Source organism: Athene noctua, chromosome 2, assembly GCF_965140245.1.
Source record: "Athene noctua chromosome 2, bAthNoc1.hap1.1, whole genome shotgun sequence".
Lineage (NCBI taxonomy): Eukaryota > Metazoa > Chordata > Aves > Strigiformes > Strigidae > Athene > Athene noctua.
Window position 1 is genome coordinate 13,856,348 of NC_134038.1, and position 144,179 is coordinate 14,000,526.

The 144,179-nt window shown below is 44.5% G+C and overlaps 1 protein-coding gene across 9 annotated transcripts; it reads right to left on the minus strand.

Annotated features, from left to right (window-relative positions):
• Positions 1-9,638: 9,638 nt before the first annotated feature.
• Positions 9,639-87,535, minus strand: ZHX2 (zinc fingers and homeoboxes 2). Of its 9 annotated transcripts, XM_074898488.1 has the most exons (6): positions 86,855-87,117; positions 79,190-79,260; positions 77,859-77,996; positions 52,459-52,530; positions 16,230-18,906; positions 9,639-10,904 (listed from the first exon to the last, which is right to left on the minus strand). In XM_074898488.1, the coding sequence occupies exon 5, from the start codon at positions 18,730-18,732 to the stop codon at positions 16,234-16,236; it is 2,499 nt and encodes an 832-aa protein (XP_074754589.1). In that variant the 5' UTR covers positions 18,733-18,906; positions 52,459-52,530; positions 77,859-77,996; positions 79,190-79,260; positions 86,855-87,117; the 3' UTR covers positions 9,639-10,904; positions 16,230-16,233. The 9 variants fall into 9 exon arrangements, with proteins under 9 accessions (XP_074754589.1, XP_074754590.1, XP_074754591.1 ...); XM_074898489.1 differs by lacking the exons at positions 79,190-79,260; positions 86,855-87,117 and adding an exon at positions 86,541-86,629; XM_074898490.1 differs by lacking the exons at positions 77,859-77,996; positions 79,190-79,260.
• Between the last annotated feature and the right edge of the window lie 56,644 nt (positions 87,536-144,179).

The following is a 144,179-nucleotide window of genomic DNA, read 5'->3' on the forward strand; positions in this document are numbered from 1 at the left end:
TTCTAGGAATTAGGGCCAAATTTAATGTTTCACAATAGCCCAGGAGGAAGAAGAGAGGAGTATTCTTTGCTCTACAGCATTGTACCTGCACCCGCTTCCTGTGTTCTGCAGAGGCAGGGAAGACTTAGAGGAATCATAAGATGCACAGGCAAAATGTAAATCCTCATCAATTTAGAAAGCCTGAGCAGGCTGTAACAGGGACTCTATCTGTTGCCTGCCTTGACAGCCATCATATACAAAGAGCTTCAAACCATTTTCAGAAGTTGAGTCTTGATACTTAAAATCATGTGCCCAGTAGCAATATTGGTTTTATAGCAATTTATAATCTTTTCTTGCCTCCTCTGTTGGCTGTCATAGAGGCAGTAAATTACCAATCTCTTTATTTTTTTTTTTCATCCCCCATAGGTGATAACCAGTTTAATACCTCCTCCCTTGCTTACATCCATCTCTGTTTTCCATATAGCAGCCACTTGTTCTCAGATGGTCTGATGAATGTATCTAGTTAAACTCAAGAGTAATTGTCCTCAAATGCCATACTGGCTTTTGGAGCCTGCTGCTGCTATTTCAGAAGAGCATTTGTGCTTTCAGTCTTACCCATTTTTTTTTCTAGCTGTACTAATTGTCTAATGAATTCTCCAAACATCCTCGTTTCTGATCCTCAGAGCTACCCCATGAAGACATACATGGGCTGTTTTGGGAGCAGAGGGGAGTGTGAAAGGCCACAGCAATGGCATGTCACTACAGAGATACCACTCTTCCCAAGCAGAGGGAAAGCTATCATTAACCAAACGGTGAGCTCTGCTTGCTTCTCACCTGGACTGTCTGGCACTGGGAGATCTCACCAGGGTGGAGTCCTTGGACAGACCATTGCCTTCACAAGAGATGGATTTTTGGGGTTCATACAGCCACCTGTTAAGAAACAGCTTCTCTCATTTCTAACAATGCATTTTCCTTCTCTTTTGCACCCATCACTGTGCTTTTCAAATAATGAATTGTGCTGTGTAATGTATTTTTTAAGAAAGGAGAAAAAGGGCAGTGATACAAGTTGATGGTATTTAACCTTCCTGGGCAAGGTGATAATATCACTGAAGGAGAAAAATCCTCAATCAGTCGGACGTGTACATGGTGTGGTGATACTGCACCTGAAGGTCTAGTAAATCTCTTCAGAACTGTATCAGTCTAATTTCTTTAAAGCAGACAGATAACAATAGGCCCTACAGCTGTATTATTTGGTTGAGTAGCTAAGTGCATAGGGGGACGTTTTAGCTGGATGCAGTCCCTGTGCTGAAGGATCTCAGATAGCTCTGTAGTTGCTATTAGAGCACAGCTCACCGGGACCAAGTAATTACTGTATCATTTAATGCCAATACAAACAACATAAGCTAATGTGTTCACTCCCCTATAGAAATGCTTTGTCCTCTAAATCTGCTCCTGCCAGTTCCTCAAAGTCATCCTACAGCTTTTTGTGTTCCCTCGTGCATCTTAAATGAGATCAATAACTTCCTAGGCTGGCTCTAGTGGAGTGGTTCACTCCACAGAGCTGCTCTCTGAAGCCGAAAGCAATGCAATCCTAAGGAAATCCTGCTGAGTAAGGAGAGTTTCTGTTCATGTGTAATCGAGTCGTGATAAGGCCAGCTAATAAAGATAAGGTTCTCAACAAGTGGCACGGGACAATGAGCAGGGAAATGGAGTATGGAAAACTCTGTGATTAATCATGACCCTTGGCTGCATTGTTCAGAGAAAAAAAACACCCAGAGATGTGTGGGCATGTTAGTGAAGGGGGCGGAAAGCTGGAGAAATCTAGGGAAAAGAGTAGCAAGCAGGAAAGTGTCTACCTCTGTGACCGTGAGGGCAGCACCCTGACCCTGTGTCTAAGAATAGTTTAGTCTTGATGGCTCCGTAGATGAAAGGCAAGAGGGAATTCAATCCCACTTGTATGGGTTGATTTGTTTTTTAATGCGTGGAGAATATGGGCTTGTTCCTGCTCATTCTCTGAAGGGGCTTTGGTGGAATGTGAGGGGCTGGGCAGTGGAGGAGGTCAGGAGGAGTACCCTGCCCTGGAAGAGCCCAACTGCAGGGGCTGGAGCAGCGGGGCAGGGCTGCGCGTCTCCCTCCAGCCAGAGCGAGGAGCAGGACAGCACATGCCATCTCCTTTATATTTGGTGATCTTTAACTCAGCGTTGTTGTCGCTGCCAAGATCACTCATGCTGGATACGTATCTCACTGTATTTCTGCTGGTTTTTTTGACCCAAGATGTAGCTTAATCTGTGGGCCAAATCATCTGCCTGTAAAGCTTTAATCTTCTCCCCTTTCAGAGGAGTATCTTAAGATTGCAAGCTGTGTTAAAGTAAATGCTAAAAGGTAAGCTTACTTTTAGATGTTCCTGCTGGGCAGAGAGCAATTGTAAACTATACGTTGCCCAAAGGAGGGTAGTTCTGTGGATTTGCATTCGTTTCTGAGTATGCCAGTGTGTAAGGCTTCAGCTTTGCTATGTTTGCCAGAAAACAGCCACTGACTGGTACTGCAACCCCAGTAAAGAGCTGGTGAACACAGGGGGGAAAGGAGAAGATTGGAAGAAAGAAGAATATTGGTGCCCTGGCTCTGCAAGTCCTCTATCTGAATAGCAGCTGCAACAGATAGGATATGGGCATAATTTTTTTTTCTCCACCCTTGTACATCTGTCTTGCAGCCTGAACAGTGATGGCTTTAAGAAGCTGGTAGTCTGGGTCATATTTGAAGCATTGATCTAGTGTTGAACAAGCATAACTGTCAATTAAGAAATTGCTGTCTGCACATGATAATTGAAGAAGAACATAATTCCAAAGAAGTGCAGATCTTTCTTGTCCAAGAGTTTTGTTTCTTGGCTTGCTTAGGTGCTGGTGGCTGTGATTCAGGAGCAGTGAATTAAAATCAGTTATGCAAGACATGGGAAGTAGGGCAGTTCTAGCCTGCATCAAGAAATGGATGGTAAAAGCCTGATAACCTCTGAGTAACTCTTGTATTTAGTCTCATGCTTGTTACATTTTAAAAAAAAAAAAGTTACTGATGCTGTGAAGATGAATTAACTTCAGTGTACAGGATGCTGAGGAGACATCAGTTTTGGCTCTACCATCAGAGAACTGAGATGAGGCTTGCTGAATATTGCTGGAAGAGTCTGTTAACAGCAGGCCAGCAGGAGCTGTTCATGTCAAAACTGCCCCATGCCTGTGTCCTTCAGTTCTTTTGCAACTGTTCAGGTAAATCAGCAGGTTTTGCTAAAAAGTCAGGATTAGGAGGAGAGCTAGGAGTTACGACTCTGGCAGGATGAGGCTTGAGATGGCCACATACAGTGGCTCTGGGAGAGGCAGGAATTGCATTGCTCTTTTTCAGAAGGGGCATCAACACCATGGTGAAAATTTAAACACCATGTGCTTTTGCTTGTTGAAGGTCAGTGTGGCAGCATCTGCAGCTATCCTGAATTGGTGGGTGGTGCTTTTACTGAGTGAAACCATTTCTCTCCTGCCAAGGGCCACCTGGAAGTTATTTGTGAGCACAGGGGGAAGGCTCTAGCAACCTGTTTGACTTCATGGAAAAAAAAAAAAATCCTTTTAAACAAATAAGGGGGTGTAAGAGACTCAAGAAAACAATTCAACCCTCTGGAAGGCCAAACACATCACCAGTAAGCCTGTTCTGCAGCACGACTTGCTGCTGCCCAGCTGAGGACAAAGTGCTGAAGACATCCTTCAGTGCCACCTGCCCACCGCCTGCTCGCTCAGAGAGGCGTACTTCATCTCTGTTTAGATGCTGAAATGCCCTTGAAAGCAAAATCCCCCAAGAGGAGGTGGTTTGGAGATAAATTTGCATTTGGCAAAACCTTGTCTGTGCCGCGGGGCTGCAATGTGCTGTGACAGTGGTAGCCAGCACTCTGGGATGGCAACGCAATTACACCGCAGCACTTCATGGCCAACGCTGATGTTCGGTCCAGTGTCTTTGCCTCGGATGGCATAAAATTGGTGTCTGTGAGTCTGAAAAGAGAGTGGCACTGCCCAGGTTCAAGCGTAAGCCAAATATGAAGAAAACAAAACAAAAACTCAGCGGCCTCCTGTGATTTAGATGGGCAAAACTCATGTGCCGGAGGACAAAACTGCGCTCTTTGGATAAGCGCTTATCGTTCTTGAAGCTGGCACAGCAGAGCAGAGCAGCCCATGCTTCAAAAAGCAAAGTAATTAATTCTTCTTGCTTCCAGCCGCAGCAGTCTCTGTTGTGCAATGCTATACCGCAACCAGGCATGGAGAAACTTTCTTTCCAATCAAAAGAAGTATTCATTTTTTTCTCTGACACAGCAGGGCTGGTCTTCCTTTTAGTATTACTGAAGACAATGTCTGCCTTGCCTTTCCATGACCTTCAGCATGTGGCTTCATGCTTAAAATTTCCATCCCCCCACATTCAAACACTGGCATTAAAGAGAGAGGGAAAAAAAAAAAAGATTAAAATTCCTTTTGTTTAAATCCCTAATAGGGAGTCTTAGAGCGTGCTGCCCTTCAGACACAGGGATAGGGCTTGGCTTGTGCTCCTGGGCTCTGCTGGCATTGTGGAAAGCAGGTCAAACCCCAGCCCCCTGCCCTGACCCAGGTGCTCTCTGTTTGCTGTTTGCCTAGCTGTGATTGAAACCTGGTGGGAGCCGAATTAGGGCTGGAGAAAAGGTTTGGAGCTGTGCTTCCCTGTCTGGGGTACTTCTGCTCTCCCTCTGTATAATGGGGCTAATGATGCCAAAACCACTGGCATCCTATTTGTCACAGCTGCTCCAGATGTGTCCCTCATTCTTAGCATGAGCAGTGCCTCTATCTCCAAATGTGTCACAAGTAATAGTAACAACATCAGTTGATCAAATTTACTGTGGATTTAAGTTCCTGGTTGCAGGGAGCTGCCCTGGCTTTTCAGAGCCAGCTTTGATTGAAGCTATGGCCAACCTGCATGAAGGTCAATGTTCCAAAGTGCCTTGGGAGGACCTGGAGCAACTTGTAGGCAACAGACCGTCAGAGAGCAGCCAAATAAGCCTGAATTTGTGTGAAACCCTGGCTACAATGAATAGGCACTGGGGAAGATCCCTTTATGAAGAGGTTTATCAGTCAGGTAGGTGATAAGATATGACACTGCTGTGTGTTGGGAGCACATCGAGGCAGGAGGCAAAGTCAAGCATTTCCACCTTGCTGGAGAACCTCATGGTCTTTCACCAGCATTGGCTGATGGCCCCAGCACTGAGATGAGAGGGGCTGCTGGGGTTAGAGGATGACAAAAACCCCAAATATGTGAGACTGGAACATTTAGGTACAGAGGTATGTTAAATGTCACCAATGTGGTAAAATGCCTTTTGGTATTAGTGACTTCAAGTGAGCAGTTTGGAGAGGCCAAGGAGGCTGAATGGCTCTGTTGCTCTCAAGCTGAGGAGATAGCGATGCTCTTAATACCGAGAGGGATTTAATCACACATGCATGCTAATGTGTTATAAAGCACCCTGGGGCATTCCATGAGCTCCTGCTTTAAAGGGAGGACAAATTCCCCCTCTGTGGTAATAAAAGAGCAGCTGCAGCAGTGGCCATAAATGCCAGCCAGGGTGGGGAGAGCACTCGGCACCTTCTGTGGCACCCCCCCAAAACAAGGGTTGCTGGAAATGGGAGACAGGGAAGACAGGGAAGGTGTTTAGGGAGAGACTTAAAAGTGGAGGGAATTAAGGCAGGATGAAAGCTTCTCCTGGAGAACTGGTGGGGGGAAGAGGGATGTCCTGGTGAAATCATGCAGGATGTGGGTCCCTGAGGAGCCCCAGTCCTGGCTCACTTATTTCTGCCCTTGTGTTTGCCTCTTGGAAAGGGAAAGGCTTTGGGTGAAAGAATAAGAAACAGATGAAATGGCAATGATTTGATACAAATATAAAATGAAGCTTCTTTGCTGGAAGTCAAGACAAGGCCAAGCTGAACTCCAGCTCTTGCCTTTAGCACATTTATTCTGTGGTCTTGTGAATAGCTATGTATGTGTCTCAGTTTCTCTGTCCATAAACTCGGGTTAATGGTATTATTCCTTTAACTGTCTCATAGATGTGTTGCAAAACCAGTTATTTTTTTAGATTAAAATTGCTGCATGCTAAACTTTACATGATATATTGCACTGGAATGATCTAGACTTTTAAGAAATAAAAAGACAAAGGAGAGGATGAGTTTGTGTACCAAAGAAGCTTCACAGATGTCCCACTTACTGTGCCTGAGCCAGTTCGCTGGCTGTGTGGTTCTCACAGTACACTTAAATTATAAGAATTGTAATACAATTAGAACTATCATTTTGGAGTATCAGGTCTGATTGAAATAGAACAATGGAAAAACCCTGCTTTTGCTTACTGCACTCTAGATGTGTGCTGTGTGATTAGGTCTGACAATTACCCGGTCACTCAGCTCTTACCTCCATCCTCGCTAGAGCTTGCAATAATCTGATTGGGATATGGTTCAACTGCATAACACCCAAGAAACCCTGCCTTGGTTTTTTTTATGCTTTTTCATTCCTTTGCCACGTATCTCACATTCTCTTGCTCTTGATACATTCACTTTTCCTCCTGTACTATAAATATTTGCAGAATTATGCTCAAGAGTCACAACCACTTTCCTTTAAGTCCTCACTTTTGCTGATCCAAATGGTCTCAGGTCTCTCTTTTTCCTCAGGAGATGATTAAAAAAGTTCCTTTCCATCACTGGTGTGCTCTTTCCTGCTATCAGGATGTCAAATGCCTTCCTAAAATATTGCCTTATATGCCTTTTTATTTTTTTCCCCTTTCTGTAAGCTAGTAAGATTTCAGGATGTGTCTTTTTGCTACCTAACAATATCTGAGGGCTACAAGAAGATAGGGAGTTTCCGTGATTAGATTTCTGCTAAAGATTAATATAATGCATAATTATTACTTAGCTTGGTTTCTGTTTTCTTTGTGTATTTATCTAGATTTTAAGTTATCACCACATAATTATCATTATGGTTATGATCACAAAGATTTCTTGCATAACCCAGCACTTCCCCCTCCAGCCTGTGATGGTCCACATGGTGCTGGGACACCCCTTCTTCTGAGAATGATCCCTGCACTGCTGGGCTTCACCCTGCAGCTGCAGACTCCCTGCATCACTCACAAGCTGACTTTCAAAATGTTGCATTAAGTGAAATTCCTAAAGGTCAGCATCAGAGATTTGAGGTTAGAAATGGTGCCACTGCAGCAATGTTGTTGAAAAGTGAAGGGTTAGTTTGTTTGTTTAAAGAAATGGGGGGTGTGAAAAATGAATCATTTCAGCTGCAGAGAGGCTCATATACACTGAAGTTTCTACCCCAAAACTTCCCAGTCAGGTTGGATGGGGCTTTGAGCAACCTGATCTAAAGAAAGATATCTCTGCCCATGGCAGTGGCATTGGATGAGATGATCTTTGAAAGTTCCTTCTGACTAAAGCCATTCTGTGATGCTGTTATTTTCTGCTGTCCGAGTGGTCTTTCACCGCGACCACATTTAAGAAGGTCTGTCTGACCTGTCCTAAATTGTCTATCTGTTACACACTTGGGAGTCCCCTGACAGCAATAAGGAGCTAATAGCAGCTCATTTACTGAGCAGCACCCTTTCCAGCATTTTATGGACCAGGCAGGAGAAGTAATGTGTGTGTATAACAGAAACCCATCCTCCTGGCAGCATGCAAGAAAACTAAATTAAGACAGTAGAGGCCACCTAATTCAAGTTGTTCCTGGCTTCCAAGTGATGGAGCTTTCTACAAGACACATTTGAAAAAAAAAAAAAGGTTGCACAAATGCAAAACTTTTTTTTTTAGTTTTTCTGTGGTTTTGTGTTAACCCGATTTCTTCTGGTTAGAACATTTCAAGAGATGGTGCTGGGTTTGTGTCTGTGGCAGTGGCCACACACATGACACAAACTTAGGTTGAAACACCTTGTGCAAGATGTCAGTCAAAACTGAGCGTCAGGGACTGCTGTTGCTGGGAGCCCTGCCAGAGAAAGGCTGTCCCATGGCACCCCCTCGCTGCGGGGCTTTGTGGGCCCCGCTCTCAGCGCACAGTCCTGCTCCCAGCCACGCACTGTGGCGCAAATGCCGGGCTCCTGTGCCAGGGAGGCAAGGCTGAGCAGGAGGAATCTCGGTGTCAGCAGCCTATTTTCATCCGTGTGCAATGAAACCCCACAGCCAAGGCCATCCTTAATGGCCGCCACGCACAAACAATGTCCTGATTGTGCCTCACCACTTGCTCTCTCCTAGAAATGCAGCCACTGCGTTGGTATTAATTAAAAACAAAGCCTGCTTGCAATGCCCAGTTTGTGAACCCGTTCTGGCAGCCACGCTGAAGCAATCCCTGTGGGGACCCGAGTTGCTTTAAGCTAACAAAAAGGGGCCACCGGATCAGCTTTCCCTGATGAAACCTGGCGCCTGAAGGTTTGATATCGCACCACAACCTGCCTGCACAAACCTACCCAGTGCTGCCGTTCCGCCGATGCTGGCCAAGGCTGTGCTAGTCTTTTGCAAGCCTGTTTGTTTGCTGTGGAAGAGCTTCGGCTGTATTATCATCTGTGTGATGACAGACTCCAGGACTGCTGCTATTGTTTTATTTCAATTGCAGAGAGCTTAAATCGCCCCAGTCCTGGCCCCTAACGCCACTGTGTCTGGGGCTGTACAAATACAGAAAACCCAGGTGGGTCTTGTTCTTCCTAAACCTCCTGCTGAGCTCCCTGGGTGTGCTGCTGGTTAAGCAAAGTAGGTCAGCGCTCCAGACACAGAGACGTACACACACATCAGACAGGAGAGATGCAAACTGGAATATTAAGCCGCCAAATGGCTGTTAAAAACTGTGCACCAGGGCAATTAAAATATTAGCATCCTTTCATGTAAGCAAAACAGACAGAAGTGGCAATTAGTTTCAGTTACAACTCTGGAGTCCTAGAGGACTGTCCTCTGAGGCATTTTCTTTTTGGCCACCTGGCAGTTGCATCCATCGATGTGACAACCCACACAGGGGTATGAACGTGACTGCATGGGCATCCACCTCCGCGCATGCAGGAGTATGATGTACAGTGTTGCATGTGATGGGACATGTGCGTATTGTCAGGCAGGAGCAAAGGCTGCTTCCCCACCTCTTGGCATTGGCCCATGACATGAAAACAGAGCAAGCACTGCCCCATCCAGTCACTCCTCTTCAGAAATGAGCTAGACAATTTTATTGAAAGTTGCTGAGCCCTTGCCCCCACCCACTGCAAAACTCCCTCAACACTTAAATGTTGTGCTGATGATTAATAAAAATAACTCCATACAGATGACTTATGGGCACAGTCTCATTCATTCAGGTTGTGACTGCAAACAAAATAAAGAGGTTGCCCCTAAAACCCTGTTCCCAGATGCTATCTGCCCCCCACGCACAGGGAAGAGCTAACAGTAGGAAAATAAACATCAATAGTTCACCAAATTCACTTCAATCTGGTTAGTGTTTGCCAAGCCGATTACTGCAAAACCAGTTAAAACCCCAATCAGGGCTAGGAAGACAGTGAGCTCTTGTGCATCAGGGAGAGCTGGTGGGGGTCAAGTTTGGGTTTTAAATGAAATCAAATTTAAAAAAAAAAAAAAGAGACAAGAAAAAAGTTACCAAAATGTTTAGCCTTTGTTTTATTGAGTTACAACAAATGAGCAACAAGTTAGAAAAGTTGGATTTATTCAAACTCCCTAGCATCCTCTGTGCAGCATACTGAAAGGTGGGTAAATTTTTCAAACCCAGCTTGTCAGAGAAATGCACTGGACGGCTCTTACACCCGCTCACCTACCCACCCACGCTCCTGCTCTCCTTCCTCCTCCTCACACGTGCACGGACAGACACCCCCACACAAATCCAAATTAGCAGTATTTGAAAAAAAGTGCACCTGGGAACCTAGGATTGATCTAAAAATTTAGTGGCAAGGGTTAATCAGAAATTTCTGTTGTGCGCTACAACATCTAAAGCTGGAGGGCAGACTGTTGGTTATGGTGTCCATCCTTGTACCAGCCCAAGAAAGTTTGGATTATGAAGCATCTTAATTTCCTCACTCCAACCCCTCTGGGGGTTGTACTGCATGTTTAAACAAAAAGTGCTAAAAAAAGAAACCAAACAAAAAAGGCATTCTAGCCAAATCTTCAGAGACCCACAGCTGGGACTGGCTTGTGAAAAGCAAAGTACAGGAGCTGGAGAAGACTTGTCTTGTAGGAGCACAGAAAAGCAGAGATTTAAATACTTCAACCAGTAGCAGGTGGCCATAAAACAAAACAAAAAAGTCAAAACAACAAGAAAAAAACCAAACCCCAACCACTCCAGAACAACCCTCCCCAATCCTGTAATGCATTTAAATGGGCTGAAATGTAAACCAGGGTGGGGATCTGGGCTCAGATGTTGATCTGCACCAAGACGACTCCAAAAGACTGCAGATCTGTCTTAAAATGCTTCAGAAAAAAATCTACCTCCCCCACAAAAGACATTTCCCTCCCCAAAACCAATCCCCAAATTTTGTAATGGCACTGTATGCAAGAATAACTTGCACCTATCAAAAAGTTAACAAAATTTCCACATTGTACAAATCTGTTCCAGTAGAGGAAGAGGCTGGACAGGAAAATGGGTGGGAGAGAAGCTACGGAGAAACCTATGTACAAGGACCCTTTTCTTTCTTTCTTTCTTTTCTTTTTTAATGCAGTAGTAGAACTTTGGCACTATAAACGATCCCGTGATGATGCTCCACGAGAGTATTTCTTGCTGTGCCTCTGCAAGCGCAGTTTGAGACTTGGGAGTCACAACACGCTACCTCACCCCAGGCAGGAAAATAGAGGTTTCTTCTATTTTCAGACAGCATTTCCCCTTCAACATCAGGGCAGTGCAGCTGAGGAGTACCCCTGCAAAAATTATAAAAGCAGTGTATTATTTTTGAAGGCACTGTGAACAACTATGTGAACCGTCAACTAACACTGTGTCCACCTGCACAGGCAGTAGCTCTGCATTTTGTATTAACCGTACCCTGAAGCCTATCCCTGTCACAGCCTGATGCTCTGGTAGTGTACCAGATTCTTGCTGTATGTAACACCCAGCTAATAACTCCCTACAGATTTCTAACAGGGACATACAGCTCAGCCTCGACTCTGCTGATCTCTCCCTACTATACAACTCGGGCAGATCTTCACACTGGCTGAAAGACGAGTGCACATGTGTTGGGGGCAGCTACTTTGTGGCACAGGACAGGTGGTGCTAAAGGTAAGACAACTTCAGGTCTTTCTCCGCCTGTAAATCCTCTCATTACATACTTTTTTTTTGCATGACTTTAGAAAATAATTATACAAACTGCAAGACAACGGAAAAAATTGCACAAGCCTGTGCTCTGCAGAGCAGCTCCCTGGCTCTGCTACAACCCCTGTACCTACATAAAGGCTGCACCATGGACCAGAGATTAAAAAATAACACCCCAAAAAACAACCTTCAAATACTCACCTGCCTACACATATCCCCAGTTCCCAGCACAGAGCAGGGGCTCTATGATAAGGATTATGTTCAGCATATTTTTCCTTACTGAGGTGTGTGTGCAAGAAGTGCAAGCACCCACTCAGGCTGGAGCTGCATGCAGCAGCACAAGGCAGATTTTCTGTGCCGTCCTCCTCACCCATACTGCAGCAGTGCTTACCAAAACCTGAGCTAACCCATTACTTCATACCTTTTATGAATGCTACTTCTAGGTCTGCTTTTTTCCCCAAAGCAGTGAGCTCTGTCCGGCATCTGCAATGCAGAAAGCAATGCGGTCGAGCCCAGTAAAAGGTCATGGGCTTGCAGCAACACCAAAGGCAGAAGTCCTCCTCACCCTTGTGACCTTCCCTCAATCAGCCCCCTGCTCCTCCTAACTCACTGGAAAATTTTAATTGCTGTCCTTAAGTCCTCCATTGCGTTACAGCTTGGGTCTCTTAACATGCCTCACTGGTTTTGGGGGAAATGGCAAGTCCTCTGTGCTTTGGCCTCACTCCCTGAAATGCTTTAGAGTGACCCAAGTTCTGCAAAACCCACCGGTCAATCCTACACTGATTTCAGGATGGAGCCTTGGAGCCCAACACCAGTAACACGCATTATATCTAGCTTTATGGATGAAACCCTAAACCACAAGGAAAATGAGAACTTGGACAGAAAGGGAGGGAAATCCCAGTGCTGTTAATTTTTACCAGTTCTAGACATCGAGGAACGCACTGGGCCACCAGCAACTGAGTGATCTTAGCTCCTGTAGTAGTGCAAAAGAGGTTGGAGACACCAAGAAGACCCAGATTGCCTATGACGCCCAGTACGATGCATACAGAAGAAGCAAGGGTTGACTTCCTTCAGACTTTTTTTTTTTTTTTTTTTCCTCTTCTCTCTGGTGTGTGACTTCCAGACATGGTTTTCCTTTCGCACATCTCCACAGAGCGGTGGTCACAGCCATGGAGAGCCAGGGCATGCATCTTTTGGTGTGTCTACCTACCTCGCTCCCACCATGAGCCACAAACGTTGGTGCCTACATCTTGTAGGATTTGGGCTTAAATTGGAGGTCAGGAGATAACTAAAAAAGAAAGTTTATGGTAGAGAAGGTGGTAGTGGGGAAAAAAAGTATGCTTCTGAGAAAAAAAACCAAAAGCTCTGGGCTGAGGTGATACTGATCTTGGGAAAACCCCACGGGGAGACAACGCTGTGAAGAAAGCCAGCGGTAGCTGCCAACCACTCTGGCACGCTCTGGTTCCGCTCTCATGTCTGAGCTGCGATTTACTGTATTTAATTTAGGACCAGTTTCTGTTTGTCAGGCTTGTGCAAATGGGAACAACAGACCTAATTTTGACCCGTGCTGTTGGAAGGCAGGAATATCTCTACTGATGAAGCTAAAGCACTCTCCTGATAGAGCAGTTAGGCCCTGTTACATGAGGGATATGAGGCTTCATTGTTCAGCATCTGGAGCATTTTCAGTGATGGTTTTAGTACACCCTACAGCACCCACCCAACATCTTGAAGGCTCCAACACCCTATGGGGACAGGTCTCCCAGCCTCACTGTTTGGGAAACCTGACCTGTTCCACGGAATAAACCCAATTTTGCCAAAAGCTTCAGATATGGAGTTAGTAATGGAGCTTTTTCTTAGTCCAGGCATGGTATTTCAGAGCCTGGCATGAACCATGCTCTCACCGAGGCCAGGAGCTCATGAAACTCCCACTAGCTGCAGCAGCAGCATCTGCCAAACACCGATCAGTTTTCAAAAACCTCAATTTTTTAAGGTGTAAGGTCTGTCTAGGCTGTAACACAAATATTCCCTAATAGTTTCAGAAACTCCTAAAGCTACACACCATGAGCAGAGAGTTTCTGAGATGGTCTGGAAGAGCTCAGGTTTTACAGAAGCTGCACACAAATTCAGCCAACAACAGGAGTATGGAGATCAATCACTGAAAAACTTTAAACTATGTACATCAAGCGGAGAAAACAGCAACACCATGAATATCAAAGGAGCATGTTTCTGTCCAGTGTAGGGTTCAGCAGTGAAAGTTTCACCTAATGACTATGGCTGTGTGAGAGTCAAGAGAAGTAGTCCCTTGTCAGCTCTTCTGTCCACCTCTTACATGTGGACAGGACCTCTACGGTACCAAGGAGTATGATGTCAGGAAAAATCAGACTTTCATATGACAACAGGCAGAAACAAGCTCTCCATCAGGTCTTACGCAGTCTTTGCTTCTGAAACATAACCTGGATGTCACCTAAGATAACATCTTGTTAATTTAACACCGAAGTTTTAGTTAAAAATTATGTAGGGTAGTCTTCACAAAGATAAGAGTGGAAGTTTATTCTGAAGGAAAAAGGAGCCAGTAGCTGGAATTTTTTCACAGGTCCTGTCAGCATTGGGTATAAAGCTTCCAGCTTTTGAGTCACAACGCCTGTGACAATGCCTCCATACGAGCATCAGAGAGCAGGCACTTAGTTTCTGGACTAAGACTTACGGGAAGAATAAAGGAAAATGAAAAAGACTTTGGGCTTTTGTCAAATCCCCAGGCCAACATGCTGAGAAACAGGCAAAGAGCAGAGGACAAAATGGTTCTCTGATCTTACTGCATGGTCTTCATAGTGAAGCCCTGCTCCAGTGCATCTCTTCCCAGTAGGTGCATTTTACAACCAGCCACAGGAAAGCACCTCATCAAAAGGATAACCTAGCAAAAGTTCAACTGAGATCAAAGTTCTTACTAAAATTCCTCTCTGGTAACACTTGAGTACCTCCACAACCCTGGTGCTTTATGGTCAGCCAAGGGCACAAAGGCAGGAGGTTCACCCCAATGTACCCTACACTGCCTCAGAATCACAAAAATGCAGGCACCAAACTTACACTGCTGGAAGAAGGCTCTTGCAGAGCTTGGTTTCATGGTACAAGAGGTTTCTAAGAAATCGTCATTTCAGGCAACCTTCTGCTCTCCTGCCCTCCTTCCCATTCCCTCTGGCAGTCCTTGGTCCGCTCCCTCAGTACAAACATTTATAGCTAGAAGGGGGAAGGGATCTGGAATAACTACCCTGAAAAAAATAAAATCCCACAATGCATTTATTCATCGTGCCTTTGATTTTAAAAGGCAGATCAGATCCTGGCTCTCCTTTCTTATGTTACCGCACAACCAACAGTGGCACCCCAGTGTGCCTCCAGCAGATGTTCCCATCTCCTTCCACCTTTAATCTCTGCCTTTGCCACACAGGTAACACAACCTCCTCCTCACATCCCTAATTACCAACTTCTGCAAGCATAATGCTGGACAGTGTCTTGCACTGCAGTCTGGAGCTTTAAGATATTTAGTGATACAGATGCTGCAATAACATTTCTCAAAATTAGATGGCATAATTTGTAGTTCAAACTAAAACCACTGCACGGTTTCCCTTTTCAACTCAGAGAAAATGTCCAGGAGACTTCTGGACAAGTATTGCACGAGTAGAAAGTGGAGAGCTCTAGGCTAGCCAGCAGAGCTTGTCAAGAAAAAACTGCATCTCTGCAACACAGTAGTTCAATTCAAGTACTGCCAACTGCAATAGTAAAAGTCTTCAGTGCAAGTGTGGAGGGACTTCTAAACTTCTATCAGTCCAGGTTTTTGTATTTTTTTTTAAAAAGAAATGCTAAAGTATATTATACTTATTAGACACTAAAAAACTACTAACTCCTTCTAAAATAGGTGTTCTCTCACTGTGGTTGTTACTGCAGGGTGCCAAGCCTTCTGTGGGATGTTTTAGCTTAAGACAACTCCAGTTTGGGAGAGACAGACTTGGTTACACTGAGCACAAAATGTTACAGGCTCCAGTGAACTCAATTCAACATGCAAGTCAAGAAATGCTGACAGTGCTTACTGTAGATTTATACCTGTGCAACTGTGATCAGAAACAGGCTTCAGGTCTCCAAAATAACACATTCTTTCACATTGTGAAAGATCGTACAAAACCCCCTTAAAGAAAAGCCCTGCAGCTTGCTTTTAAATTCAAGATCCTGTGAAGAAGAGCTGCTAAAACACCCACACAGCTTAGTCTGGGGCATTTCCTAAGCCTCTGAGCAAGCAGAACAAAGTCGGGTTGGAGACAGTTCTCACCTGCAAGAGGAAGAGAGCACATTTACATGAGTCGCTTCAGTCCCCACAACATTTTTTTTTTTTTGCTTGCTGTTGCATAAAGAAACATCTCTGGCTTGGGCCCTTCCCCCAGTGACCTTTTATTCTGAGCAGGGCAGGATGCTGCAAAGGAACTACCCGAGGTGGAAAAACAGGCACAGCCTCTATTTACGGGAGATCAATGATCTGTTAGCAAGGGGGATGTTAGCAACTAGTGTTACTTACTACTTCTTCACATGGCTCAGCTGGTATGTTTTACATCAAGTATTGCTGAGGTTACATAGGTCATTTGAAGGCAAAAACTTTAAGGCTTAATCACTTATTGCCAAAACAAAGAAGTAAAAAAAAAAAAAAGTCTCCCTTATTCAGGACTTGATCCACAGGAGACAAGAAACACGGCAAAGGGCACTAACCCCTCCCCTACCATGCAGTTGCTTTAATTTACAAGCAGGATGGGTCTCCCTTTTGTTCAGGCATCCAGCAGGCACAAAGATCCAGCAGTGATGGGATCCAGTGATTTATACTGAAGAAGGGCTACAGGATTCTGGAAGCACACCCAGACAGAGGCAGGCTCAGACAAACAGGGCACCATCAGCATTACCTGTCTATACGTGGGAATTGTCTCCAGATATACTTTCAGAGTCAAAGTCCGCCAGCTCTGCCTGGCCTTCGGGTGCTGTTTGGCTCCAGCTGTCTGTACAGTCCGATGCAGCATCATCCTCACCCACTGTCACCTCCACCCAGTTGACCTCCGCTGGTTCCTCGTTCTCCTCGCTGCCGTGGCCATCGTGGCTGTTGCACTCCAACCTGTCCGTACCCTCCGCTTGATTCCCCAACAAAGAGTCTTTCAGTGGTTCACAGTCTCTTTTAGCTCTCACCACTAGTTTCCCCCCATTCTCTTCATTCAGTTTTTTATGTTCCTGGTAATGCTGCTGAGGCACCTCATTACCATTCTTTGGACTCTCGATGTGTTTTGATCCCTTTTTCTGGCTTTGCTCGTTACGACCATCAACAGCGTACTGTTGCTGGTACTGGTCTATCCATTTAAGTGACCCCGTTCTTAGTGAAGACCGGTTTTCCTTGAACCAGCGAACTATTTCAGTTCTTGTGAGCCCAGTCTGAGATGCTAACTGGTCATACTCCTGAGGCGATGGCCACTGGGTTCTTGCAAATGTGCTTTTCAGTAGATGAATCTGCTCTTGGGTTTTCTTAAATGTGGTGGAGGACCCAGATAAAGCACCAGGGAGCTGAGAGCTACTCAAGAGTTCTGCCTGGCTTATTGCACCGTTGGGGGTTCCTTGTTCTTTAATTTTTCTGTATGATCCCATTGAGTCCAAGACAGCTTGCTCCATGCTGTCCCTTATCTTTCTCCGCTCAGAAAACCATGAATCTATCTCCCTCCTACTCAGCTTAGTCTCCACTCGAAGCCTGTCCAATTCTCCTTGGGTAGGAAAAGAGCACCTTAGGAAACTTTCCTCAAGGGCTCTAAGTTGCTCTTGGGTTTTCTCTTTGAATCTCTGGGGAGTAAAATCTGTGTATGGGTGAAATGAACGGCTGTGTCGACCAGCTGAAGGTGCTATTTGATCTCTCCCTAAAGCATCACCAGGGATGTGCACTATACCCCTTTGACTTCTGTACCTGTGATCACTGAACCACTTCTTGATCTCGCTCCTGGAGAGACCCGTCGCCTCTATCAGCCGGTAGACTTCTGCATCATCGGGAAACTGGCTTGCCATGAAACTGGCCTTCAGCTCTGCTATCTGTTCCTTCGTCTTTTTTCGCTCACTGGCTGGTGTCAATGGTACAGTAGTCAACTTGGCAGGAATCTCAGGCACCTGAACTACATGAGGACGCTTGGCCTCTGGGGCATTTGATAAGGTTTGTATTGTCCTCTTTTGCCCCTGGTTTGGGGCAACAGCAAGTGTAATTGGTGAACAGGAAACGGTTGAACCATTTGACACAGGAGTCAAAACCAGACCAGTCTGGCCTAGTATCTGACAAGGCAAAGCTGTCTGGATGATGGGCTGGGGCATTTTTGCAGTTGTCAAAGGAGCTGGCAGGACAGTGATAGTTTGGGGAACTGCCTGGATAGTACCATTGAACATCTTCTTTCTTGCCTCCTCCACTTCTTCAGGAGACCAACTTATGCCATGCTTCAAACGCTGCGTAGCAAACCAGATTCGGATTTGTTCTTCTGGATGTTTTGATGCTGCTGTCAACCATGACAACTCTGCTTGTGTTGGGTAAGGAAATTTATTAAAGGAGTTGATCATGGTTGCATTAGTGTCCAGTGCAGAGTTGTATTTGGTACTGTTCAGAGGTACCGGGACCTTGGGGACAAGGTTAATATTTGGTGGCAGCTGTACAGAGGGCATAACATGGGCTAACACATCATGGAGAAGGTCTCCATTTATACAAGCAATAGCTTCAGTGGCTTCAGTTATGATGCGGGGGAGAGTGCCCTCCACATGGTTTTCAGTAACTCCCTCTTCCGGCTTTTTGGGACCCTTCTTGGTTTCCCCTTTAGGCTTTCCCAGTTTTGTCACTGGCGTTTTACTTGCACTAATTCCCCCATGAAGTGAATCATCACACTCTGCATTTTCTAGCCCAGAGCTTGTGACAGTGACATCGTTAGCAGTGGTCTCAATGGACTGCTCTAAAACAGTCTGATTATTGCGTTTAATTAATTTCAGTTTAAAGTTAGTCTCTCCCGGGTGGTATTTTGTGTTGTGGTCAGATAAAGAATCGTATTTTTTGGTTGTGAAGTTGCATTCAGCACAGACATACAGGGGGTTGAGAATGACATTTGGATGCTGAGTGTCAACATGCTCTGTAAATTCATTTAAGTTTTGTGTTGAGTAAGGGCAGTATTTACACTCATAACCACCCTGGGGTTTCTTAGACTGATTTTCAGCTGAGGGTTTTGCCTCAACCACTTCGCAGTCTTTGACTGAGCTTTCTGAAGGCCAATTTTTTTTAGAGTCCTGCTGCAGTGCACCAGCCCCCTTCTCTTTAGGAGCCTCTATGCCCTCAGCTCCTTCCTGCTCCATGACTTCAGAAGTTCGCACCATACAGGGAGTCGTGGACTTTCTTTTGCTAGCCATGGCAGCCCGTCCCAAATGATGACTTTTTTTTTGACAGAGCGAGCAATCAACTCAATAGATCTTGCAAACAGCTCCAATCTTCCTTGATTATTTTACTCTGTTTTCTTTAACAAAGAGTTTCCACCCTGGCTGTGACCCTCAGCTCCACCAGCAGACCTGTCAGCTGCATGACACCTGTGAAACAAAGAATACGTTGTTAGTCACTGATCTATAAAACACAGATTTAGCAGAAAGCCACAGCTCGAGATACGTGCATTTACAAGGACATTTTGGACAACTCCTCCTCCCTACCATCATCAACTTAGGAGTCAAAAAATCTCCTCACTACGAATAAAAGCAGTGGGTAATTCACAGTGAAGTGCGCCACAGCGAGCAAATAGCTTTGAAACAAGTAAGATGAACAGACAGAGGATTTTAATCTCCACTAGACTCAATGTGTTTAGCTGGAAAAGAAAGAAGATAGTGCTATAAATACTGCATCTTTTTATAGAAGCTGCAGTTTCTATTAATTATTATTTTGAAGCCTACAGATTTGAAACTGAGTGTGATTTATATTAAACTTAATTACTTCCCACTGTCACTTACCTTGTAAATATGTCTACTAAATGACTGTGGTTACTAACGATGGGTGATTTCTAAATAAAGCTATAGGGCCTGCCTTGGTTGCAAAAGTAAAGGCAGAAGGAAGAGTTAATGCAAATCAACACTTTCAAAGGTCTTTGTCTTACAGAGAAGTGGGTTGAAAGAAACTGCAACAGATCTATGGAGGCTTATCAAGTCTCTTCTGAAACAAAAGTTTCCTTAAAACACCACTTTTCACTCAATATTGACAGACATAGCTAGGGAAGGCCACCGAAGCCCTTAGATACCTTTTAAATAGGGACCCTTCCTGTGACCCTGCTGATATTCTCAAGCCTCAATTTGTGCACATCGCTCCCTGCAGGATTAAAAAATCCTTTGTTAAGCATAATTCATATGTTGAAGTGGGAGTTCCCAAATGCAAGAATTCTGTGAAACATATTTTCAAAAGGATGCAAGTTCACCATCAGTCAGAGCAATCACAAAGAAAAACTATACTAGCTGTTCTAGGATCCACCCATGATCATCAGGAATAGCTGGAGGGAAGGAGGAGAATGTAGTTGTCAGAACAGTTTCATTAATTGAAAAGTTAAAAAAATAAAAAAAGTCACTCTCTTATTTGACAAGATGCTTTTCCTAATCAATCCTTGACTTCAATTTGCTAAACTTGCCGATCAGACAGGCTCTGGATAAATAATACTTCCAGTCCTGACAGAAAACTCATCTTTTACAATCAAGGAGTCCTTGCTATAGAGGCACTGTTGGTTTACAAACCAGAGGAGAATGGAAAGTGGAGATTTGCAGAGTGGGTAAGACCTGCACTGATTTTTGTAGAAGTGTATTAAAAGGAGAATCTGAACTAGAGGTCTAATGAAAGATGTGCCAGCCATGGCAGGGGGATGGACTAATTGGTCTTTAAGGGCCTCTTCCAACCCAAACCATTCTGTGATTCTATGATGTTGTGTCTAACCAAATGCAGATTTTCTTATTGTGAATAGCATCCAGTACCCAGCAGAGATGAAGATCAAATGAGATAAAATCCCACTGCAGTTATATCTGGACATATCCAACATCAGCAGACAGTTTATAACCACATCAGCGCTGTCCCTGAACTTGCTCCTCTTGCTTGTGCATTGGCACGAGAGCCAAAAGAGTTGTTCTAAAACCAGCTGCTAACTTCTCAGGTCTGTCTGCAGCTAATGAATACTTTGCAGGTTTCTAGAACATATTTCTGCTACACCGCCCATCACAGATCACACGACTCCTGTTTATGTGGAAACTCAAAATACACTGTCAGAGGAAGCAACTCCAGCTGGAGCTAAGAGCAGGGATGGCAGCTTCCAGCTCCATGTACTCAAAACCCAGCGTGAAGCAATTCTCCATACACACAGCACTTCATACACTAATTCCCCATGAAGCACCTTCACAGATAAGGGTCTCGCAAAACGCAAGCTGTGAAACGCTAAATGCACACCACAGAGAAGATGCTGTGCAGAGATGCTATTTGATATACTGCAGATGCCCCATCAAAACTGCATGGCTGCTCTGCATTCATAGCCACCACCTCCCCTGCACCTCCAGCCCCAACAGACTGGGGATGCTCCTGCACGCCCGCTCTGATTCGGTGAAGCACTGAAGCATCTGGTTGGCTTTCAAGTGCGCATTTAAGCTCCAGGTGCTTCCCTGGGAAACAGAGCATCTTTGCTCAGCTCTGTGAAACAGGGATGGGGTTGCCTGTGGGTTTACAGCTCTGCCTCGGCCAGGATGACAGAGTGTCAATTCCTTCTAACTTGGGATCACCAACATTGTCATCATCATTCCCCAAAGCATTAGCAAACACCTCCTCTCCTGTTTCCTTTTTCCCTTCTCCCTTTTAATAATAAACAAGCAGATGAACAGTGGAAGAAATGCCTGATTTTCTACAGATTTGTACTGACTGACCTTTAAACTGGATTACGCTGAATATTCTCTATTATTTCCACATATTCCTCCAAAATTCCCTTCTACTTCCTCTCACAATCATCCTCCCACAAAGTATTCTGGCTGTGATCTGTGTCTCGCTGTGTCCCGCTGCAGATGGGATCAGAAGCTAGACACAAACACGCAAATGTCCAAACACCCATCTTCCTGGCCACCCATTTTTAATGATGCTTGTAGAAAATAAACTAGCTTTGAAGCTGCTTCTTTTGTATCCAATTTGGTTGAAACAGGCCACAAGGTGAGAGAAGGGGGAAGATTAGGTCCTGTAAGACTGGCTGCTGCTGGAAGCAAGGTGAAGGTGACCATGTCACCTCACTCTGCCCTGCAGATCCCACCATGATCATGACATTGACTTTCATAGATGAGGGAAGGGAGGCACAAGGCAGTACCCTGGGACAGTGTGGTAGAGATAAGGATGGAACCATGGCTCCAGGGATGCTCCTCCACAGCTCACTTCCCCTCCCAGGCCACACAGCTACACCTAACTGTCTGCTCCTTTTCTGATGTGTGACCTTCTGCAAAATTCATGTGGCAACATCATCCAAAGGAAGAAAATTCAAAAGACATCAAAGACAGAGCAAAGCTTATTTATATTTCACTGAATATCTGCCCCCACAAAGGAAGAGAGAGCTAAGAACAAAAGATAAAGAGATGAGATGGAAGAGAAAGAGTGGAGAACGAGAAACATCTAGGTTAAAACTTCGAATCAATCAAAGGTTTCTTAAAAGTTAGCCTAAATGTTTTGAATTCCCTAGTCTCTGGAAGCTCAGCAAGCTCTGCTGCATTGAGTTGCTGCACTGAGCTCCCACCTCTCATGAGGACACGAGGATCAGCCCCAAGCAAGAATGCTGATACAGAGGAAGAGCCAAGGTCCCTAGGTCCCTCCAAAACATATATATATAAATGGGTGGATGGATGAAAAATTCTGTCTGCTACAGTTTTACTACAGAATTGTACAGATCGTTGCTTCTCTTCCATCATCTATTCCACAGAGTGGTTTTCTGCATGTCTAATTGCTGGTTTGCTAACTCTACACTTTGAATAATTTTTCTGCCACACGAGAATCGCTATCCACTGTAGAAATAAAGACCAAGTCAAATGCTTCTTTTTGGAGGTCAGTAACAAAACCAAATGAGTTTCAGTCCAAGATGTGCAGTTTGAGGGGGGTCATGACTAGCTAGATATCATCTTTGCCCCTTCAACCAGTGTCCTGAAAGAGGGGGAAGAAACGAAGCCCAACACCTGCATGAGCAAGGAGAGTTTATTGGTACCTCCAAGCCATGGTCCCTGCTCAGTAAGGATGTCATTTGCAATAAATCAATACACAGTTGCTAAGGAAGATGGACCATGGCACATCTCTGGGAGCTGCATCATGTACATTGCAGAAGCTGCCACATCTCATCCGAGGACATTGGAGAGAGTACCAGGAGCAGCTCACATGAGCCACTCGCCCCACACAACTTTAAATACATGGTGTTGCTCCTGACAAAGCTGCTCATGATGCCACTTCAGCTCCTCCAATTCAGGAGCAAGGTGGCTCTCCCAGGCTGTTCTGCTGGAGCTCTGTGTATGGGAAAACACAAACCTAACCCCGAAACCTCCAGATTTCACCTGCATACGGCTGTTCCTCCAACTAGTGATGACTACCAAAATTTGGGGGTGGGGGGAGGAGAGAAGATACCCTTCAGCAACAGCCAAGGCTTAGTGAACAGCATGTCCTGATGTGAACCCAAGCTACACTTCATCATCCAAGCTGTGTCCACGGCCCACACATCACTTTGAGGGGCAAAATTCACATCTGAAGCTTGATGAACAAAGCTGCACCATGGACAGGTCAACCTCTATCCCTATAGCTGGCCTGGTTCACCGTGTTTCGTTACAGACAGAACCCTGTACAACCGACCTCCTTTTTGGGCTGCTGCCACTGTGGGGTGCCCATAGCCGTGGGGCACAGGGGTGCTGCTGTCAGCAGCCAGTCCTCCTGGACATGGGGACGGAAGACAGCCTTCACCCCTCCTGCTCACCTGCCACATCTCCTGCTTGTCTTGCCATACTGTGGGGGCAAGTAAAAAGAAATAAAAAATAAAACCATCTTTTTGTTTGTTTGTTTTTTAAATGAGCAAACACATAAAGCAGCAAAAGGCAACCAGGTGAAAACCAAAACCACTCAGCTCTTAGCAGACAGACAGCTGCTGTCATGAACGAAGTCCAAACCAAACCACAGAGAGCTCATGTGCAGGAACAGCAGCTTTTGCTTTGCTTTGGCAAAGCCATCTGCGACAAGAGTGTATAGGTCAGACGCAATGCGTTCTTCTAAACATATCTCCCCAAAAGTGCATTACAGCAGTTATAAATGAGGCCCTAGTCTGTTTTTTTAATTTCTGAAATTTATTTCGTTTGTTTAATTAATGAAATAACTCAGCCACAGTGTTCTGATCTTTCAAACTCCTGTTAAAATGGCTCTGGAGCATCCAGTGCGAGAATGAAGTAAGATCTATTTGTTGACTCTAGGAAACACTAGCTTTCCTACCTGGCCACCTGGCCCCAGACTGGTGAAACTGTGGACAACCACACAGGGAAAATAAATCATGCTTTTAGGCATGATTGGCACTGGAGAATGTTTGCCTGTGTAGCAATGACACCTTCCAGCAGCAAAAGATAACTGTACAGTTCAAGCAAAGGGATGGAAGAAATAAATCAAAAAGCTGCTTCTTGCTGAACATTGAAATCTTTATACTCTCCCCCATCTTTCCCTTGTGCCCATAGCTAGTTTTATACCTTGCCCCTCCCCCCAAAAGCAAGTATTTGGGTAGAAACTGAACTTCTTTCCTGCAGTGCTCTTCCCACATGGGGTCCTCTGAGGTGGTGGCAGAGCGGGAATTTTCCATGGCAGCTGGGACATTGCCTGGTCACACAAAGCATCTGCCAAAACCCTGCGAGCCGGGGCTAGGGAAAGTGTCAGAGCAGTGGATACAGGGTGAGATGCTGTCTGTCTTCTCTCATACCACAGAACGTAAATAAGTCTGAAAAAGGCTGTCCAAAGACAACCAAATTTGAAGGGATGTAAAATTAAAAAGCAGGGAAAAGTTTAACTTTGGCAGAAAGGGAAAAGAGAACTAGAAATATCATCACTTCATGCTGCATCTTGCTTCCAGCTGAGGGCTGGAAGAAACTAATACAACAGAGGTTGAAACAGGTGGAAACCTGCACCCAGTGCAAATGCATCTTTACTTTTCACAGATATAAGTTGCTTTTTTTTTTTTAATTAAAAAACCCGAAACAAACAAAACAGGAAGAAAAACGCTTTAGTGACATTTCTGTGATTTACCAATAAAAGCTTCCTTATCTTTCATCTCACTGCATCATTCGCTCTGCCCTGTGCTAGCAGAGAGTTCCCAGCACCTGGCCTCATCTGAAAATGAACAGTGGGAAGACCACCACCACGAGGATACCTGCAACAGCACAGAAATACAGGGGGTTTCATCTGCAAGGGCCAGCTGACGTTTAAAGAGGGTGGAAGCATTTTATTACTTCATTGCTTAGGAGCTCAGTCTCCATGAACAGCATCCTCTCCGCTACACAGCATAAGCAACAGCTAATTACACCCTTGTAATTAAACTCACCCTCCCGTCCTCAAACCCTCCCCCACGTCTGAACACGATGTTTAATATCACAAAGGTACAAACTCCTCATTACAGCTTTCCCATGCCTCCTCCCCAGCTTGGGGATGCAGGAGGAGTAACAGAGGAGGTGCACAGCACAGCACCAGCCAGCGCTCACTAGCGAGGACTTCTTGGACACAAGTCTTTCAGTCCCTGGGGTTTCTGAGATACTATCCTACTCTGTCACGCAGTAAGTGGATTTCTGCAAACCTCAACATGGATGCTACACTCTGCCCTTGGATGCCAGGCAAGCCCTGCTGCCCACCGCCTCACAAACGCCCCATGTTGCTTTTAAAGCAGAGACACCAGTGGCACCACTTTTTCCCGGAGCTGAAGAATTTGCCCCCCCTCTCAGGACATGTGACCAACCACACATTGATGGACCTCAGTGGGTCTTAATTTCTGGCTAGCTTCAATGATGGTCCTTTACCTCCTCTAAGCTTGAGGGACCCTGGCCTCTCCAGGACTCAAAAGCACGTGTCCCTGGGAGCATCTCCTCTTTTGACTTGAACTGCGTGGCTGCCCAGAAGTCATGCCCATAGAGTTTAGAGCAGAGCAGAAACTAATTGATATTACATGACAGCATCATAACCCTCCCACAACCGTCTACTCTTCACCCACAAAGGCTACAGCCACGCAAACACACGCAGCACAGAGCAGAGCTATCCTGCCCCATATCAGAGGTGCTGAACTCACATTCATTAATGTTGCGGTAATATTACATTCCTACAAATCCAAGGATCAGAGGCGAGATACACATTTCATGGTGCAAAAAAGGAACATGCCTAGGGTGATGTTTTTCCTTCCTTACAACTGTTTTTAGCATGCAGCTGCTACAGTAATATCAAAAAGCACATCAGCTAGCACAGCAAAAAAATGCTGTTGCTCTCCACTGTGATAAAACACTTAAAAACATTGCTTAATTACATGCAGGAGAATAAGCAGAAGCAAACCAGGGCAAATAATTCCTGCATGATGGATTGCGACTGTAATGATTTACAAAAGAAAACCACAAAAAGGGAGGCAGGTTTTGTGAACTAGAGCAGAGCTTTTAAAACAGCATTTAAGTCAGAGCAGTCTAGAGCTCCAACACTTCTGCAGTTCTTTGTAAGCCGAATAAAACACAATTAATGGGGAGGTATACCGAACATTACAGCAATAATTTTTGCAGACGTGAAAAAATAAATTTGAAAGTGCTATACATATTTAATTTGCCTATGTCAGTGTAGACATTTCTAATTAGAAAAAAAAACCATGCAGATGTTTGTAGCAGGATGCCATGGCCATGAGTTTTTGTCTACAGAGAAGCAGAAATTCATATTTTTTCTTTCTTTTAAAGACCAGAGGCTCACACTTTTCAAAGGCAATCAGCAACTCAAACTGCCTCCAGGACTCTTGACTCCCCCAGCAATGTGTCCTGTGAAAGTGGATGTCAACACGTCTGTGAACGGGGGCAGAAGCAAACACAGCACACATCCCGCCTCTGCCTTGCACCCCTACAGCATGGTCACTGAGAGACTATAGAAATACATAGATAAAACAAAAATGAGGATTTTTGGTGGAGATAGGCTGAGTGTAGGATGAAATGGGGTTTCAAAAGACACCATCGGTAGTAGAAAACCCTGGAGAACTGCGTGCCTAAGCCAATCCACGTGAAAGCTGCCTCTTTACGTTAACAGCTCAGCTGCAGTGTGACCGCTATGTAGAGATAAAGAAACTTATTCTGGAAAACACAGATATTCTGGAAAAAAAAACCCTCTGTAGGCTTTACCAGAATAGGTTGTGTCAGGCAGTACCGCGCAATAGGCGTATTTCAGAGTACACTGCTCACAGGCTATTCTTTTGAACTAAAATGTTCTCATTCATGCTGCTGCAAAGCCAAAGACATGGGAAAAATGGTGGGTTTTCTGTGCTGCATGTTGTACAAATGCAAGAGGCCAACTCGTTCCCAGAAAAGGGGAAGCTGAACATTGTGTGCTCTGAATTTTCTATTATAAGTACTCATCTGCAAGCACTGGTTTGTATTTTTTTTTTCTTTTTAAAATGTAGACTTAAGTTTAGTTGCTAAAAATTGGAATGGTCCTGATTTTAGCTTTTTTGCTCTCAGAAAGTGATAATCCACTCAAGATGAAAAACAGTACCTTACAGACCGGTTCGTGCCCTGAAGCAATATTTATATTGTAGCAATGGTCACTTGTCCCACCCAAGACAGCTGCCTTAAGCTTAGGCTAGGCAGAAGATGGTCCCTCTCCAGGTGGGTGTACACCACAGGATGGATGGGGCAAGCAACGGGAAGGAGAGCGAGCACTTGAGTTCCACGGTGACAACAAAAAAACCAGGTTTCCTTGCTTCCTGGTCACTGCTTTCTCCTCAGAAAAAAAAAAAAAAAGAAAAAAAAAAGGGCTGGCAACCCACAGCTTGCACATGAACAGGGCTTGTAGCTCCCACTGGTTTCTGAAGTTGGCATGGTCAGGGAAAAGCTTTTATCCTTGTAGTGTGAGCATCTGCCAGAGGTACCTGCTTTGGTGCCCCGCTGAACACACGGCTTAGCTGGTGCCCTCCACCAGAGTCACAGATGCTCTGGGACAGAAAGAGACCCAAAATGCCAGTGGCATCTACGACTGTATGTGCTCAAAACCCAAAAGGTGCTAACGGGTACACTCCTGGGGCCTTGCTCTCTCCTTTGGGAAGGAAAAACATGAACCGACCTCTTCCAAGCAAGAAGATGTATGAACCACCCATGGAAGACACAGCCAGATACATCAGCAGATGTTCTCAACATGCACAGGGGGGGCTGAACCTGAGTCCAACACCCTCCAGCAGTGGCTTCCAGGAGCACTGAGCTCCAACGATTAGTCACACCCTCTGTCAAAAATTGTCTCCTTTAATCAGTGGTGCATTTACTCCTAGGGTGGGTACTTGAATGTTCATGAGAGAAATAAAGACCAACAGATTTCTTAGGAGAGAAATAGAAACACTATAAAAACATTCATTCTAATTAGTTTAATTACTTGTCTGTGCAGCTCACAGAATCCTCATCACTGGACTGGATTAAAGTGACTGGATTTAAGTAATTATTCATGTTGAGTTTTTATCCAGCACCATGTGGTGGGAGGACAAGAGACTCACAGATACAAAACAAAAATTATCTGTAGACACTATCTTCAGCTATGTGGGTAAAGCCTGGGTGTATCTGTCTTTGATTTTATGCAGGAGAAAGATAAGTTTATTCTGTTTGAATGTTCAGCTTAATTTCTTTTCAGGTATGCTTTTAAAGAGTGATTTTTTTTTCTGGGAAAGGCAGGGGTGCTGACAGAAATACTCTTTGCTTAAACAACTTCTAGTCATAATTTCCTATTTGTTAAGATCAAACATCTTAACAGCAACATCTGGTCCCCTTTCTCCTTCATGTTAACCATCATTCCATGACACTGCTGCCTAGATAGGGTACAGCTGTATATCTTTCCTATATTATTATTACATATTCTCTCTCTTCAGATTTATTATTATAGGGACATGATAAATTAAATGCCTCCAAAGCAGAAAGAAGATAGGCTATGACAGAATCAAGACATTTGATTTCTTTACTCCACGTGCTTACAAAACTTAACAGTACAGAAGTTTTTCTGCTTTAGTACTTCTCAAACCTCATCTCCCTTGGCAAATTTTTCTGCTCTGGGAACCACAGCACCCTGCCTTTAGTCAGCTGAGTGTCAATTTTTTTCCAAGTAAAATTATCAGGGCACTCAAACTATTTTGCAGAATTGCAAAGGGAAAACAAAAATCACATGCACATTTATGGGCATCCCCTTGCATGGCTGCAGGGTAGAAATGAAACTCTAATTTCTCAAAAAAACCTTTTCAATTCTCAAGAAGTAGCTCCTAAAGCCCTGCATTTCTTGGCTCAGGCAGCACATGGCACACATCACAGCAGGAAACAGAGAGAAAGAAAAGCACCCAGAGGACCTGACGGAGGGGAAAGAGTGAGGGCTGAGGCCAGGAGACAATTTGGTGACCACTTCTTAGAAGGGTTTAAATTTGAGGGAAAGAGAAAGGAGAAGAAATCTCTGTCACCAGGATGTCAAGTCTGAAGAAGACAGGCAATACATGCAGACTTATGGGATGCCTGGCCAACTGTTTGTCCAATATGGGGAGCAGCCTTTGCATCAGCCTCATCCAAGAGCACTGAAGGAGTATACAGAGTTCCCAAAAGAGAGGAAGGAGCTCAATAATTAACACAAAACATTAGTAACCTGCGTGTGTCTATAGCTGCACACCTCCCCCTTTGACTCATTCACTATGTGTTAGAAAAACGCAGATGGTTTGTGATTTATAAAGCCGATGAGTCACTGTACCTCTTTCCTTTCTCCACCCCAAGGGCTTCTCTGTGTATCTTTGCATTCTCTGATGAGGACTACAGATGAGAGAAATAAAACACTACAAGCAGACTAGCATAGCATCTCCCTCCCACAGGATGATTTTAACTGTGCCCCCCAAACACTGTTATTCTTTTCTCCTGCCCCCATTTCCCTCTTCACTCATCTATGCTCCAAAGAACTCAATGGCTATTGCTTCAAGTCATCCAGATTGACACTGTTTATGCAGTCTGAACCTTTGCACCACCGGGAAAAGCTTCAGTACACAATAATTTCCCCTTTTAAACATCAGGTCTGGCTTATAATTGTAATAACTAAAAATATTCACTTCCTGAATGAAAGTCTTGAACTATGGTGCCAGATTCTATCAAAGGAAGCCCAAAATCTGGGTCTGGGGTACAAAGCAGAATTCTGGAGCCCACCACACTGAATACTTGTACACCAGTGTAACAGAAACATTCATCGCAATATTTCCAGAAGCAGGAATTTCAACACACCACCTCTGAAACCAAACCACCCCTGGAAACTGCCAGATGGATTTTCAGAGAACCTGAACACTCATGTCCTCCAAACTCAGCCAGGTGATACCAAACAAATCTGATGTCCAAGGCTCTTCAGAACAGCTCTAATTTTAAGCACATGAACCGTCAGCTGTTGGCCTAACTCACACAGTTCAACACCCTGATGAACCAAGGAGGCAAACCTCAGGCGCCCCACATCAAAACACCACGTTTCTGTCTGGGGGTGCAAACAGACCCCCATGCATGTACTGCTGCTGGCTCGGGGAAGCACACTGCAGACACCCAGGCTGTCTGTACCCAGTCAGGTCTCCTGCTCACTAGCCAAATCCAGATGAATAACCTTAAACTGCTAGCAGATGTGGCACATGTGGTTCCCAACCTGGATCTCTATTTAGGAGACTCCAGTGATACACGTGAACTCTTGTATTGCTGGGAAAACACATCTCCTTCCTCAAATTTGACACAATTTTTTCACAATTATAGCTGCTGTCCACTCTCCCAACCAAGACAGAGACAAAAAGCAGGTGTATAAGATCAGCAGGCGTATAAGGTCAGCAGGCCACATCTCTGCTGTCCTAGCACACGGGAAAGGTGGCTGCTGCTGGTTAAGAGAAATGAGGTGCTCAGAAGAGTACTTGCCTATGCAGTGGTTTGCATCAGTCTGACCTCCTTGGCTCCCTCTGGCCCTTGTGACAAGCAAATTCGTTCTGCTGAGGGGCTTTGTAAGTATTTTGGGTGTAAATAGGATTCACACTCATCTTGTCACAGTTTACATTAAGTTTTGTTGTGCTCTACTTGCTCAAAGGAAAGACTGCTTCAGAAGAGGCCCTGTATGAGACCACGAAAAACATCGTTTCACATTTGGAGGCTTTTCTTCTCCAAAAGCAATGACATGACTTTCACCAACAGTGTTAAATACCTATCTTTTTTGGATCCTTTCCCCTCACACAGGGGTCTGCTTTCAATAGATAATGACCTGTGGTGATCAGAGGATCCCACTGGCCCAGTATTGAGGCTTTACAGCTGTTAAGACACCTATCCTCACAGCTGGCCTGTGAATTTAGGCACTGCTATTAGCCCCATTGCTCAGATAGGCAATTAAGGCATGAAGAGTGTGGACAAGGCTTTGTTAAATGGCCAAGTCAATTTACAACTTGCTGCCACCAAAACATATGGGGTAGCGACAGTGCAAAAATCATGCCTTACCCAAGGTCTTCAACAGGGCTGGAAACCACATCCACATTTTCCACACTACAGGCTACTGCTCCATCCTACAGTAAATTCCGGTTATCTTTCCAGCCTGCCAGCTGAAAATAGGTGCTGATACTCTTAAATTATGTCCCAGCAAATAAGCAGCAAAGTCACAAAGCCACCACAACTTGCACCAGCAGGCTCATGGGAGGAAGCAAAAAAACCTCAAGATCAAAGGTCTGAACTATCTGCCTTCCCTCAGAAATCACTCATCAGGCCAGGTGCACGTGCGTAACGGAGAAGCCTGTCTGCTTCTGATGATGTCAAACCTTCCTCTGTCCTTACACATTTTAAAAGCTACCCTCCTCTGCAGCTGGAGCAATCACATCACTAGCAAAGCTGCACCAATTTCTCCCAGTCTTCCTTTGCTTGAACACTACAGTTCAAGAACTCTTCCCCTTTCCAATTTTTTTGCCTAAATTCTGGAAAAAAATCTAGTATTTTAAGGAGGATTCCCATGTGATGAAGACCTTTCCATGACAACCCCATCTCATCCAAAGTCTGTGGGCACCATCAATATACTTATTCTCTTCTCTCTCTCTGGTGGCCCTGGAAGAGTTGGCCCACACCTCTTCCAGTCAAGGGCATATTTTTTCCAGCTGTTGGCAATATCACATTATCCCTTCATCAGTTCCTCGGTCAGCTCTGAGGTCAAATACTGAAAAAGTGACCCTCTAAAACATGCTTAGCTACTCCATTTTCTATCATCCTAATCAAATGCTTTGCCCACTGAAGTTTTTTTATGACATCTGCTATACTTCTTCTGCAATTCCCACTTAGGTCACTCCTGCACATCATTTTCCCCTTATTGGCTTCAAATTCTACCTCAGCACTTCATTTTCGAAGCACAATTATCTCTCCTTCTCTTAGTAAGTGCCCAGACCTTATACCCATACAAAACACTTTGCTTTAGTATAATCCTATAAATTGTGTGACAGAGACCTACCACACATTCAGCAGAAGAGGCAAAGAGACAATAAATAGAAAGTCCAGCAAGATTGTTTGAAACATCTACATGTTTCCTTTCACTGCAGGTCACAAAACACTTTCCTCATCTTACTGGGCATTTAAGGCATCTGATCAAGACCAAAAGCCACCAACTATTGTCTGTCTTTGGAAACCAGAAGTCAACTGAAGCATCACTAATGTTCCAGGTGTCTATATCACATGAACCTCAAAATTAATAGTTGTTTGGAGCTGAAGTTGTCCACAAAATAACACTGTTCTAAATTTCTTCTGTCATCCAACAAAGACACTCCCTATCAAATATCTATTTTAAGAAAAATCACTGATTATACACAGAATTTTTAAATTAAAGAAAAAAAAAAAAGAGACAAGAAAGCCTTTCAACACTGTGCTTGCTTATGGGGAAAAGGCCTGTCTCGCCATGCAGTATGCTGAGATTTCAGGTGGGCGTGCACAATTTACTCCTATTAGGCAGGCAAACACATGCATTTTGCCACTGGGGATCACTGGACAGAGTGAACTTCCTCTTCCTCCCCGCAGCACCCATTGCTGCTGTGACCTGTCACAGGGCAGAGCTACTGCCCTCTGTGCACAGTAACAGCTTTGCTGTTGGGAGAATTTGGCACAGCCACAAAGGACCTTTGTTCATGCCAGAAGTTGGGCACACAATGCAATCCTTCCCCCTTGTCACACAGAGTTGTGTTAGAACATGCTGGGTTAGAAACACTCCGTGACTGGCAACCCACAAACACCAACACCGTCCCCCTCCCCAACGCCAGATCCTTCTTCCCACATCAAGTACTGCAGGACATAGGAGACAGAAGGAAGCAGTCGCTGCTTTTTGGTGCATTAATTCCTGCAAACTCTAACCAGATTTGCAGCAAAGATGGGTCTGAGAGACTGCCAAAGCTCTGCCCTCAGTCTCTTCACAGGACTTTTGCTACCTGGATACTACAAGACCACCTGAATATAAGGTGCTCCAATTTTCAGGTATATTCTTGTCCTCAAGAGGCTAGAAACTTGGAAGATAGATCTGATATAACAACATGCGATTCCTTTGGGTCACATTTCCCCATTTGTGTTTAATCTACCAGCCTCTGTGTGTGTGTGTGTGTGTGTGTGTGTGTATATATATTTATTTCAGTGCAACAGCTCTGAGGCACTGCTCTGAATCCAGCCTGTCTCACCTTTCCCTCAACTGGCCCTTACAATGAGGGTCTTTGGGCCAGAATAGGAGCCGCCAGCACCCAGGAGCTCCGGGAAAGCATGCCAATGTGGGGACAGAGGGTGAGCACACCCTGACAGGATGCTGCTGGAAAAGAGTGGGATTTAGCAGGATGCAAACGTCTCTGCATTTTCACTTCACCCAGGAAATACAAAGAGGAGATGATTACTGGATCATTCACAAATTATTTAATATACTAGTTCAACAGAAGCGGTGCTTCTTTTGGAAATATGCAGTGGAAGAGGGTGAAAATGATCTTTGGAAGTAAATGATTAAGAAAAAAAAAATAATTTACATATTCATAAGTACGATCAGTCTATCACAATCCGTATCTTTCCAGACTTTTGCCACAGAGTGCGCCACAAAGAAGGACATATTTTGTTTCTTCCACTTCTCATTTTAAACATCAAGAGATGCAGAATAAACCAGTTCCTACCTCCAAAACTGAGTTTGATCTGAACCATCCAAAACTTGGATGCTTTGGTATCTGCCTGGAACACCCCTTACACTCCCAAACCACAAAGGGACCATGTTTCACCCAGACAGATTATTACTATGTTGAAGAATAAACTGCCAAAGAAAACAAAAACCAAAAACCAACCAAACAAAAAAAAAGAACTGGCAAAACCTCCCATTCATTTATTTCTTACCAGCAGAAGCGTTTGTCATCAGAACACCTTAAAGCATGACAAAGTAAGCTTGGCAGTTCCCACCTCCCATCTCCTCCCACACATTTTAATCCGGGTGCACTCACTATTCCCTGTTTGGGACCAGAGTCATGGCAGGCGTCGGCCTCTTTGTCTCCCTGGTGCCTGGATTCCCCCTGGGGCTACTTCATAGCCGTCCAGATGAACAAACTGTAACAATTGTGCTTGAGCAATACTTGAGAAATGCAGAAAAGGAGGAGAACTGCTCCTTAAAACTGTTTCTCACTGAAAAAAGTATTTGTCTAAACTGCCCCTTTTCCTTTTATTATTATTTTTTTTTTTTTAAAAACAGGGTTTCTTCTCCTGTTTCAGGGAGGCCAGGTCCAGGTCTGCAGCAGCACACCCAGAGTTTACGCTTGCTCCCACCGGCTCCCGCAAACCCTCCTTCCTACTCTCTCCTCTGCACTGCAAAACAAGCTCCAACCAAACAGTCACTGTAATCCAGCGTGACACTAATATTCAGTATTTGTTTGCCAAAGCACATGTGCACTCCTTCCAAAGGAAGGAGGGGAAAAAAAAAAGATCCTTAATGATATAATTTCAAGAGCTGCTGATTCTGTGACCAGCTTGCATTCATTTAGTTCATCTCTCCGTTTCATAATGTTTGTGAAAATTTATCTCTTGAAAAGAAACAACCACCAAACACCCCACCATGAACTCAGTGCAATGTGGCAGCTCTTTCCATGGCAACCCACCAGCACCAAGCCTGCTTTTCTGCACAGACTTCGCTGCACAATGAAGAAGGGCAGGGAAAAAGCCTGCTGAAAAGCTCTGGCTGCCGACTTCAGCCTGGCAATCCTGCCCCCCCGGGGGAATCGAATACATTAGGGAAAGACAGCACTTCTACAGCCTCACTGCTGAAATGCATCTTGCTCCAACTGTTAACCAGCTGCTCGGTCATTTGCAGGTTAGTTGGTTTGCTTGCTTTGTAAAGCACAGTCAGTATATTTGGTTTCCTAAAGAGCATGGAACCTCTGTAGTCCCCAAAAATCATTCTCCACACCAGAAGGGAGTGGAATTAAGGCAATGGGGCCATGCTCTCAGATGGTTTCCACATTTAACAGCAAGATGCTCATAAACTCCCTTGCTGCCTCTGACAGCCACCACTGGATGTTGCACCTGATGTTCTGCTAGGACCAACCCGACACTGCTGCGGCACCAACTAAACAAGGACCAAGAACCACCCCACCCCCCACGCACTTTCATGAATACTTTAGAAATTCAGCATCTCCCAGACATGTGAAACCCAAGACTTCCAGGCACATCTTTTCTTTGGCTATTCTTCAACTCAGCCATGTAGCCAAACCCTTTCTGTAACTACTTAGGATCCAAAGCTGACACACAAGCTAGCTTCCAAGGATTTACACATCATGGCCCCCCTTCCCAGCAGAATTCCTCCCTGTCTTATCACCTGCAGGACTCTGCCTTCAGCACTATGATTACCTAGACCGGAGTGGTTCAGGGTTATTTCTCCTGAGGTTTTATGTCAAAGTTTAGTTGCACAACAGTTTCCAAGTTTAGGGAAAACCACATTCCACAGCAAGAGCTGATGCTATTATTTGAAGTTACCTAACCCCCAAATCCAAATAAGAATGAGGGAAGGGGAGAAACAGTAGTCCCATCAATAAGATTGGAGATGGCAGAGACCTGAAACCACATCTCAGAGGAGCATTCATCAGTCCCTACCTCTCTCAAATCCAGCCTGGGCTTCAGACCTTTTTCCCCAGCAACAGCACTGGCAAAACACACATTTATGTGAAGATCTTCAATTCCAGCAGAAACGCTCACGAACATTCCTGAAGCAACTCCTGCCTCAAGACTTTTGTGATATGTAGGGAACTAGATCAAGAGTTACCGCATGCTCCTCACCTGAAAGAGGAATCCAAGAAAAAATATTTATTGTTGAATTAATTTTGGTTTTCCTCCCCAAAGTTCCTCTTCATGATTTCTTTGTCTCATGGAGCTGATCAGGTTGTCCTCCAATGCCTTTTGCCTTCTTCACCCTCACCAAAACATTCAGGGGGTGAAGCTTGGGCAGAAGAAAGGAGACAGCTGCTCACATAGCTCCTGATTCATGTGGCCTCTAGAAATGCTCCTGAGATGCAGTCCCTGTTGAAGAGGGCTGCTTCTGGCTTGGGAAGAAATTTGGCTCAATATGACCCAATGTACTCAATTCCTTTGCTATATCCTGTGGCCTCATAACAGTAAATTAACGGGTAAAATTCAGAAGGGAGAGAAATGTAACAAACAAGAAACCCTTAAAATCTTGTCCTGCTTATGCAGGCCATGGGCCTCTCCTTTTGAAAAAATTCATTTCTAAAGCAAAGTTATCCCATGAGCAGTACTGCAAAAGGAGGAAAGACAGCCAGGGAGTGTGAAAAGGCTGCAGAGCCTGTAATGGAAAATCCTCACTCAGTCACTGAGCAGTCCTCTCATAACACATATTAAAATAAAGCAAATATGATGAAACACAGCTCATTTGCACACAACACTGCTGAGAAATTGGATCCGGCTGCTGAAATCAGTTTCCAACCCCCCCTTCTCCAAATACTGGTGGTTCACATCAGTTAACTGCATCCAAACCACCACTGGGCAAGAAGGGACGGGAGACACAAGACAGGACAGGTCACCCTGCTTCATTCATCTTCAGAGCAGGGCCAATGTCTAAATCTTCACGAGTCTCTTGTCATTTGCCAAGGTTCAAATGCAGCTTCTCTAGCCATTTTCTAATGATGAAAGGTGGCACTAAATAAAAGAGTTCAAGGGCGACATCCATAGAACTTGGTCTTAGCTGTTGCACGAGCAAGTGAGAAAAGAAGCCTTAATATTAGGTGTAGGAAAGCCAGTTAAAATAGGGCCTCTCTGCTTTCTTCTCATCACTCACTTTTAATTCTACATCTTACTCTTTCAAAACTGAATTTGAACAAGAATAGACAGATTTTACTCCTTTTGTGGAATAACTCAGCCTAACTGCTGAGGTCAGTGTTTTCAGACCAATGCATAAAAGCAGAAGACCCGGCTAAGGAAATTCAGTGCTGGCTGATTCATCCTTTAGAAAGGATGAAGAACAGCCATCCCACATGTCAAGTTTGTTCCTTTGAAGGCAAAACAATTTAGTGTTGGTATCAGATGGCACGAACTGAACACCCACCCCACCCCACCCCCCCCCCGAGAATCTTTCCAGGGCTTCAAATGCTGAACAATGGGATAGTCCCTGTGATCCATTGAGCTTGCAGTGAACCAAAGTGATGTGAAAAGCATCCTTCCCTGTTCACTTCTTGACATGGTGGCTTAGCACTGCTGCTCACCCCATGTCTCCTGCCCCAGACATGCAGAGAGACACTGGGGCAGCAAAGTGGGAGGAGAACCAGAAATTATTTAACCCACCGAAAAGGGCTTCAGACAGGATCCACATCTCATGTTTCAGAGGAACCAAAGCACTGCCTGAGGCTTGCTAAAACCGAACCACCATCACCACCAAGAAAACAATCACACCAAACTATCATATGCAATAGAAAGCATACTATGAGTGAAAGAGTGGGGAAAAAAGTGAGATTTCATTGAGATCTGGAGTAAGAAATTAAGAGGGTGTTAATGAACAAAACAAAAAGGCCTTTCTTCTTGGACAACCCCATTTCGAGATGCAGGTGCATACACATGATGTATATCAAGCTATACAAAACCAGCACAGGCCATCCTCATTTCCTTAGGGTGTAAATAGCACCAGGAAAGAAGCACCTTTCAATCCGGCCCGCTGCTTCTAGTCCCGACTGACTCAAAAGAAGGGCTCTCTGAAGATGCTCAGTAGCAGGTCAATCTTTCCCAGCAGGTAGGAGAGCTATAAATCAATCGCTTTTAAATGAAAAAAAAAAAAAACACAACAAAAAAAACCCCTGAGGCTTGCTGGGAAGAAGTAAAATTGGGGGGAGAAAAAAAAGGTAAAGATGAAAAGCACCTGTAATCTCTTTAATGCAGCACTGAAGTTCTGAAGAGATTCACAGAAATGATAAGAAAAGGAAAAAAAGAAAAAGAAGAAAGCAGCCCATTGACACCAGCTACAGATACTTTTTTTTTTTTTAACGGGCATTAGGTCAGCAGGGCATTTTCCATCTGCCCTATTTAGACCAGACCTTTGATGATGTTACATGTGTGATTTTAATACTGCATTTATCCTGGCAGGGCTGCAAGTTTCTTTTGTGTATGTGCGTGCGCGCGTGTACACAGTAGCAGCAGTTTTCCTGAGTGGAAGAAGTGTGACCTGTAGGCAGATGATGAAAACTGCAGGTGTTGGGTTGCACTTCGACTGGTTTTTGGGTTGCTGTCAAGGGGAAGGGGGAAGAGAAGGGATCAGCAGCAGGAAAGGGCTACAGAGCTTGGAGAGAAGGGAAGAAGTTAAATAAGAAACAAGTTTGACCTCAGCCTCCTAAAGTCCTCCTGAATTCAGCTGTAATAGTGAGCCTTGCTGCTGCTGAACCCTGCCCAGCAAGGGCACCTTCCCTTTACCAGCAGAGCCCTGGTCAGCGGCTCCAGGCTTTCTCTCCCATGCCAAATGCACAGGAGCTGCAACGTCCCCTCACTCCTGCCCAACTTTTAGCCCAACCTACAGGCATGCCCATCTCAACTCAGCACGCGGGCCAAGGCAGCAATGATAAAACACACTTACTGCTCTACTTTTGCTGCTATTTGTATGTACACATGATGAAGATGTCCCAGGCTTCCTCCCTCAAAAAGACTACAAAAAAGATCATGAATCCACATTCTGCTTTTCTTTCAAATTCCACAGTGCTTTTCCAATCTAATTCAGTAAGGACTGTGTAAGCAGACTGGAGCCTGTAAGAATTCCCAATGAATTAGCTGCTTGTCTAACACTGTGGAAGTTAAAGAAGATTAGCTAGAAGCTGAAGTTAACATTTAAAACAGAGTAGGGACAGATGGAGCAGGTTTGGAAGCTAAGCATTGAGAAAACCCTACCTTACAACCTTAGCAATCTCTTTAAGTTTAATTACCACAGTTTTAGGATAGGTTACCACAATTAGATTAGATTACACTTTCTCTTAAATGTAAAATACCCCTGGAGAACAACACTGTACCAGCACTGATTTGCTATACACTTAACTGCATGCAATATGCTTAACTACACACAATGCCTTTTAGTTAAATATATCCTAGAAACTCAAAACAAGCCCAGAAACTTTTTCTGCCCATTACTTTACACACAGCAGTGGTATTACCCCAAATGGTCACTGTTTCAGGAAGCCTGAAGTCTTGAAGAACAGCTGGCAGACATGAAGAACAAAGCAGAAGACAGCCACATATCTATGGGGAACCTCCACCAAAGGCAGCACGGGTGTAGTGTTGCTACAGATGGATGGTGCATGGATTCACTTTGCCCTTAGGAACGTGAAGTTGGGGTAGGAAAAAGGCACTCTAGACCCAACAAGAAGCTTAACATTCACAAGCTGCTATAGGAATAACCTAGGGGTTAACAAATTCCACCAGTTTTACAAGAGGCAAGATAGAAAGGGGGGGATACATTTTCAAATTTAATTTTGAATTCCCTGAGAATGATATTCCAGGAAATTACTCCGTTGTGTGAATATTGTTACTGCATGACATTTTGGTCCCATTATCTCAGACTCTTTTTGGCACGTATGTCAGATGTGATTCACCATATGTTTAATGACATGCAACACACTGGTTCAAATATATCCTACTAACATAACAAGCCAAGAGAACCTTTATTTTCTTATGCTTCAAGTTACAACTTAACTCAGAAATGCCTCAGTCACATAGTCCTCGTCCAGTTTTAAGATCTCCCATGTAGATTTATGGAACTTTAAACAACAAAAGAAAACCTCCTGAGACAGATAAAACTGCTTTTCACAAATTTGAGAAAGACAGGATACTGTTTAACTGTTAGCACTACAAACATCCCAATCTCAATACCTTCTCCAGCATTTTTGAGCTACTCATGTAAAGTGGTTTCTCTATGATTACTAGGCAGGATTTTTATAGCAAGAAGGTTTTCCCAGATCAACAGTTTTTCCTCAATCATGACTTCATTGCTACAAAACCAAATAAACCTCAATCCCTGTCTCAAAGAGTTTACATGCTATTTTCCTGCTCAAAGGGGAGTTAGGAGGATTATTAGCTGTAAATTGCTTCAAAGGTAAAAAAAAAAAAGTTAAGTGCTAAATATTGCTGTCTCCATGAGTCAATACATACTCTTCAAAACTCTCTATGAACCATTTATACTATGATAAAAATAGCAATTGTGAGCAGTAAGCTAGATGCTTTACAACTGGTGGCTCAGGAACAAGACACAACACCAAGTGTTACTGACAATAGCCCCTTGCAGGCAAATCTGTTTTGAAGTTAAACTGAACAAATTTCAACTTATGCAGTCAGACAAATCTTGTTTAATCCCTTCAGGCAAAAAGCTGAGTGTGCTTCTACCCTGCAGAGGGCAAAGAGCAAGTGGTGTCCACCAGAATGATGTCAGCCTTTCTGAAGGGGGGACCACCCTCTTGGACTTTCTCTGAAACATGGCTCACCTTGGGTTGGCTGCTGCTCTGCTGAAGGGACACAGAGCAGTTTGGCACCCAGCCTCTGCTGAAGTGGGTGTCAGATAAGGAGCAGCAGCAGAACAACAGTCACCTCCAGTAACCCACATGGGAAAGGATGCATAGGCTGGCAGTGCGCATGGATCTAGCCATGATATCAGTCAAGCTTCTGACCAAATAAGAAAAAAAATCCACCAAATTCACTCACAGGAATACAAAGGTCCCCTCTTCCCCCAAGCTTCTAATTGCCTGGAATAAAATCTAGCCTTTTTAAAACAGCCACAGACTAATTTTCGGATGTGTCCTGTACCCAAATCTCCGAACAGTTTAATGGGATTCCCAGGAGTTTGGTGTCCTGGAAAAAAATGTAAGTCCTAAGCATTTCATATAGGTGTCTAACACAGCACTGGTGCTTAAACCCTGGCAAATATGCCAGGTCTGTGCTGCCATCCCAGCCGATGCTCCCACCAGTGGGAAAAAACAGAGAAAGCACCAGGACACACACTGTGGTCTTCACATAATGCCCCAGCTTGTCTTGCTGAAGCAAACAGGACGGCTGGCTCTTTCACTCAGGTAGATTAGGTGATATCTAAAAAGGAAAACACAGCTAATTATGTCAACTCTGAACATCAGTGTTTCCCCTGAGGTGACACTGAGGACTGAACCTCCTTTTAGAGATCTCAAGGCTGACTGAGGAAGAGCAGAGGTCCAGAGCAGTGTTTGACAGTGACAGCAAGATTAATCCTGCTAGAGCCTCCCAAAAAGCAAAGCGAGTTGACTGATAGCAACTGAGGTGGCTGCACAAAAGAGGGTGTTTTCTCCCCAAAACAGAGCTGCTGCTGGACAGTCATGGCAATGACACAAAACACAAGCATGCTGTAACATCCACTGTGCCCCTGGAGCTTCACTGAGCAGACACTACACTAGGACCAGGTGAGGTCAGGGTTTGAAAGCAGCACACTTTAAGGGAGGCTTTCAATAGCCAGCAGGCAGCTGGCATGGCATCACCTCAGTGCTCAGGGTGCTGGGAAGGGGTCTTGGAAAGGGACTCTGCAATTTTCCAGCAGCTGTCATGCTATCGATGCCATACATCACTCAGAGCTCATTACACTGATGTTATCGCCGCTAAATTTACAGGCATATGTTTCAGGCAGTTGCAAAAGAGGACATGACACCTGAGCCCAGTGCTCTGCCCTGCTGACATATCCCAGAGCACAATAAGATGACTAAGGTTTTTAGGAGGAGAAACAACATTTTCAACACATATATATGACTGGCCAGAGACCTGATGGGAATGGCTGTATATTTGCTGAGAGACAAGTGACATGTTACAGAAGCCAGGTGTCAGAAGCAGGAACTGTGATTTGCAGGGATAATTCACCAGCTAAACTTCCTAGTTGTTTTTTTTTGTTTTTTTAGTATTTGCTAAGCAGGAAGCCCCAGCCACTGACAGTTCACAATAAGCTCTCTCCTGCACCAGACCTGGCACTTCTGGGCGAGGAGAGCACGGAGGGATGAGCAGAAAGAGGTGCCAGGCAGGTATGGAGCCAAGCCCCCATGAGCCTGAAGCCAGCCAACACAATGGAATGATCACAGGGCTCCACGGCCTGCAAGCACTGTGCTACACAGTGCTCCTAACCTAGGGATGCTGCTTGGAGATGCAGCCTAGAAACTCACCACCCTTACAAATGAGATTTTTAAATGTTTATTCCTTTTGTAACTAGCTGATAAAACCCTCAAAGTACCTTGCTACTTGCTTTGTTACTCAAATGCTCTTTTGGAGTCACCTACCCCTCTACCAAAACCAAGAGCAGCTAAAACAGTTCCCTTCCCCGCTGCCACCACAGCAGCTGTTTGGAAGTCACCATCTCCCTCCTCTCCAGTTACCGTGTCCCTGAGTGCACACTTGTGCATGGACCAGATACACCGGTATACCGCAGAGCAGTGCTGGGGCCACCTTGGGGGCTGAGCACAGGATTTTTTTTTCCATCTGGTAGGCCTCAGGCTTAAGGACACATTGAAGCTGTTCTCTGCTCAGAAGGGAGATGTGCACCACTGTCCCCTCGTGTCTGTCTGTGCCACCACCATGGGCACACACCCCATGGTGGGGGACACAAACCCAATCCCCAGCCTGCCCTGTCTGCTTCCTACACTCAAAAACCCTCTCAGTGATCCCAAAAGGTGATGTATGTTACGGCAGGCTCTGGAAGCTTTACTCCGCTTTTAACACAAAGGCGTACTTCCAATTTCACTTCACCTCCGGTGGTCAGGGCTAGTGCGACGCTTAGGTACACAATCAGGAGTTCACCCAAATGACACAATTACTCAGCCAGACTTGGCTGGAAAGAGACACTCAGAGATCCTCATGATGTACATAAAACACACCCTTAAGGTTTTCACAGACAGCAGAGTAAGGTGCTTTTGGATCTTCCCTTACAAGAAGTGGCACAATTTCTATAGTAACAGACCAAAACTTACTGCTGCAACAGGCAGTGCTACATATTATGCTACTGCTGCAGAAATTTCTTTCCTTTTGATAACATGCACCAAAAGGAACATGTTCATAATGAAGCAATACCTATTAAGGATGCTTCCCTTTCTCCCTGCAGGCACATAAGGGCTGCTTCTCACATACTCACAAGTGCTTTCTCTAAGTGCCTTGGGAGTATTTTTAGAGGGGCTGATCCCGGCTCATTGAAGTCCTCTGAAATTCTGCTGCCACTCCAGCAGAAGCAAGATCAAAAAAGAAAGCTGCTTCTTCTCTGCACTCCTCCAGTATCAGAGGGATGGCCTGTCCATGGTCATTCAGTGGGCTCTTTCACTTAAGAGAAAAGCATCAGAGAGCAAGGTCACATCAAGATGGGAATCCACTGAATGCTTTACAACACAGCTAAAAAAAAAAAAAAAGCAGTTCTTCTTTGTATTTCTTTAGTATTTAATAATCAATATATTAGATACAATTATAAAATATGCATTTCTTAAAATATATTTATATATAGTATTAATAACAATAAATACAAGACCATTCCCCACCCTACTGGAGCTCGAGTCTCCTCCTGTAGTAGATCCTGAGCACCGCACTTGCTTCTCGCTCTTCCTACACACACTCATGGCAGCGTCTGAAATATAGCTGCCCCGAGTGCTGCGGGGTTTGATTCATCTGTAGCAAGCCTGGCTGGATTTCAGAGCGCGGCAAACGGAGTTACAGTCTGGTTTGAGGCGTGCAAGCAGAAGACCGTGCTTGGAGAAGTGCAGACAGGAAACATGCCAGATTGTTTATACCTGAGTCATGACTAATGTTGACAGTGAAAACTGAGACAACTCGGGGACCACTACTGTGCTCAGTTTGTATGTGATGCTCTACCCTAACTCCACCAGCAGCAAAACTGGGACTAAGCACACATTACCCGTGCAAATGTAACAGTGAAACTATCAGTGATGCAAAGCATGTGATACCCCCCATTGCATTTGCTGGGTTAGGAGACAGGAGCATGTCCTCCAATACAGGAGCAGGCTCACAGGTTCAAGTGTTCCTGCTCTCAGGATATCAACCTCCTGATTGCCAACAGACAACCTAGTGAGCAAGCAGCCACTGAGAATACAACACTACCAAAAACTGAGAGAAGAGATAAAGGAAAGGTCTGGAACAGGTGGAGATGGGAAGCTTCAGGAAAGTTCACTGCAATTTTTGTCACTTCCAATCTCTCTCCTTTCAATTCACACAACTCTACTCAATCCCTTGATGTTTCTTGCTTACCAGGCAGACATGGAAGTAGCAGTGTACGTTTAACATTGGCTGAGACCAGTGATGAGAAGGCTAGCAAAGCCTGTGTTACCTTTAAATGTAGCGAGTGAGGGTTCAGGTGAGGTGAAGAGACCCTATGCTTGGCTACATGGGAATTTGGGCCAGATCACTGACTTGCAATACAAGGCTAGGGCATGGCTCCCCAACCACCATAAAAAAAAAAAAAAAAAAAAAAAAAAAGGCAGGCCCTTGGGCTTCATTTTGGGGAGTCCTTGTTACTGCAGCATCTCTGAGCACTTGCTTAGGAGACATGTGCCCTTTGCTCCCACACAGGGCTTTTTGCCAGCTTTGATCCACCCTTATCCTCAGGGGTGGGGAAGTCAGACCTGCCAGAGTGCATGTTGTGCCTCTCTAGAGAGACAACATGCCAGTCCCAAATTACTGTAAATTGAAAATCTATACAGCACATTACACCCATATGGAGAGGCTGAGTAGCTGAGGCTGAGCTGGGGACCCAGCAGGTAAACTCTTTTACACCAGTCCATGTTTACAGTGAAGTTTTTATTTCCTCTTGCAAATCACATTTCAGCTTTTCCTGTACAACTCCCACGCACATCTACTCAAACAAAAATATAGGTTCTCATCATCTTTTTTCCCCTCCTGACTAACCCGATTTCCTCCTCAGGAACTGTTTTCCCAGACAGATCTGACCATCCAGACCTGACACCCATCACAGCACTCATGGGGCATTCCCCAAATCGCTCACCGCTGGGTCTGCTCCACCGCACAGGCCTCTGGCACGGCCATCCCTCCCCAAGAGGCCACTGCCTGCCTCTGCATCACCTCCACTCAGCGACGGTGCTCCTGACCTTCCCTGCTCTCCCATCTGCTCTACTGTCTGTATTTTGGCTATCAGCCACATCTCTCATCTGTAACCTGGGGCCATTTCTCTTACAGCCCAGCACGTAGCCCAAGTGGGATCGCTATACTGAAGCATTTTTCCCTATTTTCCAAGATTCGGATGCATGATGAAAATTCTGGGTAGAAATGTTCTATCTCTGCCTTCTTACAACAGCTCCCATTTCCGCTACTTAACCCCCGACCCTACAATATTCAAAAGCATCGCTGCTCAGACCCCTGCCCATGCTAGTCACTGTCACCAAACCCCTCCCACCTCCTCCAAGGGAATGGTTCCACAGTCTCCCTTTGGTCTGGGTGATTGGTTCAAACCTCTCAGCCCCCCTTGCCCCTCTGTAGTTGCCTGATCACGTTTGTTAACGTGGCAGCGCTTGCCTCCTCCGCACCATCGGCAATGCCAGCTTCATCCATCTGCTTGTCAGCTTCCCCCACGACAGTCACCGCCTGTCCCTCCACACTGCCCCTCCAGCGCGGCAGGACCTCCTGCCACCCATCTGCAAAGCCTGTCCTGGCTGCTGCCTTGCAAGCCTCATGGAGACCTGTAATTTGCTATGAAACCAGTCAAATTTGATTTTTGCAGTATCTTTCTGAAGTTCCTTGCTGGTAGGAAATAAAGGATTCCTTCCCAGACCTCTCAGGACCAGCAGATGACAGGTGGCTGCAAGCAAGCACTGCTCTGTGGTTGTCACTATCCATTCAGAGACCCTTCTATCACAGCTCTCACCACATCCTGGGATCACCTTTGGACTCCTTGATGTTGCCATCAGCTAGCAGAGGAGTTTAAACAGAGATCAAAAAACTTAACATACCAAGAATTATGGGATGCAACTGGGAAGGATGCTTTAAAGAACTGCCTAACACACCCATACTGTTTGCAATATTACTGCAGCAATAATATTATCACTGTAATTCTGCTTGCAACAGCACACCTTCAGCAGAAGTATGAAGGAAAGCCTTAGTTCTCTTCCTGGCTTGACTCAAAGAGCTTAGGCAATCTTCTGCACCTTAGTTTACATGCCTGTGAGCTGGGTTTGCATCTCCTTCTGTAATCCTGGATGCACACCCACAAGCAATGTGTGGTAGAGATTAGCTGCACTGTTTTGGAATGGGGACCCGACACTGTGTGACCAAAACAGTATAATGAGTGAGGACAGCCTCCAGCCTGGGACACCATTACAGACCACCTACAGAAATGGGTATAGAAGATCTCTGGTGCAGGACGGCACTACTCTTGCCTCATTTTCCCTGTATATTTTACATCTCATGAGTGACAGACAACTCTGAGGGTTATGTCTGCAACTTACCTCAAACATTTGTCCTAAAGCAGGGTGAAACATCGCTGCAAATGCTGTAGTCTCAACTGAAGCCAGAAGTAGTCAGACTGCTACTACAGAATAACTGCTTAACTTGTAGACAGCTGGGGTGAAACACAGCTAGTCCATCTCTTTAAGTCTACCTTCCTGTATTTATAAATGGGATAACAGCACCATCCCAGCCTCTGGGAGAGTGAGAGGCCAAGTACATCAATCTTGGGGACCTGGTCAGACACCATGGAAATACATGGAGGTACATACAGTCTCAGACTCCTCTGTATAAGTCAAAACACTCAACATCTTCCCCTCCCCTCAGGAAATAAAGGTGTTACCTTCCAAATAAGGTTTCAGTACAGCATTAAGGAATGCTATGTGGATAGAGACAGTGTGCAATAACAAAGTTAATCACAGAAAATAGGGGCTGGGAGGGAATCCCATGAGACCAACACATTTATTTCATTATTATATCACGGATGACATTAAGTATCCACTGACTCCCTCAAGGCAGAATTCTTGCATAAAAAGCATCCCCATTTACCAAGCACGATAGAACCTGCAACTGTTCTATAAATAAAGGGTATTTACAGAGAGAGCTGTTAAATATTTATTTTTCTCTGGAGACCAAGTTCTCTGTTCATTTGTCTCTGCTGCAGAATCATTTGGTATCAGGGAGCAGAGGAGCTCACCTAAAAAAAGACTAGGAACCAGTCCAGAGCCTGATCCGGACACAGTACCAGCCTCCTCTACAAGCTGGTGAGGGAAAAGCATCCAACCTGACACAGAGGGAACATGAAGCAAACAAAATGGGAATGATCTCATCCAGCAGGCAAAGGTAGAAGGAGAAATGCCAGCGACAAAGCAGCAATTAATAAATGCTATCATATCAGTCCATCCTTACAGTGCTGGCTTGGCATTATACATTAAAGAAGTGACAACCTTCAATTGCTAAGAGTAACTGCAGATTTGCATTACATTTGCTTTGTGTCTTGGGAACAAGCATACGTTTCTCACAACTAATGAACTAGTGATTTTTCTCTTCCTTTTTAAATTTTTTTTTTGGAAGCTGACCGTTGGGGAGGGGGGAGGAAAAAACCCAACTGAAAAAAACGTGGCTCTGAAATACACTTCACTGTTAACCCTTTGTAGTAGTAATTGTAATAGTTCTTACTCCAGCTTGCCAAAAGCTGAGTTTTAATTAAATATTAAAAAGCTATTTGTTAAAACAATGTTGCCATAGCAACTAGAGAAAGCTAAAATACCCCGGCATTTCTGACTCACAGCATATTAATCAACCACCAGCTATTATATAATGAGCACCCCACTGCAAGCGCCCGCAGGAGCCACAGCACTGAATGCCAGAACCCGCAGCCCCCGAGCTGGGCAGCACTCGCTGCTGGACTCTGCCCTCTGCGCACTCGCCACCTACCCTGGCTCAGGCAGGGCTGGGTAGTTATCCAGGCTCAGCCCAGGAAACGCGTGCCCAAATATTTTGGGGAAGTCATGCCGGAGCACTGGGGGTCAGCACGTCCCCGTGGGGATGTGAAGAGGGACGGCAGTGCTGGGCAAGGGGAGGTTTTGGCAAGGGCTGCGAGTGTGACAGCTCCCCACATGCCTGTTGTGGCAGCGAGGGGTTTAGGCGGCTCCTTTCCAGTGAGCCCTGACCATCTACCTCCAGTGCTCGTCTCACAAAAGCAGTGCTCTCACCAGATCTATTTCTGTAAATTTATTTTTTTAAATTGTTGGAATTATTTCTTGCAGCAGGTGCCTTCCTACCATCAGGCCAACCATGCAAAACTCCAAACGAGTGCAGATTAAACCTTGCAAGGGTAAACCAGCTCTGCCGCTCACCCAGAATAGCTTATTATATAGAATAAAAAACCCCAACAAACCTCAAACCAAAAAAAACCCCAACAAACCCCCCATAAATCTCATCCCCAACTAAGCTGAAAAAAACCTTCCGCACTCTGTATCCATGCACCATGAGGACGGAACGGCAACCGTAGCCCTCCAGCAGTGAAATCCAGCTGACTGCTGGCTGCTGCTAGCACTCACTGCCAGCCTTGGGAGGCTCTTCCCTGGGGACACAGCTTGTGTTAGAGGCGGTGGGACTTCTTCCATTGCCCTCATCCATGCCATGCCATGCCATCACCACGTGATCTGCAACAAGGGGAATGGCTGCAGAAGAGAGTCGAGCGTTTGAGGTCCAGAGCAACAGTGGCTTGGGGGAAAAGGACTGGGAGGGAGAAGTGCAGCTGCACTGCTCAAACGGAGCTGGGGACAACCTTCCTCGCCCTCATCAACTCTATTTTGTGCTTTTAACCCCCATTCCTCTTTTTTTCCAATGGAAAATAAATACTTAACCACGTAATTATTAACCAAAAGGAATGCGATGAATATTACAGCATTTGTATGCCAGCTTCGGTTTCCTGCTGCTTTGTTTGGGTGTCACAGGCTGTGACTATGACAACCACAAGCAGTTATTGGACTGATATCATTTGTGACATCATGCTTAATGGAAAAAAAAAAAAAAAGAAGAAGAGACACTACCAAAAATAAGAAGAATGGCACAAAATCTGCTTTCGCCTCTTCAAGCACTATCAACTCCTGTCTACGGAGTAAGGTCCTGAAGGACCACCATGACAGGGCTGCTGGAGAGCCAGGCAGCAGCAACCCTGTCCTTACCAAAGCCCAGGCAGTGCTGAGCACTTGGGAAAACCTGCCCTCTTCCCTCCCCTCAGCTGCAGGATGAGCTGTGAGCTTGCAGTCACACAGAAGAAATCTCTTCATCCCTTCCCAGATGGGAACCACCGGCACGATCCAAAGCCCAAACCTGGCTTCTAGGTCTGAGACAGAGAAATGGAGGCTTTTGGCTACGCCTCATCCTTCCTGAATAAGTTTTTCCTATTCTCCAACCAACTTCTCCCCTTCTCTATTCTGCAGTTATAGCAGTATTTCCCCCCTTTTTTAAAAATAAAATGCCATCTGTCCAATATTTCTGGACAGACGCCTGACCGAGCACAGGGGAAGCGTGCACTGATTTCATGAGGAGTGCCCTGTTCAGAGAGGTGGCTTTTCTGGTGACAAGTGATGGTTCTAGCCTTTGAGGGCTGTCCCAGCTGGAGTCCAATCTCTCACCCCAAGTAAGAGTAAGGAGGCAGTACCACTGCTGTGTTTCGCAAAGCCATCACCATATGTAGTGCCAGTGCTCAGAGGACACGCTACTATCAAAGTATTTCTTTGCTTTGACAGAAAATGTTTGCAAATTTACTGCTCAAGCTCCAGGAAACAAAAAACCCCAAACCCTGAAGCCCCCAAGTCCATTTAAATCTTATCTGGTAGAAAACAGTCCACAGCAACAAGTATCTCCTTATAGTTACACATCTAGAATCCTTGACATAAAGTGGTTAATTTTTCCAAGTTACTTTACCTCAAGTTTTTCCAACACACAAAAAGTGCTTCTCTGCGACCCCAAACCACTGCTGCATCCCACACTGCCACCTCTCGCAAGGGACAGCACCTCTGGGAGCAGTCACAGGCCAATTTCACCTCTGGGTGCTGGGAGGAAAACAGAAAAAGGGAAATGGCAAAGCCTCCTTTCCTCTCTCTTCATCAAATCTCTTGCTAAACACCTGATCCTGAAACATTTTGCAGGACAATACTGGAAGGGGATACAGAGAGTGGACATACAGGAATTGAGCTCTTCCAGCTCTGGCCTTTCCCTGAGCTTCTGAGCAGGACGCAGTTTCCTGGTCGGCATCGCCACGCTGCAGTCATCTCACGCTCCCCAGTTCCTCACTCAGGCTTCCGTCATGCAGCCAGAGTGCTAGGAGACAGGTAAATGGGAATTTACAGTCTCCTTTCACTGCTGAGCAACGACTACATCTCGCTGCAATAATTTCAGAGCCACCTGAGACCCTGCACGAACTATCTGGGCAGCTTCCAAGCAGCCTGCTCTTGTTTTCTCTCTCACTCTCTTAACACAGCCGTGATATACCAGGGACACATGTGGACTGCACGTTGACCTCAGCATCACTGCTTTGCTTTGACTTAACACCACAGACAACATTTGCATGGGACTAGTGGTCAACCTTTGGAGAGCAGGAGCAGGTTTCCTTGTTTATTCCTTTTCTGGAAACAACCACCACTGGGGTGCATTAGGACACAGATTCATGAGGATCTCAAATTTCAACACTGCCTACTTAACAGAAAAACAAGCAAACTTTGCTTTTGAGATGAGCAAAGAGCATTTCTAGCATGTGCATATACTTTGAGAGACACAGTATGTACATGTGGCATCTTTCTGCTGAATTTTCTCCACTTAAATCAGTATCTACTCTTCCCATCATCACTCCAGAGCCAACACAGCTGTAAAAATAGAGGCCAGAACCCATCCTGTGCAATGCTTTGTAAGTGACTGACAAAAAATAAACCCCACAGCTCAATTAGCAGGTCTCGTGTGACAGTTTAAACACCAAGGAGTTAGGAGAAAACATCTGTAATCCAAACGGAGAATATGAACTATAGACCTTACTGAGGGAGGATCAATACAAAACATCATCATAATTTCACATCCCTTTTCTCCCAGTAACGGCACTCATTGCCAGCATCCTTCACAAAAGGCTGAAAGTTGGATTCCCTATACAGATTTCTGCTTACCAGTTTTTGAATGCTTGTTAGATATTTATCAAGGAATTTTTACCATGTCTTTACAGAGCACCAATGGACTCAGTCTCTCCTGTTAACAAAACATAGCCCTTTCTTTTTTCAGGCTGATTTCGATTTGGGATTTTAATCTGCTCTAGCCCAAATAGATTTGTGTTGCTGTAGCAGAAAACAGGCTGTAAGCCACTGAAATAAAAATGGAAACAAAACTCTGCTGATTTCCAAGTAACCACAGATTTCCATCACCATAGAACAGGGTAAAAATGGGACAGGAGTTGGGCTGATTTTAACAACCTCAAAAAAAACCCTTATTCAACCCCTCTAGTAAGAAAATTTACTTACAGAAAAGCAGTGAAGCCCAGAAGAATGGCATCCAAACCCCCAATCCAAATTTTAGCCCTGCTATCCAGCCTTACCCCAGGCCAGAGGAGCTGCCCCAGGAATCCATGATACAGCAGGCACACAGCAAGAACTCTAAGCAGGGCTTGCAGAGGTCAGTCTAGTGCAGCCCTGACTGGTCCACCTAGAGAGCTGCAAACCAACCACAGCTGCTGGGAAATCACAGCCCAGACCCTTTAGCAATGCACAGGAAAAGGCCCTAGTGCAGCTGCTCCTTAAATATATATCTTTTTATATGTATATATATGTAAAAGAACTTCTGGCTGAGCTGCTTTGGAGCAAGGGAGGGAGTTAAACATGCAGGTTCTCCTGTGGTGTAGAAGTTCCAACAAAGTTATTTTATCATGAAGGAAAAGCTGAATATTGGGATAGGTTTATGTTTTGATGACAGGGATAGTGTGCTGTGTACACACACATAAACAACCTCATGGTCAATCTGTGCTCTTCTCCCCTTTCAAAAGACACGGTTTTTTTCCATGGAAGTCTTCCCCTCAACTCTCCAGCAACATTTTGTCTTTCAATAGCTGGTAAAGCTTGGAAACAAACAAGCTTCAGATGGTGCTAATGGTCCATTCTGCCGACCATATTCTCAGTTAAATGCACTCATGTGGTTCATATCTGCAGTGACATAATTATTCAGCCTATGTGGCAATACAATGCTGACTTTATTTTGTGGGTGGGCAAAGAGGTGCCAAAGGCACATAACTGATTCCAAAAGACTGGATTTGCTTGTTGTAAATATTTCTTAAAAGCGTCTTTTAAAAATAAAATAATATAAAAGTCTTCCTTCTGTTTGACCAAGCTTGGGTTTCTCATTTAAAGGAAAATAAAGAAAAAAAAAAAAAAAGCAGCTACTCACAGGACTGTATTTCTTACATCCTGGGAACCTCAGTACTTATACCTCTCTCAAGGTGAGCAGAACTTCTGATACCTACAAAAGAGGGGAAAGCTATGTAAGTCATGGAAAAAAAAAAAAAAAAAGAAGAGGCCACAATAGCAGCCACCCTTCCACTCTGACTAGCAGTTTAGTTTTTTTGCCAGCACCCGGGAATGCCAACTGACAGGAATTGCAGCAATTCCCTTTACTACTGACCACCACCGACAGAAACAGAATTTGAAAGATTTGGTCCTCCAGCCCTGTTACAGTAACATGATGAACCTTGAGAACCTCTTGGGGAAAAAAAACCCCAAACATTTTTAGGCCAAGCAGACAGTGGAGAGCACTCACACACTGATGTTCTAAGATACTGCTGCTGTGGTTCGGACTGGAAATACCTACAAAACATCTGCTACAGCAGGCACATACCAGAACAAGCTCTGTTTGGTATTGGGAACTTTGACAAAATGCCATAAAAATTGCCTTTCTCCTCCTTAAAGTGACTCACCTACTGTGTCTCAAAGCTAAAGTTGTCTTTCCTAATTTTTGCCTTTTTTTTTCCCCTAAAGGAATGGGAGAGGAAGGTTTAGCTTCAGCAGCTGCAACAGCAGAACTGATATAAAAAACTTTCCCTTTAGCAGTGGCTGTATACACACCTGAGAGACACTGTGCCTGCAGGTCTGCAAAGAAGAGGTATTGAGAAAATAAATGGTCATGGGACTGCTATGAGTAAAAGAAATACATGCAGCAAAACACCCTGCTAGTCCCTCAAGAAAAGAGGAAGAAGCTTATCAATTGCTTCAGCAGCACCAACAGCACAACCTGCATTTTCAGCTCAAGCTGAAGTATTTGAGTTCGAAACTTCAGGCTCTTGTTATCTGGCCACAGGAAGGTCAGCTGGCAAACCTGAAAGAAATCACTCGGGGTCTTTTGCTCCTTCCCAGAAGCTTAGGAAGGTATTTTTTTTGCTCTTTTCAAAGGAAGATATAACTTGATTTCCTGAAAGAGTATCATGGCTACTGGATGAGCTGGGAGGCCAGGAGCTGTTATACAACCAAACCATTTTTTAAGAGCTTAGAATAGAAAAAGCTGCATGTTTATTCATAGATAAAAGGGAAGCTGCTTCCCGCTTTGCTCTGTCTCAGAGTAAGGCAAAAAAATGCTAGTTTCACTGAATTGTAAAAGAGAAATAAACATACGGGATAGCTGCAGATTTTGTGTTATTTACACCTCCACCCCTTTTTGGACTCAGTAGGCCACCTTCTGCTGCCCTTCCTCCCTCTTTTGGGTCAAATCCTCCATTCTCCCACTGTAGGCTGCAAGTCTGGGGCCAAACTGGTTTTGTATTTAATGGCCTTAGTCCAGTTATCTTATACTGAAACCACTATCTGAAATCCTGCCTTTTCAGTGCTGTGTCCAACATGCAAAAGTGACCCTACATCTTGCCAACAGGACCAAAACCACCCTTATGAATAAAGCACTTTAAAGAACAACAAAATTGCCTATAGTGCAACACAGTCCTGTCTTTCCCCTGATCTCTAACCTCTGCTTAGAAAGTTAATTAAAATAAATACATATGTATGGTGCTGTCACTTCTTAGGACTGTATAATGAGCCTCACAATTTTTGGTGCTTTTCCTAAAGACCCAGCTGGTGAAGTTTCTGTGAGGATCCCTGCTTTCAGAAACATAAAACAGGAATAAATCTCCAGGGTTATTAAATCCAGTCCCTTGCTGTTGTATTCGTACCACACAATCCTCTTCAGAAAGTATGCAAAAAGTTTCTACTGCTTGTGGCTATGAGAATGTGATTTGGGTTTAACATAAGAGCTCAGAAACAAGTTGGTAATGTATGTATATACATATATATACATGCATATTTCAGATCTTTTAAACAATTTCATGGTTGTGGGAGATCTGCTACTGCTTTTGAAAGCCTGAAGTTAGGCAATAGAGAAATGAAGGAGTTGCAACCACATTTCATACAGAAATATCAAATTTTTTGCACCAGGTTACTGTTTATTGCAGGCCAGCTGAAGGCAGGGGAAGAAACTCCTTGGCATGAAAGCATCACTTCCCTGAAATGCATCACAGCTCTGGGATCAGGTGAATTCAGACCCCATCTCCCACTCCACAGGAGGGCATTCATGCAGTATTGTCCTCACCTACATGAGCCATGCCACATAAACACCTGCACAGTCACAGACAAGAGCCAGGGAGATCTGTATTGCCTGGCTCCAGCGCAGTGTCCCAGTGAGTACACGTACGAAACAGGTGATGGTGGTTTATGAGTTACCACACACTGCCTGGTTCACAGGAATTGCCTGTGTGTGTACATAGCCCACAGCACGCAGAGGGTAACTCCAGCTCCCCCAGCCATCCTCATTCTCCGCACACCGAGCGGGAGACTCAGCCATCAGCCGCTTCATTATTCTAGATGCTTTCCAAAAAAAAGTAACGTTTCATGCCAAAACAAAACAAAATAAACAAAAAGATTTTTAAAATACTTTTTAAAAGTATGTAACTTGATAAACACCAGCACACTGCACGGTTTCTGCAACCTAATGACCTGAAAATGGGATTAGTTTGCTTTGTTTGCCATGACATTTCTCACAAAAAACAGATTGTCGAGATATCTTTAGTGAGCTAAAATTTAAAACCTTGAGCTGCTGGTAGGGCAGGGAAGAGAAATAACAGTACTTTTTAGATGCTTGACAGAAAAGTTCCTTTGAGACTCTCTCAACCTACAGAAATGATCCATTTTGCAAAAGAACATTTTACAGAGAGAAATGGAGTTGGGAGCCCTGCAAGCACTTGCTTTCCCAGCTGCACTCAAGATGAAGAAAAATAAACCCCAAACTCCTTACAACCTCTTTTCCTGAAAGATGTCAACTTGGTGGTTTAAACCCTGTGGCCAGACAAAAGCACTGCCACGGAGCAGATCGTGCCAACCCTCCGCAGCCCCACGAGGCTTTGGTGCTTCTCCCCCGGCACTGCTGAAGACCCATCTCCATGGCCTGCCTGCCCCAACACCCAAAAACTGGTGGCACAGGCAATAGGTCAGGGCAAACTTTCTTCATCAAACTAATGAGCCCCAGGATGCTGCTTTCTTCTGCTGCTGGCTCAGTGAGGCAGGAATATGACGGGGCTGGGGTGCAGGCTGGGGCACTGAGAGCCACCTGGCATGTGCCACTCCTCAGACCCTGGCATTTCTATCATACTAGACATTTATTAACTTTTCAGTCTATCTTACACCTAGATTTCCCTAAAAACTACCATGATCAAAATTACCAGCTTAGCAATCTGAATTACTACTAACACTAGACTAGAAATGCTTTCTATCGAATTAAATATGCACAGCTGTGTCGGAAATGGGGGGTTTGCAGCCTGTAGATTGCAGACTGTTATTACAGCATGATTAGCAGATACAAATGTTCCTGAAAGTCGTCTGTCTCCACATGCTGAAAATCCCAGTTATCATGACGGATCCCGAGTGCCCCAACCACTCCCGGCTGCTGGTCTGGTCCTCATTAAACATTCACCAAACCTCGAAGACTTCAGCACAAGGGAGTAATGTGCTCATGAGCATCCTTCACTTCAAGACCTTTTTATAAAGCTAATAAAATTAACCCATCCCTGTCCCCATCCCTAAGACAAATGCATAAAACAAAATCCAGAGTTTCCATCAAATATGTAAATATGCAGTGAAAAAGCTATTAAAAAATCCTGGAGTACTCTGAGGTCTCTGTGTAAGCGCACACACACAGTGCAGATGGTGATGCTCAGAGAGGCCAGGGGATATCCCCCACACCTCTTCATCCTCAGTGGTCTTACCCCTACCCCACTCAGCGCTCAGCTGCCTTTCTCCAGCCTTCTGAACAAAGCTGAAACAGAGATGGACATTTCCACCCCACAGCTGCTGCTGCCGGCAGCCCTGGCGCTCCCTGGGAAAACCACTGGCACCGACCTGGAAAAAACAGAGTAGGAGGCTCCTGCCAAGGGTTGTCTTCTCCACCTCAGCAGTGTGACAACCACTTGCATGAGGTCTTAATCCACACTGCACCACTGCAGGTACATGTGAGCAGAGGCTCTTCCAGCGAGTCACTCCAAGATCGCAGAGTGCAGCAGCTCTCCAGCTTTCGCTTCCCCCCAGGAAAACTTATGTAAACTTCTATAAAAAAAAGGAATGGACCAAACCTCTCTTTGCAATGCTTTCTTAAAGCTACCTGCTGCTTTTGGAAATATTCAGAAGCATAAAAATAAGCAAAGAGCAAATAACAGCAAAATAAAGAATAAATAAGAGCAAAAGCCAAATAAGCTGTCTTGAAAAAAAAAAAAAATTAAAGGAAAAAGTTTCGTAGGTTTAGGCAGATTTTCACTGTTACTGCAGCACTGCCACAGAAACTATTCCCCCTCAGAGCTTTAGAATACTTCAGAAAACATGCTCCCTGTCAGGATGAAACTGATCTTATATCCCTTTGCCAGGGAGAAGCGTGAGAGTGACAGTCTGCGGCAGCAGGCAGCCGAGCCAGGCAGCCCAGGCAGCCACTGGGGCCACCTTCACCCAACTGCCGCTCCCAGGGGACTGCTCCGGGCTGAGATGTGCCTGTCTATAATTTTATCTAAAGCTGGTAAGAAGACATGGTTTAGCTGATGGTAGCAGCCGTTGTTGACCTTGGCTGCAAGGTGAGGCAGGGGCTGGCAAGGGTCCTGGCCTGGCTTCCCTGGCACTGGACAGACAGACCGACAGTGACTCTGTCACTTCTCATCTCAGCACTTTCTTAAAAAATATTCAAACAAACAACAACATTAACCCCCATGGTCCCAGTGCAGGGGGATGATGCCCCACATCTCTGCAGAGGTCGTACGGCCCTTCTACACCTTACACTCTGCTGTTAAGTCTGCTCCACTGGGAACCACAGCACTGAACCAAAATGAAAGAGAATGGGAAAGCACTGCTCAAAGCAGATTGTATTTACTTTTCAACACAATGCCCAGCTGTGGATGTCAGCATAGTGAAAGGTATATTACTTTCTTTCCTATCTCCTTAACTGTTTCTAGTTTCCTTCAACAAATCAAAGTGTTTTCTTGAAGGGTGAGAAATCTCAGTCTCATATACTATTTTAAATTTGCAGCAAGGCCTTAAAGCAAGAGAATGTTTAATCGCATAAGAAAATTCAACCAGAGAGAGCACAATGTCCTGTAGGGTTCTGGCCAACAGCATGTTCATAACCAAATTATTTGGCTTTTAGTAGAGTTAAACTACTTCACATTATTTCTCTTACACCTTGCATTTCAGACTGTCATCCTCTGGTTAGTTACCTACCTGCCCATTGTAATAAAAGTGTTGGAAAACAGTTGTCAGACCCTCCTCTGCCAGAACCATGATTGATAACTGTTTTTTAAACACAGCAGTTGCTCCAGTAGCACTGTTGTAGGATGCTTCTGCTGCCCAACACACATACAGCAGTAACTTTTATTTTTAAACAACCAAGCTGCAGACTGTTCATCTGCATTTTCAACACCACGGGATGTCCAGTCATAGAAGCACAGAATCATTTATGTTGGAAAAGACCTTTAAGATCATCAAGTCCAACCATAAACCTAACACTGCCAAGCCCACCACTAAACCAGGTCCCTAAGCACCACATCTATATGATCCCCCTTCAGGGATGGTAACTCTACCACTTCTCTGGACAGCAAGCTCCAATGCCTGACAACCCTTTCAGTGAATAAATTTTTCCTAATATCCAATCTAAACCTCCTCTGGCACAACCTGAGGCCATTTCCTCTTGACCTATCACTTGTTACTTGGGAGAAGAGACAAGACACCCACCTCACTACAACCTCCTTTCAGGTAGTTGTAGAAAGTGATAAGGTCTCCTCCGAGCCTTTTTTTCTCCAGACTAAACAACCCCAGTTCTCTCGGCTGCTCCTCATAAAACTTGTTCTCTAGACCCTTCACCAGCTTTGTTGCCCCTTTCTGGACACGCTCCAGCATCAAAATGTCTTTCTTGTAGTGAGGGTTTCAAAACTTGACACAGTATTTGAGGTGCAGCTTCACCAGTGGTGAGTACAAAGGGACAATCACTTCCCTAGTCCTGCTATATAAGCCAGGATGCCATTGGCCTTCTTGGCCACCTGGGCACACTGTCAGCTCATATTCAGACAGCTGTTGACCAACACTCCCAGGTCCTTTTCTGCTGAGCAGCTTTCCAGCCACTCTTCCCCAAGCCTGTAGCATTGCAGTCCCTGTGTTCAGATCCATCCAGGCATCATCATACAAGTTTGCTGAAGAGACGTGGTGTACATTGTACACAGGGGACACAGCCAAGAATCACACGCTCCTTCCTCTCCCAGCCAAATACCAAAGCTCAGAACAGCAGTGCTATAGAGGAAAAGACCAACACAGAGAGAGAACTGAAGTGAACACAATACAAAAACATGCAAACTCACATCAGTCCCCACGGTCTAAACACATGTGTCAATTTGGAAAGGTTTGGGGTCATGATTTGAGACTGCCTGTAAGAGATATCATGCAGGCAGGTATGGCAGGAGATGTGAGCAGCAGCCCATCGGTACAACTGCATGTGTGCACAACACTTTAACCCAGACTGCAGCCAGAAACATCACTAGCTATTTTCACTACTTAGATCTGCTGTTAGAGTGACACAGTTTAAAGCCTCCCAGTACCACTCTTAGGTCTGGCCTGGTCTCTCCCAGTCTGAGCCTGATTTCCTCACCACATGACACAGTCCAACAGCAGACACTCTTTTCTCCTGCTCTTAATTTATTCCCTCTTTTGTTTCCCTCAACTCCCAAGCTGAAAAGAAAAAAAAAAACAACTTAAAAGAAAAAAAAAAAAGACTGATCAAGGCCAGCCAGCGACTACATTTTGCTGTTATAAAAATAAATACAAGAGGAAGGGGTTTCCCTTTTCCGGCTGTTTAGACCATTCCTACTTTTGGCTGTAAGCATGGACGTGTTTGCAAATTCCTGCCAAACACAGCAGCCGTCTGTGCAAAACTGGTACAAAAACCAAAATGAGCCCAGGGTGTAAATATAAAGCAAGAAATCACTTTGCTCCTTTCAAATAATTGTGCTTGTGTTTCATTCACTTGTGAAGACCAGCACTGTTAGGTGTTACTGAGTCTCTTATTTTCAGTAAGAGCATCCACATGTCTATATCTGGAAAGTTAAGTGAGATGCACCTGGGTCAGCAGCCACTCCACTCATGCCAGGTGACCTATTTTCAGCTACAAGTAACCAAAGAGCCACAAAGAGACCGCAGGAGAGGTTGTCTGGAGTCCCCTACGTGTACACTGCTATATATATGGTCCTGTTCGGTGCTGAGCTCCTGCTGCTCTCCTCACTGCAATCTCCTGGCACAGCCCGTTTGAGGTGAACATGTCCCGGGCCACATGCCTACCTGGGCGCTCGCTCCTTGGCCACACAGCCCCAGTGCCGGACCACCACGCTCCAGCACTGACAGCTCACACAGATGCAGCTGAGAAGGGAAAGTCTGCATACACCGACCACTGAAAAACAGCATCTGACCCCAAGAACTGGAAAGGCTTGTGGAAATCCCCATGAAGCAGTTGCTTTTGTGGCCTTTTCTCCCTCTCCTGGGAATAGCCAGCACAGCCTGGGCACTGTGTCTGCTTATTACGAACCAGTAACTTTGGGCCCATCCTTCCCCTCTGGCTAAATTTTAACTTTAGTTTTTTCTAAGGCAGAGAATACAAAGGGATGGAATGAAACTTTCTCCTTACAGCCTGCCAGTCTTGTGGTTCCACAACTCTGTCCTATCAATTTCTTACCTTCACTGTGGTGATGCCTGCATTGAATGCCAACTTGTTATGCCTCCGGGTCCACAGCCCTAAACAGACGGGGATGTTTTTGAAAGCTAAAGCAATACAGGTTCAGACACCGAATGTTTGATTCCCATAGATCGAAGTGCTGTATTTGAATCAAATTAAGATATGGATTCTACCTACACTGGAATGCATCTGTAGCAGCAGACACTTTTTACAGCTTTCTACCCAATTCAGGATCCGGGGCATAATTACACTTCTGAGAGCGAATCCTGCTACTATTTGGATACACCTTTGACACTCACTCCAGTAGGAGCAGGTTTGAACCAAGGAAGATAAAGCGCAATTCACATCCTACTGTGAAGAGCTGTTCAGGAGAAACGCACTTTCACCCTTCAAAAATCAGACAAAACCAGATTTCATACAAAATTTATCCTAACCTTCCACATAACCAGCACCAAGACATTAATTTCTTCCATCTCACAATATATTTAATGAGGGTGAAAAAGAAAGGTAGATGTGCACACCCCTTTCTCCAGTGTTCCTTGTTATTCTTCCAGAACAATTCTTCAAAGCTGCTGAGATCACTGTATGTTACCTCCTTTTTGAAGGATCAGATACATTGCATCAAAAAGCATGCAGGAAAAGTTCTAGGGCATGAAACCAATTTTTGCGCACTTTTATCTGGGTCAGCTTTTCTATTGATTCTGCAAATACCATATCATTTTTTTAAAGCTAAGGTTTCTTTAGTTTAAAAAGAAGAAAAAGAGAACATCAGAACTTAAGTCAAACATCCATGTGAGCCAAGGATTAGTTTTGCTGGGTGACTCCAAATCAAAAAGGTAGATTTTTTTTTTTAAATAATAAAGTCTAACTAACAGTGAAAGAACATCTGGATTGATTTCTAAATTCAGTAAATGCCCTCTTTCCATACTGCTTCTGTTTTTATTAAATCCCATTTAATGTCTTTGCTGTTAGGTGTACAGAATTTAGACAGCTGACAACACTAGGAAAGCTAATGTGAGACAAACACATTAAAAACACACACACACGTTTTACTGTTAATTCACCCCTCCCTTTCTCTGCCCCCCTGCCAAGTTTTCTTCCATAGTTATGAACTATTTGGAACAGCCTCTAGCTTTGCTTTATGTCGTTTCATCAACCCCAATGTGTGTCTTGAGGCACTCTGAAACAGAAAAAAGAAAGAACTGGCCTCGGGTGATAAAAGGCTGGATCCTGTTTTAGGAGGTGACCTGCTGCAGACATACTGAAGGTCTCTTATCAACTTCATCTGTACACAGAGGTGGGAAATGGAGAAAGGACATTTGTAGGAGGATGCCTACCAACAGATGACAGTTTGTAGTAGGAGCGACTCAGAAAATGTGCTTGCAACTCCAGATGACAGCAGAAAAAAAATAACAAAGTAGTTGGCAATTTTAATTAACTTTTGGTGAAAACAAAGAACTAATGAACTGGCTCTCAAGTGCTTTTCAGGATGAAGTCCTTTCACTTCTGAGAGATGCTTTTTGCATATTTTGGTGGCGCTGTGATCCTGGGAATAATACCACATTGCCCAAGAGCCTGAGTAGGAATGTGCTTCTGCTGGAAGGTGGGTGCCTGCCTTGGCAAGACCTTGTTTCACAGGGACCCGGGCACATGGCAAGCAGGGCCACTTGCACACACGCTTCTAAGTCAGAGCTTGAGAGGGGTCTGACTAAGCCAAGCATTTCTTTCCTGGCTCTGGGATGTCTGTTTGGTATGCTCAAATCCAGAGGATTGTCAGGATGAATGCCTCAGCCTTTTTATATTCCATTTTCCAAGTCTGGAGAGCTGGGATGGAAAAATGAGTAATCATTTGCACCACACCAGTTGTGTAACACAAACAAAACCCCCAGCTTAACAGCGTAACGATTTCTGATATGCAAATGATTACACCCTAGCATTTTTTCACCACAATTTTGCCCAATTATGCCTTGTCTTCATTAGGGACATCATACCAGCACTAGGCTGCTGGATGCTGCCTCCAGCGTTGAAGTCTATAACCAAAGAGCCACAGACAAGTTGCACTCACCATGGCAGGGCTGGAGGTCCAAGAGCCCAAGGGTGACCCTCCTTCCAGCACCCCACCATGCTGTAACTCCATCCACAGTTCTTAATATACTCCTAACTGCAAGAATTATTGCTGTATTATACCCCAACTTCTCTCTTCCCCTATCCATTAACTGGTTGCTCAAAGCTTTGCAACCTTTCTAAGAAAGTGCCTTGAAGAATAAAACTAGGGAGACTCACATTAAATAGGGAAATGAAAATGTATTGCTAGCTACTCTGAAAAAACTAGGCCAGGCTTCTCTAGACCAAATCTCCAGGTATCTCTAAGGCAGTAACAGTTGGCACAATTCTTAAAATACGCACAGGCTGATTAAAGGTTGGCATACGGCACTCACTACACTTAAAGCATTAGCAGTGAATTTTAAAATCAGACATGATGATTTTTGAAAGAAACTTTCTCCAAACACAGGACTGCTTGCTGAATCCCCTCCCTGGCTTGCCCGCCCACCTCAAAACACACCAAGAGGTCACCTTGGGAAAGCCAGAGGTACCAAACTTGGTACCAGCAGAGGTACCAACACCTTGGATGTTGGTTCAAATTCAAACTAGTGGCTGTTTCAGTGTTGAAGTAGGGTTGCAAACCCCAACTTTCTGTGGCTCCTGCCCACCAGACACCATACTGCTCCTTCCCCAGGGGCTGGGCTGTGGTACTGGCCTTGCTGGGAGATGTGGTGCAGATGACAGAGGGCTGAGCAGGGACAACTCACCGATGGACCTCTCTGCTGGAGGAGGTAACTGCAGAGCAAATTTTAACACAAACACATACCCCACCCTAACAGGACACCTTCCCTAGGGAAATGTTTTTTAACCTATACACCACATCCCAGGCCCTCTCCTTCATCTACTCCTCTCATGTTGAAAAACCTTCGTTAGCAGAGAGAAGCCAAGCTCTGCCCACCCTCCTTGCTCTGGTCAGTGACTCTAAAAACCAAGACTGAGTAATCAGCAAGTACCTTCCCCTCCTCTCCCACACACCAGGGGGAAAGGAGGGCTGCTTTCCTTCAGCTGCCTTCCCCACCTTCCTATTAAGTATTGAAGCACCCTGCACTGTAATGTATTTAATATGGGAAGTGTTTTTATCCTCTTATTATAGATGAGGTAAAGCAAGACTGATAGTTTGGGTTTATTTGTTATCTCAGTTTAAAGAGCCAACAAGAAGAGGTTCTATGCCGCATCTTGTTCTCAATAACAAGGAGAGAGTGTGAAGTTCAAGGGCAGACTTGGCTGCAGTGACCATTAAATAGTGGAGTCCAACATCCTCAGGACAGCAAGGAGGGTGCACAGCAAGCTCGCTACCCTGGACTTCAGGAGACTGCACTGATGAACAAGAAGATCCTGGACATACTCAAACACACAAAGGAAGCCTACAGAGGGTGGAAGCAAGGACAGGCAGCCTGGGAGGAATACATTAAAACTGTCTGAGCAGCTAGGGATCAGGTTAGGAAAGCTAAAGCCCCAACAGAGTTAAATCTGTCCAGGGATGTCAAGGGCAACAAGAAAAGCTCCTACAGGTACATTGGTAATAAAAGGAAGACTAGGAAAAATGTGTTCCTTCTCTGTAAGGAAACAGGAGACGACCTGGTTACCCAGGACATGGAAAAGGCTGAGGTACTCAGTGGCTTTTTTGCCTCAGTCTTCATTGCAGGTGCTCCAGCCACACTGCCCAAGATGCAGAAGGCAAAGGTGGGGACTGGGAGAATGAAGAACTGCCCACTGTAGGAGAGGGTCAAGTTTGAGACCATCTAAGGAACATGAAGGTGCACAAGCGCATGGAACCTGATGAAATGCATCAGGGAACTGGCGGATGAAGTGGCTGAGCTATTATCCATCTTATCTGAGAAGCTGTGGCAGTCTGGTGAAGTTCCATCTGACTGGAAAAGGGGAAACATAACCCCCATTTTTCAAAAGGGAAAAAAAGAAGATCCAGGGAACTACAGGCAGTCAGTCTCACCTCTGTGCCCAACAAGATCATGGAGCAGATCCTCCACACGGAAAATAAGGAGGTGATTTGTGACAGCCAGGATGGCTTCACTAAGGGCAAACAGTGCCTAAGTAATTCGGTGGCCTTTTATGATGGGGTTACAGTACTGGTGGATTAAGGTAGAGCAACTGACATCATCTACCTGGACTTGTGCAAAGCATCTGACACTGTCCCACATGACATCCTTGTCTCTAAATTTGAGACATGAATTTGACCAATGGACCACTGAGTGGGTAAGAAATTGGCTGGATGGTCTCACTCAAAGAGTTGTGGTCAACAACTCTGAATGGAGAGCAGTGATGAATGGTGTTCCTCAGGGGTTGGTGTTGGGACTGGAGCTGTTCAACATCTTTGTCGGTGACACGGACTGTGGAATTGAGTGCATTCTCAGCAAGTTTGTCAATGACACCAAGGTGTGTGGTGTGGTCAACAGGCAAGAGGGAAAGAATGCCATCCACAGGGACCTTGACAGGCTTGAGAAGTGGGCCTGTGCAAATGTCATGAAGTTTAACAAGGCCAAGTGCAAAGTCTTGCACATGGATTGAAGCAATCCCAAGCACAAATACAGGCTGGGTGATGAGTGGACTGAGAGCAGCCCAGTGGAGAAGGACTTGGGGGTATTAGTGAATGGAAAACTGACTATGAGCCAGCAATGTGTGCTCACAGTCAAGAAAGCCAACCATATCCTGGGCTGTATCAAGAGAAGCGTGGCCAGCAGGTTGCGGGAGGTGATTCTCCCCCTCTGCTTCACTCTTGTGAGACCCTGCCTGGAGTACTATGTTCAGCTCTGTGACCCCAAACATATGAAGGACATGGACTTGCTTGAGTGGGTCCAGAGAAGGGCCCAGATGATGAGGGGGCTGGAGCACCTCCCTTACAAGGACAGACAGAGAGTTGGGGTTGTTCAGCCTGGAGAAGAGAAGGCTCTGGGGAGACCTTATGGTGACCTTCCAGTACTTAAAGGGGGCTACAGGAAAGCTGGAAAGGGACTTTTTATCAGGGACTATAGTGACAGGATGAGTGGTAATGGTTTTAAACTGAAAGAGGGTAGATTCAGATTAGAGATAAGGAAGAAATTCTTTACTGTGATGTGGTGAGGCACAGGTTTCCCAGAGAAGCTGTGGCTGCCCCCTCCCTGGCAGTGTTCAAGGCCAGGTTGGACGGGGCTGTGAGCAACCTGGGCTAGTGGAAGGTGTCCCTGCCCATGGCAGGGGGGTGGAACTAGATGAGCTTTAAGGTCCCTTCTAACCCAAATCATTCTATCATTTTGTGATTCCACGATTCTATGAAATTAAGGCTGTGGCTTCACAAGACTGCAGATCTGGCTTTCTTGCGCCCATTTCTTGACTGAGACGTCCCAGCAGTGCAAAGCACGGCCTGGCCAGGACCCCCGGACAGGCCTCAGCAGCTGGGGGGATGGTGCCCCCGGCAGTGTATCACCCCTGCAGTCACCAGTGGCTGCCATTTCTGTACTTCTGAGGGCTGCGGCGTTGCAATGCCCGTGGGATTGGGGTGGGCTTTGGCTCCCATTGCCACCAGGCCACCCTGTACTGTTGCTCACCCCATGCCCTCGAATGTGCATTTCAGCCTGCTTATTAACATCTCCTAATTTAAATACTTAGGCCACTTTGCAACAAACATAGATGCTTTTGTGCCTGTGCTCTTGCATGTGGACTTCAATCAACAGGTTTTGGCCACATGTCCCACAACAGGTCGTAGTAAGTGAGGCAGTTTATTCTCTTCAACAGAGCTACCAGGCAAACAGTTTCATGTAATGTAATATGCTGAACCTGAATGGACTCTCTCAAACTGGATTCAGAAATGTCTATGGGCAAATACAGTCACAGATCAGCAGAGAGCTACTGCTAATGCTCAGATTTATATAGAATCACAGAACAGTTTGGGTTGGAAGAAACCATTAAAGGTCACCTAGTCCAACCCCCAATGTATATATACAACCTCCCAGCAAAGGAAACAGTGGCTCTGAAGTGTCTTGTGTAAAGCAAGTTAAGTAAACACCTTTAAATAAAGCTCATCAACCCTCCAAATCCAGGCAGGGTAGTTATGGCTCTCTTCAGCCTGAAATCAGTCCTAACTTTGCCAAGTCAATCTCTTTTCTTTGCGACACTTTATGACAACTTTATGACAACTTCCCAATAATTGGGAAGCAGCACAGAAACTTCAACCAGAACATCCTCAACTGCCCAAAGGCAAACTGCACAGCTTGGATTTAATTTTTATTTATATGCTTGCGTTTTCCAGATTAATGTGTGGTCTAAGCAAAAGCCAAAGCCAGAGTCTCCACTGCCTTCATCCAAACTCAGACATGAGCTCTCACAAGGCCCAGTGAAATAACCCACTTGGGCTCTGAAATCCCTTTTCTTTAGGGTACTCTGCCCTACAAGGAGTTCTGTAATGCTCTGTTCAAAGATGAACAGGGCTCAGAAATTTTATTCTTTATGGAAGGTATTTAAAAGCAGACATCATCTGCAAGCTATAAATCCTCCCTGCACAAACCTACCCTAAATCTAGAGCATCTGTGGACCAAATTTGACCCCTAAAATCAACATGCTCATCTCTCCTTTTCTGTTAAAATAAAGGCAGAATTGGAAGCTTAAGGTTGCTCCTCAGTTTGCAGCAGAGCCTAACTAGAAATCTGTCAAGTTTCTAGTCCGCACCTCAAATAGCCTTATCAAGTCATATAATCAGCAAGAAGCAGCCAAAGCAGGGCTTTATTGTCAGGGAATGTAAACAAATAGCAGGCAGTGCTGCTCATCTATCTCAGGTTGGTGCATATAATTTTAATTAAAGCATTTATGTAAATACAGATGCAAATTAGGTTCAGTATAGCATCTGGCAAATTACTATCAGAGCCCTGAGGCTACTGGCAAATTATCAGCATGAGCTTTCATGATGTGAAGGTACCAAACCCAGTCTTGGTCCAGACACCGTATATTATATTTGGCTTGAATTGGCAGTAAAACACCATATTGGTACATACATAAGAAGTTAAATAGTCTTCCATTTGAAAAAGAGCTCTTAGGAGCTAAACGAACATCACTGACATCCATCCTTTACATAGCCTATGTCTAGCAAGGAAAAAAACCCTTTTGCATTTCTGCAACACCTATCAAAGGAACTCAAAGCGCCTCTGAAATGTTAATTAATCCATACTCGCCTCAGGGGAGATCTATTTTAAAGATGGTTATATGGAGTCTGCATTCATGTCTCATTTGCCAAAGGCTCGCAGGAGGGAAAGCCACAGAGATTGAACCCAGACCTAGAAGCCTTGATTCCCTGCTCTTCCACATTCTCATCACAAGACCTCCCTCCCTGAAAATCACAAGAACTCACTCACACCAAAGAGGTGTGAACCTCTTTGGCCTAGATATCACTCCCTCAAAGTAGTGTTAACTTCAAAACCTTGTTAAAACTGCAAAGGTGATTACATGACAAGAAAAATAAGGGAAAACAAATCACAAAGGGAGGAAAAAAAAACCCACCCAAGTTTTGAAAATGCTGAAAGGATTTTATCTTTGGTAAATGGAAAGGTATGGCCAAGATAATGTTCACAACAATATCAGCATCAACTTCTGACAATTACACCTTCCCTCAAGGTGCAATTCCATCTTTAGGGCCTTGCAAGTGGAGATCAATTCCCCTTCTTTCAGAACCCTCCATTAAGACCAGTGCTTGGAAAGAAGCAATAGCTCCTAAGACTTAAGAGTACACTTAACTTGATCAACATCAATGATGCTTAAGCACATGCTTAACATCTTCCCTTCAATACCCTTGTGAATTTTCCAGGGTATGAATTTCCCACCAGCACTGAACTAAGTGAAATCACATTTCCAATTTATTCAGAATGGATGCAGAAGTTGACTGAAAACAATTGTTATTACTGTCAACGAAGAATAGGAGAAGGAAACGCAGTAAAGTTTGGAGTCACAGAGGTACATTCACAGCATGATAAAATGTGACACATACATGACATATCATTACTATGACAACATTGTTTGGAAGACATGGGTAATCAGCACTTTGTAAGCATATGGTCATATACTGGCCCCTTCCTGTGCTCAAAATTAAAAACAAAACAGAGGGACAGGAATGCTAAAGGCATCAAGCCACAGACTGGCCTGTTTGCATTCCTTTCCTCTGATATCAGTTATGATGACTGCAGATTCATTTAAATGCTTTGTTTATTGACTTGTTTGTCTGTCTTTAGCATTGTGTTTCCATAAAAAACCCCAATAAACAGGTAAAAATAGCAAGTGGTGCTTTTGAATTTTGGGACACTGGTGTGAATTCCTACAGTAACGGTCAGTTCCCAGCTGCAGGGAGAGTCTGGAAGAGGGGGAACGGGGAATGGAGATGCAACTAAGGACATTACAATGAGATCCTGTCTCCTGTGATCTATTGGAACAGGATAAACATGAGAGCTTCATGCCCTGGGAAGCTGGGCAGCCCTGTTCTCCATGACCCTGAAAAAACCTGGCACATATATATAGGAAACTTGCTGGAGAGCTTAACATTTCAGGCTTAGTTTCTCCACAGCATGTTTGCATCTTGACTGGACCATGCTCTAGCAAAACCATTTTCAGGGTCCCCTCTGCAAGAAGAAAACATGCCAAGTTTCACTGGAAGGAGGGATGCTAAAGACTGTTAAAAAAGATGAGACACTTCCCATTCTTATTTTGGGAGAAACCCAAGCTGAAATCACAGCCTTGCCACGTATGTGTTTCAAGTCAGAATCCACATTCCTCATGAAGGCCAAGTTGGCGATGCTTTCTTGTTGATAATGACATCTCAATAGACTTTTATCTGATCTGAGACTTAACTGGGCAATTCCAACAGACTGAATGATTGCACTAGTTCTGCCAAAGGCAGTAAGCAAAGATACAAGCAAACAGATAAAAAAGAGACTTGCAAGTCTGACGTGGCCTTTGCCATCCGTGCCACTTGACTGGCACACCCTTAGGGACCCGTGAGGAAACTGGTGTGTCCTATACTGTATTGAAAGTCGAGTTATTCAGGTAGCAACTCATAACCCAGGGACACAGGTGGATTAGAGGAAAAGGAGAGGCAAGAGGGTATGGTCCCAGCCAGGCTATGGGAGAGGAGGTTCTAATTCTCCACCTGACCTTGTGTAAACCATTTTTATTTCTCAGTGCTTCTACACCTAATTCTTGTAACAAAACTTTCCTGTATCACAAACACTGGGATGGAAAATATGCAAGCAGATATCAGCTGCTTGTATTTTAAAAGAGGTGGGATTAAATAAACTCCAACAAACCACTCTCTTCTCTGCTTCTCCAATGAAGCTGAGGATGACCTTGAGGTGTTTTTCTCAAGCAAAGAAATGTGTAACTGTAAAAGGCTGGGGAGTAAGAGAGGAGCAGTATTTCACCAAAGGGCCTGTAGTAACAGTGTAACAACATAAGGTCTTGAAGGGAGCTAAGGATTAAAACTCAGTGTGGAAAGAGAGAGAGGAGGTGGTAAAAACCCAACAGAATTATCTGTCTTTCGAGACTTGGGGGGTGAAGCTGTGCTAGGAAGAGGGAAGAGGGTTGCTCTGCTCAAGAGGTAAAGTTGGGCCTTGTGTCCTCTGTCTGCGTATTTTTCCACTTTTTATTTTTGAATCTTGCAACATTATCCAGCAATAGATGGCACACAGCTAGAATAACAACTGCCATGCCCCACTCCAGAAGGTGGCGGGAACATCAGAACCACCCCACAAAGACGGACAATTAGAGAGGACCTGCAACATTAAAATGTGCCTTCACCTCTGTTTTACTGAGGGGAATCTGAAAACACCCCTTCAAAAATTTACGGGAACTAAGATGCCAGAAGCACTCCAACAGCAGGCAAACACCCATATGTAATCTTGCCAAAACGCTACATGGCAGATAGGGCTATCACACAAAGCGGTGCTCTACAAGAGCCTCGCATAAGTCCTGCGCAGGCCAGAGAAAGGGTGGCTTCCCCAGTGTACACATGCCGTGTCTTGGGGCTGTGCCAGCATGGCCGTGTCACTCGGGAATCACACTTCTCCATGCTTTTTGGGCAGTACAGCTTTGCTGGCAGAAGTTGAATCCATGTAGACATGGATTAACCCCAAGCTATTTTCAGAAGAAGGAGAGATATGAGCTAACTTCCTAGCTTACATTACAACCCGTGCTGTAATAAAAAATTCAGCCTTGTGCCTTTCCACACAGAGCTGCTCAATTCACTGGGGGTGGGGACCACTGGATGTTGTCAAGTAAAGTCAAGATGCTGATGCGAAATAAATGGTTTTATAAAACAGGACAGTTTTCATTGATATGCAAACTTTAGATGAGTGCTGTTTGGGGCCCTATCACATCACATTAGTGCAGATGGACCCAACTATGCAAGCACGACAATCGCAAGGCAAATTTGTACTCCTTAAGCCAAGGCAAGCCAATATGTAAACAGTATCAGGGACAAAAATGAGAAACAAACACATCTCAAAGGGCAATTAAACTTTTCTGAAAAGGCCTAGTTTAGCAGGTCTTGCAGGACACCTTCATCTTAGCCTCAACCAGGAGCCATTTTATTTGGGTTCCCCCATTTCTACCCATGAACTATAAGGCTGGTTTTGCCCTTTCTTCCTCTTAATTCTAGGCTCAGATAACATTTTCTTGAATCAGAATTTACCATGAACCAAAGCTGTTGCTGGCTAGAGTACCCATCAATCTAAACGCACACGAAAATTTAAACTAACACTTCCAAATCTGGGTACTGCGTCCTAGGACACAAGGCAAACATGGATATACTTAATGAACAGCTGTTTTCTACCAAAAATGCTGGAGACTCACAAGTCCCTGTGAACTACTGGTACCCCATTGATCGCTTAGATGCCAAGAAATCACTTTAACGGCTAGACTTCAGAAATCACTATTCATAAATGTGAGCAATCATTTTTATCTTGACAAGACATGAGTACACTGGCACAAAAGGAAAATGAGTAATGAGTTGCAGCATCCTCCAAAGCACGGTCCAGTCCTCAGTCTGAAAGTGTTGAAATCAGGACTCTGCCCAAGAGTGCAAACAGACACGCTTTTTCCTTGGAAACACAACCCGCAGCTGAGCAGCATGCAGAAGACACATCTGGAATTTCTCTGCTGCCAGCAGCTCTTTTATGTCAAGTTATGACACCAAAAACCACAGGTTGTTCTCCACACAGAACCCCTCCCTCTTCCAGTTATTTCGTAGGATGTAGTTAAGTTTCTACTTACTGAAAATGTTAACTACTGATGTATTTTCTCACATCATTGATACCTGACCATTGATGCCTTTGACAGAGATAAGACACAGCCCCCAACATTCTGAATTACACTCGTTCCCTATGCTCTGGAACAGAGATTTTGCAACATTCCTCACCTGTGATTCAACCCTAAACTCAGAAAGAAGGAACAGGGCCTGCTTTGGGCAGACTCCTCCTCACTATCAAGGAAGAAGCGATGAAAAGGCTCCCAAAATTTAGGTGGAGCTTCATGCCCTTGCTGAGATGAGGGGAGAGATCTTCCACAAGGAAGAGAGCAGCTCTACAGATGGAGAGGTAACTGTCCCATTGGTAACTAAAAAAACCAATAACCTGCTCTGCAGCCTCCACTGCAGCTGTCTCTGGAAGAGCTGCACTAGCCAAGGTACAGGGACTCAATTCCTGCATTTACCCACTTTCTAGTTTTTGGAGGAATTGCTTCAATCAAGAATGACAAGGGTCACTCAAGATCTGAATGTTATTCTTGTCTCAGAAGTCTTCCCCAGAGGCGCTTATGCTAGTTCTGAGGGCAAAACCAGATGGCATTCAGCACGCTGACGGGATTGCCTGGAAATCAATGTGACAATGGAGTCCAATAAGAGCCTGCTGTAGTCATACAGGGTGCAATATGACCACTAAATTGTGGCTACCACCAGGCTACCTTGAGCGGGCTTTTCACCTTGTCCTAGCAGTATGAAATTAAGCTGTTAAGATAAAACCTTACAACACTGCTTTGGTGAAAGACAGGACTATGAAATTTTACTGTGGGTCCACTGTAATTTTGCTTCATCAACTAAAAGGAATCGCTCCAGGAGAGAAACCAAGCATCCCCTGTAATCTGATATAATCTGGGATAAAATATTCACACTCTGTAAGAAATAATAATGAGAAAGTTGTACCAGGGAATGCTTCTGATATGGGTCTATTTTGCTGCCTGGCTCTACTCTGGCACTATCCACAAGCCCAGAAGCTCAAACAATATTAAAAGTCTGGTCATTTCTGAGACACCCTGCATCTTTCAAACACACATGAGCCTTTTTACTCTAAAGGCCAGCTGCATATAGAAAAAACATTAAACTCTATACAGACCAGTCCTCACTTCTGGAGTCACACCTGTTCTCTTTAAAGCATATCTCCCTACTTTACCAAAAAAAGCCAGCAACAGTATTAACACTAGTGTTTGCTCTGCAGACGGCTGTGGGCAAGAAATATAGATTCTAATCTGCCTGGTGCACCATCAGATGAGCTGCAGTTGGGATTTAGTGGACAGGCTCTTTATTGCTGGTAGATGTAAGTGATGGGAAGAGCTCATTTTTATCTCCAGAATCTGGATGGAGGGGAAAAATAGCTTCCCTGCTGCTTTTTGGTACCAGAGGGAGCTAAAACAACTGACACCTTTCCAGGGAAAGCACTAATCAGTGCATCTCTCTGCGATCACGTAGGAGCTCTGTTTGGGATGGGACAAGAATGACTTGTAGCAACAGCTTCAGATGAGGCTTGGTGAGTGAGTGTCCCTCTCTTTCACACTAACTAGACTTTAATCAAAAGTAGCATTAAAGTTTTGGGCAAAACCATTTCCATTTTCTGCTGGTTTCCCACTGCTCAGCTCCTGGCAAATTGTTCAACTTTTGTGCCTCAGCTTCCCCATTATGAAAGTAATAAAACCTTCCCTGGAGGCATCATTTACACCTTGGTGCTTGTAGAACATGATGCAAAGGAAAGCACTACAGGAACTAGAGCAGCCAAGACTCTGCTCAGAGGCTGAATACCAGACACTAGACTAGGTTAGTCTGGTTATGAATCTGACATGTTACAGGGGGTTGCCTGGAGTAATGGCTCACCAAGGGACCAGCTGAGCCACTAATGCCTCAGCAAACCACCAGGCTCCTTGACCCCTACAGCCAGATGTGCAGCACAAGCTTGGAAAGCAAAACTAAAGAGAAGCTGCCACCTTCTTCATATTCATGAGCTCTTTAATAATGCTCAACAAAACTTGAAGGCATGTTCTCTGCTGTTGCTCTTGCCCTTTTGCACAGTGAGCAAGTCATAAATATTTCAGGGGAAGAGTCCAGAAAATTTGCAAGATTGGTCCTAGCCTTTTACAGCATTAATGAGCAGGCCATTAATAGTTAATGAAGGAGCTGCTGGTGATCTCAGAGGTAACGGCAAGATGAGACCAGCAGTGTTTGCCCATTCACTACAATGTGATAATGCGAAGGAACGGCTTGATCCTTTTATCAAACACTCCCCATCACGGCAAGACCCAGGAGCTGATCACAGGTCCTCCAGCAGAACCGCACCCGATACCCCTGCTCCACTGCTGTCACCCAGCAGGGATGGAGACTGCTGCAAAGGCTCTGAACCAACTGTCCTGATGCTCTGGGCACATCTGCAGGAGTGAAAAGGCCTCAGTGCTGCGTCTTAAACACAAGTGTGATGTCCCAAACACTTACTAGGTAGGACCACACAATGCATGTGTGCAGGTGCATGTGTGCACCCTGCAGTCATACATATGTAAAAATGCCAATAAAAAGAGTGGGGGTTTGGGCCTTTTAAAGGTCTCAGCTACTTGTTCGAAGCTGCACCTTGAAAGCCAAATTCACAATACAATTAGGCAGTCAACTTCAAAGAACAGCTCCTGTGATTTCAGCCTTGCACGGAGCAAAGACTTCAGTGAAAAGGTATTTTTGCTGTACTCACTCTTTCATGCCTCTGAACTGACACTGTCTTGTCTGTATGTTTGAAGCCGGGAAAGCACGTCACCTTTTGGTAACTCCTTTACTGGGAGCTTTACTGAGGAAGGGCATCATGCAGCTGCTGCCCGTCAGCCAGGCTGTCAAGAGCAACTCCAGCTCTATAGCCCAGACAGGGGCTAAATGAAAGTCAGATGGCAAGAAGAACTGGGTAAAAGTTTGGACATCGCCAAACTCCATTTCCTTCTTTTTACCCCTGCTGGCATCACCGATTTTTAAGGGATCTGTGAGGCTGGTTTCCAGCTGCCTCCACATTTGTGTGTATGTGGGTCTGTCAATCCCAGCACTACTTTTTTTTTTTTCAATTGTTGGCTAACGTCTGTTGCATTTGACAGAGGTGAAATTCTTGAAGATAGTAACTTCCTACTGGTCTCATGAAACAGGGTGTGGAGAAGAGATGCCCACCATCAGTGCCATGAAGTGCAGAAGGGTTAGTCTGACCCCTCTCCCATTCCATGTAGGAATTCAATCTCACGAGTTAAACACGCTGGAAAGTGGTTTGCGTCAGTCCCACTGGCCCCAGGAATAATCAGCTTCCTGGATTTCAGCTCACATCACATCTGGTTTGTGACAGATGAAGCTTTTACTGCTCAACAACTAATAGGGGTCTGCACAAAAAAGTAAAGATTGTTAGCAGATAGATTCCCTGAAGACCCCCAGGTGGACAGGGACAGCACAAGCCCATCTTCTTCAACAGCAAGCTCACAAACTGACTGGGGTTTGGAGGCAATCTGAATATCTCCCTTTTATGTAAGTGTCCTTAGCACAGAGTGCAAAAGTTTGCACTTCATCTGTTCAGGCTGTTAATGCTCAGAGCTGGCATTCAAGAGCCTTGCATTCACTGTGAAGAAGGAAAGGAAAAGTAAAGCTCAATTTCAGAGTTATAGACTTAATTTCACCCTCCAAACCAGAGATGTTAAATAGCACAGGAGTGAAAGGCAAGTGCAGCATTGGGCCCTTTCTTAAAGAACTATCACAGAATTGTCTAGGTTGGAAAAGACCTTGAAGATCATCCATTCCAACCATTAACCTCACACTGACAGTTCCCAACTACACCAGATCCCTCAGCACTATGCCGACCCAACTCTTAAAACACCTCCAGGGATGGGGACTGCACCATCTAACAACTATGCTTTGCTTAATCTGTCTGCAGGTACTCACTGAAGAGACAAAAAACTTCTCTGTCAGCACCCTACTCTCACCTAAATGGTGGGCAGCACCTCCTGGGATGATCAATTTCTAGTTTTTAACAAAACTGGTCCTTGGCTTTGCTTGCCTTCAAACAAGACTCTGCCTGCCTACTTTCAATGAAGATCAAAGGTGACCTCAATAAAACCTCACTGTATTAAGATCTATAAAATAAGTTTATTATGTTAAATTTCAAGTAATTATTTTATTCTGTAATTTGATTAAAAACTATCATTTGCCAAATGTGCCTTGGAAAAAAATATTAGTACTTGGATTTAATATTAAAGTACATAATTAGCAATGAATGTACAGTGCTTCCTTTTAAAACCCATAGCATGTAACATTCCTTTATACTTTAAGTGGGGAACATCTTAAAATCATTATAAAACTTGATTTAAAGACTTTAATACCTTGAACTATTTAAATCACATTAAGGATGAAACTTCTCGTATGAAGAACCCTGCCAAACTCAGATGTGCATTGGGCTGTTCCTCACCCTCATACCATCTATTTTACATAATTTAAGAATGGGTATTTTAAAGCCACAGACAAGTAAGAAAAAAGTTTAATGACCAAAAAAACCCACCCAACTTCAAATGTTTCTTAATCAGCTTCCTACTAGGTGCCTGTTTCATTTAAAAAAGAAGAAAAAACAGAGTAGTAAGATTCTTAATATTTTTCCTCCTAGCTACACTGTAAAAGTTTCAGTACTAAGTCTGTGTTAAACTTACTGTTTCCAACTTTTTGAGTACTTGTTTTTTACTGATTTTAAAACACAGCAATGGGACAAAGGCCATTCACATGCTAGCCAAAAAATCAAGGTGCAACCCCAACCAAGCCAAGTGGCTACAGTGAAAGGTGAGGAGTGTTTCAAGATGAGTATCTGTAGGTTGTAAAAGACCAATAGTAAGGGGTGGCAAATCACAGTCTTTCTCCACTGCTGTGCAGATCAGCGATCATGAATGAGAGCAGAAGAAGGGTCTCCCGGCTGATCTGTGTGCCAGAAGCTCACTGTGGGAATCCTTCTGAAAGATGCTATGGCAGTGCCCAGATGTGCAAACCAAACCCAATGTGACAGTGACCTTATGACACACGGTAGCAACCTCCACCCTGAGATTCAGTAAAAAGGTCAGGATGAGAGTGAGAAGGAACAAACGAAATCCCCATCTACACAGATATGAAAAAAATACAGGCAGATTAAAAAATTAAAGTAAAATCATAACAGCATGTTAGATGAAAACATGAACCAGTCTGAGCAGTCCTGCGAGAGCTGCACCTACTACAGGGTATTCCTTGCACCAGTGTGAGGCAAATAGCAAAGGATGCATCGAGTCCAATGCAGCTAATTGAAAAATATGACCAAATTCCAACCTTGGCTGCAGATATCGATATAGAGAGGAGGCGGCTCAGGTATGAACTAATCTTTCCTGTGCAAATACACTGTTTCCAAATGCAGCAAACTACAGCTCACACTGTTGCACACAAAACATCTAAAAGAGAAGTTAGAAGTGTGGCAGAGACCAGGTGGTAATCTCCATCCCCTCTTGCTGCCTGCTACCTTCTCTAGGTAAAGCAGCCTGCGAACAGCCACAAATCCTTTGTCATACAGTACTGCATACTGTTTATATCACCACCCATTTTAGGATGCGGCAGTGCTAATGTTAAATGCACAATATCCTTGCAAAGTACCGTGGCCACTTTTCAGGGTGTGTTTCCCGTTTCAAAGCAGGTCCCTCACTCCATCAGGAACCAGAGAAGCTCATTCCCTGTGGCTGGAAAGGAGCCTTCCCTGCCCTGCAAGCACCCTGGCGCAGCAGGCTCCCTGCCGGGATGCGGACACATGTGATGGCAGGGTGGGAGCAGGCAGGTGGTGGAAGAGGGGAAGAAGAGTGTACCACGAAGAAATTAAAAATGCAAAACATGCAGTCAACAACGTACATCCTCCTAAACTGGGCACAGAGTGCAGATAGGGGTTTGTGACTTTTTTTTTTTTTTTTCCAAAACCCCCACATATTTAAGTCCCCTAGAAATTTTGTGGGAGAGGTGCTCAGCAGGGAACTGAAGTCAGCTGGCAAGGGGTGTGCTAATGCCCTGTCATCCCCCATGCCCCACACCTGCAGACCTCAAGGCTGAAAGCACCCACTCATGAGCACTTTGCAGGGAGAACGAGACTGTCTACTACTTGCCAAGAAGCAATAGCAGAGCAAACAAAAAGGAGTTCAGATTTCAGAAGATTAACTTTAAATCCACTGACCTGGTGCTCTGATCTGCTGTTGGAGAAGAGATGGGGTCGGAGCTAAGATCATCCCTATGTATGAGCACTCTTTGGCATAAATAATATCGTGACACTCCTCTCCTGGGTTGGTGATGCACAGAGTGTTTGCATGCTCACCTGGACCATCAAACAGAGGGCAAACACATAAAAATAAGGTAAAACATGAGAATAAGGTACTTATAGATGAGGCTAAGATCCAGGATAACAGGACAAGCAAACAGAATTCAAGGCACTTCAAGTATATTTAGGCTTGGAAGCAAAACACTTTAGAGAGCTAACATTCTTTTTTCTTGTGTCTGATTAACTGTGGATTTTGAAACTTGTGTTCGCCTTGAGTAGTATTTCCCAAACCACTTCATCCCCTTGACATAACTGCAAGGCACACAGACGAGATGCCAGCAGATACACAGAGAAGCATCCTCTAAAAACTGTTTTAGCGACAGCAAAATTGTGAGGATGCTCTAACTCTAAAGAAAGACAAGATGCCAAGTTGAGAGCAGTTAAGAAATCAGTTGCCTCCAAACACATCGTTCTTCCTTGTTGCATCAATTGCTTTAAAACACATGTGGAGCCTATTCCTTCCTTATGCTGGAGGATCCCAGACAGACAGAGGGAAGTAAAGGCCTCCTAAGGCAGCAGTTCCCTCTGAATTTAATCACAACCATTTGTACCTGGAAAACTCCTACCCACAGCAGTTAGGCAAAATCCTGCAGGTCCTCAGCAGCCACCAGCCTCTGTGGCCAGCAGCCTGGCACAGCTGCACCAGGGACTCTGCCACGTTTGCTGACTTTCCTGTGCAGCATCCCCAGGTACCTTCCCTGGTTTGAAAACCCCACATGAGGTTTTTTCAGCATTTTATCACTGCTGGCTTCTCAAAGAAAATTAAACCTAACACTCAAAATGGTAACACAGTGGAGCTGGTGCCTTCCTGTTAAGATGCTTGTGCCTCAGCACAGGTTGGGGAGACCTGTGCCTTAGGTTGAAGCCCAGGTAAAAGTGCTTTTGGCTCTCAAAAAAACCTGGCTGCCCAGTCCTGAGAGACGAAGGAGATCCCAAAAATCTGCAACCACGAGGTCACAACTCCTCTTGGTACCGAGCATTGCCTGACAGTAATGAAAAGCAGCATCATGACTGTGACAGGCTGCAAGAGATACCATGGGGATGCCAAACAGGGACAGGGAAATAAGTAAGTGATAAAGGACTCTGTAACCACCTTTCGCTAAGCGAAAGGAGGGTGCTGGTGCAGTGGTCCCACAGGCAACCATGCGCTCTCCCTAGGAGGGAGCCGAGCGTTCAAACAACTTCCTCACCTTTCAATCACATGGAAATAAATAGGTCCAACTCAACATTGCTCTTCTCAGAAGACCGGGGAGGGGAATCTCTTTGGAAAAATGCAGAAAAAAATCAGCTTCAGGGGGGACCGTGATCCGCTGGGATAACCCCATCTTCCACAATTTTCAAGGAAACTGTACTGAAGCCCAGATGACAAGCACCGAAGCCTGTAACAGCAGTGTGCTCCCAGCATATCATTTAAATAAATCAGTTTCTGGAGAGACAAAGGACAAGGAAAAACTCCCTGCGGTGTCTGACAGTTCATGCTTAAGAGGATGTTGAGAAAAAACCCCACAACAAAACATATTTGCTTTAGAGGTGGGAGGCAGGAAGAGGGGTGGGAAAGGCATCTCCTCAAAAACACTTCAGGCCAGAACCATCAGGACTTTCCTTTATTGCATTCGAGAGTGAATCAGCAGTGCTCCGCCAGCCCGGCAGCAAAGCTCCGAGATGCCGGCACTGTCTGCTTTGTACCAGCTTCCCCCAGCATGAGAGGACGCAAAACCTCCCCGCAACGCTTCCCAGGGCCTCTGTCCTGGCACTCTTTGAAATCCAACAAAACTTACTACCTCCAGCTGTTTACTCCGGGATTTTCTTCCTGCAAAACAGATTTTAAAAAAGAACAAGTATTTCCCCACTTCTGCTATCTGAGTAAACATTACTGAGTAACATAAAGTAACTGAAACTAATAAGCACGAAATTAGGTTTAAAAATATTTTTTTTAAATTGTCTAAGTTGCAGAGTGACAAAAAGGAACACATGCATCTGACGCAAGGGAAGGGGCACCGAGTTCTTAAGAAATAGTGGTATTTTATTAAATCCCTCTGAAAGCGCCTTTAGCAGGAGCTCAGAACCTGCTTTTTTCTTTTGGGTGCTATTTAAAAAAAGAAAAACCAACACGAACCAGAAGACTGTTTAAAAATAAAGAAATCACATTTTTCCCTACACAGCTTTGCTCACAGGGCTTCTTCCTCCACTCATCAGACTGGACAAGAGGTTAAATAACCCTGAACTTGAGGCTTCCTTAGTTATTGTCACCGACTCAAAACAAGCAAGAAAATCTCTTTCCATTTGTGGGGTTTTTTTGTTTGTTTTAAGCTCTAGCAAGTAAAATACGCAGTTTTCACACCAGAAAATGGTGAGAACAACAGACAATCCACAGGTAATTTGAGGTTGCAGGTTTAAAAAAATATTTAGTATTTAAGAGGGGAAATAAGGTCAGGACAGGACTAGTGGGAAAAAAAGATGAAAGGAAAACTGAGATTTCAGGCCCATCATGGGGCATGGAAACCAGTGCGAGAAGTTCCTCTCCCACCCCTCCCACTGCTTGACTGCTTGCATGAAGTTAATTGTCCCCTCCACTGGTGCCAACTGGGATCACACCGTAAATCACATCACTGAAATGCTTCAGGTTAAAAAATAATACTAAAAAACCGTATCTCTCACTTAAGAAAGGAGAGAGCGAAGCAGAGGTTTGCTTCTCACTGAGATTGTTTCCATGCAAACCCACAGCTAAGGGTACAGTGAGTGGAGTAACACATGGGAAATAACTTCATTCTTCAGCTTTGCCACATTTTTTCAGGACAGATCAATTTCAGGCTGTGGAGGAGTCTCCCAAGTGAACTGAACTATGCTGTGGTCAGGTAACACAGGTCTGGAGGAAACTTTGTGACATGCACAACAGAGCCACCACTTGTGTTTGGGCCAGGATGCTCCTGTGCTCCAGAGTCCCCAGTGCCTGCTCCTGCAGGGAGGATGGGGCTTAACCTGGGCTTAACTCAAGCAGTAAAAACGGTCTTCCAGAGAGGAGTGCTGATGTGCAGATATCAAGAGCTGAACGAGCACACGACAGCAGACATCTCTGCATGGAAACATCTCACGTCAGGTCTGTACCACTAATGCTTACCACGTGGTTGTATCAGCCCAAGGCAGGACATATCATTGATGGAGCTGTGCTCCAAAACCCGTGAGCACAAAGACTGTTACCCCAGCAAAGGGCCATATTTGCTAATGCCACTTATCAAACTCATTGCACAGAGTTGGGAGGATTAACCCACCACCAGCAAATTCACCCAAGGAGCAAGTTCTTGGCATAGTTGAGGGATGCAGACCCACCAATGTGCTTGTGCACTGCTAGGTGCTGGGTACACTGAAATATATAAATGCTTACTTTTTTACCAAGGCCTGTAGTGATGGGAAAAAGGGCAATGGTTTTAAACCAGAATAGTGTAGGTTTAGATTGGATGTAAGGAAGAATTTTTTTACGATGAAGTTGTGGATGCTCTGGCACTGGCAGTGCTCAAGGTCAGGTTGGATGGGGCTTTGAGCAACATGATCTACTGCACGGTGTCCCTTTCAACCCAAACCCTTCTATGGTTCTAGGACCTATGAATGCTGGGGCTGTCCTTCAAGGCAGAGCCCTGGGGTGTGCGCAGCCAGCGGGCTTCCACCAGCTGCAAAACAAAGGGCAGCACAAGACCAATGGAGACCTACATCACTGCAGAGCTTGTCAATGTTGTAGACGGCAACTAGGGTGAGCCTGGACCACGGCCCTGCTTAACCTGTAGTCTATGGGGGCAGGAGGGGATCTGCAAATTCCTCCCAAAATATCTGCAAAAGGTAATTTGAGAAGCAAGCAAGTGGTGAGCAGGCTTTGCTTTGCTAGATAGGTTCCTAATCGAAAGTCTGCCCAGGGTGCACAACCTGGAAAAGGTATAAACCATAGATGTAGCTGGGGAGGCTCGTTGCTGGAGTGACACTGAATTCCTTGCATGTACCCTGCTTTCACCACCTCGCACGAACCCTGCACACCAGGCTGATGGGCTTGTCAAATCTCATTGAAATGTCCCCCCTCCTTTCCCGACGTGCAATTTCTAACCACGCAGGCATTACAGATCACCTTCTTCCCCATTTGCTTCCCGACCCTTCCTCCCTTCTCCATCAGCCCTCCAGATGGCAAACACACCCCTCTGCCAAGCGTCAACACGAGTCTTCCCACTGCCAGTCCTGCTCCGGGCATCGCCTGCCACAGGCAGCTCTGGCATGTGCCGTCTCATCTGTGAATTCAAGGGGATGTTGCACCATAACCCATGTCCTCAGCTACCAGAATAAACCCCCCCTCGGAGGACTTTAAAAAAGTCCCATCCTGGTTACCAATGCCAGAACCTCCTCTGCTTGCCTGTGTCGTTCTCCCTCTGCTCACTAACAAAAACCAGCCATCTGAGTCTTCTTCAGTGCTAAATACACAAAATCATTTCACACATCTCCCTCAGTTTGACCGGATTTCCCAGTTTCACCAGCAGACTCACAATACTGGCCATTTTATGTAAACTCAGCTTATGTAAAATTCAGTTTTCACTTTAGAAACAGGTTTTGGGTTTCACTGTTCTGAAAAATGCTTGCCAAGTGCATCGTCTTATATCCAAACGCACAGCGTTTCTTGAAACAACCCCAAGTGCATCTTTTTTTAAAACAAAACAATCAATCAAACAACCCTTCTGACTTGCAAAGGCATGGCGGTTTTGGGGAGGGAGGGCTGGGCTGGTGGTTTCTGAACTGCCTCCGGATAGCAAGGCTGGAATTGAGCTCTCTTCTTCCAAGGGCCCAATTCACTTCACTTCTATTTTGCTACACTTTTGCAAACCAAACTCTCAATACTAGCCTGTACAAATAGCATTTGTAACATTCTGGAAATTAACAACTCTTTTGGCTTTTTCAGAAAAAAACCCAAACTTGCTGCTACCCTGGGACTGAATCGTATCATGACAGTCAGTAAACTTCAGACCTACTGATTTTGAGGGATTAATAAAATAAACTAACACCAGAAATTAGTTCCAGCTGATGTGACACATGTAAGCACACCTTGACAGAAGGCCAGCAATTACTTTAATGGTTTTAAGTTAAAGATTTTACAGATTATTTTAATGCCTACTTTTGTTTATTACTTACTTTCAATACAAACAGATACCATCAAGCAGATGTGATTGTTACAACCTTCAGTTTGCAGGAACTCTTATGGCAAAAACACACTTGCTGAATTATCCTCACACTTGAAAGAAAGTCAAAAAAATAATTACACTGTCTCCACACAAAAAGCAAAGGCAGCTTTACTGTAACCTGACGGCCATGCATTTAAAATCTCAGGGAATTCAGTTGTGACACTGTCTGTTTCTAAACAAATTCTAATCAAAACGCTATTTTGATTTATGTTCAGTGGATGATTTCAATCCTTAAGTGGACACGTAGGAAAGTAATTTAGACATGGGTCAAAACATCCCAACCAGAAGAGACTCCAAATAATATTGCTGAGGATCATCCGAGTTAGAGCAAAGCTAAAAGGAATAAAACCCGAAGATGTCGCACATGCAAATACAGTGATGTCATGCCTGGCATTAAAATTTTCATCTTGTACGAGCATGAGCCAAACCTGCTGTGTTCTCATTCCAGCCTGCAGCAGTTTGAAAGTGGTTTGAAAATGTAAAAAGAAGCAAGTAACTTCGCTATATTTAATGTTAGCTTTCTTTTTGGACTTGTAATAAAAACACAAGAAAACTACTTCTCCCTAACAAAAAGAAACAAAACATGACCCTGTCAACTTAGGCTGTCTCATACAATAAATTCTTGATTTAACAGACACTGTTTAGAAATTGTTTATTGTAACTAGGGTAAATAGGGAAAAAGAAGTGGTATTTTGAGAGGAAGCGGTTAGAAGGAGCATGCTCCTTTCAAACGTCAATGACAGAGATGTCCCGTGGGATGAAACTCTGACAGGAGAACTTTTGGGGTTGGCAGGCAGGAAAAACGTCATTTTATGAAGGTGAGTAATCACGCAGGCTTTGGCTGAATACTGAGCTATGCACATCTATAAGTGCTTTCCGGCACCGAGTTCATCACAGGTGCAAGAAGAGAGGACGAACACAGGAGAGCTCTTGGCCATACATTTCTACAGAAGCCTGAAAGGGGTAACACGCACCCGACTGCCAAAGTAAAATACAGACTGGCCAACAACTTCAAAAATGTATGGCTTTTCAGCATTTATGTTCTTCTCGACTGCTGACCGGTACCTTGCTTTCCCTGACCTGGAGATCAATTTGCAATTCTGTGTTTCAAAGAGCTGCTGAGTTCATACAACAGACTGAAGCCACATCTACATTAGAAAGGTTTCACCGGGACAGGAATATATTACACTGGCAAAGCACTTTGGTCACAGATACCTCTTAAACAACGAAATTACTCCTCTACGCAGCACAGAGCAGTGTTACTTCACATGCCCTTTCCCAGTAAGGCTATGTATGAGAGCTTTCTGCGAGAGACATCAGACCCCTGCTAATCACACCTGCGCCTGCACAACTATTCCCAGCCCCAGTCAGGAGGGATAAACCCCGCGCAAAATTTAATCTGTAGGTGTTTTTTAAAAAAAGACAATTCACTGTCTAACTACATGTGGATTATTTGCAGGTGAGCTGGATGATGAAGAAGAGAGGGGCAAAGATTTACCATCATTTGCTGTAAAAGAATTATGTTGAGGCATTTGTCATTTTAGGTCTCAGCCCAATTTGGAAATGTTTTGGTGGTTTTTTTTTTTTGTTGGGATGACTACCATTGCTTCACTAAGGATGGGCTAAAATCCCTTCCTGAACTGTGATCTTGACACCTGTGGGACAAAGAAATCAAATAGGAAAGACCAGTTTTGCCCTGCTGACGGCCTTACACTGCGACCCCAGCATTGCTGAGGGTGATCCCCGGTGCTGCCAGAGATGCAGCTTCACCAGGCACCCCACGCTCTGCCACCCTCACCCGCTGCTCCTCACAGCCCCACCTCGGGACCCAGCTGGCAGGAGGTGCTGACACCCAGCAATCCCGATCATCAAGTTACCTTCCCACCCAGCAAGAGTCCTCCTCTACCCTCCCATTCCTACTTCTTTGGCTGCTTTTCCTCCTTCTGCTCTCTGCCTTCAACCTAAAACTTTTGCAGAGCTCCTCTGCACAGCAGGGCCCTTGCAAGCTCGCAGGGTTTAAAAAGGAGTACCTGCCCAGAGAGGATGGGGAGCCTTCATCCAAGAGGTGCCTGGGCAGCCCAAGGGGCGAGGAACCAGGGCCATGCCCCCACCAGGCTGTCTGCTGGAGGAGGAATTCCCAGGCACAAAGTGAACAGGAAAGAGGCTCAGGAAAGAGCAGGGCAGAGGGATCCCCCAAAGTCAGGCTGGCACATCCCAACTCCACTTCCGAGTTTTATTCCTAGCAAAGAGGGGAGAAAAAACTGACTTCTGCTGTCTCCCTCATCCCAGAGGGAGAAAGAGAAGGGAAAAGAAAAAAGTAGGCTTTGGAAACCAGATAAAACAAAAGGGAAAGTCATCCCTCCTAAAAAAAAAAAAACAAAAAACAAACCAAAAGTGGGTGCAATGTGCCAAAGGCCGAGTTTCCCTGAATCTCCCCATCCCGGGGAAAATAAAACGCCAGGGGAAGGCAGAGACCTTGTCAGAGGCTGAAGGAGGGATGGAGCGGGGCGCCCGGCTCTGCCCCGCCGCGGTCCCGGCTCGGCGCGCCGGCCCGCTCCGCCCCGCCGCGCTCCGCCGCTACCGGCAGCGGCGGGGCAGGAGGCAGCGATCCCCCGCGCCACGGCGTCACGGAGGAGCCGACAAGGAGGGGGGCCAGAGGGGAAAAAAAAAAAAAAAATATCAAAAATTAAACCAGAAGAAACCGCTGCCAAGTCCGGCCGCGGGCGCGGAGCCACGCGTGGCAGCGGCGCCCGGGCCCCTCCTGCGTCCGCAGCACCCCCGGGGCGGCTCTGCCCCCCCTCCCCTCCCTGGAAGCCAACGGCTCCTTTTTAAAGACCGCACTGACAAAATCGCCCTGCTCGCCTCTACGTAACGCCCTGTCGAAAGCGGACGCCATATTTTGTGTTGCTGATGTCGACATAGACAAACGTAGACATGTTTTTTCCCTCCCCCCCCCCCTTCCTCCTGCCTTCCCCCCCGTCACCCAAACTTGCGATCGGGAGGTGGTGGGGAGCGGGGAGGAGGGCGGGGGGAGGGGGGGAAGAGGCTGCATGGCGAAATATTAAAAATATATCTAAAAAAATTAAGAGCCCACCCCGAACAACCCTCCCGGCTTCCCCCCCCACCCCCCCAGTCTTCCCCGCTCCCCCCCCCCCCGCCCTCCTCCCGGCCCCCGCCGGAGTCCCGGGAACCGGGGACAGTTTTTGCGGGCGAGGAAAAGTTGGGTGCGAGCGGCCGGGGCGGGAGCGCCGGCGAGTGCATGTGTGCAGGGAGGGGGGGCCGGGAGCGCCGCGCCGCCCGGCGGGGGGGGCCCGCCTGGGAAGTTTCCTACCTGTGCCCAGGGCGGCGGCACCGACTGTCCCGGGCGGAGCGGCACCGGGGCTCCGCGCGCCGCTCCGCGCCGCTCCGCGCGCCGCCGCGGCAGCCCGCGGCCGCGGGACCCCGCGCCCCCCGCCCCCGCCGCGCCGGCCCGCGCGGAAACACGCGCGCACCGCCACGCGCGCACGCACGCTCACGCCGCCCCGGCCCCGCCGCGGAAAAAAAAAAAAAAAAAAGGAAAAAAAAAAAAGGGAAAAAAAAAAAAGAAAAAAAAAAGGAAAAAAAAAAAAGAGCCCTCGATCGGTGGGGATCTACGCCAAAACCCACATGATCTCTGACGTCAGCGTGCGTATTTGCATACGATACCACCGCCGGCGCGGCCGCCGGGGTCCCTCGGCGCGGTGGAAAGTTGCGAGCGGGGCCGTGCCCCCCCATCCCTCCTCCCGGCTCCGGCCGCTCCTCCTCCGGCTCAGCCCCGCGAATTTTCCACGCACCCCCCCCTCGCCCCGAGCGGTGCCCGCGTGGGCTCCGCCGGGCGCTCCACAGCCCGTGTGGTGACGCCGCCGGCCCCTGCCCGGCCCGGCCGGTGGCATCGCCGGGCGCTCCGCCGGTCCCCGCCGCGGGCCCGGTCCCGCTCCACGGGCGGAACCACGCGGACCCCGCTGATCCTCCGGGCGGAGCCAGGGCTCGCGGCGGGGGCGGCCCCACCGGCCCCGGGCGGTGCGGGCGGTGTCGGCGCCGGGAGGGCACGGACCCTCGGTCCAGGATCGCGTGGCTGCACCTCCCCGTGTGGGGACGGGACCCCCACCTCGGCACGGCGGGGCTGCCCCCCTGGTGTAGGACGGCGGAGGCTGGACCCCGCTATAGGGGCGGCGGCGGGACGATGAAGGGCTGGAAGAGGTTGTGCCGCTTCCGTGGGGCTGCCCCTCCGAGCGGGACGGGTTACCTGGGGAGGTGGGAGGCATTTCTTCATCCTCGGCTTGTGATGGAATTTGGGTGGGCTTCAGGCGGTGGTTGTGTATTGCTTTGCAGAAGGTGGTGTGTATTTCCAAGGGATGCTGCAATCTCTGCTCCTCTGCTGCATCGCAGGAATCCTTTCCCCCATTTAAAACTGTCGTTGAACTCTCGTGCCTCTTTGCCTTTCTTCCACAAAGATCTAGACAGATAGGACCCAGACTATTTTCTGTTTACTTCAATGAAGTAATTAAAAGAAAGAATTTACCGATTGTATCTTGCTACGAGATAGCGGATCTTCCAACAAGTCCAGGCTAATAGGATTTACGAGTAGCATAATCTCACTGTAACTTCAGGGGTGTGCTATCTACGACGAGGCGTCTTTGATTCGACCACATTAAATTAATATTTTAATTGTATATTTAGAGCTCCGAGGGCTTTGAACCTCCCCTTGCTCGGGCTCTCGCCCTGCCCCGTGTCGCCAGCCTGGTGGCACTCAGGGTCGGAGCCAGGCTGCGGTTCTTAACCCAGCCGGGCAGCTGCGCCGGGCAACGTTTGTTTCCTTTCCCCGTGTAGGGCTGGGGACCGGCTTGTAGCAGAGTGTCAGAAGAGGAGCTCTAAGTTATTGCAACTGAATAATCGCGGAAGAACGTAAATATGTCAAAGCAGTGTCAAGAGATTTCTTTGCAGGGATACCCTTATCTGAGTAGGCGTGTTTTTGACTGCCTGATTGAGTACAGTCTCTGCAAGTATTTGATAACAGAATGGATTCCTTCCTCCCTGCCACCAGCTCTGAGATTTCCGCTAACTTTTCCTCTTCTTTCTAGATCCAAGCTGTTAGGAGGGGACAAGCACGGGCATCCTTTCCGCACTTGTTGGGGGCACAGCAGATGACTATTAGAGCTTGCTGGTTCTCACCGAACTTCGGTTTTCAAACCCTCGATTTTTTTTTTTTTTTTGTAAATGAAAATTCTCTTTGCTTATAAATCCTCGTAAATGTATTTTGTTTAACTTCGGTAGCTGTTCAGCCCTGGAAATGTTTCTGATTTTTGAATGCCTGGGGGGAAAAAAAAAAAAAAAAAAAAAAAGAGCTTAGGGGGTAAAAATATTTCCCTCCCAGGATACACTTTTTTTCCTACTGTCTCAAATTCCTTTTTCTGTGATTTGGAAAAAAAAAAGACAAGCCAAAGTGTTTTAATAAGACTACTATCCTCATGAATATAAAATATTCTTGAAAAGGCAGATCAATAGAAAAGCAGGTGAAAAAATCATCTGCCTGCTCTTGTCCTAATTGACACTTACTTTAAGGCCTCTTTAACTTTTTTTGCATTGCCAAATGCAAAAGGCTCTTTGATTGATTGGGTGATACGGCGGCTAATGCTGCCTTTCAAGTGCAAAAAAGGGCCGTCAATGGGAGCTGGGTCCGGGATTTCAGACTTTAAGCCTGGGTTGTAACAAAGACAGTTCTAACCTGAGGTCAAAGCGATCCATGTAGAGCCCCCAGTGAGATTTATCTGCCCAAAACCCTGGATGATGTCACACAAATTAGGAGTTGAAAGGTCATTAAAAATGGGGCATAATTCACTGTATTTAATGTGAGGAGGATGTGGGTTTAAAATTGTAGAAGTTGCTATTGCCGTCCTAAATGAACAAACTAAGGCCAACTTTTGGGGACTGTGTGTCCAATGTTACCATTAGAGAAGCTGCTCAGACCATGTAGATAAGTCTAAGGATATCTGGCCATGTGTGACTGCATTTTCCCACATCAAAGTGCAAAATACAGTGCACAGAAATCTGTTGTGTGAAAGTTTTTCAACTCGGTCATCAAATTCCTCCTCTGTTTAAACTTGAGCAGTGGGACCAACTGGCTGTGTGGCATCTGTGCCCAGATGTTGTCTTTTAGGAGACTTGTGGTTAGTCAGTTAGCTCTGACTCTGGCAAATTTAATTGAAGTTAACTGAAAGGGTCCAAAGTTTACTGAGGAATGAGAGAACAGTGTTTATGATTCGAGTTTATAATTACAAAAGCCTTGATTCCTTGGGAAATCATGCACCCCCTGAAACGTCTCGGTGATGAATGCAACATGAATACTCTTTCTAACTCTAGGTATGTAACTCACTTACAGAAACCTAATATTAAAATGATGCAGGGTGACGTAACAAAATGGAAATTGCTTTTACAGAAGATACAGAAAGGAAGTTTACAATTTTGAATTTCTTTTGCACAAGGCTTCTCTTTTCAATTAATAGCACAATGGAAGTCACACTGATTACGAAGCACAGTGAACATATATACACAATTTCCCAGGAAAGTGAGGGCAGCGCACTTGCCTGCTTTAAAGCTAGTGCCCTCTCCATTTCCTCTGTGCTCTTTCTCTAGATTTAAAGTGACATCTGCTCCATAAAGCCCTCAGATGAAGTTGCAGGCTTGTCTGTGAAATAATGCCTTGGTCAGAGATAATGAACTGTGTACTGATATGTATATATAATTTTTTTTATGGTGAGGAGATGAGTGTCTGACATGCATATTGTCACATACGTTTCAGTCTTTTTCAGCTTAATGGTTCCTTTCTGACTGTTTAATCCTGTGAAATTGCAGGCTGAGTCAGCATTACAGATCTAATTCCCTCTCTTGGAGGTGCAGCTCTGAATTTTGCTCTGAAGACGCTGCATAAATATCCTGGAAGGGAATGTGCATTCTTTAAGAGCCGAAACAGAGCCATGTAAATGAAGGAACTGGAGAGTAATTTTCTGTTGAGTGCGTGGATACATGTTTCTCATTTTTATGCTTGCCAAACAGTGTAAGATCAAGTGGAGTTTTGCCTATAGGGTGCAGCAGCAAATGGGTGGGTTGTGATCTTCAGGATGTGTTTGCTTTGTCCCAGGTGAGGTGAGCCAGCCCTAGGCTGGTGGGCCAAGCTGCTGCCTTAGAGCTAGTTTCAGGAAGAACCAGGCTCGGCTTCAATTGCTAATTTTACACCTTGTTCCTAACACCACTTCCACCCCGTTCTTCTTATCCCGCACAGGTACCATGATTCCCCTGCTCCCACTTGGTGTTATTAATGACAGCTCAATAATGGAGTTAGGCTTTCTATACAGTCAGCAGTAGAAATTAAGGCAAAAACAAATTAAAAAGAAGTCAGCAGATAAGCACTGCTACTTTTTTTTTCCTCTTTTGTGGAGAACTTGATCTCTGTGCTGGGGGCAGGAGGGTGGGAGGGAGGCTTGGCGGGTGGTCAGCGTGTGTTATGCAGACCAGTGGCTGAGAAACAAAGCTCTTCAGCCTCCTGTGTTTGCCACTCACTCCCCAACCTGGGTGGTTTGGTTTTTTTTCACCCTAGTAAAACAACTCCTGAAATCAAGCTTTCTCCTTTGCTAAGCCGCTTTGTCGATCCTACCGGTGTTCTCAGTCGCTGGGGTGTGCAAATGCAAGCTGAGGTAGTGAGCACCGATCAGATGCGCTGTCTGCAAAATGAGATGTTAATATAAATGCACAGAAGAGCAAAGCAATATCAAGGTCTGATCCAATTATAAGGGCTGACCTTATGATTTGTAGTGCCCTTAAGCCGGGGGAAGCTGTCAGAAGGCAAGATGCTTCCCCTCAGAATGCAGGGCTGATGGGGAAGATTAGTTGCTAAGCCTGGATGGAGAGAATCCCCTGAACACAACCTCCTTAAGCATTTGCACTCATCGCCTGAGCTTAAGATGGGTCCTGGCAAGAGGCACGCAGGCATCTGTCTTTTTCTGTTTCAAAAACTCCAGGAGAGCTGATCACTTATCACGGGAACCATCTGGCTTATTCTTAGAGAGATCAACAGTTAGTCACTGAACGAACAAGGAACATGCTGCATTGAAGTCTGTTCTCCCCATTAAATATGAGGACTCAGCCCAAGGTCCCCAAAACACCACGTGCGTTGCCTGCTGCAGGCAGAGGGGAGAGAGATTTAGTTCTGCCTTGAGGTTGCTGAGCTGCTGTGATGTGGAAGAGAGCTGCTGCAGCAAGCTGGGGGATGCCAGCGTCTCTGTAACGAGCTGTAGTGGCTGCGGGGACGGGGACCTGAGGCTCTGCTTCCTCAAGGTCACCTCTGCCGGGGACGGAGAAGCCTGAGGGGGGAGCAGGGCTGTACCATGGCTCTCTGGAAAGCTTGACGCTGTCTGCTCTTCCTCCATTGTTTGCTGCTGATCTCAGTTCCCCAGCGCAGGGGCAATAGGTGGGACAGGGTTATTGCTCTGTGAAAGAGATGCTAAGGACGCAGGGCAAGGCCAGTGCAGGCTGCTGAGTGGGTCAGTGCTGCTGGGCTGTGAGAGTTAGGGGGCCAAGGGGTTTCACTCTCACCTTTGAGGGGTAATAGTTCACCATGTACCTGAAAGGATGTGACTGCAAGCAGTGACCCCGGGCTCCTCATGTGCTGTATTAAAAAGGGCCATAGAAGTATCTAAGCCAGCTGAAACTTTTGAAGCCAGGGCACACCACCTCCCCTTCCGTCAGGCAGTTTGTGTTTTAATAAAGCCTGCGACACCCTCTGCCTGCTTTCTGCCGCTCCTCTCAGGCCCTTGCAAAGGGTGGCTGGCTGAGCACCGCTGTGCTTTGAAATGCACTGATGCGCAGGGGGGCTTTGTTCACCCACCACTGCTCTGGGCCTCCTGCAGCTGGGCAGGCTCCAGACTTTTTTGGACCCATCAACAACCCCAAGAGCTGCGTGAACTCGGAGTAGCAGCTCAGCCATCCTCCCCTGTGGATGGCCTGCAGATCCCACGTGAATCCCGTAACCTTTGCTGAGAGTGGCAGTTTGGGAATTTTTCTTTTCTTTTTAATGTCTTTTTCTATTGCTCTTGCTAATTACTAAAGCAATTTTTAAAATTTAAATGAGGGCTTCCTCCCTCACAGCCCATCTGCTGTGAAATCACAGCGCACATCCTTTGTGACAGTTCAAGCATCGCCATGGCAACGTGCTGTGATGTGATCAACCCTGAGTTATGACCTCACCGCAGGACTGGGCAGGCCAGGCTGCTTTGGCAGGAGGAATAAAAAACAGCTTCTGTATTAACAAAAGTGGGATCTCTGCTACAAGCTGATGGGATTTGTCCTGGAGCAGACGGGCTAAAGCCCTCCTCAAAGCTTTTTACAGGACTTCAGTGATAGGACTGGGGGGGTATCCATTTGAGAAATAATGTATTTCTCTCCTTAGAGATAGCTGTTTTATTTGAGAAGTCTTTTCCACCACTTTATGGTACTATTTCAGTAGAAATCCTTGGAATTGTAAAGAAAATTTAACTCCCCCCCTTCCCCCCCGCTCCCCCCCCCCCCCCCCCCCCCCCGCCTCTCACCTGGCCCTGTGTATCCATAGATTGGAAGTGGTGGAGGCCAAACTCCCTTTTTCCTGTTTGGAGGCAGGTACTGCATGGCTGGTGGCAATGCATACTTCACCTATGCTCCCCCATGGCTTTGCCCTGACTCCATCCAAAAGATAACAGGGCTGGGGGTAGTGGTTTGGCTTTCTGAGGCATTCATCTCTCACCTCCCCACTGAGCCTGGCGTGAAAGGTGACAACTGTCACAAGACTTTGTGGACAACTGGAATGGATTAGTGACCAAAGACCACCCAGCAGGTGTCATATCCAGTGTTACCTATTTCCAACTAACCAAAGACCTCATTCAGAGCCCCTGGTTCAAAGTAGGGGATTTTTTTTTTTTTTTTTTTTTTTTTTTTGATTCCTGTGGATTTTGGCTCAGATTTTAACTATCAAACTGAGGCTGCTCTTCCAGGAAGCTATTTGCACATGTAACTAATTCACCAAGACAGCTTGTATATTTATCTGTACTTTAGTATGTATTTCAGAATGTGTCTTTATCTGTCCCTTAGATTAGAATATAGCATCTTTAGACTAGTGGTGCAAACTGAATTGATAGGGATATTTGGCAATTCTAGAGGGACTAGTGGTACAGTTTGCCACCTCTCTGGGGAGCTGGAAAGTTAACAGGCAGCCTAGTTTGGATATTTTATTTGTTGCTGAATAGACATGGTGCTGTTTATGAGGACTTAAATGGTATGTGCCTATTAAATTATATGTGTTAATAAAGCTGAAAGGTGTTTTGGGGCAGGGAGGAGAGAATCTGGGAAAAATGATGCAGGTTCTCAAGTGGCACACCGTGGAGAGGAGAAGTATTAGACTTTCATAGCATTAGACTTTCAAGTATTAAGACTCTGTGGCAACTTCTGTATGATGGTAAGGTCTAGGGGACCACAGTGGATCTGTTGTCCCGAGGTCCCTATGCTGATACAAGAGCACGCAGCTCAGCTGCTGTAGGTTCCTCAATCCCTTGTGGTGGAGCTGGTGCATAAGGCTTACAGTCCTCACACATCTGTTCCTCCCCTGTCCCTTTGCTGAACGTACATAATCAATATAACCCCAGTATATTACTGATCAGGCCATTTCATTTTGCACTGATGACTATCTGCTTTACCTGTGGAGTGAGAAAGCTGGCAAGTGATTGCTGCAGCTCTGTCTTTAAGCCATTTTGGAGAGACAACCTTGAAGAACCACAATTTTTTACGCTCACGACCAAAAAGAGGGGGGAAGGAATCAAGTATAATGATTTTCTCCCTCCAAAACTGTCTTTAAAAATACTCCCTGGCTCAGCCTCTTTATGCCATTTTACAGCCTCCAGCAAGTTTTTACAGCTCAGCTACTTTCCAACCCCAGAAAATGCAGCGCAGTCCCCGAACTATCAAAGTGCAAATGGCTTGACCGTAATCTAGGGAGATTTAAGAGAAACAGGTCAAATGTTATGCTACACACTTATGGCAACATATTTTAAAAGCAGGAGGATAGAAGCAGGTTTATCCTGGGCAGGTATAATGTGAGAAGACCAAAATCTTCTCTTTCCTAAAGGTGAATGTAATCAGTTTACTGGTCTTTGGCTGTGCATGCTCAAAAATAAAAATACTCCTGTAGCTCACTCTGTACCAGGGTCTCAAGGTGCTTAGAAGATTAACTTCACAAGCTTTACAACATGGTCATATTATCGGCCCCTGTCGTTATCCCAATTTACCAGTGGGAAACTGGGGCTTGAGGAAACTGGAGACCAAGTTCTCCAGCAGCTTTGGCTGCGACCAAGCATTCATAAAAATCAATACCAGTGCTGGGGGTTCTTGTGACTTTTGGTGACTCCACACCAGGAACCCACAGCACAGCCAGATCCCCTGAGTTGGGGGGCTTATCTATGTGCTTCATCATTCACCCCATCGCTGACACCAGTAGGAACGCTCAGTTTGGCTCACTGCGCACTGCTGTAAATATTTATGACTGGCCTGGATCTCAGCAGTGGCAGTAGGAATTTTCCTGCTTACACAGAAAAGTGTACCAAACCACTATCAGAAATATAAAAGCAGTATCACAGTGCTCACAGAAACAAATTGGAGTCTTTATTCTGTCCGGGCTCAGCCAGGACCTCGTATCAACTTTGTAAGAAATCTGCCCTTAGGTCCTTGGCACACAGATTTTCCCTGCATGCTGGGGTAGCTTTCAGGATTTTGTTTTGCTGCAAGGCCATGCTAGTAATAACTCCTGTAAGTTTTAGAAAGCTGGATTTGCAAAGCTAGCTGCTGGAGAACATGCTAAATTACAGGTTAGGCTATGTGTATTTACTACAACTAGAAGGAATTTTTTTTTTCCAGTCTTGAAAATCCCAGAAGGGCAGCTCTCTCAGTGCAAAATATTTTGTCACAGTAGCCACCTTAAATGTCACCATGGTTTGGTGACAAATTTATGGTGACATTTTTCAACAGAAATGGTTAAACTCAAGTGCTGCCTGTAAAATACTGATTTTCCTACACTCTGAGAATGTCTGGGGGAAAAAAAATTATACTGTATATAAAATTTGATTTATAAAATACATGTGCCTGTTGCTTTAAACTCTGGGTACATTTACATTACAAGACACAAATTAAATTTAACATCATTCTTCCAACCACTGTGTTTCATCCAGGACTGAGCAGACAGGTTGTGAGCTAGCAGTTGCAGTAGATGGGTGGCAATACAGGAGGAAACTTGGGAAAGACAGGGAGGAGACACTAAGAGGGTAACCGATAAAGGTGTATACCTTTATGAAGGCATGGACATGCATTTTCCTGGCTATGAGCTGTAAATTACCACCTGGTTTCGGAACTACGCTTTCCAATATTAAAATTATGAAGATAAGGGATCCCTCTACCCAACCCATCAAATTTATTTGCAATGATTTTTAGAAGTCAGCAACAGAACGAAAAATAAGTGTAGATTTTCTTAACTGTTTCCTTAATGGTATAATATTGGTGCAGATATTTCAGAAAAGTGCTGGGATCTACTGTCTGGAAAGGAGGTGGGAGAAGGATTTCTCCCTGTACAGGTCCTATTCACTGCTTTCGCTCATGTCTTAACACGTTAATGAAATACATTTAAAAATAAATGCTATGCTAAGGATGATGTGATGGATACTGAATTTGATGGATAGTGATACAAATGAAGATTAATATTAGTCATATCTGTATGATTTAATGAAGGATATAATGCCACCTGCTGTGTGGTGAAAACAAATTACTGCTTCTTTGGTTGTTTTTGACTAGTTCTGGAAAGAAAATGAATTTGAACAAAACTAATTTCCTTTTAATGCCTTATATGTGTAATTAAAGATTCATGTGTTGCGACTAAGCATAAATGCTGTGTAAAATCACACACAGGAGAGACCTACGATGTTAACCCACCATTTCCCAGAGGGTACAGCACCCAGCATCTTGAGTTCAGTAGTAGTTTCCTTTTCCTCTTTGGGGACCTGGGAGACATAGTCATACGCTTCCCTGCTTTGTTACAGGTACAAAATAAATCTTCTTGGAGGCAATAATGGCCTTTTATTCCTAGAGCAGTGCCAGATGGAGATGTATATTCATACACTTAGCGTGGGCAGGTCACCTGACTGGCCCAGATGCAGGGCCACGCTGTGTTGGTACATCTCTCTGGTGGTTGCTGCATGGGCAGCTCTGAAGCTGTGGACACCATGTGAATCCAAAGAGAGAGCGACGATGCCTTGGAGCAGGCGTCTCTGCTGGGTGCAGACCACAAGTGGCACCAACAGAAGGCATCAAACCCCAGGCAGTGGCTTGGATCTGTTGCTGCTGTGGACCTTTCTGAGGACTCAGTGGGGTTTTTGGCTAATGGGTTATTTTGCAGCTCGGGAAGCCCAGTCTAGCCAGAGCTCCTGTGCTGGAGCGTGATATATTTCCTTGCCATATCTAAAGGCTGAATGGCCTAGCTGCTGGATGGCATATTATGTATGGCAGACTGGCAAACGACTGTAACAAAATAACTTTGTCCCCCAACAAAGTTAATTGAATGAGATTTAATGTTGCTAAGAGATTTGGACTGCATCCCTCAAACTTCAGGAGATTAGGCTGCTGAGCAGGAGGCACTGCAGAGGGGTTGGTGCTGTGCCAGTAAACAAAGCTTTATCAGGATGATATGTTAATATTTGTGTGTACTGAAAAATTAAAAAAAAAAAAAGAGGGCAGGGTGGTGGACTGCCTCATCTGCTTCTCTGGCATAGCGATTCCCATTGAAGCTGATGGTAAAACACTAATGCTTCGGCAATAAAGACAAGTGATTTCAAAACAGCTTGATTGCAATGGAAAACAGATGCCTAATGCAGCCAAGCCCCCTTCATCTGTGGTCCCAGCAGATCTTGCATGGAGAAATATTTGTCTTATGAGAAGGCCCAGAAGCCCCAGCTGAAATGAGTTCGGTGAGGGGCTTCTTCAGGATGCAATAATGCTGACTCAGCGGGTTGGGGGTAGATGCAAGCTGTCTCTGCCTGGGGACCAAGCTGGCCATACACAGGTTCACCATCATTCAAAAACTGTGTGGCCATGTTAGTGTGAGACTGCATGTGAGGTAAAAACCCATGATGAAATACTACAGAAAAAAAAAAAAGCAACAATCCCAAACATAAAGTACGGAAAGTACGGAAGACTACAGGAAAAAAAACATGACTACAGAGACTACAGAATAAAGACCCAATAAACCAGCCGGTAAGAAAGACAGGTAGTGGTAAGACACTTGGTGTCCTGACACAATACGGACAGGGAAAATGCTGAGAGTGCAGCAGTGGATCTTGCAGGCTGAGAAGGTGCTCCTGAATTTCAGCTAAACTTTGGACAATTAAAACACTGAAGCTTATTTCAAAGCGGATTTTTGTGAATTAATTGGTGGAGAGAAGTTAACTGGAGAAGGTGATAGTGATGTGTGCGAGGGTTGGAAGAAACGTTTTCTGAGCGTGGATGTGTGTGAGAGGTTTGAGGAGGGCCACTGGCAGTGCTCCTGCCTGGTCCTGACTTGCTCACTGCTATTGGACTCTCACCTTGGAGATCTGGGGAACGTGGATCTGAGTGCACTGGGTGGTGGAAATGCACATGGATGGGTGTAAAGGGTGTCACCACTCTAGTTACTGATGACCTGAGTCCTACCAGAAACTCAAGTGGTATTTTCAGCTGAGGACCACTGGAAGAGCGGTCTGTCTGGTGACCATATCCGTAAAGTGTAGCATGTGGTTTTCTCACCACATGAAACCTACAGCACCTGAATGGGGCATGGGAGAAAGGGGGAAACCTTGAAGTTTCATGAGATGGAGAACAGCACAGTTTCTATCCACAGAGTTTAGTAATTTCATCTATGGTTGTAACACAAGAGCTACAGCTCTCCCTTATTGCTAGTAAACAAGTAGGGTCTGGGCTTTACAACTGGAACTTTTTTCCTCTCTTTCAACCTTTCATAAGCCTTTCATCAGCACTTTGCCTGAAATCCTGGTCCCAGTGAGGCAAAATGGTGAATATCTCATGGACTCCAGTGGGACAGGAGCTAATTCTCAGATAGAATGACGTACTAGCCCTATGCACTGGCTATACTCTGAACTTACACACCCAGAAGTCACATCAAGACAACACAGAGGTCATGGGAAATCCACATTTTCTGTATAAAGCATGGGAGTACAATTTGTAGGCTGATGCAGATTATCTTTAGATCACCAAGGGGATGGATAAGGCTGGGGATCCTTGTGTAGCTCAGCCTGGATGCAGGTTCAAGTCCAGCCTGGTTAAATATTGTCTGATGTCTCCATAATGTGGTTTGAATTTCTTTGCCTTGATTTCACTGGGCAGATTTTCACCCATGAGATATTCCCTCTTTGCCAAAGCATCCCCTGTCGTTGGGATGAGGTACAAGCATGACATTTGTACCATTTCTATAGCTGGGCTACAAGCCTGCCAGTTGCTACTAACATTCCCTAAAAACCTCCAGACTCCAGGAGAGAGGGACAAGGAATGCATCAAGAGTTTGTTGGCTTTGCTGCTGATAGATGGGTGAAGATAAATATTTGTGCAATGGCATGTCCTGTTATCTGGCTCTGGGAATAAAGTGATGATTCAGTCCAAGTGCTTTATCACAGCTACACATCAGAAAAGAACTACATAGAAAGATTATCGCAGGACTGTCTTGGCTTTTGCAGATCTGAATAATTATGTGGATCTGATTAGTTATACATTTTATATTCCTTTAACAAGGCTTTTCCATCTGAATAGTCAGTTCTTCAGACAGAAAAACTCCCACTTCACATTATTTTTTATTGCCCTGGGCTGCATGTGTCTAATTCATTTTTGTAACCCAGAAATGGCCTCTCTGGTTATATTTTGGGGGATTCAGCTGGAGTTAAGACCCGCCTTCTTGAGTGCTGAGGAAATGTACAGGTTTGCAGAGAGCACTCTGTGGCTGTAACACAACTGCAAAAACTAGGAAAACTAAAGCTAAACTCAAATTCTTGCTGGTGGAAACTTTATTATAGTGAGTGAACCATGTCACTGAAGAAAAGACTGGGTTTACCTCCAAACACCACATCTCCAAGCTCCACAGGAGTTCAAATGAGCTAATCCAAGCAACTTCAAATGATGTAAGGTGACCTTCACTCCAAAAGCCTTTTCTCCTGTTGATTTTCTCCATTTGGGTGTCTTTCCATGCTCAACTGGCAGCACCAGCAGAGAGGGAGGAAAATAATATTATAACGACAGCAGTCACTGCCAGAACAAAAAAGAAAGTGTGCAATTTTTTTTGTATTGTCCAGAGGGGGAAAGACTATGAGCAGACAAACTTGTGTGCTGACTTTAATCTTAACGTTCTTTCTAATAAGCCCCATTGTTGTATTTAAAAAAGGAATCTCTAAATTGGTGAAAACAGGACTTACAGTAAAAGTATTGTCTCTTGTTTAAAAAACACCTGTGGAAAGTGCTTTTGTTCATATTTTTCTTTCTTGCTGGGCTGCAAGGATTGATTTGTTTGTTCGAGCATAATGTTGGTAGCTGAGACCATCACAAGGGCTGGCTTCTTGAAACCAAAGCCCTTCATTCCTCCCCTGTGTAATCAGCTGAGAAGAAGCTCACTGGCTCCGTGGGGAAACTGTTCCATCACTAACAGCCTCCTTCTGCTGGGGCTTCAGGAGCTGGGGGAATGTGGGGGAACAGAGAAGCCAACCCTCCTTCTCCTCTGTCTGGTTTTAATGTCACTTACGAAGAAGCTATCGGAAGTTCTTAGTTTCACATTTTGATCTCATTTCCCATTCGGCAGCTCGGTACAGATGTGGATTTTCCAAGCCATCTGATCTGTTTGGATAATAAAAGCCCGCTAGGTCTTTTGGGGAAAAGCTGATATACTGTTGCCAACTTTTTTGTAGATGTTTTCCAAGTGCAATTTTCCAACTGAACCCCAGAGGGTGGGCAGGCTGGGAGCTGCTGGAGGGCTGTGTGCTCATTTTCATCCATTTTTAATGTGCTTAAAAAAGAAAGAAAGAAAACAATGCCCTTTCCTAGTGACCAACTTTTCTAAAATGATACAGTTTGGGGGTTTTGTACTGAAGAATTTATTTTCTAATGAAGTCTTGATTTATATCTTTTAATCTCCGTTTGCATTTTTCTGCCAAAACATTAAAAACCCAGCAATTTCTTCCACATCCATATAATGATGAGAGATCTTCACATGCTCTGAATCAGGAAAAGCATAGTAAAATCCTATACTGTGTTCTTCAGAAAGCATCTAGAGCAGTGGGTTCCCTTTGAAAACTGGTGGTGGTGATAAATGCGTAAAACTTCTAGAAATAAGGTCATGGATGCTAATCCACAAACTCCCAACATCACTTTCCTGTGTTTTATAGGCTTTTCTCAATGAACTAAGCTAGTAGTATTGCATCCACCACCTTGATGAGCAGTCCTGGAGCATGTTACATTTGTCTTGTGGGACTTGAAGTGGTAAGGGGCTCTGACCTCTGTTCTGGCATGTCTGGATATATTTACAGGGTAGGAAAGAGTGAGCGTTGAGGATAAGTGGGTTGACTCTGGACACCCTACTGCTGGGATGCTCCTGGATCTTGTTCTCAGGAGACCCAGCTGGTACACACAGGGAACACCCAGGACATGCTCTGCATTGCACTGTGTGTCACCTTGCAGACCTGTTGTGGGAGGAGCATTTGGATGAGGAGATGTACCCTGGTTCTCTGTGCTGCATGCCCGCTTCTCACTCCCTTCTGCTGTTCTGAGTACTTCTACTCTTTCTCTGAGAAATATCCTCACCTTCTGAAATAGATCTTTTTCTTGTAAAGTTTCTTCTCTTTCTCTGTTTTCTGAAGTTCTACAAAATAAAATAATGTGAACTCTTCCCTCATCTTCTCTTTCTTCTTCCTTCTTTCTTATGATACCTTCTCCTGCTGGAAGTGCAAGTGCAGTCTGCTGCCAGATCTTCATAACTGCTGTTCATGAGCAAGGTTTTGCATGTGGATCTGGAAATCAGTGTGACAAAGTGAACCCAGGACTCAGCAGTACAAATTTTTCAAAACTAAGACTGAGGACACCATTGCTTTATAAAGCTGCATGCCGTGAGACCCATCAGAGAGCTCTCATGACCTCAGAATGCAAATGCAAGCCTCATCTCTGTAGAACAAATGGCATAAAAGCAGGCATCTGCTCTCCAAACCTGATTTGTTTTGCTGTTATGTGTGAGCTGGAGAGCCTCCTGTGTGCTACTGAAGAAGGAAGATTTATTTTTTAAAATTCTAATATCATCAGAAGATTTTTCTCTTAGAACTGAAAAACAGCAAAGAAACTTTAAACATCAGGCATGAAGACTGTTTTAGGCAACCCAGCCTTAATTTACAGAGATACTTTAATCAGCACAGTAACATTGAGGATCATGCTCAGGCCCTTTTTTCTTCCCTGAACAGTTCAGTTAACGGTTGGGCTAATTGGTAGCTGTCAAGCCTGTACTGAATGTACCGAGGGTTTCTGTGATAGTGCTCTGTCCACTTGAAGCAAATGGTATAGTTTGGGTTTCAGAAAAATGTCAGTTAGAAAGCAATTTCCACGCATTCACAGTTTACTCAGAGTGTTATAATTTTGCCTGATGCTTTCCATGCTCCTTGCTTTTCCAAAGTTGATCTATTTATTTCTATTATCTGCCTAATTGTAAACTCCTAGAGAACAGACCATCTCCTTTACTGCATGTATGCAAAGTGCCCGCTGCAGTCTGGCTTGCTTTCTTGCTGGGACTCCAAGGTGCTGCTACAATTAATGTGAGGATGGAAAGTTTGAATAACCTCCTTGTAGCTGCTCTGAGTGATGAATGTGTGTGAGGAAGTCTCCTAGGATTTTTCCTATAATAAAGTATTATTTTTCACATTAACAATTCCAAAATAGCTGAACTTTGACTTGGCCTTTTCAGTGCATGTTTCCCAGAATGTGTGTTCACTAAGCTGTTCTGTTGCTGAGAGTGAAATTTTGGCCCCTGCGAGTGGTGCACAGTCCCAGGGAGGAGTGGTCAACCCACTTGCCTTTTGCTGCTTGATTTCGAGGAGTGAATCTTAAACCTTTTTTGTTTGTACCTCTATAAAGTTGCAGATCACACTATAGCTTGAACACACGCCTCCAGGAAGCATTTAAAGGTACCTGGTTTTGAAGATGTATCTCACAAATAGATATTTTTAACTGGGTATGGAAAAATGCTTGCTAAAGCACAAATACTCTTTTTACAAGTGTGTCGCAGCAGTGGTTGTGTAGGGATAGAGCTGGTTGACATTAGTGACTTTTTAGTTTTCTTTGCAGTTTAATGGTGAAGATATAGCATTGGGGTAGGGCCTTGGAGAATTGGGCTTAGAAAATAACATTACCTCTTTTTTTTTTTTTTTTTTTTTTAAATCACTCATGGTCTTTTGCTACGGGAATTTTTGTCTGTAAAGTGGGGACTGCAAACGAGGGGGATGCCATCCTGGACTACCACTGCTGCTTCTGAAACTTCTGTGCCACCCTGCCCTGGAGCCAGGAGTGACACAGGTCCTACCCGTCTGGAGGAGTGAGGGGTTGTGAACATCTACCAGATACTTTCCAAGGCAGAGCTTGGTAAATGGTGGACAGGGCTATGTGGTAAGTCTGGTGAGAGCACTTGGTGGAGGCGTCTGCTAGTTCTCTACTTAGTTTGCAACTTGTCTTACCTGCACCGTGAAACAGCTGATTTCAGCAGGTTTTGATACTTCATTAAAACATTATCAGTGTAGTCTTGTAGTGCAATAAATTGTGTGACTTTTGCAACTATTATCCTCCAAGAATTTCTTTCTGAAAGTATTTAACAGGGGCAGGAGAGCATGGAAATGTGGGGACATTTGAGCTGTGGTTGACCATCTGGTTTGTTCTTGGCACCCATTTAATGTTCCTAAACTGTGTCTGGATCCCTTTGATCAGACCAGTGTAAGGGGGCCAAGCTAATGTGAAGAACCACATCACTTTTAACCATGTCCCACTGAAAGGCTGAGAAAAGCTAAAATGAGAAAGCCTACGGCAGTGCAAGCAATAGGTGGGGTTGAATGAAACAACTTGAATGTCAAGTATTATATAAAGTCTGGAAAACCTTGGATTAGGCTGTCACTAGGATATGGCCTAAATTGCCAGATGTGAGGAAACCCAAGCAATATGTAATGAGGACTTTGCATTTGACTTACCCTGCAGGACTCTCAAAGTTGTGGATGATCATGCAAACCGTATGTGGTGCAGAGAGGACAAATTTGAGTTACTGAAGAGAGGGATTTGCTGCTTCTGGGCTATGGGGTCAGGGCTCTTCACTCAGATTAGCCCAGAGAATTTTTTTTCTTGGTATAGAATAAAGATTATACTATAAAAGTCAACAGATGCTTAACTGTCATGTTATGAATGGCATCACTGTAATTAAATGCCTCAGCTTGTTGTCTTAAACAAGTAGTTTCTTTGAGAATTCATCACTGAAAAAAAAAAAAAAAAAGCAGCTGTGTTTTGGAGAAGGCCAAGGGGGAGACTTTACTTTCTTTTCTCCTAATTTTTATTTGGCACCTAAAATTCCCTGATTCCCTCAGCAGGACACTCTGCCTCATACATGGGGATGATGTGGGCAGCTTTCCTGACCTCAAGCCCCATTTCCTCTCAGGAGCTTTATGGAGGGGAGAGAATACCATAGTCCCCCTTTACAGATGGATGCATCAAGACAGAAATCTTCAGGTGCAACACCATGACTCAAATGCTGCATCACTGTGTACCTGCGAGCCTTGTTTTTAAGGTGACCTGCTGTTTTGTGAACTCACACCTCCCCCTTGGTAATTCATGGCGAGCATGGGAGCCTGAGGCTGGGATTTGTAGACACCTGCCCAGGCGGTTGTGCTCTTGTGGAAAGCCTTCTTCCTCTGGTATCTCCTAGCTGTGAGTGGGGAAGGTGTCAGCCCTTTCTACTGACATGTGCAGGGTGCTTCTCTGGCACACGAAGACTCTGGTCCTTGGTTTTTCTGTCTGCTGCAACCCCATCCCCAAGGTAGGCACTGACCAGTGGGGCTGCAGGGCAGGCTCAGTGGTTGCCTTGGATTCCCTGCTGAAGCTGGATGGCACCATGCCTACACAGAACATTTTATCTCCTGCCAAAACACTACTTGTAAATGCAAGAGGTGGCGGAAACTTTGGTCTGAAAGTCCCCTGTGAAGTTAAATCCCCACTTGGGGGCCATTTAGGGGCTGAATGCTTCTGCTGAGGCAAAGGATGAGTGAGTGTCAGGAATGCCTGAATGTTAAACATTGTCACTAAAAGACAGAAGCTCTCATTTCTTACATATTTATACCTAAAATGACTTCCCCAGGTGAGGAAGAAAACAGCCAGGCTCAGGGTTCCTTACAGTTTCAGAACAGCCTCTTGGTTTCCCTCTTCCCAGTGTTTTTTTCATTCCTTTTTTTCTGTCACTGTTCAATGAGGGCCTGATCCTTCCAGCTGCCCCATGGAGGGCTGCCCCAAGTTCAGCACTCATGTCAGTTGAAACCAAAGGGCCAAGGATTTCAACTAGAGACCCTCAAATTATTTAGACTCCCAATGCCAGAGATGAAGGATGGCTCCTTATCAGTGATGTTGTGCTTTTGTTGGGGCTTTGGCACATGAAACAGTTAAAACTTTGGACGAGAGGTGTCAAAGCACTTGGGCAAGATCTTTGGGCAAGATCTTTGCAGATCATGTGGGAATCTGCATTCTGGGAAAGGGCCCTCATCTGTGAGTCCCACAGCTGGTCAGCCCAATTTCCAGCCTCTCCAGGTCCCTCTGATCAGCAGCCTGCCCCCCAGCATATCCCACTCCCTGTTTTGGTGTCTGCAGCCTTGAAGAAACTGCACTGAGTCCCTCCCGTCACGCAGGCCATTAGGGGAGAAAAGGAGTGCTGCTGGTCTCAGGGCTGGTCTCAGGGACACTGCCAGGTCCTGTCTGCCAGCTGGACTTTGCACTGCTGGTCACACCTCCTTCAGCCTGGCAGTACAGCTAATTTTCCAGCCATCTTATTGTCCTCTTATCCAGCCCATGTTGCACCAATCTGATGATAAGGACAGTATGGGAGACTGTGTCAAAAGCCTCGCAGAGGTTAAGGTGTACAACATTCACTGCCCTTTCCTTGTCCATAATGCCAATCACCTCATCACAAAAAGCAGATTTTTACTAGCTCAGGCATGATTTAACTTCGATGAAAGTTCAGCCAGCTTTACACTGCATTCCCTTCACCCCCCAAGATGTTGTGTTAGTGGGGATCAGATTTGTTAAGTCTCCCTGTCTCCCTTGGAGTTGGCATACCTTTAACATATGGTCGTGTGACTACAAAAGCAGTTGAACCTGGTACTGAGCAATCAAGTCCCGAATATTCCCTCCAATTATCCAAACCACTTGTACTCCGGGAGAAATACAGATGATGACATTCAAGATGGAATAATTATGTAGCGGAGTCTTGCAGTATTTATGTGAAGGGTTATTACACCACAGCTCCAAATGTTAGCAAAATCACCCAAGTAAACAGCATGCAGGGTCTGCATGTCCATCTCCCACTCTCATAATGCTCACTCATGTTTATGGGCAGACTGATATGGGTTTTTATTGCTAACGTCTTTCTCATTAATAGCCCACTTGAATTTTATGGTATATTTTTTTGGCACAAAATCAATTGAGAGTTTGCAATTATGCTTCCGGATAGAAGATGCTGTTTACATCTTGTTGCTCTGTAAATATTGGACAAAGAGATCTATGTGGGAGCATCAGGCATGGTGCTGGGCCAAAGACACCAGAGGGTTATTTGCAGGACATTTATGACCACAAGGACAGAGTTTGCTGCCAGAGTTAAGTGTCTTCCCTCAACAGGATGCAACAGCACAACCCTGGAGCTGCAGAAAGAACAGGAACTTCAAACAGGGTTTGCCCTGAGGCACTGTGGACTGAGAACTGCACAGCAACAAGAAGGGCAGGAGCATCACGGGCAGTGGTATCAGTCCTGCCCGCCCTTGCAGGGGTGAGACCTGCCTTAGTGTAGAGCTCTTCCTGCACACTTGCGAGGCCTCATATGGGCACACTTTGTGCAATGTTAGGCAACATGCCACATGAATCACTTTGCAGAGGCTGGAAAAATGTAGCAACATATGGAGCTGAGTTTGGGGAAAGAATTGAAAACAAACCTCATAACTTGAGTGGTTTCCTCCCATGGCAGCTGTTCACATGTGCTCTTGATGCTTGATATGGGCCTCCCTGCTCACTAGGGAGATACCTGGAAGTTGTCAGTGGAGAACTTGCTCTCCAGAAGCCTTTCACCACCTCTGTTTGCAGCTGCTTGGGATGAGGACTGAATTCTGCACTGACCAGAGGAAAATGCATTATATGCTTCCCTGTACAAGCTTTGTGAACTTCTTGGACAGCATCTCTGCAGCCTATGAGCTAGATTACATCTAAACCCAGCAGCTATTAAATAATCTGCTCTGAGGGTGTTCAGCATGACTTGATGAAAAACCTTATAACCACGCTGGGACACACTAGAAACCAGTTTCTAGTGGACACAGCATAGCCACATCCACATCTGATTAAAGCACCATAACTCCAATGCAGCCCAAGCTGGCATCACAGCTCCCACCAGGAGATTCAGCTCTTTCACCAACAACCACAAAACCTTCCAAGCTGAGTAGAAATCAGGTGGGTGGCAGCCTTTGATCTAGTTAGGATGCTGCAAGGATAAAGCTCAGGAAGAATATGTTATGTCTGCTGGCTAGCTGGTTTCTTTGAACCTCAGCTATCCAGCCATAAGAGAGGAATAGTGCTCTCTGTCTTAGCTGTTTGAACTTTGACTTTTATAATGGGCATGTTACCATACTCACCAAAAAGATCCAAGTCTTACTCTGGGGACAGAAGCTGCAAGCAAGTTAAACCATCTTAGAATAAACCAGCTTCAGTAGAGAAAGGTAAACACGACTTAGAACAAACTCAACTGAAAGCAGGAACTCAGAAGGAGTTTGATGGACTAAGATCACAACATTGGCAATGTTGAAGATGTATCTGTTTAGGGCTGCCAAGCAATTCCCATTGGGACATCTCCTTCAGTCAAGCGGTGGATATGCACACCTGGCTCACTTGTCTCCAGCCTGGAGCCCTGGCAATCATGGAGGCAATCCTTGTGCAACATGGTTAAACAAGCAAAACCATGACTAAACTCTTCTTTTCTTGGCTGTTTTTTGCATCCTCTCTCAGGGCATTGGCATTGCACTGGACACAGCATCCCCACTAATGAATGGGGCTGGTAGGTGGTTCGTCACCCTCTCTCAGGGGCTAGTTTGAGATGTGGGCATCCTTGCAAGTAAGTCACTATTTTCACCATTACTGATGCAGTGCTCTTGGGATGTCCTTTCCCATCTCCTCCATGGGAAGTTAGTTATACAAGGCCAGCCCAGCACCTCCTCAGGATGTGGACACCAAAATGCAGAGCTGTGACACATGGTGACATCACTTACTGTCAATTGTGACTAGGGGAGGCAGTTTCTGGGACTGTCACAGGGCCTAGGACTGGGGAAAAGCGATGGGGGGGGGTCTCCATCTCAGTGCTGGGTAGGCAGTACAAGGGGGCAGAGGTGTCTCCCAGGCTCTGCTGTTGCCTGGGGGCTCTCTTGCTGAGCAGTTGTCATGCACATCCAGGGACAGGATTAGCTCCCATTTGGGAGAGGGTTCATCAGGTTCTCTTGAGCTTCAGAGCGGCTTTTATTGAGAGGTAGGGTTTTTTGCTCAGATTGCTCCCCAGAAAACCATGTGGCATCCCCAGTTTTACTGGGTCAGGCTAGGGTCCTTATTGACCCTCACAGCTGTGTTGGGTCTCAGCTCCTCTGTAAGAGCCTGGGGGACAGACAGTGCCTGTCTTTTGCAGATAGGTGGAAGCATTCATCCCCTAAGGCAATGTGTCTATCCTGAGCTGGCCTCTATGTAGTCAACTGAATACTACGCAATGGGTTGTATGATGAATCCCCCGGACACACCTCTCAAGAGATCAGATGAAGAGCAGTTCAAGAACACATTATTTCTTTCCACTTCGTATAAAGGGAGTTGAAGGTGATGAGCAAATGTCAACACCTGTGTTGGAAGTATCTGTCATTAGGTGAACTGAATCCCACCATTGTGCCTGAGAGCTTGGTGAGGTCTCAGCGAACTCTACTCCTGGTCTCACTCTGAACAAGAGTCCTTCATGTGAGGGGCCCTGCTGAAACTGCAAAATGAATTATGTATTCATTTTGTTGGCTACTGTTATATCCATGATTATTCTTACTCACTAGGGGCTCTGCTCCAGCAAAACTTGAGTATTTAATACCTAAACGGGAGGGGGATAATTATGTACTTAAAGTTATTTAGTAAATGCTCTGATGGAGTGAAGGGTGCACAAGAATTAGCTGCAAAGTTGGTTGCGGTAGAGGGAAGCCAAGGTGGAATCTGGCCAGGGATTCTCTCACTCATTTCCTTATCCCAGAGCACTTAACTGAGCTTAATGGGCAAAATAAGGCCAAGGCTATTCTTTCCATAGCCTAAATTTTCAACTAAAATAATCTGTACTCCAAGCACTTTTTCCTGTAATGCAGATAGACTGTGCCTTCTGCCATTTGGGACATGTACAGACCTGGTAATTCTGATCATGGCTGTTACTTATTTTCCTTATTTTCCTATGTTTCCCATAATTCTCTGGGGTTTTCCCCAGTCACTTTCTGTGCCTGAAATGTGAATTTGTGCAGGAAGATGTTTCACCATGGCTTTTTGGGATAGGGCAGAGCTGGCCTTCCTGGTGTCCAGCTTATTTTCAAACGGTTGGAATGACTCCCACCTCTTTTTGCAGGGACCGCTCAGCCATCCATGCAGCAGCAGCTGAACTGCCATGAATTACAGCCTGATGTACTAAAGATTCCTGAACCTGAAGCCATTTTACTGTAATATCCTGTGTTGCAAACGGTGGTAATTCATTCTCAACAGCTTGTGAAGCAGCTGCTGGAGCTCTGTGTTAGGAATGAGGTTTGCCATCAGGAGAGGTGGTCCTGCTTCTTCCTCACCTCTCCAGTGCAGCCGCCTGTTGTGCACTGGATGTGCTATAGGTGCAAGAGGAGAAAAGCCTACTGAGCTAGCAGAGACCCAGCCCACCAGAACTGCAGGGACTGTTTTTCTGGAGTGTGGACAAACAAGGGGGAACCTGTCTGATAAAGAGCAGGGTCCTGTTTAATTCTCGTGAAAGCAAACCACCTTTCACAGAGCTGCCTCTTCTGCTCCTGGCAGGACCATGTTGGCCTCAGGTGTCAATGCTCTGCTGGTGTAAAATGAAGTTATTACACCAGAGGCCTTCAATCTGCAAGTGCAAATGTGACATAAATGGAACTAATGTGCATGGGACTTGTAATGGGTGACAGCTTAAGAGCTGCACTTTGAAAATATGGTCCTCTGTGTCCCATTGTCTTTACTTGGCTTTCGTTTATTTTCTCATACACGTGGGGGAGATTAAGAACAGAGCACTTACTACTCTCTAGAAATTGTGCATTGCTGATCCTTTCTCTTTCTACACTAAAAAGAAGCAGGGGCTACCTCAGAGCTCCACCATAGCCAATATGCTGCAGGAACAGGAAGGATTTTCTGCAATGCTACAATTGGATGGATTGGATGGTTTTTATTGTCACTTAAAGTCTGAAATCTGTGCACTCACAAAATAACCGGGGCAGACTATGAGCAATCCTGAATGGTGCTCTGCATATACCATGTGCCTCCCTTTCTATTGACTTTTGCACATCAATCAAGTAAGCACTGAATCAGAAGAGACAGATACCCAAAGTGCAAGGTTTTCTGAACACTGGAAACTCTTTGCTTTCTACTCTGAGTCTTGCAGCAGGCACATGAGAACGCTGTGCTTTTAATATGCATCTGGAGACTTTTCATATGAGGGAGGGGAAAGAGTAAAATGTATTTCTGTGAGAGCTTTGCAGGTGTGAATGAGGCAAGAACAGTGTTTAATTGTTCTTGTCTACATGTCACATACTTAAAGTTACTTTTCCCTTTCAAAGACATAATTTCAAGCTGTTACTAGGTATACTTTTCCAGGAAGGCCAATTTGCTGAAAAGACTGAAGCTATATGGTGCCTTTACACTGATGCCAGAACAGCTGTTTCTCTGATTGCCAGTCCTTCCCCTGCCTTTTCTTCCTGAAAAAAAAAACCCCACAAATATTACAAGCTCATATTATTTGCAACCGATGAGACAAATGACTTAAGAAGAGTGGTGTTGCCTTTATTTCTGTGTATGCTAGTTTAGGAAAGCTGTTGATGCAAAGACAGTTGTTACCATTGTTTCCAGTACAGAGGGAAGCCTGGATCTATTCAGGGAGGTTTTCCTTTCAGAGTTACTACTGCCCCTGCTCCCATCTGTCTGGGCCCCAGTCAACCACTGAGCTGGGCAGAGGATGAGGCTGGAAGGATGGTCTGGCTGTGCAGCCATTAAAGCAAGGGGTCACAAACAAGTTGATGGTATGAAGTTCTGGAGGGCTCTAGTCCAAGCTCCTTCTCAAAGCAGGACAACTTTAGTCCAGGTCATCTGTGGCTTTGCCTCTCTGAGTCTTTAAAATCTCCAAGGACAGAGGTGCCACAACCTCTCTGGACTATATTATCCCATGCTGCCTACTGTGAAACACAGTCCAACCTGATCCTGCCAAGCCTGTCACCCTTGTAATTACCCATTAGGTAGCTGCTGACCTCTGTTAGATCATTCCTTAGACTCCTTTTGGTCAAACTGAACAAGCTCATATTCCTCAGTGTCTCCTCCTAGGTCTTGTTCTCTAAGCTCCATGCCTCTTCATGGCCTCTGGAGGGCCAAAAACCAGACCCAGAAATCCAGTACCCAATAGAGGAAGATAATGACTTCCCTTGATTTGGAGCCTTGTTGCTCCAAATATAACTACAAATGCAGCCTAACCTTTTTTTCCTGTGAGAATGCATTGGTTGCTCATAGCCAGTCCACCATAACCCTTGGGTCTTTTTCAGCAGTGTCCCATCACTGCCCAGTTGATGATGGAATTGTCAGTAGATGGAAGTTGCCACTCTTAGCTAAGCTGTGGCAACGATGTGCATGTGCTGCTGGGACTCTGAGGGAGAACCCCATGACAGTGAGGTTGGACTAGATAATCTAGTCCTCTAGGGAGGACCAAATTAGTTCTCCTTTTTCTATAGGGACATGGCTAAAACCGTTAAGTTTCTATGTATTGACAAACCTTTTGCTACTCCCATACACTACTCAAATTTGTGGACTACAATCTGATATGAAAACTGGAAGCAAAAGTTTTATTTGATTTGGAATTTTTAGGGAACTGTGTTTGGCTTAATTTGGTGTGATAAGTCTGCATCTTCCTGGTTTAGGAATTTAAAAAGAATCTTTCTCTATGTTTTTTGTTATTTTTCTGCTCAGTAAAATTAATGTTATTCATTACATTTAAACAATGTTTAACTTGCCATTCTCCTTGGTAATTATCTCTTCTCCCATAAGAGTGCATGAACACACATGTCTGTAGTATATAAAGGCCTATGCCAAACTTAGATAAGTAAATCAAGGAAAGCATAGTGTGAGCTTGTTTTGTGATACTCTTAATGACCAAAGGACTCTTAAACAACTCCCACTCACAAAAACATCCAAAGTAGGTCTTGCAATAAGCGTTGAGTACTTATGTTGAATTCACTTCCTGGAGTGTAGAATTTGTTAAAATGTTTTAAATGATTTATTTACAGATTTCAGTTCAACACTGAAATGCCCATTTAGATGAGCTAGTGATGAGATGTCATTACTTGTTCCACTGCCACCCTTCCATTCAATAATTAGCTACCCCACTCATAACGTTTTTGCTTCATCCTATCAAGCTTGTATTCACTTTGATTGGATAGAATAGTCATTGGCAGAGGCTGTGAGGAGACACATAATTCTATTTATGTTCATCCCTTAATCTGTTTCTGCAGTTTAAGGGACCTAATAATTATCTCTTTCACCCATGATTGTAATTTAATTTAGTAAATTCTTATGCTATATTTTGTAAAAAAATTTAAGATTTTCACTGCTGAAATGAGTTGCTGTATTCTTTACTAATAAGACAGCATTCTGCCAAATGAAAGGTATTCATGACTTATTTATGATTAAGTGTATTAAAGTTTAAACCAGCAATGCAAAAATCACCATTTTTGGTTTTATATGGGAAGAATAAAAATTCCCAGGAAAAATCCTGTAATATGAGAAAGTGTGCTCTTTGGAGCATTTCTCATCTGATCAGATGAAGATGTGTACAGCATTAATGTCTGTATTTGAGCTTATCATCTAGAGTCTCTTTATACTCAATAACTAGCAATAGATGTGTCCATGATGCAATTCATGTAATCACAAAGAACCTGTCTAAAGTAGTTGGTGTGAACTGCTATTTTCTATCCAGTGACTATAAAGGGATATCACTTGTCCACATGTATGCATCAAATGCCATTTGAGATGATGTAGTGCATTTGACACACCTGCATAGGACTGGCATATATGGTGTAGGACCTAAAGGAGACCTGTCCTCTTCTGGAACTGTAGGTGGAGACGGGCATCTCAGGTGGCACTACGTGCCTCTGTTAGGTGACCGAATCAGGAGAGTCTGCATAAACACGGTCCAAGGTGTTCTGCTATATCAGTTTAGGAGATCGTGCTTGACTTCTCATGCTGCTCAGGGAGGAACTGGATATTTCAGCACCATGTCATGTAGTCCTGTCTAGATCTCCTGGTTCCCCTGGAGCACATTAAACAATATTAGACAGTTATATTTGTTTAACAAGATCAACTGCTGGAGCTGACTGCAATGTCAGTTTATACTACTAGTGAACATGTGGACAGCTAACTTTCTGCCTGTGAATCTGCAGCTGAATTCTCTGAAAAAGTTAGGTACCTCTAATTTCCAGTCTTTGTCACAGATGGGACAGGTATGAGTGAAATCTTCTCATTGATCTTGCTTCAGAAAGTGTCTCTTTGCTGGTAGAGCTTAGTACAACGTAGCATTGCTGACATATCCTTTCCACGGGAGAGATGACTCCTGTGCATCCTCTCTCCACAGGAGAGATTCTTGGGTGGTGACTCTCCAAAACTCTGAATTACCATGGTTTGTCAATTTGTCTGTTCTAATGTGAAGTTTTGTAATGAAACATCTTACAGTAAAGAACAGAAATCCTCCCTTAGGATCGATCTGCTGGAGGCTCCTACACACAAAGGAGTAGTTAGCTTCATCCCTGGGAGGTGGTCCCAGTGAAGACAGAGGACTATAGGTAGACCCGATTGAGCAAGAGAGTTGGACAGATGACCCCCCCCAGAGGTCCCTTCCAACCTCAGTCATCCTGTGATTCTGGGATCTCATGATTATACAGAACTGTACTCTGCCCAAATGCAGTGGGGTCAGTATAGCTGGGGTTTAAAATTAGGTGCCTGCCTGAATCTTTTCTGAATCAGCATTTATCCAAGTCCAAGCAGAACATAAGGATTCCATGAACTGGTGTAGAAGGAGCAAGGCCATGCCTGGCTTCCATTTGGTGCTGCGATCCTGCTGATTTCACTGAGATTACTGTATCTACAGAGGAGATAGTAATGCAAATGCTTCTTTGGATATGGATCTGAGATCAGAAAGGATGACAGCTGAAGCCTACCTATCTACCGCTAATACTGTCTTTATCCATCACTACTAAATTAGTTTATACATTAAAGCTATTTTAACATTTTTTTTCTCTCTGAGATTTTAGCAGTTTATTATTAAATCTTTTTTTGGATAATCCAGTCTTTAAAAATTAGGTTTAACATTGAGATTTAATGCAGAGTTTAGTTCAATTTGTATCTTATTGTATAGTATTTTAAAAGGTTTCTGCTGAAGTAAGTACATGGGACTTGTGGTAAAAAAACAGGATAGCGAGCTAGATGGATTACTGCTCTTATCCAGGACAGCAGCCCTAGGACAATTTTTAACAAGCCCACTGAACTCACTTTATATCACAATTATAGCTTGATATAAAAATGTGAGTTATGTGTAGTCTGTCTGTCACTTTGGTTGGCACAGGGCAGACTGAAAAGATCAATATCATCTGCATTTGATTCACAGCAGTTTCCACAGGGTCTAACAATGATTTGGATGACCCCTTGAATTAAGGTATGGGTTAAGGGAGAGACACCATGGTGACTCCAATGAAACAGACACCCAAGAGATGGAAGTAACAGAACAAATTAGTAAATTAACTCTTATTCTCCAGACAAAAATTCTAAATTAACAGATACTGGCATTAATATGCCAATAAACAATGGCTTCTTAAATAAAAGAGGGTGAAGAATAAAACTAATGTAATCAGTCTATTTACTCAGTTTCACCTGATAATTTTTTCATGCTAACTTCTATAACATTAAAAATAAAGCGTCATACCAGGCAAAATCCATGTTTAACAGCATCATGACACACTGCAGCTGATGTGGGATGCTGCAAAACCTGCAGAGGCAATTGGTTTGGATGGAACACTCCTGTAAAAACAGTGAAACCGGCTGCCTGGGGAGCTTGTGGAGCTTCCTTCATTGGGGAATTTTCACAAATAGGTCAGAGAAAGATGAACTGGGAGGCTTCTTAGGCAGGATTACTTCTGCTTCAGTGTTGTGTCTCCTGGGTTCCCAAAGCCTCTGTGGGAGAGTGACTGTGCAGTCTGCAAAGGAGTTTTTGAATTGCAATATTTCTTTGAATTCATGTGTTATGAGCCCCCAGACTGATAACCCAGCGAAGGCTGACACAGTCAGTTTCTAAGTGCTATCACAGCCTCGATGTTTAATGAATAATAATCGACTTAAACATTACATTTTCTTTCATTTTACTGCCATTGGACTTGAAGTTTTATAGTAGTATGCGGTTTTAATTTTTTTCAATAGCTGTTTGCTTCTACTAACACTTCAGTATACTCCTCTAGTTCTCCCTTTTTACACCACTTCCTTCACATTACACTTCTGTAATCATAACCCCATACTGATACTATTTTTTTTTTTTTTTTTGGCTTTTAAAATCAGGACATGATCGTGAACATCTAGGGGTGCTGTGAATAAGAGTACAAACATGAGCTAACCAATTGATTTCAGCAGAACTGTTTAAGCATCCTGGGAGCTGGCAGGAATTGCGTGCTGAGCCTGCAAACGCTTTGACCTCGTGGTCTGAACTTTGCGTATGGATTCATCTGCCTCTGGGGCGCACTGACTTCATGGGGGCCTGCCTGGACATGGGGATCTCCAGGTACATGCTGGGGTAACAGTAGTGGGCTCTCGTGAAGAGGAGAAATTTAAGAAGGAATGTAGTCCCCTTCTCAGGCAGGATTGCTTACTTTTAAGCAACACACAAAATCCATCTTTTCTGAACTTTGAAAGACTTGGACAACAACTTGGGTGTGCCCTTTCCCTGGCACTTCTGTTGTCTCTTTTACCTTGTCATGCTGGTATGTTTTTGTGAGGTGTATCCTTTGCATTTCTGTTTCCTTTGATCTCCTTGTTTGTCTGCTTAAAATATGCATGCTCACAGGAGAATAGCAAGTAAACCCCTTTTGACTTTTGTATGTTCTTGTCTTTTGGGTGGTGGTGTGTGCCTTGTCTAGGATGGAGATTGCTATTGTCTCAGCTACATGTTCACATAAAAGAGCCTAGCTTTTTTCTTACAAATCCTAGAAAATCAGGTAATGATTTTCACAGACTTTAATCTTACACATAATGCTAAGGCTAAAAGAAACAATATTGGCTCTTATATTGAAATATAAAACAATATAAAAAATATTACTCATTTTTTTCTTTTGTAAACTCTTCACTGGATTACAGCTACTATGGAAGTTAATATACCTGGTCCACTAGATAAATTTTAAAGCTTATTTAAGTAGTATAATAAAATATAATAATACTGAGAGTACCTTGGGATTTGCAGCAAAAACCCTCCAACACATTCAATTTAAGAAGTGGTCACAAGTCTTAGATTTATTGTAGGTGTTTATAGCTCTTTGTGAATTTCTTTGGAGGGAAGGAGAGTTATTCCTGCTTCGCTGACACTACAAAATGTAAAACTTCCTCAGAGTTTTGTAGAAGTTCCACTTTAGTTTTTGAATCATTCCTAAGTTGGGTTGGATGCAGCACTGAATATTTTGTATTATTTCATTATTCTTTGGGACTCTCAGTTTGCTCTGATTGACATTGCTGGAATTTCCATGACATTGCTGGAATTTCCAAAGATGAAATTACAGAGTAGAGAGAAATAGGCACAGTGCAGAGGGAATGATGGATTTTGCTCTGACTCATTTAAAACAATTTTCTTTGCCCTAAAATTGCAGGCTGATTAAAAATGGTGATCTAGCTAATTCTCCTCAGGAAGTGAAATCAGTGAGTTGCCCTGATTTACACCTGTGAAAGAGCTTTCTTGAGCACTTGCAAAGAGCTTTATCCAGGATCAGTTCAAAAGCAGACTTCAGTAGTGAGGGAATTTGTCACGTAGCTCCAGAGACCTTCTGGAAGTCTCCCCAAGTACATGAATTTTAATCTGTTAAAATTCTGGGACAGGGAAAATATTTTTGAAATTATCCACAGGGAAAATCACTGTCTCTCCAGTCTAATCAGAGAAATCACTGACTGCAGAAGAAGGATCCAAGAGTCAGTGACAGTAATAAGCTTAAGACTATGTCAGGATTGGCTCGTCCTCTGTTACTATTGATCGTTTGACAGTCATTTTTACCTTTAACCAGGGCACCCTGACTCACTTTGTCATCTTTGACCCCAACCTCCGTTCAAGAATAGGTTTGCCCTTCCAGTTCATTTGCTTAGGAAATACAGCGAGTAACAAGCCATTCTGTCAATAAAACATGTTATATAGCAGTCTGACTGCCATGGCACTCATTCTGGTTTACCTCTTGTACATTGGATGGTAATGTTTTCATTCTCATCTTGTTGGCTAGCTGTATTTTATTATGGGTCTATCACAATTTTTTAAACTGGTTTAATTTCTTACTTGTGTGCTTTTCAGACCTTTCCCAGTTATGTGTTATGTGTGTCACCCAAAATGGGCCAATATATGTCCTACTGACATGTGTGCTCTGTAGTCATCAGAAGACAGCTAGAGCATGGCTTTCCTGTCTTTGCATTTCATCAACAGAGAAATTCATGTTCTAAGATTTGTCTATACTATTGACATGAAAATAGGTCACTTTAGGCTGGAAAGAGTTTATACTGACATTTTAGTCAATAAAGAAATATTCGTTGGTTTTATTTGTGTAAGGTCGGTGTATAAGTGGAGGCTTGACTCTCAGGGTCTTTTGGTGGATATGCATTAAATATTTTTGTTCCTAGTGAGCTCTTCCACCTCATCAGGATAGCATGGCTGATTTCCTTGCTCTTGACTTATCATGTGCCTCCTGCTTCCATGAACTGGAAAGAAGGAATGAGTTGGAGGCAGCAGCTTCTGGTTCATTCTTTCTGGACACCAATTTCCCCAGAAAAGTGAGAGACTGGAAGAGACCTGTGTTTGATATGGCAGTTTTCTGCTGCTTGGGAATCTGTCTGCTGCTGGAAAACTTTACTGAAGGCAAAGCAAACTTGAACTGTGCACAACACTATCTGTGGACTGGGCATGTGGACACTTAGATCAGCTCAGCTGGGCATAGCATCATGCAATCTGTCATTAAATGATCAGTATTCTGGAGTCCTGGGAAGGTGAAAATCTGTCCCCAGGGGACCCCAGGAGGCTATGCCTTCATTGTGGCATGGAGGTGGGATAGCAGGTCCTGGCTTAGTGCTGGTCTAGCTGGTCCAGAACCCTGTATCAATGACAGGCTGCAATGTGAGCTGCTGGGATGGGTCTTGGGGTCCTGTCTCTGTGGGATTCACACCCCGGCTCCATTTCACCCACCAGGGAGCTGAATGATGTCAGATGACTTGTGTGAGCTAAAAAATGGGTGTCACCTTACTGCATGGCTAGTGGTTACGTTTCCACGTGTCCCTGCAGCGAAAGAGCTATTAAGTAGATGAAAGGGGACTCTTTCATGGGACTGCTGTGCATCCACCTACACTGTTTCTGGTTTCATTGGCAAACTGCTTTCTCTCCAGTGCTAGTTCTATTTCATTTGTAATTTTATGCTCGACTCAATATATATTAGTCTTTCAGAATGAATGCTACCTGTTTGTTCCTCACTTTTCTTCCAAAATGCAGTTGGAGGCCTGAGGCACTGTCACAGTGTGCTTGTGAAGCTCTGGAGGAGGAAAAGTGCAGAGCCAGGGAGCAGGCTGAGCAGAGCCCCGGGAGCCCGGGCCGGGATGGGAGCTGCTCCATCTACTGGAACAACCAAGGGAGAACTGCTCTACTCCTGCTTAAATGAGGACCTGGCAAACTTTAGTGTTTCTGTGTACATCATGTGACAAGAGGTCCTGTTTGGTCTGTTTTTAATTGCTGTAGTGGAGTGCAGAGAAATAGCCTTTTCTCTGGATTAGAGGGATCCACACCAGGACAGAAGCCCCATTCTCCCAGGCAAAATACCCACCAGTGGCCTTTCCTCATAAAGACACTCTGCCAAGGTTGGGAGCCAGCAAACATTTACACACCTGGTTAGCATGAGTCCTGCAAAAAGCTCATTTTATTCAGGCTGCTGTTTAGTTTTGTTAGTCCCAGACTTGGCCTCATAACAACTGCTACCTATAGCAATGCATTATTGATCTTACCCATACACACAATTAGAATTTATTATTGCAACTACTACCTTGCTGACTTGTCCATTTGTAGTGTCACACATGACAAGGATTTTGAAAGACAGCAACAGCCTAGCTGGAATGACACGAGAGCTGCGCCGGAATGACACAAGAGCTGCATTTGCAGCAGCACAGCTGACATAGCAGTAGTGACACAGCCAAAATTAAATCACCACTCCAGGAATTCTTGGCAGCACAAGCCCGGATTGAAAGTACCCAACAGGCCTGGTGATGTCACAGGTACCTTCTTCTTGTCCTAAACCACTTCAGAATAATGCGGAAATCTTATTTCATAAGATGTGACGTTCTTCAAAGTGTTCTCCTGTGATTCATTTGTTTTGGGTGTGGTATCATCCCTCTCAATTCCCTGTGTATTTATACACTCATTAATCTCCTCCCAGTGGAGAATTTCCATCTTCCTTGTAATTATTTGGGAATGGAAAAAAAAAAATTCTGGATAGGTCATCTAGTAGGGGTCTCAACCCCTTACTGTTTGAGTAAAGGGAAGACTGAGACTGCAGAGTTTTGGCACTGTGTGACCTGAAGTCTGTCGGTGTCAGTGAGTTCACTGACATATTTGTGCAACAGATCCAACCTTCTATCTCTTTTCAGAAGTGATATCTCTTAGTAATTATACTTTCAGGATTCTGGTAAAAGTTAATTTCAGAAGTGTGTCCTTCCAAGAGAAGTCAGAGTTTCATCACATACAAGAAGTGGACCAGTGTCTCCCCATCCAGGGACAATCCAGACACTCTGCTTTGAGAGATTCTTTAGGGTTCGGGTTCAAACTTTCATTAAAACTCACCGATACAATTTGCAAAAGTTGCTATTGTATCTTCCTGTCACTGTTGGATGTGATCAATCTTTTGGTGCCTAACTCCGTGAATGCTGGGTATTACTTTCTGACATGTTAGTTGATCTGGGGGTCTTTTAATGAAGCAAGGCACTGGGGAAGACCTACTGTTTGGGTTCACATGCTCCACCGTGGGACTTAGCCTGATCACAGTGACCACAACACTGTTTCTTCCGTGTAACATGAATGAAGCCTTGAGCAATTTTGATATGGTTTTGATTATTTGAAAATCCTTTCCTAGCATTTATAAGCACATTTGATGGCAAATAATATGGGTGGAGACTAGATCTTCTGTTTCAAGGAAACGATGATTTTCCATTCCCAACTGGAAAGGGAAAACTACTCTTTCCAAGTAAGTGAAATTCTAGGAAAGCAGATAAATGAGACAAAATGTTTGGTCTTAATTTCAATCTTTTGTAATTTTTTGTAACTGGATTTTGTTTTGAAAGCCCATTTCAGGAGAAAGAAAATCAAAACTGCCATTCCAAAAGGACAAAATAAGATATGTGAACTTCATAATGTGTCATTCAATTTCTTTCCAGGGCAAATGCTATTGGAATGAACAGATTTTAAAAAATGCATAAGTTATGACAAAACCAGATCATTTTGGCCCCCAGCTTTAATGAAACCTTGTCAACCAGTTGCTACTGTAAGTATACCCTTGGGCTGAATGTCCAGGCAGATCTTCTGGAACAAGCTTGCCAAATGCACCTGGAGAGTCTAATCATGAAGTCAAAACAAGCAAGCAGTAGCAGAGTTACATCAGATAAAGACACTTCGGTAAAAAACCACTGTTTTAAAGGGAGTTCAGCTACTGTGAAGGCTGGGTCCTTCTTTTCAATTTTTGCTTTTGGGAATTGTCGTTCTTTTAATTCTCTCTTGTAACTTCCTGAAACAACTTATATGGCTGCAGTGTAGTAGGGGCTCTATAGCAACTTCATTTATATTGAAGAATGGATATAGAAAAGTTAAATAAGAAAATGAATAATTCAGTTTCTAGTAGAGTATGCCGTGTCTATTATTTCCATGTTGCATGTGATGTATGAGTCCCTGTCAGTGTAACTTCTTATTTGGGTTTTAGTACCAGGTACCTCAAACTGCATATCAGAAGCCGGCATGAGCCTAGGACACAGGAAGATGTGAATTCAAGTTACCTGGATGAACATGGTCAGGATTCTGTCAGATATGGTATTTTGGGTAGGCTGAAATTTTGAAATGGAAACATGCAACTTGACTGCTTCTTTTTGTGAAACAGTGAATCTCTATTGCTTCAAGCACTAACATAGCTTTAGGAGTATATAAAATCCAAGACTATAGGTCCTTAAATCCCTTGAGTTTATTATTTTATTGCCAGATTTTTCCTGATTTTCTTCATGTCTGTGCATGCATGTGTATGTGACTGTGAACTACATGTAGAGTGACAGTAGCAGCAAGCCCAGATTTTAGCTTTGGTGATCAATTTAGAAAAGGATTATTTATTTGATAGCACCTGAAAATAAATGAGGTATTTGAAAGCAAATTGTATGGAAAAGGAGATTACAGTGCAACGAAGGATTTGACAGTTCAGCAAGGAGAAAGTGTGGGGAAGAAAATGGGTTATGGAAATTGGAATATGTGGTTACTGAAGCTAGTGTGGGTGGCTAGAAATAATTTTGCATGTGAAGTGTATGTACATCCCTTTTCTGAAAAGCATGTGAAAGAAGTGAATTTTTATTTTAAGGATAAGGGCTTCTCTTAGAAATGTTATTTGAGATCTGTAGATGAACGAGAACTCAGTATTATTATTTACTGAGGAACAGATTTTTGGAAATAGTCAAGTAAAATGTACTCCTCAAGATTGCTCATCCTTGTATGACTCCGCAGCTTTTGTCTCTTGCACGGACATTTTCCCTTTCTCTACTGGACAAAAATGTGAGCAACTAAAGCCAGTTGGAATATTCCTTTGAAAATACTGCTTGAAAAGAAATCACTTCGTTGTCAAATTAAAAATAGATGTGGAAAATTTCTGGGTTTATTGAAACAACCAACCAAACCAATGTAAAAGACAAATAATTATTTCTATTTGCTTCATGATAAATAAAACCCAAACATTTTTATCTGTGAAATGGGTTGAGGGCCAAAGATTTCCCTTTTTTGAGCAGATGAAACACAAAACTTTTTGTGCAAAACAAAATAATCTTTCACTGGACTATTTTTGAGAGTGCAACCCCTGGCTGTCCTAGTTATGCAAATTCTTATGCATGTCCTACAGAAATGGGTGGACATGGTCATGCAAACAGATACCCTAGCAACAACTGTGAGTTCAGACTTTGCCTGACACATATAATTGCTAATCAGAAATTCCTTTTCTAAAATATTTGATTTGGATGCCATAAAGACCATAAAACATGGTACAAAAATGCTCAGCTGTGTGTTTTACGTTTTGGACGTTTTGAGATGGCTTTTGAATTTCAGTGGGCTGTAGAAAGGAGACCTTTACGTGCAGAGCTCTCAGATATGCAGCACAGGTCTGCCTAGGCCAGATAATATTAATCACATGTGAGGAAATTGAGATTCTTTGCCCATTTAGAGATCATCCATCATTTTCAGAATTAAGAATCTGAGCGGTTCTCACATGAAAGTTAAGGAAGGTAAGGAGAGTCAGCATAATAGTATGTGATTGCGAGGTAATGAAAGGTGCTGAGACTCATTACTTAATTACAAGAGGTTGAACTGCCTGCCTGGTAGGGAAAGGTCTTTGGCATCTGAAGGGCTGAGACAGATTGCCCGGCCCAGGGAGCACAATGCCATTCTCCCTCTATCATTCATGAAGAGCTCAGGTATCTTGTGGTTAACCAGACCAGAGACATGGGACTGGCAGAGCTTACTAATGTTAAGTGCAGGGCTCTGTGAGCATGGGGATGGTGTTTGCAGATTTGAGTCAGTCTGGGAAGTGGGTCAGCTGTGGGTGCCCCATGCAGAGCCAGAGCTGATGAGCCCTGAAAGCACTGCGTGCACTGTGTGCACTCCAGTGCCTCCAGAGGGTGAGGCAGGACCAGACACAGGCACCTCAGCACCATCTGAATTAGGAAGACAGAGCCTGAGGGGCTGAGGTGCAGGGACAGTCGGGCTGCCTTGGCTCAGGAAGGTGCACCTAACAGGTACCAGGTGAGTCTCTGCTCAGGTTGAGGGTTGTGTCCAAGGCTGAGATCACCCCCACATACCTGAGACAGTACCTGTGACTAGCTGCCCCAGAAGATTAAAAACTTCATTTCTACGACTATAGACTGATTGTGTATTAGCACACACATAGCAAGTTTGCAGCTTCAGTTTCAGATTTTTACACCTCACTTGACTAATTATATATCTTTGTAATGACTGATTAAGCAGAACATCTGTTTAATGCATCTGACCACACTGAGACAGTTGCAGAGGGTGTAGCTCTTAGCCTTGACCCTACTGGAGCTGTCCTGTGTGTGAAGGTGCAAGGGACCCTTCCTCTTAGGAGATTTTCAGCACCTTGGGACTGTTCTTCACCTGTGCTGCTTTGGGAGAGCAGAGGAGGCAACCCACTCCAGGAGTGGAGGTGGAGAGCAAAGTACCTTTCCAGAGTCCACTGCCTTGAGCTCTCCTGCTTGACAGTGTGAGCTCTGTATTGCCCCTTACAAACAGGCTAATGCCCAATAAATGTTGACAGCACACAGTACCCTTGCTATCACTTCATAAATGTTGCAAGGATAGATGCAGGGAATCTTCATGCTGCCTCCAGAAAACATTGTGCTACGCGTTGCACTTTGGGAAAGGGCAATGTTGAGATGAGATGAAATCAAAAGCTTTCTCATCAATGTTATCCACAGTGAAGAGCTTTTTGTTACTTATTGATGCATGTTTTGCTGACACTGTTTTAACAGATGTGATCAAACTCCATTTGCCAGAGTTTGAAAAATATAGACTGTGATGGCCTCTGTGTTACAGAGCTGGGGCAGGCTCTGGAAAGAACTAGTGGCCTATTTGCTAGCTTTTTAATCTCTATCATGACTAGCTGGCTGTCAGGGGAAAAGACTTTGAATTCAGGAAAAGTGTGTTATACTTCATCGTATCTAGACATGAAGAATCTTGAACAGTGCTTATATCTCCCAATAACTGGAAGAGGTAGTATTGCTCCTCATTTTGGCCACAACTGAGATATCTGAACAAATAAAATAGTAGTGAACAGTGGTTACTAAAAGTAAGGACAATAAGGGCTGCTGTCATTCAAGATCTGTATGATTCCTGAGAGTTGCAGACCCCCAACACCGTCTCATCTGGAGGCTGACAGTCCACTTCAGGGTAATCCCTCCTAGCCCACTGCAATGTGCAAAACATGGGTTTCTACAACCAGCTGGTGGAAAGATCAGAAATGTGCACCCACACCTGGGACACGTAAGGCCTCTCTGCAGGAGCCTGGGAACTGTGGAAGCCTCTTTCAGGATCTCAAGGACTTGTCTGGTCATGTCTGCTTAAATTAGACAGTGCAACCAGCTGTTAAACAACTGGTCCCACGACTTGTTGCATTAAAGAAAACCACCTCCAGAAAAGGATGCTTTTCTCTCTCCTACAGACATATTACAAAGGGATGGCTTTTCTAGCCATTGTGTGCTCCTCACCCTGAGGTTCCCAGCCCTCTTGGGAGCAGGAAGAGCATTGCCAGCTGCCTCCCTTTCCTGAGTACTGCCTGCTATTTCTTTGACAGCACACGTCTATACTTCAGCTGACTGGGAGCAGGGCTCCTTGCAGCAGGGAGAGACCCAGAACAAGAGATGAGGGAGAGCTCAGAGCCTGGACATGGAGGAGTGTAGCTTCTTGCTTCCCAGGGCTGTGCTTTAATCATCAGATGACAACTCAAAATAAAAACTGGGAAGAGTTAGGGATGCCCAGCTGTTAGCCCTTTCCTCCTTGCACATAGAAAATGGTGGATCCAAATGACATCTCAGTCATGAGCACCAGTGAGGAAGGTTTTACACAAAAACATCTCTAGGTAGCCACACAGTGGCACCACGCTTTGCACTTTTGATGGATATTGTTGTTTGTATAGAGTCATAGAATCATTTAGGTTGGAAAACGCTCATAAGGTCGAGTCCAACTGTAAACCTAACACTGCCAAGTCCACCACAAAACCATGTCCCTAAACTCCACATCTACATATATTTTACATATCTCCAGGGATGGTGACTCTACTACTTCCCTGGGCAGCCTGTTCCAATGCTTGACAATCCTTCCAGTGAAGAAAATTTTCCTAATATCCAGTCTAAACTTCCCCAGGCACAACTTGAGGCCATTTCCTCTCATCCTATCACTCATTACTTGGGGAAAGAGACTGACACCCTCCTTGGTACAGCCTCCTTTCAGGTAGTTGTAGAGCATGATAAGGTCTCTCCCGAGCCTCCTTTTCTTCAGGCTAAACAACCCCAGTTCCCTCAGCTGCTCCTCTTAAGACTTGTGCTCTAAACCCTTCACCAGCTTTGTTGCTCTTCTTCGGACATGCTCCAGCACCTTAATGTCTTCCTTGTGGTGAGGGTTCCAAAACTGAACATAGCAGCTGTGCAGCTGACCATTTCACATTGTCCCATGAAGCTGAGGTGGGAGCCTGTGCTAGGGTCTGTGAATCGTTAATGAACTATACCAGAGGCACTGAAATGTGTATCACTTGAATAGTGGGATGGTTGAGTACCTGAATGACAACTGCATTTCACTGTCACATCAGTACTTCTAAATATAATTTTAAGTTCTGTCTACAAAAGAATGAGAGTCTTAATGGCTCAGTCTGTAATATGACACAAATGATAACTTTTCCATGTCAGTAGTTATCAAATAACCAATTTGGAATCACAAATGGTATCCTAAATTACACCAAGGTGTGCTCACTGTTGTTCCAAAGGTGTCAAAAAGGACTTCTATTTTGTACTTTTTGTTTGGTTAACTTTGGACATATTTGAAAGTAATTTTTCTTGTTCCATCATAAAAAGAGGGAAGGATGTGGGGGGAAACAAGGAGACAGGGTGAGTCAGGAATTATTAAAGTGCCAAATGCCCAATGACTCTACAAAGTCCATATTCTCCACATCTGACTGCAAACTCCTAGATTGCATCAAGGAATGGGAAAGTTGTATCACCCACAGAGGGAGACAGGAGATAATTCCTGAGCCTTCTGGATGTGCCTCTCTCTGCTGTGTACAGGGAGTGTGCTTACCCATTGCCCCACGCACTGCTCTTTAAGGACTCACTCTGTTCTTCAAGGCCTGGTGGATCCCAGCACTCCTAAAGGACAGCATCTTCTGTAGGGCTTTCCTGCCCTTTTCCTTTCAAATTAAAGAGCTATGCACCATTCTCCTATTTGTCACGTAGCAAGTGACTAGGAATTGTTAAGTCCTTGCAGAGGATGGGAATCTCTGCTGCCCCATGCAAAGGAAAGGCAGGCTTTGATACAGGCTGCTCTGCCTGCTCTGCAGAGAGCTGATTAATAACCAGGGGTTGTACATGGCTTTGGTTTGTAAAATATTCGACAAATCAGTATCTTCTGCTGCTGCCCTTGGATAGAGTGTTAATATGAGAAGTGTAACCACTGCTGCACTTCATCCCAGAAGTGACTTCATTTTATCAGTCTTGTAAAGCCAGAGTGCATGATGCAGAATTTAGATTTGCTATTGTAGATGCATTACATAAATTTAAATATTTTTTTCTCTTTAGCAAAACATGCTATTTACCTCACAGATGAAGTGATGTCTTTGGAATATCTACTCATGTAACCTGGCTGTTCTGTTCTTTCCTTTCCTGTTCAGTTTCCCATGCTGCTTCCAGTAGTGCTCAAAATGGACTGATTTTGAGCATCACTTAGTGCGCTGTTTTTGTTTTTGCTAAAACTCTGGAGAATTATACCAGTACTTGACCTTTCTTCCTTTTCCCCTGTCGCTCCAACAGATTTAATCCCAAGATTTTTTTCTCTTCTTCCTGGCTGATGTTATAACTAGCAGGTTATCCAATCTGTTATAACACCATGATGTATACACAGGAATATGTAATTATTTAATTTTTACAGGTATGTGCGAATGAAGTGACTTCCACAGACAATGCGGCAGTAGCAGGGACAGGTAAGAAGTCCTGAGTTCTTGAATTTTTACACTGTATCTAATCCTTCAAATCACAGACATGCCCTTTTTAATCCAAACAAGAACACATTTTATAAGCAGGTGGCCATGAACCTCATCTCTGGGTTGGAAACAAGCTGTGCCTATTCACTGTGAGCCACAGTTTTATTATTGACTTGGGACTAATATTGCTGGCATTCAACATGACCACATAGCAATACAGGGTGCCGCATCCTCTTCTGGTTTGATTTTGCTGACAGGTATTCTAACTTCACTCTGGCTAGCTCAGACCCAGTTCGTGGCAGTTTCCAGTTCTGTAGTCCTGTCAAGGTATTATAATGTCGGTGCAACAAACAGCTTTTCACTGGCACTTAGCAGTGGAGCACATGCCAGAGAATCATGTGAATCATAAGGAAATGGTTCCCACTACTGAGTACATTAAGTTAAAGGAGAAAGCTATTTCCATAGTAACCACATATGGTAGGTCAGATGGTGACTTTCCAGATTTACCACCAGTGGTTTTGATCCTGAATTATTTATACAGTGAATTTAGCTTCTCCGGTCTCCTTGGCATGTTGCCTGTGAATTTTCATGCTAACATGTGGGAGAAAAGGGAAGTTTTATATGTAGTGCCAGAAAGGCTTAGACTTGAACATTGCTATTCTCATGGCAACTATCAATGCAAATAATAGTGGAAACACTTGGGCTCACTAATCTACTTTTTACTAGGGATGCTGCAGTATACACTAATTCAAACATTACAGGTGGAGCTGGTAGCAATTGCTATGCCTGTATTGCCAAATGTTTTTCCACTCTAAGACCTGCTTTTCTCACTTGAAACTCCTTAAAGCTTAAAATGCTTCAGATGAAATTCATCACTTCTCCTGTTTCCTTGGACTGTGATTTTTGGAAGAAAATTTCAGCCAATTGCAGGCTGAATTTGGGAGTAAAGTATCACATAATTTTTGTTCACATCAAAGTTTTCTTAATAGCACCTAAAATTGCACAGTAAAGTAATCTTAACATCATGATTTGTCTTCATTTGTTCCCAAGAATTATAGCCAAATGTGGTGAAAGTATATATTCTTTTATTAATTTCATTATCTGCTGCTTTTCCAACCCTCTGAACTTGTTAGGGCTCTTCAGAGCCCAGCCTTTCAGCTTTTACTAATAGTGGACCTGGAGGAATGGGAGACATGATATTTTATAACCATGTGGATACCCGCTGTAGATCCTGGTGTAAAATAGGACTGAAACTCCCCAATTGTTGGTGATTATTTCTGAAACCCACTGGCAGAGTAAGATACAGCTCTGCTTGGAAGAGAAGAGCTCCCTGCTAATGGGCAGATAAGGTTGAAGTTCTAGCCTAGGTAAGCATCTCTACAGCTCCCCCCTATATCATTTGGGGTTTTGCTGGCTGTGTTTTGGTTGGTAAAGGTTAGCTGCAAGCAGCTCCCTCACAGGGCAAGCAACAGGATGTTTAGCACAGCCTCAGACCCCTGGGCTGAGACTGTCTTTAGCAGAATTTGGTACTTTTAAACCTGGATTTCCTTCATACTTTGTCCTATCAGACAGCACCCCTGTGACTCATTGCATGGCTCCGACATGCCAGTTGGCTACTTTGCCCGAGAGGTTTTTGACAGAGGCACTCCCAGTCAGACTGGCTGCTTTCTTCTACATACGGAAGGGAGAAGTCATCCCCTGTAAGGAGCAGAGGCTACTGAGCCTTACCGGATCACTCACCATCATGGGCAAAAGCAGCGCAACCACTATGTATGTCCCACAGAGACAAGCAGTAGCAGAGGTTGAGGGATGGACCAGTTTCTGCCAGACAGCAAACCTGGGAAAGTTCTGTTGGGGAAGATACCTTGCCATGAGGATGAAAAGTGTTCTGATCAGCTAAGGGTCTACAGTGTGAACCCGATGTATGCTAATTGTGGGCAGGAGGTAAGCTAGAAGATGGCCACTGTGGAATAGGTGTGTTGGGACTCAGTTGTGGAGAACTACCACATGGACATACAGCTGACAAGGAATCATAGAGACGGACATCATGCAATTGTGCCTCTTTAACTGAGGCTCATAATAGTGTTTGAAACTAGTATCTTGTGCGGTTACCAAGCGAGGTCCATGTGCCGCCTTCCACTCCTTGTCACGGGGCTGAAGGGATCAGGGCCATATGGCAAGATTTTAGCTTAAAGAATTAGCTTAAGAATTAGCTTAAAAGCCATATCCTTTGGATGCAGAAGCTGTGTTCAAGGTGCACTGGCTTCTCTATCCAGTAAAGTGATTGTCAACAGATTTGCTTATGCAAAGATCTGGCACCCATTCCCCTAACACTTCTGTGGTTTTTTCTTGTCCTTCCTGTGATTTCTCCTGTCTTCATGATCTCCTGTTGCTTTGTCACTCCACGAGTCAATGCAGAGAGAGGCAGAAAAGATCCAATGAAGCTGCAGTGTATTACTGGACCTGGAGGCTTAAACCCAACTGCGTACTCAGCCATGCTTTCATGTTCTCTCAGTGCAAAACACCTTCCCTTTTCCCTTGGATCCTGTGTGCAGGAAGACCTGGCTGCACAAGGGCATTATTGGGGTGAATGAAGGAAGCTGGCTCCTCTCTTCTCGTGAGGTATGGACTCTTCACATGCCATGGTATACATTTGTAATTTTAAAGGCACTTATTTATGTAAGTATGGAAGCCTGTGGAACTGAGGTTCCTCTAAACATTTTGTTCTTTTTCATGCTGTTTTGAACTCTCAAATATAATGGCTAAGGGAGTTGACTGTCAGGCCAGTATGATATTTTGAGTAATTGTGTGATTTTAAGGACTGAAGTTCACCTGCTAGAGTCTGGTGTGTTAAATGCACTGGAAAGAAGTGCTCAGCTGCTCAATAATGTCAGATAGGTATTTTCCAGACCCCCAAAACAGGAGGGGTGTTAATCTGATTCATGCTGGCATTTTTTATTCCATGGCAGAAAACTTCTCTTTCAAGGCCATGTCACCAGCTCACATCACTGCTTCAGGATGACCTGGGTAGGGAGCTGCTGTCCCGTCACCTCCCTTATTCTTTGCTCAGTTTCTGGTCTGTGGTTTTGGTCACAGAGGGAGATATAACATTTTTCTTTTTCTGTCTGGAGCTGAGCAGATTCCTGTGTCGAAGCAGAATCCTGGAGATTTCCTGTTTCAGTGTGACAGTCAACTGGTATTTGAACAACTTGAAACCAGAAAGAATGCTCCTAGTACCATATTCTTTCCTTGCGCCACAGCCCTGCAAAGACTGTGCTAACCTGCCCAGCAGAACATGGAGCAGCTCATAATGGTACCAGTTAGTTCTTTTGACTCACAGCTCAGTTGGGTTTTAACCCTTGGAGACCTTTTCACTGTGACCTCCTGCTCCAAGTTGAATATTTTTTGAAAGGTTCAGTAGATACTTCTCAGTTGCATGTGAGGCGAGAGAATGGTCCCTTGCTCAGCCCTTGCCTAAGAGAGGAAATACCCACACAACCATCTGTTGAGGACAGTCAGCACCTCACCCTGGAGAAAGGCTGACCACTCTCTTGGCCAGGCTGTCCATGTGCTGTGCTCACTGCTGTGGAAGCCTGCCTGCATCGGGTCATAAAAATCTCAGTTTGGCAGTAGACAAATCAGTGAGTTTTCCATTTATTTCAGTGGGAGCAAAACCATGCCTGTAATTCCTAACAACATCATGTGGTTATAAAATACAGAAGAATGAAGAAATAACCAGCAAAAAAATAAACACAGAAACCACCCTTGTGTCAAGCAGGTTTAACAGTAATTTTTTTTCCAAATGAATATAACCGTTTTGCCACTCTGGCTGCAATGCAAAAAGCATTAACTCCCTCCCTCCACCCCACCTCAAATCCTATTATTTCATCCCTAAACAGCAGTGTGCCTTGATTTGAAGCACAGAAGAATTGTCCCCTGGAGCTGCTGAATTGCTGATGAGAATGTGTCACTGAATTCTTTTGCGTTTGAGCTTCTTTCTTCAGTGATGGAGAGGTAGAGTGATTCCAATCGGTTGGGACTGGATAGGAGTATGGACTCCTAATGCAGGTACCTGAGATTAGGTGGGATGAATGCAGACCAACAGTTGTCCTTCAGATATTGTCTCTGTTCTACAATCTCAGATGTTGGATGGGTCTATTTGGTTAATATCTCATATAGTCACTGCTCCTTTTTGAAATTGTCTTCACCAAAGCCAGGGCCCAGATGAGTTATTCAGTGGGTGAGAGATGCAAGCCAGAGTAATTTAGACTGGGAGAAACCTCCAGACTTTACCATGCCCAACCTCCTGCTCAAAGCAGAGTTCATTTTGAAACTAGAGCATATTGCTCAGGGCCTTGTTCGATCAAGTCTCGAACATCTGCAGTGCTGGAGATTCCCTACCTTCTTTGGGTACTTTCTCCAATGCTGAGCTTTACTCACAGTGAAATATTTTTACCTTCCGTCCCTTTAGTATTTCCCCTGTTCTGGCTTGTGTCTATTGCCTTGTGTTTCTTCACTGTCCACCTGTGAGAAGAGATGGACTCATCTTCTTTGCATCCTCTCATTAGATAGTTGTAGACAACAGTAAGGTTTCCCCTGAGCTGTTTCTTCTCCAGGCTGAACAAGGCTGTCTTGCTCAGCTTGTCCTCCTACATCGTGTACTTTACCCCCCAACCACCTTGGTGGCCCTCTGTGGGACTTAATCTGGTCTGTCAACATCTGCATTGTGTTTGAAAGCCCAAAGCTGGCCACAGTTTTCTGTCTGTGGCTACACCAGTGCTGAAGAGAGGGAAAGGATCTCTCCCTTGACCTGCTGGCTTCAGTCTTGCTACAGCTTACTATGAAGATGGGAAGGGTGCGCTGCTGACTCGTGTTCATTTGGTGTCCACAGGATCCCAGGTCCTTTTCTGCAAAGCGGCTCCCAAGGCTGCTGTTCCCAATCTGTAGAGCTGCATGGGCCGCTCCATGCCAGCACACCTGAATGATGCAAAAGATATGGAATATCCCAGTATGTGGGTGACCAGGGGGCTTGGAGGAGAGTGAGGGGCTGATATTTGACTTCCATCACCACATCAGCTTAAGGTGTATCAAGCTGCCGTGTGACCCGGTGTTAAACGGTGCAACAAAGATGCAGAAACACGGTTGCAAACTGTGCGGTTCTGTAACGAAGCACATCGCAAGTTTTACAGCGGTCTTCGGGCTTCTTTATTTTTCCACTAGAGGGACCCAAATGCAAATAAAAGCTCTAATTTATCAGCTGGGGAAAAGTGTGTGTGGGGTCAAGGATGTTAGCACTGAATGGAAGGCAGTATATTCTTCCTCTTAGTGTTTGTATTAAGGACATGATTCACCATTCATTGAGTTCGAAGTGGAAATAATCGGAGACTTCAAGCTAAGACCTGGGATCCCTATTTCAGAACTAGTTTCCAAGGCTTGAGTATCTCAAATATTAATAGCTAAAATAGCTGCAAGTCAAAGACAAGCCTTGACCATTAGCCAGAGTGTGTCCTTTTGTGGGCAGTGCATATATCATTTTCTACGTCCATTTTACCAGTGCCCTCTCTGCTGTAGCTCCCTGACACCACTCTTTTCTGCCAGATGACGGCAGAATGTGGTTTGTTTCAGCTGACTGAGGGAAGAGAGGAAAAAAGTAACTGCTCATCACTGAATGTTTGAAATCCATTAGAAACAAAAGCTCAGAGGGATGGGGATCTGGATCTTCTATCCCAGCCCTTTGGAAAGAAAGGCAAAGGAAAAAAAAAAAAAAAGCTGAAGGAAAAAAGACAGTAGCTGATGTTTTTTGAGTTTCATAGTGGAAAAAGCACAGGATTAACCCATTCTCCCACCACCTAAAATTATCCACAACACTATTCACTTACAAAGGCTGCTTTAACTTCAAAACACTGTTGATTTGCTCCAAGTCAGCTGAATAAATGTCCAGCCTGGAAAACCAAATCTGAACTAGGTGCTGGGGGAGGATGAGACAAAACCTTTATTAAAACGCTTTCCCCTTTTTTTCTCACTTGGAAAAAGAAATAGCTAAACACATGAGTGTGTCTTAACCATATGCACCCACTGGCTCTACCAAAACCAAGCCTTAAATGTCTTCTAACTACAGAATAGAGGAACAAACATTTACCACTGCCTGGGCTGCAAAAAGCTGTGACTGTCTGTCCTGGTTCAGGACAACTGTTCAGGGTTTTCCTTGGCACACAATTCTGCTCAGAAACAGACTTAGTTTTGCCCAAGGAGGCTGGAACCAAAACACTCTGGGATGGCTGAGCTTAGTGGCCAGGTATCCAAGCATGCAGGATGGGAGGGGAGCAGACACCCGGACTTTTAAGCACCAGATATTGGCACTGGTGGCTTGTCACTCTTGATTTGCTTTTGTGAATTGCCAGGCTCATATGTGTCCCTTTCTCACTCTACTGTCATTGGCAGATTTCCTTCTGTGCTCTTCCAGCAAGAGCCTCACAACCCAGCTCACTTCCTTTCCATCCACCCCTTAGCAAGGTTAAAAGGAGAAGGTGTCAAACACTGCCAGTAATAGGTTCTCTGGGCTCTGTTCTTCCTGTCTGTCATGTTCTTAAAACCAACCATCATTTCTGTCCATCTTAGCAAGACAGAGAAATCAACTCAAAAGGGAACTACAATTGAAGAGGAGGAGAGTGCTGGCTCTGGGACCAAATGTGCAGCATTTGGAAAGGTGGAGAGGGAGGCAGTCTAAAGCATATCTGTCCTATATGTCAGGCATGGGTCCACCATGCCCATTTTCACCTGACGTGTTGTCCTCACCCATGGACAAACTCAGACTGAAGAGTGCCAAAGCCCTCTGAGGGAGGAGGATGGGCAGTGCCTTCACGCAGCCCCTGCTCTTCTTCTGTGCTGACACCCAGATCCCATCCCTGCATTGAGGAAGGACGGGTGGGGTGGCTGGTTTAATAAACTTTGGATTTAGAGGCAGAGTCAACCAACAAAATGCGCATTTGGGGTTTGTGCAGTTTTCCTAAATTCCTGGAGCAGAGCAAGGTCTAATATTTTTATGCTGGTAAAATTGCTAGGGCTTTTGCCAATAGAGAAAAGCTGTAAAAATAACACCAGCAGTTGATGTGATTAAGCTGGCAAAAATGCCAACTGTTTACCTGTCCTCTGTATCCAGACCCACTGCTCCTTGTGTTTTCCTGCAGGTCTTTGTATTTCTCTCCTGCCTTATTGTTACCTATTCTACACAATTCTCTCATAATCTGCTGATGACAGTTTTCTATTAGGCATAATTTCCTAAACATCTTGTGTATAACTTAGACATGCTGTAAATTTGGAGGTTTATATGGAGTTGTATGAACTGTGCTCTTGAGACACTTGAAAGAAAAACATTGAAATGAACAATCTTGGCAGGAAAAGTACAATTGGAGAGCTGTAAGGCCAATCCATAAGATGTAGTTAAAGCTAGTCAGCGTGAGTTGGTTAAGATGAAGCAGGTCCTTAGCTTTGTCACTGCTTGGGACTGAAAGTGCCATGATGTGGACTTGGGTGGGTGCTCAATAAGAAAACCCCCTGAATTCACCATATTCCTGCTTGAAGCTCACCAGTATCTAGAGCCAGGTGGGCTTGAAGAATCCCATGCAGCTAGGGCTTTGCAGCAAACAGGCAGAACTGAAATACCTTTGAGTGACAAGAGTGAATCTCCTTTTGAGGCATGTCTGCCTTAACACTGGATTCTGTCTCTTTTAATTTTTCATTTTTTATTTCTGAAAGTATGCTGGTTTGCAGAAGAAACTGCACTCAGCAGTCATGGATGTACAGGCAGACTGATTCTTCACCAGTAAAAACAAGCAAGTCATTAGTGGCTTTAGGATTGAACTCATAATCCTAATGACACTCCCCAGATCTGCAGAGCCGCTTGGTATTGAAGTCAGTATGGTACAGTTTGGTACTGGCATAGTCTTAATTAAAGTGTTAGGACTGGTCTTGCTTGATTTTACAGCAAAACACTTCCCTTGCAACTGGAGTGTCTCAGCTCCTGTCCTCAGCTGGTAGGTCCCTGCTACCAGCTTTGCCTAACCCAGGCAGGAGAGAGCAGAGGAACTGATAGTGCTGGTGACTGCCTATGTCTGTAGAGTCTCTTTAGATACTGTACAAAGGAGAGCAGTCTCCAAAAGGGAAGAGGAGAAAGCCTCCATTTTTAAAGAGAAAAAAAAATGTTAAGAGAGTTCTTCTCAAGAGCTATGGCCATGCAGAAGTCTTCATTGCACACAGCCAGCCTGGCATATGTGTTTTTGCTGGGCCAACCTAAACCCAAGTGGGATTACGGAAAGAGTCTGCACCTAATTCATTGTTCAGTCATCAATGATCCTTGCTAAAACAGAGCTGACAGACATGCATGAAAGACAGTCTGAAGAACTCACTTGGTGTGACCTATGGATCAGTTCATATACATGAAAATGTAGTTAGGGACTGACAGAGGTACTAGATGTACAGGGTGAAAGCTGAGGTTGTGGCCTTCCATGCGATGTAGTGTAATTTGACAAGGCAGGGCTCTCTTTGACTTTGCTGGTGCCTGCCCTCCACCCTGAACATAATATCTGAGATATCATATCTCCAGCTTTCTGTAGCATCTCAAAGTGGAGCTGAAAATATTTATTGCTAGTCCACTCAAATGTTTCTGCTGAAACCAGAGTGTATTGAGATGTTTAGAGGCTTGGAAGGCTTGAGGTGTTATTCCTACTTAGGTCCATGTTATGATTTAAATCTCTGGAGTAATTTTCATGCCTGTGGTGAAATAGTCACACTGCTGTTTCATTTGCAGGCCACAGTGAGAAGTTTTCTAAGATTTGTAGGATGATTTATCTTTGTCTCAAAACTAGATAATATATCTTTGGAAGTTTAGTATGCCAACTTTAACATACCTGTGATTGGTTTGACATGATGGAACATTTTTGTTGTGGGCAGGAGTTTGGCTGCTTTAAAAAAAAAAAGTCTAGATTTCATTAGACATCTTTTTACAGTAGGGAAGATTAAAAAAAAAATGGACTGCGGAAAGAGGTGCAACTCAAGAAACTCTCAGGACAAAGACTTAAATATTCAAGTAGCCAGTTAGTAATACAAGCTCCACTGTCAAGTGTCCCATCTTTCAGAAAATGTACATCCTATGGTAAACCCCACCATTTTCACAGTCTCTTATGGAGGTCAGCAAGACCACTTCTTGGGGGAGGTAGGCAAACCCAGAAGAAGCAAGCAAACAGGAATGACTATATTTAGTATTTCTAATATTAATCAAAATGAAATATTTTCTATTTATAATGTTGTCAGTTGCCAAGTACTTACATTGTTTTTTTATTTAATGTGGTTACTAGTATTCTGTCTTTTTCAAGGGTCAGCAAATGAAAAAGGAATCTTTAATTTCTTTTTTGTTAAAGCCAGTTTTGAACTCTCTCTTGATCTCACTTGGAATAGGGTGTGGATAATATTAATTCCATGTCATAAATAAGTAAAAGAAAAGTGGTATGAAAATATTTTTTTGAGCTGGCATTGTTTTGGAGCTCTGACAGAAACCAGTCAATGGTGACTGATTGCTGAGGTCAGGATCATTGTATATGCTATTCATTATACTCCTTATTGACAACCGAAAGCACAATGGTATTCCTATTCTTGAGATCCTTTGTACCTACTGCTATTTGTAGACAAGAAAGAATTATTGCAGCTTCTCATAACTGAATGCCAGGAGAGATATCAGAAATTTTCATTTTGGTGCTGCTTTAGATTACAGAACAAAATTAGTTGCATATGTAATAAGGCTACTGATGCCATGAGAAAATGATTTGTGACTCATGAGAAAACTTCTTAGCCAAAAATATACAAAGCTAATTGGGAAATGATTTTTTTCCCCCTATGTGGCAAGACATGTCAGCCATATATTTCTCACCACATAATTGGCAGGAAAATAAAGCAATTTTATATTCTTGTATTGTGCTACAGTATGTTGGTTATTGTAAACCTTTGCAATCACCCAATTACAAGGTACCAAAGAGAAATGAGATTCAACAACAATAGTTCAGGACTCTACTCAGCTCATAAGTACCTCCAAAGCTCTGAAAGTATCCTGGTTTTCACATCCATACATATATTACTTTTCCCCTCTGTCAGGCTAAAACCAGTAGGTTCAACCCAAAGTGTTAGGTTTAACTCTGTGTACTTTGATTGACTCAGCATTGCATGTCTACTGCTTATTCATCCAGAAATTTTCATAGATTAAACTGTAGTCATTAATCACTTTAAAAGTACTAATCTTCCAGCCCAGACATTGGCAGATGCATTTACCATATTTCAGTAGTGTAAGAAGAGTTTAATCCACCTCTTTGTGACAGCTGACCTCTTAAATCTGGAGGAAATACCAGCTCAGTGTGAATGTTGCCAGTCTTTGGTTGATGTAGGAGGCATTCTCTTTCTTCCAATCTAGGAAATATATTTGGGTTGTTAAAGTTTTTCATGGCATTGCAATGCTTTCCTACTCAGAGTGATGGCATGTTCTTTCATCAGGAGGATATTCTGATGATTAGCACCATAGAAGTGTGAATAACAGGTAAATGAGATCTGTATGATACCTGTGTTACAGTGAAAGCTCAGAACTTAATGAGATTTTCATAATTTAAATGTATAAGAAAACTAGTCAGTTTGACAGTTATGGCCAACTGCAGTGACATAGCAGGCTTGAAGTCCTCTAGATCATCTGTTACAAAATTCAAACCATGTTTTCTCTTATTAGGATAGACATGCAAAATTATTTAAACTCACAGTAATAAAGCTATAGTTCTCTGGGCTGGTTGACAAAGGATCCATAATAAAGGAGAACTAATCCATCCTTGGATAGAGATAGCTAGCAGAAAAAGATTATACCCTATCATGTATTATTTCTTTCGCAGAATACTTGCTACATGCAGTGCATAGGGTGAAAAATGTTAATTGAGATGGTGTGGGACAAAGGCTATTGTCTGTAGGGTCCCAGCCTCATTAGCTGAAAATTTGGAAAGTGTGGAGGGAGCAAATGAAGGGATTTCAGAAAGAGAAAGTGTGGCCTCATGTTTAATGCAGTCAAATACCACCATGAAGAGCTGGATTCTTGCCTAACCTCTGAGCTCCTATGTGACACTGAACTGAGCTTTCCACAGCAGGGTAAGTGGCCCTGCTGTTGATGTAAGAGCCGGCTGGTTGTTCACCAGGAGATGGGATCCTGGCACTTGGGTCTTCCTGCTGCTTGAGAAAACTGAAAACTTCGCTCCCTGATCCCAGGGTGATGGGATACAGAAAGAGAGAAGGGAGCACTGGGGCCACTTTCTGGTGTTATCCGCCGTGTCAGGGCAGCAAGCCTGCTTGGGTCAGTGTCATGGATCAAGAGAGCATCCATGTTGCTGACCCTGCATCAGGCAAGGACTAAAACATCAGGGGCAGTGTTTAGATAGGGCTAACATTTCCTGATGTCCAAATCTGGACAGATTCTTGCTTGGAGTACAGGCTTTCTGCACTGCTTTTTGGGGTGTCTGATTCTCTCTGATGTTTGGAACCCAACTCTGATGATATGAGACACCCAGCTGGAGACAGCTTCCTAATCCTTAGGTGTTGTGATATGCAGTCATGGACTCATAGAATCATAGAATAGTTTGGGCTGGAAGGGACCTTGAAAGGTCATCTACTCCAACACCCATGCAATAAGCAGGGACGTCTTCAACCAAATCAGGTTGCTCAAAGCCCTGTCCAACCTGACCTTGAATGTTTACAGGAATGGGACATCTACTACCTCTCTGGGCAACCTGTTCCAGTGTTTCACCACCCTCATTGTAAAAAATTTCTTCCTTATATCTAGTCTAAATATACCCTCTTTCAGTTTAAAAAGTCTGTCCCTATTTTTCTTATAAGGCCCTTTAAGTACTGAAAGGCTGCAATAAGGACTCCTCAGAACCTTCTCTTCTCCAGCCTGAATAAACCCAACTCTCTCAGACTTTCTTCATAGGAGAAGTGTTCCAGCCTTTGGATAACTTTTGTGGCCCTCTTCTGGACCTGCTCCAACAAGTCCATGTCTATCCTGTGCTGAGGGCTCAAGAGCTGGATGTAGTACTTCAGGTGGGAGTGGAGTGGAGGGGGAGAATCACCTCCCTTGACCTGTTTCTTCTGATGCAGCTCAGGACACAGTTGGCTTTCTGGGCTGTGAGTGCACATTGCCGGATCATGTCCAGCTTTTCATTCATCAGTACTCCCAAGTCCTTCGCAGGACTGCTCACAATCCCTTCACCCCCCAGCCTGTATTAATAATGGTGGTTGTCCCAACCCAGGTATATGACCCTGAACCTGGCCTTGCTGAACCTCATTAGGTTCACAAGGGCACATTTCTCAAGCTTATCTAGGTCCCCCTGAATGACATCCCTTCCCTCAGGCATGTCAACAACATCACTCAGTTAGTGTCAACTGCAAACTTGCTGAAGGTATGCTTGATCACACTATGTCATTGATGAAGATACTAAGCAGTACTGGTCCCAGTGTGGACCCTCAAGGCACACTATTTGTCACTGATCTCCCTCTGGACATTGAGCTGTTGACCATTACCCTCTGGATGCGACCATCCAACCAATTCCTCATCCACCAAACAGTCCACCCATCAAGTCCATCTCTCTCCAATTTAGAGAGAAGGATGCTGTGGGAAGCTGTGTCAAAGGCCTTACAGAAGTTCAGATAGATGACATCTGTAGCTCTTCCCTTGTCCACTGCAGCTCAATCCCCACCGTTGTGCAACAGAGCTGGGAATTGAGGTCAGATTCCCAGATTTTCCCTTGCCCGAACTTGGAAATCGTTCAAAAAAAAACTTATTTTCAAAAAAATGGTCTGTGGTCTGTACCCATGAAGCACCTTGCAATGGACTCAGAATTGCTGGTACTTCACCCCCTCACAACTGATACGTGAGCCATCTCTCACCTGAGATAGGAGGACATGCATACTTGAAGGTTGATCGTTGGTTACATCTGAAAGCCCTTCTTTGGTCTGAATTCTGCTTTATTTATCTGAGTAAGTGGGAAGTGAACTCCTCAGACTGAATATTAATCAGGCCAAATAAATGCAAACCAGAAGGGAAACAGAAAAAGAACTGCTAGTAAGGATCATCCACCAGTCTGTGGTTGGATAGCATGTTTGGGGAGCGTTGCTCTCTTCAAAGAGTTAATGAAAGACACCAAGACACCATTCGTGACTGTGGCTGTGTACTGAGCAGTCAGCAAGCACCAGCTATGATTTATTCAGCAAAATCCATGGGAGTGGTAGAAAGTGAGAAAAAGAAAGAGCAGCCTAAACTTCTGGTGCCAGGGCTTTTATTCTTTCGTATCAGCTCTGGAGTTTTCTGGCTGACACTTGTAAAATTCTTTGGATATCCCTTGATGTTTCTTCCCCTTCAGCTCAGCATCACGGGCCCTGTGACTACCTGTTTTAGCATGTCCTACTTCTGCCTTACCTTCACACTCTCTCTCTTCTGACATCCATCCACCTCTGTGATAGACCAGGCCTCCTTGAATAGAATGGCCATGTGTTGTTTTCTTTTGATAAGACCTTTTCCTGTCACCCTGCTTCTCCAGCTGAGCTCAGGTGTCACCTCAGTCTGGTTTCCAGGGGACATTCCTTCTCCAAGTGCCAATATGCTCCATGAAAACTGATTTAGTTTACCTTAGATTAGGCACCCAGTGTCTGGTGAATTGCTCAGCCAAGCATGTTGTCAGGAGCTCTGTCCAAGGGCCATACACAGCTCCTGAGAGGCACCTGATACTTTGGAGAACTGCTCCCAGTCTCCATCTGCCTGTCCACTGTTGGTCCTACATCACATCTGCTAGCAGTTTGTAGATATCTCACATGTTCCGTGGCAACTCCCTTACCACAAGATCCCCGTGTGTAGGCAGCTCAGCTGAGGTCTAGATACTGGCTGATCCCACAGTAATGCTGTAGAATGCTGGTTTCCAGCTCTGGCACAGCCCTGCCCCCCCAGCCATGGGCCCATGGAGCCCATTCCCATCCCTATGGCCCTGCCCAGCCATTCCAGAGCTAAGTTTGACCCTGGTTTGCCTCACTGGTCCTGGTCCTCACCCCAGCCTCTGGTCTGATATCCCAACGTGGCCTTGGTCCCTTGGAGGTGCCTGATGCCTGGAGCTGTGGCCTGATCCCAACTTTTCCCACAATTTACCCTGATTCCCCAGTTAAAGTCTTTGATAATGAGTTCTTGCATGCTCTCTGTCTTCTTGTTTTAAACCAGTGTTGGGGTCCATGTGGCAATGAAAATAAACTCTACTATAAATGGCCACACTAGAAGCATTGGCCTCAAGACGAGTATCACAAGCAGCTTTAATCACAAATCACACTCAGTGGGGCTGCACAACAGCCAAAATGAGCAACTTTTGAAAAAAACTTCAGCCATTTCAAATGCAGCAGCTGATTTATTGTTACTCATTTTCTATGCATTTCACTGGATAGATTTTTCTGTTTATGAATTCTGTTTCAAATATTTTTCTAATACTGGGAAACAGACCTAACCCAATGCTTACATTCCAACATTTCCACAATTTTAGCAGTATTATGAATCTACGCCTAATTTTTAGTTTTTCAAAGGACCCCATCTTTCCAGGGGAGGGAGGCAGTATCCCAGATCCATACAGCTCTTAATCTTGAAGTGTTCCAGATTTCAAGCCATTTCTGAATGTGACTATCTTACAGCATAGGCTTTTTATTTCTCTTTTGTTTTTTGGTGTGTGCATGAATACAGGCCAATAAGGTGTAATGAAATTAACACTTTGCTGCAAGGAAAATGGACACTGCCACATGCAGATTGGATTTGTTCTCCAGCTGAAAAGCTCTGGCACTCCACTCCTCTGGGTGGGATTAAGTCAAGGTGAAGGGCAGGGCTAAGTTTCCTAACATGTGAGATACTCTCTTGAGTACTCCAGATGGTTGGATGGATCTGCAAAACATGGTGCCTGAGGGTCGTGTGGGATCTCCTAGGCCATTTCTAATGGCACCAAACTGAGCCCCAGGTCGTTACTGATTGAAACTCAGATCTCTAGTGCACAGGTAGTCACATGGGGACATTTATTTTTAGATGTTTCAGTTTGGAGATGAATCTCCCCATTTGTGCTAGATGGATTAGCAGAACGCAGACTGGGCCAATTTGGTATGATGCTGCACAGAAAACATCCAAGGAAACAGCTCAGCTGTGGAGGGGAGGCTGTGAGAGTCCCATGCTCGGCACAGGAGACTTGACAGGCCTATAATTCATTGTTGTCTGGTACAAGATGCTATTTGAATATGTACTGTTGCAACTACTTAAGGAAACTGTGAGTGCAGGCCAAGAAGAAAAATCAAGTGATGTTCAGATGAAATTGATAAACTATTGAATTGTCTCTTCCTGCATCTTGAATGAATGGAGCTTAACAAATAAATTTTTAATGGGAAACATATCCATGCATTGCACACAGTTCTGAAAATCGTCAGGCCTGAGGCCAAGCAAAATAAGTTTTCAGATTTTCTCAGCTTCATAATTGTGTTATTACATTGTATGATAGAAATTGAGCTGTGGCATTAATTCTGTTCTCTGTCATTAAAAAGAAGAGGAAGTATTTCTTCTTTAATTGACATCTAAAATTTCATTCATGGGGTATTAGCAGAATTAGCTTTTTGCCTACTGAACTCTCTTCTGTGTTTCTGATAATATGATTTAACTTTGGCACTAAGGAACTCTTATTTGTTAAACACTAATCTGTATCAAGCAGAGAAGAGGAAAAAATCACTTATGTGAGACAAGGAAGAACTGCAATGTTTTTAAAAGGGACAAATCAGCTATTTAAATGCTCTGACTGATCTATCTCTATATGACCTGAAAATCCATTTTGGAAAAAATCTCTGACCGCTGCAATGAGTATTTGAACTTCCCACTAAATGGCCCTATAAAAGCTACTAGCATTGTATGCTCTCCTTGCCAATGGATTCAGCTGTTTCCAGATTGTTTTCAGGATCAAAAGTCTGGGATGTGGTGGGATGGGGAGCTAAACCTGTCCAGGACTTCCCTGAAATCAATGTCTGGAGGTCACTGCTGGATTGGTGCATAAGTCTTGTCAGCAAGAAACACTTTCCCCAGTGCGCTTAATTTAGTACATCCATTTATTATTATTATCATTACTGTCTTCACCTAGGCACAAAAAACTGTATTTGCCATCTTGACACAAAAACCTGTTTGCAGTTTTGCTTTCTCCAGAGAGGCAAAGACCCCCACCAAATGGCTGAGGAATTTTCTCTTTCAAGACCTCCAACCATATGGCTGAGGAATTTTCTCTTTCCTGCTATTTATGAGACTGAGCTGGGGTCTCTGACAGATGTCATGTGGATTTTGTCCTTTAGGAATTTTGAGAATTTTGGCAAAGATTTTTGTGAACATTTCGCACCATTTCAGGGGTGGCAAGAGGGTCAAAGCATCTTGAACAAGCATGGGTAGGTCTTGTCTCCCAGGCAAAAGAGTTGTGGGAGAACCTGAATTTTCCTCCACTCTGTTGCCTTAATCAATGGCCCACTCTTCTGAAGGTTGGCCAGAGAAGTCTTTCTGACATGGACAGTGGATGAAGATTATCTCTCACAGTCAGTGCAGTGGTGTTGATGGGTTTGGTGGGGAACATGTATTCATTCCTGAAAGATATTGGCAACATGCTGAGGTTATTGTATAATTTCGTGAGTGCTGCAAATTGCTGTGAAGAGAGAAACCCCAATTTTCTGTCTTCACCCAAGGGTGCCTCTTCCACCCTTGGAGAGAAATTAACCTGGAATGTCAAAGGAAATTTATCTGAGTGTCTTGACTAATCCTGTCACGAGGCTGATTCTCTGTGTTAATTATGAAAGCGGTTGTTGATTCTTTCTATTTCTCACTCTTCCTCATTGCGATAAATTGTCCATTAAAAGGAAAACAAACCCACCCAAATGCATTACACTGATCTCCTCTTCCAGCACATTGGCTAGGGACAGTAGAGAAAGATACTAAAAAGTTGTAGAGCATCTGTTTTTGTTTACAGAGTGCTCAATCGCAG

Excerpts from the sequence above, each read along its gene's own strand:
- ZHX2 (XM_074898495.1), bottom strand. The coding sequence starts at position 18,732 with ATGGCTAGCAAAAGAAAGTCCACGACTCCCTGTATGGTGCGAACTTCT.